Genomic DNA, 144179 nt, shown 5'->3' on the forward strand with positions numbered 1-144179 from the left:
CACAGTTTGGCGAATCTCCATGAAACATTTTTTTTAACTAACCAAAAACAGATCTTTCTATCACACTTAACTATAATGTTACTTTAACCTATATATAATATATATTAGATCTGACAGCCTTAGGGTGGTCACCCTCAACTTTTTGCCTCCCTCCACTTTTTGACACTATTTTTGCTGGTTTTAGTACGCTGCGCTCTTTACCACTGCTAAAGTGCATATGCTCTCTCCCTTAAAACATGGTGACTTTGGCTCATACCCAATTGGCTTATTTAATTTACTTAAGCCCCTACAAAAGTGTACTACCTGTGCCCAGGGCCTGTAGATTAAATGCTACTAGTGGGCCTACAGCACTGATTGTGCCACCCACATAAGCAGCCCCTTAACCATGTCTCAGGCCTGCCATTGCAAGACCTGTGTGCAGTTTCACTGCCAATTCGACTTGCCATTTAAAAGTACTTGCCAAGCCTTAGACTCCCCTTTTTCTACATATGCCACCCCTAAGGTAGGCCCTAGGTAACCCATGGGGCAGGGTGCTATGTAGGGAAAAGGTAGGACATGTACTTGTGTAGTTTATATGTCCTGGTAGTGTAAAACTCCTAAATTTGTTTTACACTGCTGTGAGGCCTGCTCCTTTCATAGGCTAACATTAGAGCTACCCTCATATACTGTTTGAGTGGAAGATTCTGATCTAAAAGGAGTAACAAGGTCATATTCAGTATGGCCAGAATGGTAATACAAAATCCTGCTGACTGGTGAAGTTGGATTTACTATTACTATTTTAGAAATTCCACTTTCAGAAAGTGAGCATTTCTCTGCACTTAAATCCTTCTGTGCCTTACAATCCACATCTGGCTGGGTTAGTTTACAGCACCCTTGTGCATTTCACTCAGAAAACCCCAAACACAGGATGCTCAGTCACACCTGCACACATCTGCATACTCGATGGGTCTTCCTGGGATGATGGGAGGGTGGAGGGACTGACACTTACATGTCAAAGGACAATGGCCTGCCTCACACAATGGACTGCCAAACCCCCTACTGGGACCTTGGCAGACAGGATGGAACTGAAAGGGGATCTTGTGCACTTCTAAACCACTCTTTGAAGTCTCCCCCACATCAAAGGCACATTTGGGTATTTAAACAGGGCCTCCGACCCTATCAACTCAGACACTTGTTGACAAGATACCTACTTGAAAAGGAACTCTGAACCGGAACCTGCAACCTGCTAAGAGAAGCTGCCTGGCTGCCCAAAGGACTCACTTGACTGCTTTGTTGTAAAGGACTGCTGCCTTGCTGTTGCCCTGCTGCCTTGCTGCCCTCTGGCTCTTCTGAGAAGTCCTCTCCAAGGGCTTGGATTGAGCTTGCCTCCAGTTTTATTAAAACTGAGGGCCAAAAAGACTTCATCTCTGCAAAGAACTCCTTGTGCAGTGAAAATCAATGCACAGCCTGCCGGAATCGATGCACAGCCTCCCCAGCGGTGAGAAAATCACTGCACGCCGAACCGGAACGATGCAGCCCAGCTCCCAGAGTGGAGATCGACGAGGCGCCTGCGTTGTGACCAGAACCTCGATGCGCGGCCCACTGGATCGACACATTCCTGAGCCGGAAGGACACAGCCCAACTTCCTACGAAGAGGAATTGATGCAGCGCCTGCTGTGCGACAGAAATTTTCCTGCATCACCCACCCGATCAACGCAGCACCTGTGACTTCATTCTGCATGCCCAGGATTTCTCCGCATCGTCCCCGGGGTGTCCAAATACCCCGCAACCCGAAGAGGATCCAAGTCCAACTCCAGCCCTTGCTGAGTGGAAAAGCAGTGACGCATTGTCTGTGTGTGCCCGGAGAAACCAACACACACCTCCCCGTTTTCCACCCATCTCCTCCTCTGTGGTCCCGTGCGGATAATTTAGATGCAAACCAGGTACTTTGCACTCGCAAGAGACCATTGTTGTTTCTAAGAACTAAAGACTCTATTTATCATTACCAAAGTGATATTTCAACTTTATAAAATCTTGATCGTTGTGACCTTATTTTAAACAGAAGAATATTCTATATTTTTCTGAACCTGTGTGATGTTCTTTTGTGGTATTATACTGTGTTATTGCATGATTTACTGCACAAATACTTTACGCATTGCCTTCTACGTTAAGCCTGACTGCTCAGTGCCAAGCTACCAGAGGGTGGGCACTGGATAATTTGGACTGTGTGTGACTTACCCTGACTAGAGAGAGGGTCCTTGCTTGGACAGAGGGGTAACCTGACTGCCAACAAAAGACCCCATTTCTAACTATATATATATATATATATATATGTATATATATATATATATATATATAAACACAGTTCCTTTCTTCCTGTTCCCGCCAAACAAAGTCAGTGCAGGGCTACAGGCGCAGGACCCGTAATTATATTGCCCATGTTCAAAATTCCCAAAAACGCCAGAACTCCAGACAGCTCCAATCGTATTATTTAATAGCTTACATCAATGGCAATGTGTTTTAACCATTACGATCTTTTTCGAGCCAAAGGATGAGAAACTTTTTGTTCATGTGGGTTGAGTTTGTAAAATTATGAGTAATTTGTTGGTTATGAAAAAATTTGAGTTCTTGAAGTCACGTGGTTGTTCATAGCTTACATCAAAGCAGTTTAGGCGCACCCCCGAGGAATATGATAAGGATATATGTTTTCTGTTTTGCCCCTTTTCTTTTCCCCTTTTTTTATAGATATTGATTTGCTTCAAGGCTCTAATGATGTAATGGTATAATATTATAAATTGACATGCTGATATTATTGGATGTATTAAGTTTGAGTGCTGCGGCCAACTCCTGACACACACTCCCAAAGGGCTATGCACAGCATGGGTTTGAGTGGTTAGGGGGTGTTGGCCACAGGGCCTGGCTGCAGACTAGGAGGGTCATTCTGACCCTGGCGGCCGGTGGCCGCCAGGGCCACCGACCACGGGAGCACCGCCGACAGGCTGGCGGTGCTCCAATGAGCATTCTGACCGCAGCGGTTCAGCCGCGGTCAGAAGCGGAAAGTCAGCGGTCTCCCGCTGACTTTCCGCTGCTCATTGGAATCCTCCATGGCTGCGGAGCGCGCTCCGCAGCCATGAGGATTCTGACCCCCCCTACCGCCATCCAGTTCATGGCGGGAAAGCCGCCATGAACAGGATGGCGGTAGGGGGGGGTCGCGGGGCCCCTGGGGGCCCCTGCCGTGCCCATGCCAATGGCATGGGCACGGCAGGGGCCCCCGTAAGAGGGCCCCAAAATGTATTTCACTGTCTGCCTTGCAGACAGTGAAATACGCGACGGGTGCAGTAGCACCCGTCGCACCTTCCCACTCCGCCGGCTCGATTACGAGCCGGCATCCTCGTGGGAAGGTCGTTTTCCCCTGGGCTGGCGGGCGGTTTAACTGGAACCGCCCGCCAGCCCAGGGGAAAACTCGTAATACCCGCCACGGTCTTTTGACTGCGGCGCGGTAATTTGGAGGGCGGGATCCTGGCGGGCGGGATCCTGGCGGGCGGCCTCCGCCGCCCGCCAGGGTCATAATGAGGCCCTAGGTCTTGCGGGCAAATTCCCCTGCACATGGGTGAAGGCCGTCCCCAGCGTAAGGCTAGGTGCTTATAGGAGGTTAGCCCTGTGGCTAACCGTCACCGCACACGGTCAAAGGCCGTGCGTGGCTGTGGATGGATTAACATATAGTATTTAAAATTACGATGAGTTAAAAAAAAAAAAAGAAATTCACTGTACAGTGAATAAATATATATATATATATGTATATATATATATATATATATATATACCCACACACTCATACATACATATGTTTCTGGGTGCGCACAAACTCACATGGCATACCATTTCTGCAATGACCACTTATAATCCTCCCTATTGAGTATATATATTCCAAGAATATGGGGAAGATTAGGGAATGTACATTTTAGACGTATTTTTTTCATATTTTCTCCCTACAGTAAAACCATTCCTGATAGGCCGCACTAACTGCAAAAGAACTGCTTAACATTGACATTTATTTTAATTATTGCTATTTACAAAAAGACAGTTGAACAAAATATGTTAAATCAAGCACTGTATAAAACGTAAGCATCTATACCTTTGTTTACTGAAAAACATGGTTTCAATGGAAGTTAGAGTTATAGTGGAATGTAGATACATACATACAAAGAACAGGTTTCAAAAGTACTGAATTGGATCAGATAAAATGTACATCATAGTGCTATACAGATATCTTAACTATTTGTGAATATTGTAGGGAGTCTTTTCTGCTTGATGTGGCTAAGTATTTATTTTGTACAGCATTGTGATTTTGTCAAAAATGCAATAATTGATGCGTAGCAGTACTTTTGAGGTACAGGTTTAAGTGTTACAGCCTGCATCCATTTTATTTTAAATCTGTCAGCAATTGTGCATTAGGAGTTGACTTGAATCTGTTTGCACCTCGATCCTGGTAATCTGTGTAGTGGTATTTCACAAGCCAGAGATTATGTCCCCCATTTTTTTTGTGAGATATTAGGTTGGAAAGAGAGAAATTCTTCTGTAATTGAGTGTATAAACTCCAGAAACACATTTTGCCTGATTCCAACCTTTATCAGTTACTTAATCTTAAACCCTAATCACCCTGTGTGAAATTTATCAGATGCTAAATCTTGAACGTATTCATAAACAATCTCTGTAGTACGGTAGGAAGGATGAGCAGCACATTCTCGCAGGTGTTATATTGGGATTGTCACAAGACTTTTTTCAGGAGGCTTATCTATAGTGAAGGACACCACACACTTGGAGGTTCACACTGTGGGAAAATCATTTTTCCTGATAGAAAATGTATTTCTGATATACCCACAGTAAGTCTGGGGGTAATCAGTACCCCATCACTTCCTCTAAGTTAATGTACTCCAGCCCTTAGCATAAGAAAATTTCCAAGGTGAAAAGGGAAAAATATAAGGAATTTGGAAATGCCCACACCTGTATATGCTTGTGGGAGTTCATAAAAGGTGTCAAGGCAAATAATACTTTGCATGCTTTGAGTAGGATTTACTACAGCTGCCAACCAAGAATCACTTTCTGAATTATTGGAAAATGTACAAAAAGGTAATTTTAGTAGTAAACTTATATTTAAGACTGAACGTACCTTTGTGAATAGGGCCCTGTAGCTCCATGGGCAGATTTATGGCCCTTAGTGCTCCCCCTATGGCCATCCTGTGTGCACCAATTTTTAAAATAGGGCGCACCATGGCGCAGGGTAGGGAGCAATAGCACCATTCAATGTAACGCTTTTGATGTACTCTGCAGGAGTAGCACCAAAAATGTTGGTGCTACTCCTCAGAGTACATAGGGGCCCATTCTAAATAATGGAAGCCCACTTTTAACGCCTGCTCTGAGCAGGCGTTAAAAGTGGCGAAAAAAATGGTGCAAGAAAATCTAATATATTTCCTTGCGCCATTTTTTCAGCCCCACCTAATGAGTGAACGCCCCGTTTGCATACATTATGGCTGGCACAGACATAATGTAGCGCAAAGGGTTACAGAGTTGCTCAATGCATGCATTTCGCCACTCTGTAAACAGGGCATGGGGATTTCTGCCTCATTGGGCCACATTAACATAAAAAATAATTACGCTTATGTGGCGCAAGGTGGGCTAGAGGATTATAACCATGCCTCTATGTAGCTATAGAGTATAAATATTGGGCAGCTGCATATTATGGTAGGGATCTGCAAAGTTGCATAGATCACAAATGTGCACTTTATTGAACCTTTCCAACTTTTGTGCAATATGAAGGTCCCAAAGTACTTAAAAAGTAGGTTCCCTCTGTTGTACACAGAACCATCTTTAGCCCTGGTGGTGACCGCTGTGAAAATCATTTTTTTGCTGCCCCTGCCCTGCCCACCCCCATTTGACGACCTCTTCGGATCCCCACACTACCACCCCGCAAAAGTCCCCTTCATCTCTCCACAGTCCCTCTCTCAGATACATTTAATTTGTTTTAAAGCGCTAGTAAAAGCTGGAATTACTAATCCACTCAGCTAGCCACATAAAATACAGATCTGGTTTTTGCAGCAAGAATATTAATCCTACGCCATACTTTATGGTGAGTCAAATTGCTACTAGACAAAACTCAGATCCCTCCCTGTCTAGCTGGAACATTAATCACAAGAGTTATTATATATTTATTGCTGCCGGAAAGCTGGACGCCCAAGGAACTCTCAGCAGGTGCTTTTAAATCTTATGTTATTGCTAAACACAGCACTTCCCCCCCTAAGGTCAGTTCCCCCCCACTCTAGGTCAGCACCCAGTGTGGACGCACCAGTTGCACGTCTCTAAAGCCAGCCCTGGTTGTACAGACCCATAATCACACCACTCTGCAACTCTGTGTTACATGTTCTGATGACCCTTTCTCCTGTAAAGAAGGTCCCAGGCAGATATTCCAGCAGCGGTGAAGGTGATGTATACTGCTTATTTCCCTGCTGAATCTCTGGGATAAATGACCACAGGAAAGAAATCCCTGCAGTTGGATGCCTGTAAGTCTTCAGACGATTGGATGGGTGTGAAACAAAAGGAAATGGATAGTTGTTAGAAATTGGGTTTCTAGTTCGCTAGGGTATGCATCTAAGCCAGGCAGTCCCGCCACTCAAGTCATGGCAAGTAAGTTACACCCTAAAGATAACCTGTGCTCACCTCCTGGTAGCTTGGCACATAGCAGTCAGGCTTCTCCCCAAAGGCAAAGTGTAAAGCATTTGCGTAACACACTCACACAAGAACACAATGAAAACACCACAAAAGAAACTCCAAACATGAGTTTATAAAAATACATATCTGTGTTGGAAGTATATCGATAGACCAAAACATCACTGATCATAAATATTGTGCATATGAAACACCTATTTCAATGGAAATCAATATCCTAAAAAATGCAGAAATCAACATTACATGCATTAGGCAAAGCCCGGCAGGCCTAATGGAAGTCTCATAGGGCAAATCAACATAACTTATACATAAGGAAGGCAAAAGATAAATATGTATGGTGAAACGATTCCCAAACAATACAGGTTATTAGAGTATTCCTAAGGGCTTGAGCCCCAAAGACCAAGTCCTGGTCCGAAGCAATCTAAACAACCAATCCCCTGTGCCCGTCATACGCAGGGCAGCTGTCAGTATGCAGATGGATGCAGATGCCTCTAATGTCACACCCAGCCCCTCCTGTGTTGTGGCTGTCTGGAAAGTATGCACAAAGTTTTCATGTCACTCTGCCCTAGACGAGGATTGGAGTCAGGCTTCAAAACACACAGAGTTATAAGCACAGAGAAATGCCCTCTTACTGAATGTGACATTTCTTAAATAGTAATGTAAAATCCAACTTCACCACGGAGCAGGATTTCTCACTACCATTCCATACATACCAAACATGCCAACGCTGCTCCTTTCAGATCAGAAATTAACACTTAAAAATGCATAAGGGAATTCCTTATGCTAACCTATGAGAGGAGCAGCTGTCACAGTAGTGAAAAATGAAATAGGCTGTTTGTCATAACTAGGACATGCAAAACATTAAAATACATATCCTACCTTTTACATATACAGGACCCTCCCTGTAGGGCTACCTAGGGCCTACCTCCGCAGTGACTTCGGTGTAGTAAAAGGGGAATTTAGGCCTTGGCAAGCAGTTTGAAATGCCAAGCCAATGTGTCAGTAAACTGCGCATGAAGACACTGCAGTGGCAGGCCTGAGACAGGTTTGAAAGGCTACTTCTGTGGGTGGCGCAATCTGCGCTGCAGGCCCACTAATAGCATTTCATTTACAGGCCCTGGGTAAATGGTTTATGAGTTAACAAGGGACTTACAGGTAAATGAAATATGCCAAACAGGTATAAGCCAATCATACCACATTTTATGGGAGAGAGCACATGCACTTTAGCACTGATTAACAGTGGTAAAGTGCCCAGAGTCCTAAAGCCATCACAAAGAGGATGAGAAAAATAGGAGGAGAAAGGCAAAATGTTTGGGGATAACCCTGCAGAAAGGGCCATTTCAAACAATAGTTTATCATTTGAATTGCCTTAATACTATACCTAGAATGTTGGGTTCTCCTGAGATTGCTGACTCATCTAGCATGAGTGATATGGACACTCAAGTCCCACCAGAGCAAATAAGTAATCCTTCTGGAAACTCCTCCAACATCAACAAGCCAGTCTGCTCTACATCTTTAACTTATGTCACACTTAACATTGACTTTGACACATCCTGCTTATTCAAATGTATATATTAATTAGCAACAGGTCTTCATGTGTCTGCTTACACTCATGTATGCAAAAACACCACAACTTTATGCTTTGATAACAAAGTGGGCTTAGGTATCTAACAACTTTGAAGCCCTTTCTCAAATTTGAGTGTGAGGCAGCTGCACACTCCTTTCATTGGTCTGCAGTGATACTAGTCCCATGGGTGGCAACCCATACACCCTCCACGCTATATAACAGATCTCTGAAAGAATATCAGACACACAAACATCATGTCAACAGAATATTGTGCCAATAATATTGAGGAACAAAATGTTGAGAAGGTAAGCACATATAGCTAAGTTTAGATTTGCTATGCTTCGCTTCACATATACGTACCTTGAAGATGAATATATATCGTCAAGGTACATATATGTGGAGTCATATATAGCAAAACTTTGCTTACCTATAGAAACTTACCTTCACAATATTTTTGTCCTTGATACTCTTGACACAATATTTTCTCCACATGATATTTGTGTTTCTGTTATTTTGTCTGCCTTCCTATATAAGACCCAGACTGAGAGCCTTCATGCAACTATGGAGAGGCTGCCAAACTTAGAGCTCAGTGACAGCTCAGACTTCGCCCATGGCCATTACTATAGCTGTGGCATTACTAGCTCTGGGTCTCTCCAAGACCACAGTTGCTGGGCTGGAGAGAGCCTGAACAGGCTTCCAGTCTGCCTGGGAGCGACCTGGCTGGGCACTCCCAGCCAATCCTGATGCTGCTTTGAGCAGCGTCAGGATTGGCCACAGGGCAGGTTGGGAGCCTGTGCCTGCAGTTGATGAGGGACAGAGGAAAGGTGTGTGGCAGAGGAGGTATTTTCTTTTTATTATTATTATTATTATTTTTTACTTAACGTAATTGTCCCCCTCCACACGTGTGCTGCCCCTGCTGCTTAGCGCGAGCCGCGACTGAGTCCATGTAGCTATGAATGCAGTTGCAAAAACTCTTGATTCTCTTTGTTTGTCCATGCTGGCCCAAACCTAAAAAGTAGTCTACAATTGATGGAGCTGAGAAAAATCACAGATTCTTTGGACAGGCACCAACCTGCCAGGGAGGTTGTCACTAAAGCACTGTTCAGATTGGCTGAAAATTCTTTTGAGCACCTAAGGGTTGACGACTTCTTTCAAGAAATTAGACTTCTACCATGGAGTTGGAAACTGGCACTCTGAAACCTTCTAGGCAATACAGAGCTCCCAAAAGTAATAGGTGCAAATACTTCTTTCATGCCTAGGTCAAATTTATCCTGGGGAAGTGAAAGAGATCAGCTGCTTGAAATATAAGTCATTATTATGCCAGAAAAGATGGCAGGAATGTTCAAGAAGAGCCAGAAATTCCAAGTTTGACTGTCAAGAAAATCCAAAGGGCTAAAAAATAAGGATTGAAAAAAAAAGAGGCAGGGGAGGTAGCCAGCAAATTTCAGAGGGAGGATGGTTTTACATTAATCTGTGGTAATAAAAAGAAGTTGAGGAAGTTTTCAGAAACTGAAGAAGCTTGGACAGCCATGCCACATACTAAGAGAATCTATTGGATCCCAAACGGAAAATCTGCCATGGTCTATGCATAAGTAATTGAAAAGGGACAAAAGATTGCTGCATCAGGACACCACCAACCATTTAGGAGTCACCAGGGGTCACAGCCCCTACCGCTGTCTTGCCCCCCTGCAACCCTTTGCGGCGCCTAGCCTCAAAGGTGGCAAAACCAGTGCCAGGAACACAGGGGCAGCTTGGTTGGTGGTCCATTCTCCTTGTTTTCTGGCAATTTTTTATTACATTTATAGTAAATAACAGGGCTGTAGCCAGGGGGTCCCACCATCGTTACGGTTGGCAAAGGATACTATTTGATGAGATCTCTCCTCCACTGTCACAACCATGTCTTGGCAATTAAATTTTGGACAACAGGTAAAACTGTGAGGTATTGTTTCTGGGCCAAAATGAGTGGAGCAGGACTTTTAGTGGGCTTGGGTGAGAAGTCTCCAGACATGGGGAGATGTCTGCGGTCAGACCGCTTATGAAGTCTACTTCCACACCCAAGTTAAGCAATACTCATTGCATTTAATTAAATATACGTCATGCATAGCCATAGGATGACTGCTCAGCAGGTTGTTGGTGTGCTGTTTGAGTCATCTTCTGACCACAATTGTAAGACTGACTCTGCATCTGAGGCAGAGGAGAAAGTGCAAAATTCTGGAAGTGAATTTTCTGTCAGAGAGGAATCGTCTGAAGAAGCCACTCTCAGTGCTGATAAAGTGCCTGTTTTAGAGGAGGACACTGATGTGCCAATGGTGCAGCAGCCAGCAGCTGAAAGGTTTTCCATTGGAGGACCTGAACTCTGGGTTGCCCCAAACATGGAACAGCCACAGTTGCCTGCCTTTACTGGTCTCCCAGGGTGTAGAGTGAATACGGAAAACTTTTTGTCTGTCAATTTCTTTCAGTTGTTTGTGGACAATGTATTTTTGGAAGAGATTGTTGAGCAGACTAATTTGTATGCGGAGCAGTATTTCAGGGACAATGCTGCCAGACTTAGGCCACAATCTAGAGCTAGCCAGTGGATTCCCACAAATCTGGAAGAGTTGAAAAAGTTCTTGGGTTTAACTTTTTTGATGTGGCTGATAAGAAAGCCATCACTGTCTTCATATTGGTCTACTAGTCCCTTGATGACAACTGCTATTTTTCCTGCAACCATGAGTCGTAACAGGTATGAGCTTCTTCGTCGGATGCTGCATTTTGTTGATAATGCTTAAGTCTTGCCACGAGATCATCTTGATTCTGACCATCTTTTTAAGATTACACCTGTCCTTGATCATTTTGTAGATTGGTTTTCAGAGGTCAATGTTCCAGGCAAGGAAATATCTGTAGCTGAGTCTTTGGTCCTGTTCAAGGGTTGTTTGGTTTTTAGGTAGTACATTCCTAGCAAGAGGGCACAGTATGGAATTAAATTGTATATGCTGTCTGAAAGTAGTACAAGATATGGTTATGATTTCCGGGTCCACATTGATAGGGATTCCAGTATTGACCCCCCTGGTTGTCTGTCCACTTTTGGAGTTAGTGAGACAATTGTGTGGGAACTTGGTAGACGACTGTTTAACAAAGGTCACCATTTGTACGTAGATAATTTCTACACTGGAGTGCAGTTGTTCAAGCAATTGTTCGGAGTGGACACTGTTGCTTGTGGCACAATCCGCTCTAACTGGAAAGGCTATCCAAGAGAGCTTGTCTGAAAAAAAAAACTGGAGAAGGGACAGTGCAGTGCCTTGCGGAATGAGTTGCTAGCTCTGAAATTTGCAGACAGGAGGGATGTCTACATGCTAACTACCATCCATGAGGAGAGTACTTCACCTGTGGCTGTTGGGGGTCAAGTTGCTGAAGTGCACAAACCTGTGTGCATTTTAGACTACAAGAAGCACATGGGTGGTGTTGATAGTGTAGATCAGAGGTTGGAACCTTACACTTCTGCTCGTAAGGCTTATGTGTGGTATAAGAAAATAGCGGTTCACCTGTTCCACTTGGCAAAATGTAATGCTTTTGTTGTGCTCAAGAATAGTTCTCCAGAGTTAAAGATGACATTTGCCAAATTTCAGGAGTCTGTCATAGTGAGCCTTGTTGTGCTGTAACAGGCAAGAGTTCCTAAAGAAGCAGTGCTGGAGGATGTGGCTAGATTGAAAGATTGCTACTTTGCTGAGCACATTCTCCCCACGGCCAAAAAAGACTTTCCTGCTAAGAGATGTATAGTCTGTGGTCAAAGAGAAATCCGGAAGGAGACTAGGATGTACTGCCCTGATTGTCCTTCAAAGCCTGGGCTGTGTGTGGGTGGCTGTTTCAGGAGTTACCACACTCAAAAACATTATTGGGAACTACTGTGAGCGTAAACTGCCTGTTTTATATTTCAAATGTTCAGTTTCACGGTCGGCATTGCTGTCATGTATTTGGTTAGAACTTTTGGGTTTGTAGTTTTTTACTTATTTCTGATTAGTTAGTGGTGTCTTTGTTGTTTAAAAAACAAGTGATGGCGCTGTGCGTGGAGTGACGCTTGGCTGGCGCTGTGCGTGGAGTGGCGCTTGGCTGGCGCTGTGCGTAGAGTAGCACTTGGCTGGCAATGTGCCTGGAGTGACGCTTGGCTGGCGGTGTAAATAGTGACTTGCTGTTGGCCAATGCAACACACTGCAAACCAATTGCCAGTCCACACACTCCAATCAGCTGGTGTGATTGCTGTGTCAGGCATGTGGGCGCATAAAATTGATAGGCCCTTGAATGGCGCTGCCTGTTGATGCGAGTGTTGTAATATGCTGGGCCCACGGCTGGCAGTGTGAATGGCCTTGTGCATGTCATGTATGAAAGGTGTGTGAATGGACTGTAAAGCAGTCGGTGACTTGTCACAGCTTTACATCTCACGAGCATTGAGCCATTGGTTCAGATGTTTGGAATTTCAGTTATTAACAGTGCATTTCATTTTTGTGAAATCTACTGAACCATCACTCACCATTGTGCCAAATCCAACCAGCATGTGTGGTAAAAATGGAAAAACCTGCTCCGGTGTAATCAGGGGTCGCAGCACACCCGTGACATGCTAGGTGTCTCGGGTGGGAACCCGATGATGAAGCATGCCACTAACTTGGTTGGTGGGTGAGGGTTTTTTTTAACATAACCTAAGTGCATTTCTTTTCACAATTTTAGTGTTTGGAACATCACAGAAGAACGTGGGCAAATCAAAATGATCTATTACAAAACTACCTGTGTTTCGAGGGGGGGGGGCACCTGCGTTTTTTGTCCCAGTTGCAGCCTTCATCTAGGGAAACCTACCAAACCCAGACATTTTTGTAAACTAGACACCCGGAAGAGTCCAGGGAGGTGTGGCTTGTGTGGATTCCCCCAACATTTTCTTACCCAGAATCCTCTGCAAACCTCAAAATTTGCTTAAAAAAGCATATTTTCCACACTTCTTTATAGGATCACCTCGCTGTCACAAATTTCCTACCACCCAGCATTCCCCTCAGTCTTCCAAGAAAAAATATACCTCACTTGTGTGGGTCCCTAAAGCAGAGTCAGCCTAAAAATGGAAAAAGGAAAAAATTGTGCTTATCAACTCGCTGTGCTGTCCCGTCAGTCTCTACACGTTTTTGGCCTTCTCCTGTTGAAGGCACCTGGGCCACCCACAAAAGTGAGGTACCATTTTTATCCAGAGACTTGGGGGATCGCTGGGTGGAAGGACATTTTTGGCCCCTCTCAGGTTCCAGAACTTTCTATCACTGAAATGTGAGGAAAAGGTGCCTTTTTTGCCAAATTGTGAGGTTTGCAGAGGATTCTGGGTAACAGAACCTGGCAAGAGCCCCACAAGTCACCCCATTCTGAATTTCCCTAAGTGTCTGCTTTTCAAAAACATATAGGTTTGCTAGGTTTCCCTTGGTGATGGCTGAGCTAGGGTCCAAAATCCACAGCTAGGCACTTGGCAAAAAGCAGGTCAGTTTTCGTTGGGAAAATGTGATGTGTCCATGTTGTGTTTTGGGGCATTTCCTGTCGCCGGCACTAGGCCTACCCACACAAGTGAGGTACCATTTTTATTAGGAGACTTGGGGGAATGCTGGGTGGAAGGACATTTGTGGCTCCTCTCAGATTCCAGAACTTTCTATCACTGAAATGCAAGGAAAAGGTGTTTTTTGCCACATTTTGAGGTTTGCAAAGGATTCTGGGTAACAGAACCTGGTGAGAGCCTCACAAGTCACCCCATCCTGGATTCCCCTAGGTGTCTAGTTTTAAAAAATGCACAGGTTTCATAGGTTTCTCTTGGTGCCAGCTGAGCTAGAGGCCAAAATCCACAGCTATGCACTTTCCAAAAAACACGTCTTATTTCAGTGTAAAAATGTGATGTGTCCATGTTGCATTTCCTGTTGTGGGCATTAGGCCTACCCACGCAAGTGAGGTACCATTTTATCAGGAGACTTGGGGGAACACAGAATAGAAGAACAAGTGTTATTGCCTCTTGTCTTTCTCTACATGTTTTCCTTCCAAATGTAAGACAGTGTTTAAAAAAGATGTCTATTTCAGAAATGCCCTGTAATTCACATGCTAGTATGGTGGTTTTCTGATTCAAGTCTGCCTGTTCCTGAAAGCTGAGAACATGGTGATTTTAGCACTGCAACCCGTTTGTTGGTGCCATTTTCGGGGGAAAAACCACAAGCCTTCTTGTGCATCCCATTTTTACCCCTTTTTTTTTTTAAACAACTTTTGCTGTATTTTGGTTAATCTCTTGGTCTCCTCCAGGTGAACCACAAACTATGGTTACCTCTAGAATCTCTATGATGGAAGCAAATTTGGTGTGGGTAAAAGTTATGAGGGCCTAAGCGCGAACTGCTTGAAATAGCCAAAAAAAGGCACCTGAGGGGCAAAAGGCCAGACAGCAAAGGGGTTAAATAAACTGCAACGTCTACAAAATGCAGCTGACAGACTTCTGAAAACTATACCCAAATTTCAGTCTGTTTGGGACATTTGAAATGAGCTATACTGGCTGACAATAAGGAAAAGGATCAAGTTCAAGGTCCTCTGCCTTGTTCATAAAACTCTGCATGAAGCTGCTCCAGAATACTTCAAAGAAATTCTTGTCTGGTACATCCCTAGTAGATTGTTAAGATCATCCAGTGCCAGATTGGTCAGGCTTTGTCAATTCAGGACATCTAGCTAAGGAGGCAGAAGATTCATGTTACTGTTAGCCCAACTGTGGAATAGCCTGCCCGGGCAATTGAGAGGCCAAACAAATGCCCTGGGTTTTAGAAAGCTGCTTAAAACCTGGCTTTTTTCCAGTTCAGCCAATGGGCGTTAGGACCTGTTGGTTCTGGTTATACTTCTTCAGGTTTATGGGTCAGTGGTAGTGCTCTTTTTAGCACCAAGATGCCTTTGGGTGTTCGTGCACTCTCCAAATAATTAGCAATATCAATTTAAGCTGTCAGCTGCAAAGTTGCAGAATGCACCATCACCTCATGACCTGACCTAGAAGCTTGTTTGCGTTTGTGTGTCCCATCCAGAGAGCCAGCAGTATCCCTTCCGTATGTGAGACCGGATGCTACAAGCAACCACCTTCCCTGGCCAGAATATTTGCACTCTGCAACACTACTGTAGCAAGTCTAGTCCACTAGTCACAGTACAGGCCTACTTGATCTGCCTGTCAGCCAGCCAGACAGTGTGAAAGGAGATACATAAGGGCTTGCAGTCAGGTTGCTCATGGATCCTAATCACCACTTCCTCAGCTGTGGGCTGCTCACTCCCAAGGTTTGCCCTCACTGCTTTTAGCAGAATTTGTGCATCTGAGACTGGAACTGGAACCACCAGTACATCTGGACTGAATTGAGGACCACCCTGCTTTGAATGACATGACCCAGTAACTGCTGCACACAGCCACTTCTGCTTTGGGTCCTTTTTTTCGCTATGTAACTATGGAAGTGCATTTTGTGAATATCACTACCGTACCATTTTGTGGGTGGGAGCATGTCCTTCCCTAAACTCCTTTCTCTTTCTCCCTTAACCCATCACTACTCATTCCCAAAACCCCTTCCCTCTATTAGTAAATGTTCCCCATTTCCCAGCTAGTCCCACAGTTCTTAGAACGGCCAAACCAACATGTGCATTTGGATCTCTCCACCAGAGCTTTGGTGCACAGCTGGGTGGAGACAAAGCACAAGTTTCCAGGGCTTCCTTGAGCGTCAAACCAGACTGCTCAGGACAATCACAGCACTTCTCTCACGCTGGTAAATAATATTACCAGCATCAGAGTAGCATGTGAATTGGCATTGGGGACTGGGAGCCTTGCTCTGGACTACCGGGAGTCAAGAGAAGAGGTGCAGAAGAGCACTGAGGCGGTGGCCAGCAGGTAAATGTTTTTTATTTCTTTTTTATTATTTTACTCCCCCCACGCTGCCCTCCTCTTCCCCCTACGCTTTACCACCACTTTTTTTTCACTGCAGCCCCCACTGCCTGGCAGTTTGGTGAATTAACGCCCATGAACCAACCTGTAGTTTATGACTCCCAGTACCCAAACAGGTGGATGGATCACTAACAGAATACTGGAAAGAGGAATATTGTGTGGACATAATATTGTGTCAAAAATAATGAGGACCAAAATATCTAGAAGGTAAATGCAAATAGATAAATATAGATTTAATATTCTGAACTTCACATCTTCGTACCTCAAAGGTATATTTATTGTCATGGTGCATATATGTGGAGTTATATGTAGTAAAACTTTGTTTACCTATAGAAACTTACCTTCACAATATTTGTGTCCTCGATACTATTGACACAATATTTTTGCCCACAATATTTCTGCTTTCAATATTGTTAGAAATAGGGTCTTTGGTTGGCAGTCAGGTTACCCCCTGTCCAAGCAAGGACCCTCACTCTAGTCAGGGTAAAGAAGAATCACACTTGGTTAACCCTTGCTTACCCCCTTGGTAGCTTGGCATGAGCAGGCAGGCTTAACTTCAGAGACCAGGTGTAAATATTTGTACCAACACACACAGTAACTCAGTACAAACACTACAAAATCACACAACACAGGTTTAGAAAACTAGCCAACATTTAAACAAAACAAGACCAAAATGACAAAAATCTGACATAACCAAGCCAAGTTATGAATTTTTAAAGACTAAACTCAAAAATAGCGCTTAGAAACACAAAATGCTTCTATGAGGTGTTAACACATCATTGTAATGGATTCGTTCCCAACAATCAGATGCTAACGGCACCAGGCATGGAGTCACGCAAACCCCCAGATGCAGTACCTTAGTAAAGTGTGAAAACAAGCCAGTGCGCAAAGTTGGGATTGCGGCGTCGCTGGATCCGAGGTGGCGTCTGTTGTGGTGTTGTGGGGGCAAAGGAGCTGAGGCATCAGGTCCTTGCTGCGGAGCGGTGGAGGTGAGGCGGCGTCAGTGCAAAGTGTTGAATCCGTGCTCTTCAGGCTGAGTCGATATCCAGCCGTCACGACATGGTGCGGCGACTTCCACAGTCGAAGACTTCGGTGGGGCTGCAGCGGTGTCGGGCCTGCGAGGGTTGCCGCACTCCAGTGAGGACCACGGAGTCAGTTGCAGGCGGCATCACAGGATTTGGCAGCGGTGCCGGCCTGAGTCGTCCGAAGTCGGTTTTCTTGGATTTTCACCAGCTTCTCCTTTCAAGGGCCCGGGGACTCGATAGCACACCACTTATCGGGGCAGGAGTCTCAGCAGAGAGTCCAGGTGCTGGTAGGGGAAGTCTTTGATGGCCCTGAGACTTCAGAACAAGGGACAATCTCAGTCCAAGCCCTTGGAGATTCTTCTCAAGCAGGAATATGCCACAAAGTCCAGTCTTTGTCCCAGTGCTTAATTTGTAAATAAAAAGGTGCTGGTGCCCTAAGCCCTCCTCTTAAACACACGGATGCTGCAATTGAATGTGCCCCTTCAATCCAGATAAAGCCACTCCCTGCCCCTTCAGCTCACTCTTGCAGCTTTCTACTTTCTCCCTTTGTGACGCTTTTTCGTTTTTCTCTCCCTCTGTCTTTCCCATATGTGTCTTTTGCTCCCAGCAAATGCTTGAGGCAGAAGATAAGCCCCGGCCCTCAAAAATAAGCGCCGGTGCTCAGCACCGGAAACGACAAACACAAATTAAGCACTGGTTTGTCCTCTTTCACAGGTAGAAGCAGCAACTGCAGGATAGCTCCACAAAGCACAGACACAGGCAGGGCAGCAATTCTTCTCAGCTCCTCAGCTTTTCAGCTCTTCTACTTGGCAGCGGTTTCTCTTAATTCCAGAAGTGATCTAATTTTCTGGGGTTTTGGGTGCTCTTCTTAAGCCCTTTCTGCCTTTGAAGTAGGCCTACTTCAAAGGAAAGTCTCTCTTGTTTGTGAGATCCTAGCAGGCCACAGACACACCGGGGGTTGGAGACTGCATTGTGTGAGGGCAGGCACAGCCCTTTAAGGTGTGAGTAACCACTCCTCCCCTCCGTCCCAGCAGAGATGACTCATCAGGATATGCAGGATACACCCCAGCTCCCTTTGTGTCACTGTCTAGAGAGATGTGCAAACAGCCCAACTGTCAAACTGACACAGATAGGGAATCCACAAACAGACAGAGTCACAGAATGGTTTAAGCAATAAAATGCCTACGTTCTAAAAGTAGTATTTTCAAACACACAATCTAAAAACCAACTTCACTAAAAGATGTATTTTTAAATTGTGAGCTCAGAGACCCTAATCTCCATATTTCTATCTGCTCCCAAAGGGTATCTACACTCTAATAATAATTAAAGGCAACCCCATGTTAACCTATGAGAAAGCTAGGCCTTGCAACAGTGAAAAACAAATTTGTCAGTATTCCACAGTTGGGACATGTAAAACACATAAGTACATGTCACACCTTTTACATACAATGCACCCTGTCCATGGGGCTACCTAGGGCATTACATGTAAGAAAAGGGAAAGTTTGGGTCTGGCAAATGGGCACACATGCCAAGTCGAATTGGCAGTTTAAAACTGCACACACAGACACAGCAATGGCAGGTGTAAGACATGTTTACAGGGCCACTAATGTGGGTGGCACAACCAGTGCTGCACTGGATAGCAGTGGTAAAGTGACCAGAGTAACAAAAACAGAGTCCAGCATACATCAACAACCTGGGAAACAGAGGCAAAAAGTTAGGCGAAACCACACCAAGGATGCCAAGTCTAACAAATATTCTGTCTAAATAACCAAGTAGACACTTCCTACAGCTGTGCTCACATGACAGTATGCACAGTTCGTGGTCTGCACCTATGTCCTATGCCTGGTACAACTGAATGCACTGCAAACTGAATACTGAACAAGGCCATTGTTCTTTTCAATTAGACTCACAGTTACTGAAGATATGCAACTTTTACTTTGAAGACGTGCCAAATTGGGCATTTGCTGCAAATGTCTAGAACACTACAGCTTCCGAAAACCATCTTCTTGGCCCACCCTTTTTCCTTCATGGCTCTCGACCCAGACTTCTGGAGCTAGGCTTGAGACTCATTCATTTTCTAATGACGTGAACAAGGCCAGGATGGGCATTTATCTCAATGGGCATTTCCCTGGGAGCTGGAGCCACTGGAGGCTGGTTTTGATGGCCCGGGCCTCTGTCACTCTCTTGAGCAATGTATTATATTAGTCACAGCAGTGGCATGAGTAGAGAGGTCACCAGAAACAGAGAGACAGAGAGAAAGGAGGGGAAGAAGTGAGGGGAAGGGTGCTGAAGGAAAGAGGGGTGAGAGAGAGAGAAGAAAAGAAAAGAAAAGAAAAGAAAAGAAAAGAAAAGAAAAGAAAAGAGAAGAAAAGAAGGAAATGAGGCCGGTTTTAACATTTCTGCCATGGCTGCCGTGGGCGCCACTCCGGCTCTAGAGGCAGAGGGATTGCCCATGTTTCATTGCCTGTCCAGACTCTCCCTGTGTCGTTCCTAGAGGGTGAGCGAGGGTGTGCTGCTTCACAAACTTCAAAACTGATGCCCAAGGAATGGCAACATTTTTGCAACAATATAACTAAAACCCACGCATTTCTTTGCAATAAAAAGCAAAATAAATATTAGGAGATCAGCAATGTCAGCAAAGGACGGAGAACTGATATGGAGAAAAATGTACTCCTGAAAGGGAGCTAGGCATCAGCCAACTAATTTGCATCGACTCTCCGAATCCTCCTCACACATTGTAAGTTAGCAGGTCCACAATTAGGAGCTTCTGGAACTGTAGTACTCTGACATGTCGCCTGGTTATCTGGCACTTCAGTAATGTGCTTACCCATGTGAACTGAGTTTGTACACAAAAGGTTCCACGTAGGACTAGCAGAGTATGGGTTATCGGTGAGCAAGGGTATCTACGAGTCATAGAATGTATCGATCATTGCCCCTGGATAATTCGGCTAAACGTCTCTCTCTTTGTACCTGTCAGCAATCGGCTGTTGTTGCAATGCAATAGTGATTATTGCTGATGACGAGCCAATTGAAGCTTTTAAAGGGCGTCAATAGATTCCAATTGATCAAGCCACTGCAGCAAATACGCACAATATCGACGAAGGGCTCAATGTGGATTAAATCAAAGAGTTGTGAATACCAATGGCTCGCTGGATTATTTTATCTGTTTAGTACCTGTCTTCTGAAAAAACAATGCTTAAATCCATCCAGTGGTGGGCGATAACCTGCCCACAAACTCCAAAAACAGCTTATTCCATGTTGCATGTAGGAAAGGCGGCAGAATGTTTTCGTCAAGAATTTCAACAACAGTACTCCGCAGTTTCGGAGGTTCGAGACAGCAACAGAAATAGAAAGGCGGCCTCCCGGGAACCAGCTGAACACTAGCCTGTCCTCGAGACATAACAGGGAAGTAATAAGGTGCTTCAGAAGATCGCGCATGGGTTTTGGCAGATGTGCCCCACACGATATCTTTGTACAGAAGGCCATTCGAACTGATTGGCCATTTAATTCAGCTCTGAAAGACATTTCAAAGGAGAATGTTTTTCTCTTTCAGCGGCCGCTTTCATAACATGGCAGTAATAGCAATACTTTCTGACCCGGCACTTAGCTTGCTGATACGTCCCACAGGAATGCGCGCGCTCATACTTGCATTCGGACGCTTGTTGCAGGCCTCAATTCTCCCTAATCGCCCTGACTGTCCTTCACTCTGATCTGATTGCACTAATTCCCTGCTTGGCCCTGGCTGGTACTGAGTAAAGATACCATTGGACATATTTATGTGCGCTCAGATCAGCTCTTGTTACAGAGCTTAGAACTGGCCTTACATTACAATATCCACCCTAGTTGTAAATGTCACAGCAGGGGACCGACTGCCCAAAAACTGCCTTTGGAAATGACACATTGCCAGAATTTGAACTCATGCAGAGTAGCAATGCTCCATGTGCATGCGAGATCGAACGGAGTAATTTACCGAGTGTACTCAAGTCGTTTCAGAGTTAGTACTGAGCACGTACTGATAGCAGCCAATTAAAGGCACCATAGCCCGCCAATCACAGAGAGCTCGACATTTATCGTGACATTCGTTCAGATGTAAAGTGAGGGGCCTGTCAGATAAGCAATTGCTGGGAATATTAAAGACTGGGAGAGGTTTCAGTGAATAAGTAAGATGCCTGTCATAAGTTCTTTAGTCCATGACACCGACGAATGATAGACTCATCGCGTAAAGTTTTTACACCAGGGCAAAAAAGAAGCAATACGATCGTTTACTGTGCTGTTCACATCGTAAGAAAAAGGGTTCGCCCAGTTTGCCACTGGGTCCCATCGGTCATTATTGAAATGTGAAGCAAAACCTACCTGCTCGGTTTCTTTGAAGGAAGCGTAAAGCAAAATGTTTACTGGTAATTGAAGGGATTTAAGTGGAATGAAAATACTGTGGGCTATCTAGATGTAATTGAGGGCTTGGCTCATTGAAGTCACAAATTACATTTACGGGATTCTAATATTGTGCTACCCAAGCTGTATTTTGGTTCCTCTATGAGCTTTCTGTTATGGCATCCATATATATAACATAACTGACGCTCACCTAAAACCAGCCAGGACTATTGGTTTTGTCAATAGTTGTCAGCAGTCGAACATAAATGAGTAACAGTGATGACTTTATTGTAAATAATTGAAATTGTGAAAAAAAATGAGAAAATGTTTAAATTCTGAAATTGTAGGACTGTGAATTAAACATTATTGAGCTCTGTGGAAGGGGTAGTGATCTTAGAGGACCTCAATCACTCCTGTCATATTCACTCTGTTAACATGTTCACAACTCCTTTTCGCACCACAATTTGTCCATCTGCATATCTTAAACCTCATCTCTTTCTGCTTTAGCATCCTCTTTTCACTCTGTCTCCTGAATGCACTTCCTCACATATCTTTCACTTCACACCCTCAAAACGCACAACTCACCCACTGACCTTTTTAATTTTGCCTGGTCAATTTTATTATTTTTTTGACAACTGTTAACCTCCTTAAAACACACACAGAATCACAATTGCAACTGGAATACATAGCCACTGCTCTGTGCACTCTGCAGAGAGGCCAAGGATTGAACAAGCATGTGTTCCAAACACCGCAGTGATAGGCCCAGTGAGAAACTCCCACAGCCTTCAGTGTCAACTCCGGAGGGCTCATTTGTGACTAGATATAAGCACCTTTATATAAGAGTAAAAGGCTACACAAAACAATACAGAAACTCAACATCCTGGAAACAGCTTAAACTCTACAGGAATATAAGATTAAGTAAAACATGTGAAATGCAAATTGAAGCTTAATTGCTGACATTGATCACCTCAAAGATTTTAACATTAATTGTTGAGAAATCAATCAGTTTAGGAGTTAAATATAGGGACCTGTTTCAATGTCTGTTTTTAATTACTACCAGGTCTGAGACCCGGAGAGATCAGGCCCAATGAAAGCCCTGGGTAATTGTATTACTCCGAAACCATCTGTCTCTTTGATTAATTACCATGTGACACCCTAGTGGCCTCAGACACATCCTCCTCCTTAAGAAAACAAAAATGCAATCCCCTCTCCGCACATCTTGTTTCATTGAAACAAGCCTAAAAATGTATAGTTGGACTGGTCAAACAGGAGAGAGGGAATAATTAATGAAAGCGAGAGATGGACTTGGAGTAAGGCAATTACCAGGAAGTAATTGAAGCATTACCCTATAATGCCTAATAAAAGTATAGGGAGTAGCCCAAGTGACTGTTCCGCACATGCCTGCCAAGGATGTCCCTAGATCTCTGCTAGAGGAGCTGACATACACCTGGTTGATCTACCCTGGGTTCTTAGAGGTGACGAGCACCTGATTATTTGTAGCCTAAAGAAATTAGGTTACAAATTCACCTGCTGAGAGTTTGAATATAATGCTTTAACCCACTTTTGGTTGTGCCAAAATTGACAAATTAAAAGAAGATAGTCTAAACTCTGCACCCCTTTCGAGACAAGTAAGATGTGTTCTTCTTACTTCCAAGCAATGAAGGTTATTTCTTCAGAGGTTTCTGGATTCGGACAAAACACCAGAAAAATAGCCTCCTACTGAAGATTGAAAGGAGAGTTAATCTTAGGGACAGACAGTGAGTGGTTCAGGGTGAAGCACAATCCCATCCTCAAATACATGAAAAAATGTGGTTTACAAGAAAGTGAGCATAATTTACATAATTTCCTGGCCAATGCAAAGGCCAACTAAAAGAAAACATTTAGGATTAGGATTCTGATGACAGAGGCATAACCAGGCCCCCGCAGCCCCTGCAGCGCAGGGTGGCCCCAATTCAGCACAAGGCCAACGTATGTCTGTGACTTATGGTGCATTGAGGGGCCACTCATGTGCTTCTGCAGAGAGGCAGCATCATTTTGAGTTATGCCTCTGATGTCAATAGACTGAAGGCAGGGTCGGACTGGCCTGTAGGATAATAAGGAAACGCTTGATGGGCCGATCTTACAGATCAGTGTGTGGTTCTTTTTTTAGTAGTTTCGGGCCAGTTTAATGGCCATGTGGACTGGTTTTTACTCTTGATTTCCCTGACATCAGCCCAGTGCTTAATTTGTAAATAAAAAGGTGCTGCTGCTCAAAGCCCTCCACTTAAACACGCGGCTGCTGCAATTAAATGTGCGAACACGGAATACTGAGGCGGTGTAATCCTGAAGCCATCTCGGGCCACTTTATTCAATTCATAGCCACTCCCTGTCCCTTTCACTCACTCCAGCAGCTTTCTGCTCTCTCCCTTTGTAACGCTTTTTCGTTTTTCTCTTCCTCCGTCTTTCCCAAATGTCTTTTGCTTGCAATTAATGCTTGAGGCAGAAAATTAAGCGCCAGCCCTCAAAAATAAGTGCAGGTGCTCAGCACCGGAAACTACAAGCACAAATTAAGCACTGCATTAGCCCTTTTTTGGCTATCTGCCTAGCCAATGGGGGGAGCACTTTTATTTTGGTACCTGAGTAGATTTTTTGCCCCAGTCTGACCCTGACTGACAGAGCTCAGAAAGAGGGTTCCTCTGTGCCTGCAATACTAAAGGAGGATCCCAGGTCGACAGGAAGGAGGTACTGAGGGACAAATATTATTAAAACCCTTAAACTCCACATCAGCCGCTGATCATCCTGTGGATTACCCCAGGAAAAAATAAAGAATTTATTGCTGCCTACTGTGTTTTTAAGGTTGAAATACTGAGCCCCAACAAGAAACCATCCTGAAGGAAGTCCAGCATCCTGGATTGACCTGCGGACTGTGGAATTAACTGTCTAGACGAGCACCACTTCCTAAAAGCTTCCCAGTGCTTTGCATATGAAGACAGAGTTGAAGCTCTCCTAGAAGCTTGAAGAGAACTACCTACTGAATCAGACAACCACTTTGTTCAAAGTCATGCCCTTTCAATCTCCAGGCCATCAACCTCATCCTCGCTAATGAATTGGCATGGATAAGAGGAATAACTAGAGGGGACAGCACAGCTGGTAAGAGCCATTCCTGGTCCGTATTTATCAATATCAGTAGATGAAACCAAGATGAGTGGAGTCAGGCTGGAGCAATCAAGGTCACATGAGCACTTTCTCTCCTCAATCTGGCAAGAAACTTGAGGATCAAAGAAAACGGAGGGAAGGCATAAAGGAGACCCTTCAGCCACGAGCATGACAGAAAATCAATATCAACCAGTTTGTCTTTGTCATTTTTGAATAAAAACAAGGAAGCAGGGTGTTTCGGGCAGATACAAACAAAACTGTTGTCGGTAGACCCCATCTCTGATCAATTTAAAGAAATAACTGGGGGAGAGACAGAACTTGGGGGAAGACAGATTCTCCCCAGTCAGTTTCTCTGCCAGTACATAGACTGTCCCTAAATGTAAATTGTCCTTAGAAAGCTGATGTACTGGCCCTAGACAAAAATCTTGTCTGTAATCCTTGATAATGAAGAGACTTTTGTCCACCCACGGAAGGGTGACATACAATTTTGCTGTCACATTGTCTGTTCTGATTACCTCTGGTTTGTCTCACAGTACAGGGCCAAATGCTTGGAGAGCCATCTGGATTGCCTCTAGCTCTGTTCATTTTGATGACTTGCTTTTTGGAGCATAGACCCATAACCTCTGATCTTAACGAGAGTCCATCCACAAGCCCCAGCTCTTTTTGCTGGCATCCATTGTCATGATTTCAGGCCTCCAAGGACATGAAGGAACACCCTTCAATACGTTTTCTGGATCTATCCACTATAAAAAAATTCTAGTTTCATTTATTGAGACATCAGAATTGTCAGTGACAAGACCTGAGAAAGAGGAGACCACTGCTGAAGGATGTGTCTCATCAACTTGTTTTGATGGAATCTTGCACATGAGAATAAGAATCCTGTTGCAGCTATGTCCCCCTGAAGTTACATCCATTAGTCCATTGTCATCAACTCTGAGATATTGCTCTGAACCATCACCAATCTCCTTTCTGACATAGTTATTATCCTCTGATCTCTCACAAATATAACTCATGTGAAGGTGTGGTCCAGTGAGGGGATTCATTGAGACTTGTAAAGATTTATTAGGAATCCGCGTTCTTCCAGTACAGTGAGGACCTTTTTCATGTGAGAATTTGTCAGTTGCAAAGATGATCATAGATCCTGCCAATCATCCAGGTGGGGCTAAACATTGATCCCTTTGCTGATGCAGCACAGCTATTAAAGACACCAACACCTTTGTAAAAACCTGGTGGTCAGAGTTAACCCTAACAGAAAGATATTGAATTGGAAATGGGAATACTCCACCGAGCACATCAAAAGCTTTTGATGAGCCAGGTGGACAGGAATATGTAAGTAGGTGTCCAATAAATCTATGGCTGCCTGGAAGTCCTTGCATGAAACTAGTGGAGTGACTTGCTGTAAGTTGACCGTCTGAAAATAAATTGTCCTTACCCAGGGGTTGATTCTTTTGAGAGTGAGGACAGGTCTGAACTCCCCTGGGGGAGGTGTACATAAAAGAGAATGGCGTGCATCCCATGATCCATTTCCGCCAGAGGGACTGTAGTAATTGCTCTCTTTGCTCCCAATGCAGAAATCCATGGCCACAGGACATTTTTCTTTACTGGATTTCTGGGAGCAGGAGTATGGTTGGCTCTTGAGTTTGAGACAATGGTTAGACTTTTAAAGATAACGTCTATTGATTAAATCCAGCACTCAAAGATCTGTGATTGACATGAGCCAATAAGAGTGGATATACACAATTCTTCTCCCCACTTGATCTGTTGTGGATGGAAGAGGACAGTAATCAGGACCAATGCCCGACCTCCTAATTCATGTGTTTTGCCAGATTATTTAGGCTGGAACCTTTTTGTTCTAGATGAACAGGACTTAACCTTCTTTCTTGAAGAATCACAGTAATCTCAATTCCAATGTCTCAAAGATTTCAAAGAGATACTCTTGCATAATCAAGTGTGCTTTTGCCTGGAAGGACTTTATTATCATCGTTTCAAGTTGATGCCCAAAGAGCTTCGTGCCCTCAAACAGAATTTTCAAGAAAGAGGAGCAAAATCAGCCTTCCTGTCACAAAACCACAGGTTATGTTTAGTCAAAATGGTGGATCCCAATGATACCGCAGTCAGCTTCATTAGGCCAGATGACACATCTGGCAAAAAGTTGGCATCAAAATGTGTCCCATCTTTAGAAGGATCTCTGAACAATCTGTTCCCTCATACACTCGTCCTCTCATTCAAAGTCCCTTCCCAATGATTGGTAGGTATATGCTGCATTAGTAGCTGTTATAAGAGGCAAATTGCTTCCTCCAAAGCAATTCTTCAAACAATTGTTAACTTTGTGATCCACTGTCTCTGCTGAAGAACAATAATTTGGGTTTAAAGAAAATCTGCTGAATAAGGTAGCCAAAATGGAGTTTACCCTAATAGTTTGGGGAATTATATTATTCAAATATTCCAAAGCATATGGTTTGTGGAGTAATCCCATATTGGACCTGGCCCTTTTTGCATGGCCTTCTCCCGATTTGTTGCTTCATGTTTGTGTTCTGGTTACAGTTTTGTTGGCATTAAGACTCTATGCACGTTACCACTGCTAAGCAGTACTAAAGTGCATGTGATCTCTTCCTAAAACAAGGTAAGAATGGCCTAAACCTGATTGGCATATTTAATTTACTAATACATCCCTAGTATATGGTACGACATTTACCCAAGACCTGTAAATTAAATGCTGCTAGCAAGCCTGCATTACTCATTGATTGTACCACCCACTAAAGTAGCTCTTTAAAACATGTCTCAGGCCTGCCACTGCAATCTGTAGTGGAGTTTTAACGGCATTTCGACCTGGCAAAATGAACATTTTGCCTTGCTTAAACCTTCCTTTTTAATACATATAAATCACACCTAAGGTAGGCCCTAAGGGCCCAGAGGGCAAAGTGCATTGTATTTAAAAAGTAGGACATGTGTTCTTAAGTTTTGCATGTCCTGGTAGTGAAAAACGTCAAAATTTGTTTTTCACTATTGTAAGGCCTATCTCTCCCATAGGACAACTTTGGGTTACCTTGTTACATTTCATAAGTGCTAACTTTTGTCTGAAAGCAGATAGGGATATCAAGATTGGACTCAAATGAATTAGAAGACTGGCCCTGCTCCCTTCAGCCCTGGTTAACCAGAATGACTCCAAGAGTCAGTTGACTGACCTCCTCTTCTGAGCTACAGGGACACAAGAAGCTCAGGAGACCTTAATGCAACTACTCAACTGACCTGCTGCAATTGGACCTGCTGGGCCTGCAACTGGACCTGCCTAAGTGCAGCTGGCCTCTGTCAGAGTGAGACCCTGATCAGCAAGAGGTGCCTCACCAGATCCTGGACCCTTGGCTGGCATTTCATTGCACTCCTGTACAAGAAAAGGTGAAATCCTGAGGTTTGGGCATTCAGAGATTGTAAATGGGCCATTCGTGCCAAGACTCTGCCACCCGTGACGACTGCCATTGCGAAGCTCTGCTGAACTTGACTCTTTTTGCTATTGTGACCACCAGTGATGACCAGCAACATGAGATCTGCACTTGACAATGCAGCAGTGACAGCCTGTGGTGACTGCCAATGCAAAGCTCCAGCAATGACCGTCCACAATGCACAACCAGCTCTTTGTTCTAAATCGATGGCAGCCCGCACCACCAAGCCTGGTTTTTGCGATACATTGATGACCATCTGCAATGCTTTCCCTGCTCCTCACAGCCTCCTCAACCGCGAATGAGACTCTGTGTGTCAGACTTTGAGAAGATAACTTTTTTCAGCAGGACTTACTTTGTCCCTGTATTTAGCATACACTGCATTGCAGTGGTCTGACTTCTGACTTCACCTTCTCTAGCACTACCAGATGACTGCAAGTGATGCTTTGTGCTTTTAGAAGTATACAAGAAAGTAAAGGATGGAATGCTTGAATTATTCTCAGCCACTGATAATTACTCTGGCTGCATCCCAATCAATCATTATTTTGCACACCATGCCACCTCAGTTTAGACCCAGCTATATGAAAATCAGTCTTGGCTCTGCTCCAGTGGGACCAGCCCAGCCTGAAATGCCAAGCCAGGTGCTACCCAAACAGGAACATAAGTAACACAGGACTGGTTTCTCCCTAGTCATGTGCTCATCAGCCAGGTTCCAGTAACATTGTCTGCATGGGACCCAGGTATTTGCATATCCGTCCCACTTAGGTTGACATGCTAAAGTATAGAAAAATGGGATGAATGGATTGCTTGAATTAATCTCAACAACTGGTAACTACTTGGGCCACAAGCTGAACTGTTCCCATTGAAGCAAGGTCAAGGCTGATTTGCATATTCCTGGTTCCAAACTGATATGTCAGAGTGTGCAAAATAACAATGGATTGGAATGTGGCCTGAGTAATTACCAGTAATTGAAATTAATTCAAGCATTCCATACATCACTTTTTGCATACTTTGGTGTGTCGCCTTAAGTTGCACAGGCATGTCCAGAGGTGGGTCCTATGCACACTGGTTCACAGGAATCAAGTTATACCTGACTGATGACCTCTAGTAAGAATGAAACTAGTCCTAGATTCCTTGTATTCTGGTTCAGGGTAGGCCTGGCTTGGCAGTTCGAGCTAAACTCTTCCCATTGGAGCAGGGTGAAGACAGATTTGAATATTGCTGTGTACAAACTGAGGTGGCATGATCTCAAAATAACGATGGATTAGGATGTGGCCCTTACTAATTACAAATGGCTGTGATTAATTCAAGCATTCCATCCATCACTTTTTCATATGTTAATGTATAACCCTAACTAGGAAAGCTATGCCTATATGTGGGTGCCATGCACACTGTGCCATTCGAACCAATCTATACCTGGCTGAAGTGCTCTAATAAAAGCGAAACTGTCCCTGGGTTGCTTGTGTTCCAGTTCAGTGAGGACCTGGCCTAGCAGTTTGGTCAGGGCTATTCCCATTGGAGCAGGGTTTAGACTGATTTGCATATTGCTGGGTCCAAACTGAGGTGGCATGGTGTGCAAAATAATGATGGATTGCAGTGCAGCCCAAAGTAGTTATCAGTAACTGAGATTAATTCAAGCATTCCATCCATAACATTTTCTATACATTAGTGTCTCACCCTAGGTGAAAGGGGTACACTCAAACATGGGTTCCGTGCACTCTATGCTGCTGGAACCAAGATGTACTCGGTTGAAAAGCATTAATAAAAGTAACAACAGATCTTGGATTGCTTAAATTCCAGTTTGGAGAAGATCTGGCTTTACAGATCGAGCTGGACTGTTCCCAGGGAAGTGCTGTTGTGAGGCCAGTTTGATGTGACCAAAATGAGGGCCCTGCCTTACAATGATCACATTCCTGGCTGTACAAAATGGGTGATTTGTCCTCAGACAATCTGATTCACATTTCGAGATTTCCAGAAGTCTGTGTAATAACCTCTGATAAGCAAACTTTATCGGGATCAGAGTTTAACAAAGGTCAGTGGTCTAGTCAGAATATGCTAGGTCTGTGTAAGACATTGGGTTGTTGGTTGACTGTGGTGTGAGACTTAGTTAAGCAACGGCCACACTCCCTTGCAGGGTGACCCACAAAAAGTGACTAAATTAATCTGTGCATAACCCTAGGTAACTTGGCAAAAAAACAGCCAGAATTCATTCAGAGGCAATGTGTAATGTGTTTATGCAGCACACAAACTGTCATGAAGTGAAAAAATATTACAAGAAAATTCCCACACCAAATAAAATTTAATAATTTGACACCAGAATGACAACATTCTACTCAGCAGAACCAAAGTTATTTAGTAAAAACGAATACCTAAAGAACATATCACTAACTGCGGATATCTAGTCATGAGAGACAGGGTTGAAGGTGGAAAATATGGCGACTGCGATGGAGCACTGTTCGGATACAAGAAGTGGATTTGGCCCGGTCAGTGCTTGCTTTCCATCTTAGAAGGAACATCGAAAAAAAATGTTTTGAGAAGGTACAGTTCAGTGAGGCAAGGCTGCAGGCGGTGTACGAGGAGGGAGTGTATCATCGGGGAGCCTTGGGTTGAAGCCATAGTGAAGATATCTGTAAAGAAATGGCTCCCTGTTGCAGTTACCCCCCACTTTTTGCTTGATACTGTGCTGGGACCCTGCTAACCAGGCCCCAGCACCAGTGTTCTTTCACCTAAAATGTACCATTGTTTCCACAATTGGCACAACCCTGGCACCTAGGTAAGTCCCTTGTAACTGGTATCCCTGGTACCAAGGGCCCTGATGCCAGGGAAGGTCTCTATGGGCTGCAGCATGTCTTATGCCACCCTAGGGACCCCTCACTCAGCACAGACACACTGCTTACCAGCTTGTGTGTGCTGGTGGGAAGAAAATGACTAAGTTGACATGGCACTCCCCTCAGGGTGCCATGCCAACCTCACACTGCCTATGGCATAGGTAACCCCTCTAACAGGCCTTACAGCCCTAAGGCAGGGTGCACTATACCACAGGTGAGGGCATAGGTGCATGAGCACTATGCTCCTACAGTGTCTAAGCAAAACCTTAGACATTGTAAGTGCAGGGTAGCCATAAGAGTATATGGCCTGGGAGTCTGTCAAAAACGAACTCCACAGCTCCATAATGGCTACACTGAATACTAGGAAGTTTAGTATCAAACTTCTCAGAATAATAAACCCACACTGATGCCAGTGTTGGATTTATTAAAAAATGCACACAGAGTGCATCTTAGTGATGCCCCCTGTATTTTACCCAATTGTTCAGTGTAGGACTGACTGGTCTGTGCCAGCCTGCTGCTGAGAGATGAGTTTCTGACCCCATGCGGTGAGAGCCTTTGTGCTCTCTGAGGACAGAAACAAAGCCTGCTCTGGGTGGAGGTGCTTCCCACCTCCCCCCTGCAGGAACTGTAACACCTAGCAGTGAGCTTCAAAGGCTCAAGCTTCGTGTTACAATGCCCCAGGGCACTCCAGCTAGTGGAGATGCCCGCCCCCTGGACCCAGCCCCCACTTTTGGCGGCAAGTCCAGGAGAGATAATGAGAAAAACAAGGAGGAGTCACTGGCCAGTCAGGACAGCCCCTAAGGTGTCCTGAGCCGAGGTGACTCTGACTTTTAGAAATCCTCCATCTTGCAGATGGAGGATTCCCCCAATAGGAATAGGGATGTGCCCCCCTCCCCTCAGGGAGGAGGCACAAAGAGGGTGTAGCCACCCTCAAGGACAGTAGCCATTGGCTACTGCCCTTCCAGACCTAAACACACCCCTAAATTCAGTATTTAGGGGCTCCCCAGAACCTAGGAACTCAGATTCCTGCAACTTAAGAAGAAGAGGACTGCTGAGCTGAAAAACCCTGCAGAGAAGAAGAAGACACCAACTGCTTTGGCCCCAGCCCTACCGGCCTGTCTCCCTCCTTCGGAAGAAAACTGCTCCAGCGACGCTTTCCCCAGGACCAGCGACCTCTGAATCCTTAGAGGACTGCCCTGCTTCCAAAAGACCAAGAAACTCCCGAGAACAGTGGCCCTGTTCAACAAAGACTGCAACTTTGTTTCCAGAGGAGCAGATTTAAAGACCCCTGCAATCCCCGCAAGAAGCGTGAGACTTGCAACACTGCACCCGGCGACCCCGACTCGACTGGTGAAGAAACAACGCTACAGGGAGGACCCCCCGGCGACTCCAAGACTGTGAGTAACCAAAGTTGTCCCCCCTGAGCCCCCACAGCGACGCCTGCAGAGGGAATCCCGAGGCTCCCCCTGACCGCGACTGCCTGACTCTGAAATCCCGACGCCTGGAAAAGACCCTGCACCCGCAGCCCCCAGGACCTGAAGGATCGGAACTCCAGTGCAGGAGTGACCCCCAGGAGGCCCTCTCCCTTGCCCAGGTGGTGGCTACCCCGAGGAGCACCCCCCTTGCCTGCCTGCATCGCTGAAGAGACCCCTTGGTCTCCCATTGAAATCTATTGAGAACCCAACGCTTGTTTACACACTGCACCCGGCCGCCCCCGCGCTGCTGAAGGTGTACTTTTTGTGTGGACTTGTGTCCCCCCCGGTGCCCTACAAAACCCCCCTGGTCTGCCCTCCGAAGACGCGGGTACTTACCTGCTGGCAGACTGGAACCAGGGCACCCCCTTCTCCATTGAAGCCTATGTGTTTTGGGCACCTCTTTGACCTCTGCACCTGACCGGCCCTGAGCTGCTGGTGTGGTGACTTTGGGGTTGCTCTGAACCCCCAACAGTGGGCTACCTTGGACCCCAATTTGAACCCCGTAGGTGGTTTACTTACCTGCAAGAACTAACAATAACTTACCCCCCTCAGGAACTGTGAAAATTGCACCATGTCCACTTTTAAAATAGCTATATGTGTTTTATGTGAAAAGTATATATGCTATTGTGATTATTCAAAGTTCCTAAAGTACTTACCTGCAATACCTTTCAAATGAGATATTACATGTAGAATTTGAACCTGTGGTTCTTAAAATAAACTAAGAAAAGATATTTTTCTATACAAAAACCCATTTGCCTGGAATTGTCTTTGAGTGTGTGTTCCTCATTTATTGCCTGTGTGTATGTACAACAAATGCTTAACACTACTTCTTTGATAAGCCTACTGCTCGACCACACTACCACAAAATAGAGCATTAGTATTATCTCTTTTTGCCACTATCTTACCTCTAAGGGGAACCCTTGGACTCTGTGCATACTATTCCTTACTTTGAAATAGTACATACAGAGCCAACTTCCTACAATATCTACGTTTGGAAGTTGAAAATCTCCAGTGGGATGAAGCAGGAGACTGTAGCCGAAGACAATGCCAGGGGCTCAGATATCTCTTTGTAGAATGACCACTGGCAGGATTTGCTGTTGTTGAGAAGAAAGTCGCGGGAGAAGCATCAAAGTTAATACAAATGGCCATGCACCTCGGGTGATAGGTAAGCTGGCAGGTCTTGGTCTTCTCTCGGTTCTCAGAGTAGTTTTTGGCCAAACATGTACGAAGTCCTCAGTTTTGAGTTTTGGTCATATGGAACATCACAATCAAGGGTCCAGGAATAGTGGGACACCACTTGGGGGCTCAGGACTCACTGACGCTGAGTACAGGTGTGGACTCAATATGGTGGAATCCTTTTGCGTCCTTGTAGCTCTGAACAGGAGGCCAGCAAACTAGCATTTGGAGTCACTCTGGTAGTCCTGGGTTCAGGTGAATATGTAGGGCTCAACAGCAGGGCTGGCTTCTGAAGGCTCAAGGCAGGCTCCATGCAGAAAAGCAGTCCTTCCAGCTACAGCAAAGCCATCTTGCAGAATGCACAGCAGGTCACAGCAGCAGCCAGTCCTCTGAGAGTCCTTCCGCAGGTCCAGGTATGAGCTCAAGAGTTGGTGTGGGGGTATTATTTTTATACCTGGTGCCTTTGCTCTGAGAAGCTTCTTGAAAATGTCTTTGAAGAGTATGGGATTACCTGACTCCCCTGCTCTTGTTCCAAGTTGCAGTGACAATGTGGAGGTGATAAGTCCTTGTGTGAAGCAGAGCACAGCCTACTTAGTTGTAAGTGGGGCTGTGCTCAGCTTCACCTCCACCTCCTGCCAGCAGATGGCCCATTCAGGCACACCTAATCTATTTATTATGTGACTGTCTGAGAGGAATTCACTAAATCTGTCAGTTGCACCATTTTATGTGACCCAAGACCCAGGCTGCATGCACCAAAGGGCAGGAAAATGGTAACTTTCTTAAAGTGACATTTTCAAAATTGTAATTTTAAATACAACTTTACCATTAAAGATGATTTTTCATTGCAATTTCATAGATTCCAAGCATGAACTGGCTACCTGGTCCCAATCAATAGTAAGTCAACCCAATGTTATCATATGGGACAGGTAGGCCTCACAGTAGTAAAAAAACAAATTTAGGAGTTTTTCGCTACCAGGACATGTAAAATTTAAAAGCACATGTCCAAACTTTTAGCCCCTTCGGTGCCTTGGATGAGGTGGTCTCGTCCCAGCACACGGTTCCCATGTGCCTGTGATGAGACCACCTCGTCCTGCACCGGGCCCACGAGGGAAGTGCTAGCGCTCCCCCGTGAACCCCACACCCACACCCCCGTCAGGGATGAAAGGGGAATCATTTCCCCTTTCACCCCCGACCCCCCCCCACCTCTCTCCAGTGACGTCTGATGGCATCAGCACGCGATCGCATGCTGACCTCATCAGAGGTCGCCTCCCGTCACGCTGGAAGTGATCCGGAACAGAAATGCTAAGCATTTCTCTTCCGCTTGGGAGGAGGGGGGCAGGAGAGACATCGGAAGAAAGGAGAGGCTTTTCCTTTCTTTCAATGTCATTTTGAGCATTTCTGCTTCCAGATCGTGATGCAATCGGGCAGCAGAAATGCCCACTAGACACCAGGGACTTTATTTTTTTAAAAACATTTGCACGAGGGGAGTAGTCCCTTGGGCAAGGGTCGCTTCCTAGGGGGCCATATTATTTTTAGGCCCTTTCTGCCCCTCCCTGGGGGCAGATCGGCCTTATATAATTAGGCCGATCTGCCTCGAGGGGGGGGGGCAGAAATGCCCACTTGACACCAGGATATTTTTATGTTTTTTTTTTTTTCTTTTATGTGCAGGGAGCGACCCCTTAGGCACGGGTCGATCCCTGGGGGGGGGGGGAAATTGTGTTTAGGCCATTTCTGCCCCCCTGGAGGGAGATTGGCCTAATATAATTAGGCCGATCTTCTCCCAGAGGGGGCAGAAATGCCTACTAGACATCCGGGATTTTTTTTTGTGTGTTTTCTAATAAAGGGAGCGGCCCTTTGGGCAACTGTCACTTCTTAGGGGCCATATTATTTTTAGGCCATTTCTGCCCCCACCCAGGAGGCAGATCGGCCTAATATAATTAGTCCGATCTGCCTCCAGGGGGGGCAGAAACCTCTAGACACCAGAGATATATATATATTGTTATTTACTTTATGTTTTTATGTATGGGGAGCGACCCCTTAGGCAAGGGTCGCTCCCTTGAGGGGCAAATTGTATTTAGGCCATTTCTGCCCCCTTGAGGGCAGATCGGCCTATTTTTGTTAGGCCAATCTGGCCCAGAGAGGGGCAGAAACCACTAGACACCAGGGATTGGTGTGTATGTGTGTGTTTTGTTTGTGGGGGCAGCCCCCTTGGGCAAGGGTCACTCCCAATAGGGACACATTACTGTTGACCATATCTGTCCCCGTTGGGGCAGATTGGCATATTTTGGGAGGCCATTATGCCCCCAAGGGGAGCAGAAAGCTCACCAGAGACCAGGGAAGATTTTTTTTTCAAAACAAGACGGTGGGGTTATGGCCAGACCCCCACCCCAAATAAATGAGGCCAAAGTTGTTCTGCCCACCAGTGGGCAGATGGGGCAATTACCCCGATCCACACCCCAGGGGCCAAAAGTCTACTAGATGCCATGAAATAAAAAATAAAAAAGTAGTGGGGTGGTGACTACCAACCAGTATGGGCCTGGTTATGCCCTCACCCGAGCTGAAGGGGCTAACAGTCATTCAGCTCTCCCCCACACACTAAAACATCTTATCCCATGACAAGCAAGAGGACGTTTGATTTTTTGGTTTTTGTTTTACATTTGGACCATGAGAGCTTAGTAACTCTCAAAATCGTCCCACTTGGAATGGGGAGGGCTGCACTTTTTTCTACTTTGGGACACTGCCATGTAGAAAAATCCACAGGACCTAGACACATCTGAAAACTAAACATGTAGTTGATTCCAGGGTGGTGTGCTTCACATGCACCCGCATCATTTCCTTACCCACCATGCCCCGCAAACCTGCAACTTTGCTGGAAATCACACATTTTTCCCACATTTTCGTGATGGAACCTTCCAGAATCTGCAGGAATCCACAAAATTCCTACCACCCAGCATTGCCTCATCTATACCGATAACATTTCTGCTGCACTTGTCAGCCTAAAAATGTTTTGTTTCAAACTGCCCTTTTGGACCCACTTTGGTTCCCCCTCAATTTTGACGTGTTTTTGGCTCTTCCCTGTCACAAACACTTGGCCCACCTACACAAGTGAGGTATCATTTTTACCGGGAGACTAAGGGGAACACTGGGTGGTAGGAAAATTGGTGCAGTGATCAGAAATGTGGGAAAAAAAGTGATGTTTTAGCTAAATTTGAGGTTTGTGAGGATTCTGGGTAAGAAAACATTGGGGGATCCACGCAAGTCACACCTCTCTTGAATCCCTCGAGTGTCTAGATTTCAGAAATGTCTGGGTTTGGTAGGTCTCCCTAGATGGCTGCTGAGCCCAGGACCAAAAACGCAGGTGCCCCCCGCAAAAACAGGTTGTTTTCTATTTGATAATTTTGATGTGTCCAGATAGTGTTTTGGGGCATTTCCTGTTGCGAGCAGAAGGCCTATCCACACAAGTGAGGTACCATTTTTATCGGGAGACTTTGGGGAACACTGGGTGGAAGGAAATTTGTGGCTCCTCTCAGATTCAAGAACTTTCTGTCACCGAAATGTGAGGAAAAAGTGTTTTTTTAGCCACATTTTGAGGTTTGCAAAGGATTCTGGGTAACAGAACCTGGTGAGAGCACCACAAGTCACCCCATCTTGGATTCCCCTAGGTCTCTAGTTTAAAAAAATGCACAGGTGTGGTAGGTTTCCCTAGGTGGCGGCTGAGCTACAGGCCAAAATCCACAGGTGTGCACTTTGCAAAAAACACCACTGTTTTCTTTGAGAAAATGTGATGTGTCCACTTTGTGTTTTGGGGCATTTCCTGTCGCGGGCACTAGGCCTACCCACACAAGTGAGGTACCATTGTTATCAGGAGACTTGAGGGAACCCTGGGTGGAAGGAAATCTGTGGCTCCTCTCAGATTCCAGAACTTTCTGTCACCGAAATGTGAGGAAAAAGTATTTTTTTAGCCACATTTTGAGGTTTGCAAAGGATTCTTGGTAACAGAACCTGGTCAGAGCCCCACAAGTCACCCCATCTTGGATTCCCCTATGTCTCTAGTTTTCAAAAATGCACAGGTTTAATAGGTTTCCCTAGGTGGCGGCTGAGCTAGAGGCCAAAATCCACAGGTAGGCATTTTGCAAAAAACACCCCTGTTTTCTGTGGAAAAATGTGATGTGTCACGTTGTGTTTTGGGGCATTTCCTGTCGCGGGCACTAGGCCTACCCACACAAGTGAGGTATCACTTTTATCAGGAGACTTATGGGAATGCTGGGTGGAAGGAAATTTGTGGCTCCTCTCAGATTCAAGAACTTTCTGTCACCGAAATGTGAGGAAAAAGTATTTTTTTTGCCACATTTTGAGGTTTGCAAAGGATTCTGGGTAACAGAACCTGGTGAGAGCCCCACAAGTCACCCCATCCTGGATTCTCCTAGGTCTCTAGTTTTAAAAAATGCACAGGTTTGGTAGGTTTCCCTAGGTGGCGGCTGAGCTAGAGGCCAAAATCCACAGGTAGGCACTTCTCAAAAAACACCCCTGTTTTCTGTGGAAAAATGTGATGTGTGCACGTTGTGTTTTGGGGCATTTCCTGTCACGGGCACTAGGCCTACCCACACAAGTGAGGTATCATTTTTATCAGGAGACATATGGGAATGCTGGGTGAAAGGAAATTTGTGGCTCCTCTCAGATTCCAGAACTTCATGTCACCGAAATGTGAGGAAAAAGTGTTTTTTTAGCCACATTTTGAGGTTTGCAAAGGATTCTGGGTAACAGAACCTGGCGAGAGCCCCAGAAGTCACCCCGTCTTGGATTCCCCTAGGTCTCTAGTTTTAAAAAATGCACAGGTTTGGTAGGTTTCCCTAGGTGCCGGCTGAGCTAGAGGCCAAAATCCACAGGTAGGCACTTTGCAAAAAACACCTCTGTTTTCTTTGGGAAAATTTGATGTGTCCACGTTGTGTTTTGGGGCACTTTCTGACGCGGTCGCTGGGCCTACCCACACAAGTGAGGTACCATTTTTATCGGGAGACTTGGGGGATCATAGAATAGCAAAACAAGTGTTATTGCCCCTTGTCTTTTTTCTACATTTTTTCCTTCCAAATATAAGACAGTGTGTAAAAAAGACATCTATTTGAGAAATGCCCTGTAATTCACATGCTAGTATGGGCACCCCAGAATTCAGAGATGTGCCAATAACCACTGCTCCTCAACACCTTATCTTGTGCCCATTTTGGAAATACAAAGGTTTTCTTGATACCTATTTTTTACTCTTTATATTTCAGCAAATGAATTGCTATATTCCTGGTATAGAATGAAAACCCACTGCAAGGTGCAGCTCACTTATTTGCTCTGGGTAACTAGGGTTCTTGATAAACCTACAAGCCCTATATATCCGAGCAACCAGAAGAGTCAAGCAGACGTAATGGTATATTGCTTTCAAGAATCTGACATTGCAGGAAAAAGTTACAGAGTAAAACGTAGAGAAAAATGGCTGTTTTTTTCACCCCAATTTCAATATTTGTTTTATTTCAGTTGTTATTTTCTGCAGGAAACCCTTGTAGGATCTACACAAATTACCCATTGCTGAATTCAGAATTTGGTCTAATTTTCAGAAATGTTTAGGTTTCTGGGATCCAGCATTGGTTTCACACCCATTTCTGTCACTGACTGGAAGGAGGCTGTCAGCCCAGAAAATCATAAAAATGGGGTATGTCCCAGTAAAATGCCAAAATTGTGTTGATAAATTGGGTTTTCTGATTCAAGTCTGCCTGTTCTTGAAAGCTGGGAAGCTGGTGATTATAGTACTGCAAACCCTTTCTTGATGCCAATTCCAGGGAAGAAACCACAAGCCTTCTTCTGCAGCCCTTTTTTCCTTTTTAAAAACAAAAAACGAAATATTTACTATATTTTGGCTAATTTATTGGTCTCCTTCAGGAAAACCCACAAAGTCTGGGTACCTCTAGAATCCCTAGCATGTAGGAAAAAAAGGATGCAAATTTGGCGTGGGTAGCTTATGTGGACAAAAAGTTATGAGGGCCTAAGCGTGCCCTGCCCCAAATAGCCAAAAAAAGGCTTGGCACCTGAGTAGGAAAAGGCCTGGCAGCGAAGGGGTTAATTATAATGCACCCTCTATGGGCTATCTAGGGCCTACCTTAGGGGTGACGTTTATGCAATAAAAGGGGAGTTTAAGGCTTGGCAAGGGGGATATAATGCCAAGTTGATTTGACAGTTTGAAACTCCATTCAGGCTGCAATGACAAGCCTGGGACATGTTTTAGGGTGCTACTTAAGTGGGTAGCAAAACAACTGCTGTAAATTCGCTAGTATCATTTAATTTACAGGCTGTGGGTATATGATACACCATTCTACAATGGACTTATAAGTAAATTAAATATGCCAATCAGGTGTAAACCTGTCAAACTATGTTTAGGGTAGTGAGCACAAGCACTTTAGCAATGGTTAGCAGTGGCAAATGCACAGAGTCCTAAGGCCAACAAAAATGAATTTCAGTGCAAACAGGGAATGAAAGAATGAATAGTTTATTGTACAGATAAAACAATCCCAAATATATAAAACAAAAAACAGTAGATTATACATTTACTTAAAATGAAAAAAGCCCCAGCTGCTTATATGAGCTGATAAAACAGACATTAAATACATACTAAATAACTCAATAATTTATGTACGCTAACATCAGTAACAAGCATTCTCACAATAAAATTGTATGACCTGCAATTAAGATATGACTGGGCCTCCAAAAACAGGAACCCCCACATAATGCATAATGAACAAATGACCCACAGTAGTTAAAGCCCTGATAGTGTAAATTTGAAGTTCAGCAACTTAACAAAATTAATTAAAACTTAAAGTGGGCAAGAGTGGAGGTCAATTTCAAACATCATTATCCAGTGCTCGCAGTGCCACTAAATTTGGTCTGAGCATCTTTAACAGATTTGGTCAAAAAAACGTTCAACATTGATTTCACACGAATACAGAGACATAATAATAGCCTGCTGACAGGAGCGGTTACCCAATTCATTCCAATTACTCCGAAGTGGAGATCTACGCTCCTTGAGCAGGACGGGACACAAACAAACCACGTGTTCAATGGTTTCTTCCCAATGACCACAACCCCTACACATTACACCCTCCTCCGTCGTTGACTGCCATGTGGGTAGATGTTTCAGAAAAGCCCAATTGCCCATCCTTAAAGCCATAAATGTCTCTTTCAGACGAAATCTGTATGAGCAAGAAAGATAGCCAGCTGGAGTGCCTGGCTTAAATGAATTAATTACCAACCAGGCGTACTTAAGTTTGGCAAGGAGGGATGGAGCCAAATGATACGAACATAGATGAATGATCTTTTTGACACCCAGTTTAAAAAGAGGATGGGGGAGGTGACTTGCCCAGAGGTCCTCAGCTTTCAATCGCCGTTTGAAATCAGTCAGAAAGAGGAAGTGAGCCCCCTTTGCTTTAAACTCACTGATTTCCAGCCACAAAGCTGACTCCAAACTACCTTACCGGTGTAACTCATGACAAAGCTTGAGGAAAGCACCAGCACCTTCTGCCTGCTGATCCAAAAGCCCAAATTCCAATCGCACCTGCGCAGGAGAGGCAAGATGCGGTATATGAAAGGCCCTCTTGTAAATCTTTTTGACCAGCCTATTTAACAGACATGAGCCATTACCCAGCAAAATTTCCTGACCATAAGATAATGAAGGGATAATCTTTGCTCTCGTAATTCCCATTAATGGGAGGAGATTCGGCCCTTCGAGAGCTTTAAATAATGTAGAAAAAGCCACCTGCAGAGCCACAGCTTTAAGTTCAGTCTCCTTCCCAAGCCTAACAAAGCTACCCCTTTAATCAAGATGTACCCCTATATATTTATAAGACTGATCTGAGATAAGCTTACTACTCTTATACTACCAGCTGATCCCCAGATGCTTTTTCCTGCCAAAGGAGACTGCTTTGGTTTTGAGCAAATGAACTTCTAATTGATTCTCAAGCATATAAGATGCAAGTTGGTTAAGCAGCTGGCGAAGACCAATCTTGATATGGCTAAACATTGCCAGGTCATCAGTGTAGAGCAAGTGGCTGAGCCTAAGACTACTGATCTTGGGGGGGGGAGGGGGTTGTGAGAATTAACAGCATCTAGAGCCGATGACAAATCTGCAATAAACAGATTAAAAAGCAGGGGAGCAAGCATGCAACCCTGCTTCACACTGCAACATGTGGAAATTTTCCTGGAAAGGGAACAACCATCTCCTAATTTAATAGAGACCCAGGTATCTGTGTGTAGTTCTATAATGGCACCCAAAAGCTCTGATGGAATCCCCCAGTTTTGCAATTTAGCCCACAAGGTGCTCCTGGAAATCTGATCGAATGCTGCCTTAAAATCAACAAAACAGCAATGCAGCACAGAGCCTGATGAAATTGCTCTGTCCATGAAAATAGAGAGGGCCAATAAGTTTGTAGATGTACCAGAAGCTGCAGAGAACCCTGTTTGAACAATGGGGATTAATCCCTTCAACTCTGCCCAGGCACAAAGATCTTGCAACAGATGACTAGCAAAAAACTTGGCCTCATTATGAAGCAAGACGATCTACCTGAAATTGGCTGGATCCGACCTTAAACCACTTTTATGTAGAAGATGAAGTGTGGCACCACGCCAGGAATTGTTGAACTCAAAAGACAATATTCAAACAGATGCGCAGGATGAACTGCCCAAAAGGACATGTCCTGTTTGACCAGCATCTTTGAGAGACCGTTGGGACCTGGGGCTCCATCTTGCTTTGCCCTGGAAATTATATGATGGCGACGAGGCTGTGAAAAGGTCTTGTCTTCAAGAGGAGAAAACACGGACACAGCAGACTGAGAAAGAAACTTGACCAGGACTGCTATGGTGGAGTAAGCCCTCTCTCTCAGAAGATTCCCATTGAGGTTGCTTGCTGAGAAATGTTTAATCAAGTAGGTCGTCCAGTCACCTTCCGTGATATTGACAGTACCAAGACCCCTCTGTTTGTTTGTTAAATTGTTAATAAGGAACCAACATTTTCTGGTATTTAGATCCTTACTCACAGTTTAGCCCAAAACTGATTAAAATATCCTTGATGGTCAACATAAATAGCCTTCCTATAATCGTTCTGTAGTTCCTTGTGTCTAATTAATAGACCCTCAGAGTCGGGCCTCTTACTAATTGCCCTATCTAGTCTGTTACACGCTTTCTCTGAGAAATAGCGAAGGGCAAAAGTGAGATGGAATTACATGCGGGTTGGTGAAACCTTGACCATAAAAAGGAAGAATATTTATCCCATAACTTAATTGGGGATGCACAACCAGGTCCTTCAGTATTGAGGAAGTTTACACATCCAACCATTACTGTACCACTAATAGAGGGGTTCCATTCTATGCATTTTAGTGACTCAGAACAAACGCCACTACCCACAGCCCACGCAACATCATGGAAATGAAAACTAAATTTTATATTTACAATCTAGGGGCAGAGATCACTCTCACACCAGGTGGAAATCGAAAACTTCTCAATAAAGGGAATCAATTCCATGTTGCAAATAGTATGGTCCAAATAGTAATAGGATAGACAGTCTGATCTCATCCAAGAAGGAGGAGCATCGTCGTGCGAACGGCCATTCAGAACTTTGAAACCCATTCTATTTAAATGCATTACTACCTACTCTCCCAGCTAACAGTGCGGACAACTCCAGAGTCTCAGTTGTTCAGGAACTAACTGACAATTAGAAAGATCAGGGCATTCAAGAGCCTCGGATGTATCCTGAAACAAGTTCTTATTAAAATCCCTAGTTATAAGGTAATCAGAAGGCTGATATCCCCTAGCGACGTCACCCAAAATCTAGTCGGGACAGCCTCCCTCTTTTTTCCTTTGTTCCAGGAACGATATAAACATTAATCACTATGAGGGTTTGCTGCGAGCTCCAGTTCCTAATCACAGTCCCCTGGATCCAATTGTCTTCCCAAGCCTGGGTGTCAAAATACACCCTTTTCAGTTTGACAGTGACATAGATGGCCAGCCCACCCCTAGCACGGCCATTCTTACTCTTTCTATGGGCAGGTTTCCAGATTTCTAAATAGTCAAACAGCGGGCAGCCGATCTCAGCCCATGTTTCCTTCAAGGTAATTACATCCTAGCTATTTAAAAAGGATATTAAATCAACTGAATCAAACTTATGAACAACCCTATTAATGTTCCACGGGCATAAGGAGAGGCGGTCAAGCATTGGCACTAAGGCCCCCACCGCAGGGGTCATTGAGGTCGCCCATTTAGAAGAGCAGAGGGCAGCCAATCCAATGGATCCCCCACTGGCAACCTGTGCTATTAGTGCCATTGAAGTTAGTGGTGCTGCCCTGTGCACCTTTCAAAATCGAAAATGGCTTTGATGCTATAGAAACATTTGGACTTTGGGATTCAGATAACAGCACAGGGTAGCCTGAATTCCTATGAGGAGTAATTGTAATATCCCAGGAATGGAACGTATCTATCTTAGCGAGAATGGACTGCGCAAAAGAAGCAGAGATCAATGAGACCAAAGTGGATTCACCAAATTGAGGACTCCTGGGGGACGAGAAATTTCATACAGGCAATATCGCTGGATCTAATGTTACTCAGTTCTGAGATGGCCTTAAAGAGTCTTAAAATGTTCACTTTATTCGAGATATCATGGGCACCTCTTGAGCAGTTTTCCGGTATAAACACAGGTTTGGCAGTTAGGCACTTCGACAAGGCCTTTAGGGGGCACAAAAAAGCCCTTGGGTGTGCCTGTTCCACCATACTGGATGGGCCCAGAAGAACCTCACTCCCCATTCCTGGGGTGTCAATAGAGGAAGCTTGGTGGAATGATGGCAGGGCAGAGGGCTGGCTCCCCTGACTTTCAGAAGGCAACTTGGAGGGAATAAAGAGTCCTGGGCCCATGGCCACACCATCAATAGTTTAATGGACTGCTTTGTGGTTTGACAAGGTTACTGCGATACTGACGGAGCCCCCCTGATTGTAACAGTGGGAACGGCCAGACTATGAGTTTTGCCTTCCTCTGTGGGGATCAGAAGTACCTTGCGGGGCCATCTGACTTCCTTCAAAACTGTACTAACCGAAGGGCCCTGCAAAGGCCCGCTGGATGGTAAAGACCCACCCTGTTTGACTGTCAGAGAATTAGTCCGTGAGATCACGTTGGACACCTCCTGCAACTGCTGCACATCAAGTTGGACCAGTTGTTGGCTATTATTTGGGGTCCCTAGAGGAGGTAGGCTCAGCCTTTAGTTCCGTTGTTTCCGGAGACTTTTTTTTTACCCTCTTGCTCAGCAGGTCCTAAACTCCATGATCAGCTCCTGGTAGCACTGGTTGTAATAAATCAGTTTGTGGCACCATGCAGGAATGAAGATAGTGAACTGGATCCATAGGTTGGTCTTCAGGCATATGACAGTTCCTATAAACACGGATGGCCAAAGAACCATGCTCAGGAACTCCGATAACAGCAGGCCAGGTTGAATTGATGATTGTTGAACTGTTTACTGGTAGAAAATAGTCGTCCAGTGTTTTTAATTTATTTGGTGCTAAAGAAAGCCTGTTAATTTCAGTTAAAACAGAACTTAAAAAGGTGGGCAGAGATGATAAACTTTCAATAGTTGGAGAGCAGCAGCAGGTTGCTTGAACTTAGTTGGAACTTGTTTGTGCTCTCATAATTAACTGATTTAGATTTTCTATTTTATGATCAATCCCAGCTACATAAGTGGCCAATGTATTCAACAAATCTACTTGGACATCTAGCTTATCAGAGTGATAATTTAAGGCCAGCACAGTGGATTGAAGGGTTTGAAGGAGCTGTGGCCATACGGAACCACTTACAGCAATCTTAGAGTTCAGCACAGAATTAGATTCCACCTCAGCACCACCCATAAATTCAGGTTGAAGACATGATAAATCCAAAAGCGATTGATCGTTGAGCTAGCCCTTGTTGAACTCAATTTGAGAGCTGCTGTGGCCGACCCCACTGGATGACCTCGTAGGCAGCATAGGGAGAATTCTGCCAGTTGAACTACGGGTCGATTGTGTGGCCGGGAGAATAGTAAAGGGGGTGATGCTACAGTCCTGCTGGCACTCTTGACTACTCACGGCTTTCTCATTCTGCTGAAAAGAAGCTGCTGGAGAGGCAACCCACTCACTACTACCAAAGAAGTGGTCACTTGAGATAACAAGTGGGGAGAGCTCATGCTTCGGTTGAATCACGTCAGATTACCCTTCTGTGATGCTGATGGACTCACATCATTTGTGAAGCTAACTGAGTAATGGTAAAGACCCTGCCTCCAGGGGGATTAATGAGCCCTGGGAGTTCACAAAGGTAACTCGCGAAGTAGGTCGATGAATTAACGCAGCTGTTGTTAAAGGTCCAAAAGTAGTTGGTAAAGCATCTGTGACTGCAGATGCCGAAGTTTTGCCAAAACCCATCGCGGGCTGGGTATCCCCACCATTTACCTTAGATTCCACCTTAGGTTTCTTTTTTAAATAAACCAGAAGGGAGAACTCCCGAAGCTTTAAAGAACTTAAAAGAGACGGATTGGGGGCAGGATGTTGAGTGTCCAAAATTACAGAATTAAATGATTCAGTGACTTGTGAAACCATTGAAGAAGGTACCGTTGTAGAGGAATTAGAGGAAAAAGGGTAGGCCCGCTCATCGAGAGCCGGCGGCAGGTGAGATGTAACATTGCATACAGTGCCACCTCAGCGGCATTTCTCACGTTTTTGAGAAATAGGATGCTCTTTTCTTATTTTGCCAGACCTCATAACGCAAATAGTTCCAACACTCCTTTGTAAAATTCAGATTCAGAGTGGATTCCTTAGTGTAGAATTATGCGGCTCTTATGCGCCACTTATGCGGTAATGTCAAAATACTGTAATAAAAAATGTGAAAACTTTAATCAGCATGTAGATGAAGAAGCTTATAGATGAGAAGAGCTGGAGGAGACCAACGTTGAGGTGGGGAGCCGGACGACGCATAGAAGCACAGCTCTGACAAGCCGCACTAGCCTAATGTCAGCCGCCTCGGCCAAAGACTGGTTCCCTGCAACCTAAGCTTTTGCCCACCACCACCCCCACTTGCATTGCCACTTGCCACTTGCCTTAGGCCCAGGTTGGAGCTTCTAACAACTTCAGCTCATCACGCTGCACCAGTCCGGATGGTTCACCCAGCGCCTAACCAATGCGTTCTGCAGGCCCGGAAGTACCCCCGTGGGTCAGGGCTCGTGACCCGGCACTCCAGCTGTGCCAAAACCAAACTCAATGCTCCAGCAGCTCCACTGTAGGCCCTCCGTTGGCAGTTTCAGGGGCCCGGGATCCAAAATACACTGCTAACAGCCAAATCAGGATCCGATCCAGATTCAGGGAATCAAACCCAAGGCCTGGGGGGCAGAGGACCGACATCCTGGGTCCAAATCCAAATATAGTCCCCCTACTGCTCTCTGCAGCCCGCTACAGCCGAGTCATGCTAACAAGAGCTGAGCTGTGGCGTTCCAGGCACTGCACACATCGACTCCGCCCCACTCTAAACATAGCATCTCCACGTAGTGTCTCCTTCCTTCACTGTGTGTATTCACTAATCTGCTCTAAATTGCTATAGAAAATCTCCAAAAAGTACAAAAAGAGAGGAAAGTAGGCAAAAGGTTTGGGCGCAGACCACCCTCAGGCTAGCAGGTCTAACAGCTTGCTTTGATTTCCTTTTTATTTGGCCAGTTGACCAGTGCATGGGTGAATGGTTGCTGACTAAACTAATAAATTACAGTGTACCCTGAATATGTTTGTTTGAAGAGTGCTTTAGTGCCCCATTTTTCCTGGCCAAAACAGAGATAACTGCATGCAAGAAATTCTCTCCATTTCACATAAATAAAAAATATATTTTTCTCTAATATATGTGTACTAACGCTTTATTTAGTACTAGTACACCTGCTATTTCGAGGCACTCCTCAATGTGGCAAAAATGAAGCTCTGACAAGCATATAAAGGCCCTGCACAACATAAATGTAGAAATGTATGAGATCAAGAGGAGTGTCCATGGCTGTTTAAGCAAATCCTAAACTTCCAGTTATACTCTGTCCACCAGGTGTAGTTAAGCAAAGTATCCATATACTGGATTGTATTGCGGGTTAAACAGTTAAACAAGGGTAGCATTTGTTTTCTGAATGGGTGTACTTTTTGACAACTGGAAAATCCCTTTCTTCTCAACTCAAAGTAATATGGAAGAACCTTTTTCCTTTCTCATCCTGGAAAAAAAACTTTCTGTAGCTTTTAACAATAGTAGCTATGTGTGTGTGTGTCGGGAAGTGTGAAGCAATCTGCAACCTGTGATTACTGAAACACGTACAGATTTTTAAGAATTTACCATGTTTAATACGGTCACCCCCTCCATGGTCACTTTCCTGGCAAAGCAGTTTCAACTGTATATCTGATCTGTCAGGGGAAATATCCGGTGATCCTGTGAATCAGAATTAGGGAATTTTCATGTTATGTTATGTTATGTTATGTTGGTGCTCTGGGGTGAATTACTAACAACGAGCAGAAAACAGACAATTAATGACCAGAACAGTCTTGTCTGAAAGGCAAATTTTTAATTCTTTGCAAAAAGAGACATATTTAGTCTGTGACCGAAGAGAGTTCAGGAGTGAATTCATGGTTGTTGGAGCCATACAGGAGATGCAGTGGCCACCCATTCTTACATTATTAAATCTAGGGCCCACCACCAGAAATGCCAAAGTAGAAACGTGAACTTCTAGCACTGGACAGTACTTTTATTTTTTTTCCTAACAATTTGAGGCCCCTCTCCTACTAAAGCTTTAAAGGTAAAACCGCAAATCTTAAATGGTATCCTATCTCTGTAGAGGTTGTCTACAAAATATACGTTTTTAGGTCTTATTTGAAAACCTGGAGTGATAGGAGTCATCATGATTCAATTGAAAGAGTTGTCCAGAAGTGGGGTTATGTCAGGAAAAGACTCCACCACTTTTAGAGGAGAGCTTCACTCAAGGCATCCTCAAATGGTCCAGGATACAGCTCTGCAAGATTCTTAACAAGAGTGTTAGGGTAGATTTTATTCACGAAGAACTCCCTTGGAGCAAAGGAGTTGCTTCCCTGCATCTGCAGGCAACCCAAAGAAAAACAGTGAGGATGTGAACCGCCAAAAGCCAACGTTGGACATCAGCACTGCACCCGAGCTATCTAGCTTGAGCTGAAGTCGGCCAATGGTATCAGCCTGGTCCCCAGGCCCTCCAGAGACAAAGCCCACTTTGTGTTCACCCACTGTGGACTTCACAATGGTCTGCAGCCTGTTCTGCAGACCTCCCTTCATCGCAACCACCTCTGGTGACAGAGAACCGACAGTCCACTGCACCTCGCACCCGGACACCCTGGACCAAGGAGAAGAGGACTACTGGTGTTCCTATGTCCCCCAGGCTTGTGACACTTGAGCCCACTGGTTGGTTTGGCCAGACTGGACCCCCAGTCCACACCTGCAGCCTGTTCCTGTGGGCCCCTCCACCGCAAATGCCACAAGTGAGGTAAACCAGATGGTCCAAACTACCTCTGTACCTGGATCCCCCAGACCGAGGAGAACAGGACAACTGGTGTCCCTACATCCCTGAGCACCACAAGACTTTATCCTACCTTGGTGGTTCATTCGGAATGGGCTCTCAGTCCACCCCTCCAGCAATTTTGTATCCTGACTGATCTCCATAGACTTACTTGATGTTGAACTGTACAACTGCACCCAGCCACCCCAGTGCTGTCTGAGGTGGACTGTTGGTATGGCCTTAGACCTTGCCCCATACTTACGTTAAGTCCAGAAGATTGGTCCCGTAAGTCACTGTACTATACCTGTATGCAGTGCTTGTTCTTCATCCATAGGATATCATTGCAGCATCTGAAAAATGCACTGTACAAATTCAAAACTCGAAAAGTACTTATTTGATTCTGATGATCTTGGCATCTAAATTTATAAATTTATATTAAAGTATGTGTTGTTTTTGTAAATTGGTGTTGGATTTCTTTATTGAGTGTGTGTCTCTCTTACTGCCTATGTGTGTGCCTCACATGCTTAGCATTACCCTCTGATATGCCGAACTGCTTGTCCACACTCCCACAAAAGAGAGCATTTAGGATGTCATTTGTGCCTCTGTGATACCTTTGGTGTGTGCCTGGACTATTTTCACAGTGTACCTCTTGTCGGTCCACTATGTAAAGAGCCAGCTTCCTACACATCTCTTCTGAATGGAATGGCATTCCAACCAACAGGAGAAAATAAACACATGCCAGCAAGCCCTGGCATCAGGTACTTCACTCTGTTGCCATGCCCTAGCAATACCCAGTCTGGCCATGGCAATTTCATAGAAATAAATAGGTATCAGATTGTCTTGATCAACGCTCAGTGACCCAGCATAATTAGCCACAGCAGCGTTCCCTTGTAAGAAACGGTTTAGTCTATAGAAAACCGAAATCCAGTATGGCCTCAAGGAAGAGCAGGTGGAAAAAATGTGTGTAGCATCAGCCCCTGGCAACGCACACCTAAAGCAAAGAGAGCGTGGCCGGGGCCCATTTTGAACAATCTATTTGGTGCATAATATATCAAACAATGTTTTTAAAAAATGGGCCTTCTGCCGAGACACATTGAGTATGCCTTGGGCCAATTGAACACTAAGATGAATATCCCCTTAGGTCACCAGCAATCCTAAATTCTTGGTACACTTCCCCTCCATCTGTTGTAGGTGTTGTGAGCTGGGGTCGAAAGAGATAAAAGCATTGTACTGAATACTAATTGCCCGTTGTCTAGGTAGGCAACACAAGTGCTCCAGAAATGAATTGGGGTACATTGAAAGATCCTTGGCAGACAAGTGACTAACAAAATCCATAAGTTGGAGGTATCTTGCCCCATGCTGACTCTGAGTTGCCTCGAAAGAATGAAACACACTGTCAAAAATAGTTGTCCAAGTTGCTTAATGTTGATCTGGTGCTGAAAATGTAAATACCCCCTTGCAATACCACAGGTAATTTGGGATGGCGCCCAAGAGAGGTACATTTATCGAAGGCAGAGAGATTTAATTGCATCCCAAACCTTATGAAACACCTCCAGTATCTTCAACCTTGTGCGTTTGAAGTAAACTGTGTCAATCAAGCATGTCACCCGTGGTGGTACGTAACTGAAAACCCAGTACTCTGGATATAGTTAGACCAGCATCCATTCGGTTCTTGCTATGACAACCCTGAGATGAAGTCCATTAGAGGGGAGAAAATACAACTAGAAGAACGGCACAAATTATGAGGAAGTAAAGGACAGCAGATAGCGCAATGGAATTTCCTATACCCCCAAATGAAGCCCTGGCAACTGGTTTCCAAAATTGTAAAGTACTTTTTAGGAAGATGTAACAAGATTCACTGTAAAAATATAAAAAATATGGAAGAATAGTCATTTTAATAAGATTGCTATGGCCAATCAAGCCAAGCCGAAGTTTGTCCCATTTCCAAATAATGTAATTGATTCATAATAATTACCGCTGGTAATTGCGTTCCATGACAAGCTCTGTGCAGGCTCAATACCAATTTATGCCTGAACAGGAAATGACGAAAAGATGGCAATATCATCCTCATAGGTCAACACCTTAGTCATAAACTGATTTGGATGAAAAGGCGGTACAGTGGCCAGAGACTTCGATCTCTGAAAAAGGGCTCCAAATGCAGTCAAACAGCAGTGGCAACAGGGGGAAACCCTGCCAGGTACCCTTTTGGAGCGCAATGCTGTCTGATATCTACCCCATGCTTACAATTCTAGTGGATAAAGCTATGTAGAAAGTCTGAACCACCTCACTAAACTTTATTCCCAGGCCTATTTTAAACAATACTTCCCAAAGAAAGCCTGAGGCCACTAGGTGGCAGCCTTTTTGGCATTAAGGAGGATCAACCCCGCAGATTCACCATTGTTTCTGCTACATCAAGAATGGAGATGGCAATATTGATATTGGCCGTGGTATCTTGTCCTGGATTGAAGCCATGCTGCTGGTCATCCACAAACTTATCTATGACTGAGGATAAGTGATAGGCCAAAATACAAGTATAAATTTTAGTGTCTGAGTTCATTAGAGAAATTGGACAGTAGTTCTCACAGTTTAGTGGACCTTTATCCCTATTTTAAAAAATTGCAATGTATGCTTCTCCCCAGGACGCAGGTGCCTATTGCCGGAATTTTGAGATCTAACCAACTCTTCGAATCTAGGAACCAGAATATCAGCAAATGTTTTGTAGATCTTAAGTGGAATATAGTCTGGGCTAGATGCTTTACCCGAGGTAAGCTCCATCAGTGATTTCTTTTTACCCTCTTTGTACATAATCCGGCCTTCTAGAATCTGAGTGTGAGTAGACATTGGGGGAGGTAAGCTAATCCCTTCCAGATACCCTGCTATAGCTGATGCTGAAGGGATAAGTGATAGGCCAAAATAAAAGTATAAATTTTAGTGCCTGAGTTCATTAGAGAAATTGGACAGTAGTTCTCATAGTTTAGTGGACCTTTATCCTTATTTTAAGAAATTGCAATGTATGCTTCTCCCCAGGACGCAGGTGTCTATTGCCGGAATTTTGAGAGCTAACCAACTCTTCGAATCTAGGAACCAGTATATCGGTAAATGTTTTGTAGAACTTAAGTGAAATATATTCTGGGCTAGATGCTTTACCTGAGGTAAGGTCCATCAGTGTTTTCCTTTTACCCTCTGTGTACATAATCCGGCCTTCTAGAATCTGAGTCTGAGTAGCCATTGGGGGATGTAAGCTAATTCCTTCCAGATACCCTGCTATAGCTGATGCTGAAGGGGGGCTCTACTCCTGATAAAGTGCTACAAAAAAGTCCTGAAAAACAGAAAGTATTGCATCTGGGCCATGACGCACTTGACCCGAGGAATCACAAATAGCTACAATTGCATTCTTTGAGTGTTTGTCCCTAATCTGAAAAGAGAGAATCCGTCCCATCTCCTCACTGTTCCTAAAGCAAAGTACCTGTTTTGTGTGCCATCTCTGATAGACCATGTCCCAAATCTCTTTCTGAAGAGATAGGTGGGTGACAATTACTTGGTCAAATGCTTGTTCTGCCTCCTGCACAGAACCTCCTATCAGTTTAAGTATTCCAGTTCCTGATTTAGCAGACCTGCACATGCTTGTTCTGCCTTCTGTCTATTCCTTTTAATCCTGCTGAATGGTATAGCTGAGAGTCTGGCCATGGAACACCACTTTCATTGCATCCTAGATGGCTGTTGGAGCAGCCAAATTTTGATTATACAGAAAGTAGTCCTCAAAGGAGGCCAACATAAAATTCAAGTACCGCTTATCTAACAGCAGTTTGTGGTCAATTGACCACCTTAGAGGAAAAGTGATATACCACTCAAATTTTGTGAGATGATTAGAGTTGTGATCAGAGATTATGGGTGGATTAAGCTTAATAGGAAGCAATGGGGCAAGGGTGTGGCTGACAAAGATCATGTCCATCCTGGAAAGTGACCTACGTGCTGCAGAGTAAAATGTAAATTTGTGCAACATCCCATGGCAAACGCGCCATGCATCAATAGGAGCAAGGGGCTGTATCTCCTCTTTCTAAGCTGCTCGAGATCTTTTCATACAGGCTTCAGCTGATACACACGAAGAGGTGTCAATGTCTGAGAAGAATGTCAAATTAAAGTCTCCACAAATAACTAACGGGGGAGCTATTGTCTCAGTTCCAGTCATTAAAAATTGAAAAGTGAGGGATCATCATTATTGGGTGCGTACACCATGCACAACACCAATTTAACATTCTCCTTCACTGTATCTGCAATAGGTCATCTGCCAACCTGATCAGTTTTAAACCTGTCCAACCTCAGTCTCTAGCTGAGCCACCCCCTGTTTAGCATCATCACCACCTGAAACGGCCAGTATGTTGTATGTCTGGATGTTCAACTTTCTGGACTCACTCCTAGATAATCTTTTGAAGGAAAAGCAGATTGGTTTTAAGAAGGAGGAGTTCCTCCTCCCTCTGCCGGCACTTAACGGCTATTCTTAAGCCATTAATATTCCAGCTAAGTACATGTAGAGACTGACTACTATTACTGCTGCCGTATGCCATTTTCTAACATTATAGACAGCATACACCACATGAGACTGTCACCATCAATCTTTCCATTTTCCCTCTTTTTACTGTGCCGTAACCCAACACCACAGAAAACACAGCAATCCCATCACCAACTTCTATCCCAAAGACCATCCTCCTTCGCCTCCCACCACCACCCGTACAGATTACATGCCCGCCCATCCCCTTACCTATCTGGGGCTCCCAAAATAAGCTAGTATTTTAAAAACACCAACCCTCCACTCCCAAGGCCACCAAAAAAAACACACATAAAAAAGCACTGTCCATTTTTAATTTTTGCTCTCTCCCTTCACCCAGTTACCACCCAGTGGATTCTGCTGCTGGTGCGAAGATGCCTCCCTATGGTCCTACCCAAGCAAACAAAGACTGCCGGGGAGCAGGAAAGAAGGACAACTGACCCACCCAACTACAAGAAACCATCCTTGAAAAGTACATTTAAAAGCGGCCAATGGTCCTCGCAGAAAGTCCTTGGTAGTCATTTCATCCTCTGATAATGAGGCAGTCTTTGACCATTCCTCCATCATGTGCTTGGCCTGAGCCAATACCAAGTGCCCTAACTGGAGCTCTAGGGCAGGCTACTTGATAAATGAGCTGGCATATAATTAAATTGCCATCATAAGTCAGAATGGCTGGCAGGTATTGAGACTCTCGACTCACACAACTGACAGTCTTGCAGAACAGAGTCCTGTGTGCCCTCTGAATAGCACTGTCTAAATCTGAGGGTACAAACTGTGGGAATGCAGCTTGAAACAATGAACCAGTAAATTATTGAATGTCTTGACCTTCCATGCCTTCTAGTACCCCCAAAAGGAGTAGATTATTCATGTGCAGGCGGTTTTCCATGTCCTCCACATGAAATGTCAGCAGGGCAAGTTTGGAGCTCTGATGTTCAGTCTTAGCATGATTATCCTGGGTTAGCACTGCCAAATTGACCTGTTCCTCTTCAATTGCTGTCACATAGGACTTCAGAATATCCATATTCCTTGACAATTTGCAAAGGACTACTGGCGTCTGTAGTTGAGCTTTTAAGGTGAGATTATCCTTGCAGTTCTCATCTCTGAGAGTCTGTATGAGTTCATAAATTTCTGACAGATATGGTTCAGATGGTTCAAGTGGGTAATCCCAGCTGTTTTTGCCTGTATGTCTGGCCTGTCCTCAGCTCCCTCGCTGTTCATGTCCTTCACTCCTGCTTTTGAGACTTTTAGCACAGTTTTAGGGGGCTTTCAAGTTTGTTCACTTGCAGGGGAGAGCTGCACTCCTTCCGAAACCCATAATATATTTTTCTCTTCACCAGTCCAAGCCGTGTCCAAGGTGCCTACTTCAAAAACCTGCAACAGCAACTCAAAAGTGTGGCGAGGGTGCAGGGAACACTGATGGCCCTGACCCTGCAGTGTGCCTAGCCATGACTCTCAAGGGTGTCGTTTGAAATTGTACACTGGCTGTATTCAACAGATGAGGCCCCTTATTCTTTGTGAGGTGGCTCCTGGTCAACTTCCCCGCATTCTCCTCCTCACTCTCTAATTGACTGCCTGCTTCTGAGAGAGAAAAGAAGGGCTCAAGAGCCTCCTGAGTCTCATAGAGTGCCTGAGAGATGTCCACAGGCACTCGCTGACTGCCAGCACTTGGTCCTTCTTTCCTGAAGTCAACATGCTTGACATGTCCAGCTAGCATAGCTCCCTCAGCTTGCATCCCTGCCTGGTAAAGTTGGTGGCCAGAGGTCCCGGCCCCCTGCAGAATGGTGGCCGCTGCTGCCCCGGAGTGCAATACAGGCGAGCCAATACCCCCGCAGCTAGCAGCAGCAACAGCTGCAAATTGATTGTCCATGCAACGAATTGTCAGTGGCTCCATAATGGTCACGCTGAGGATGAGGTTATCTGGGGTAGCACAGTAAGAGCGCAAGCCATTGTCCAAACCAGGGCAGCCCTTGTTAACTTGACCCCACCCCAGAGATCGCCTAACATGGTGTAGTCTACAATGGGCTTCTGCAAGGAAGGTGGTTTGCTGCATTTACTATGCTTAGTGGAGCCAAGTGTGGTTTTTGTTTTGCGTTTTGGGACCCATGAGAGATTTCTTGTCTAGGACGCTGTCCTTATCTCTCTCATAACCACTAGCACTCAGTCCCACAGCTTGCAGTGTCTTACCAGTCTCCTGATGTGGCATGGGGTATGTGTTATCCTTGCTGTTGCTGCAGACCCTAGTGTCATTCCTGGTCTCTTGGTTCATACTGCACCCCCTGAGCAACCTGCCATGCGGGAACCACAAATGAGCATTTTCAGAATCCAGACTGTAGTCACCAATGCACTAGCTTCCTGCAGCTAGTGAACCAAATAGTGCTGAAACCTAAACAGCCCAAGGCGCCCAAACGCTGAAGCTGAAGCCCAATTATCAGCCTCCTGACCTTGACTGAAACAGGAAGTCCAGAGGGCACATGAAGTTGAACTACCTTATCCACCACAACCTCACTTTGGCTCCTCTCTGCACTGCCACCCAACTCGCTACTTCACAGCCCCCTCAAATGTAAATCTGCGCTGATGCACACTGCTGTTGTCTTGGCTTTATTAACCCCGTAGCTCAGACCTCTGCAGCTTTCTTTGAGCTCTGATCCATGCCTGTCCACAGCTGCAAACAGAGATGCTGCCATTGAAATGTGCCATGCACCTATATCCTTTAGCCCTTGTAGATAGAGTTGCTGCCATTAGTATGTGCCATGCAACTATATCCTTTAGCACTTGTTGCTCTAATCGGGCCCGGCAGTCGGTGTTTTGCAGTTCTACGAAGCACATTACAGCTGTGTGTACCGCACAGCTGTGTGGGTCGCCTCCGGAGATCTCGAAGCATTGTTCACAAGCTCACATGCTTGCCTGTTCTGTCTCTACTGCATCATTGGGATGAGTCAGTCAGGTCAGCTAGCTAGCTAGCTGGCTGGGAGGAGAGTGGGAGGGAGAGCCTAACCACTTTAGCTTCACAGTGCCATCTTCCTGAAACATGACTCTGTGCAGATTATTTTGAATACATATAATTTGTTTTGGGATATATACCGTCTAACGTTTCTAAAGACTGTTATAGACCGTTACCCACTTGACCCAAAATTAATCTATTATCAGCACACACTTGAATGTGAAGCTGCAGTTGACCTAGCTTCATTGGAAACATACATTTAAGTGCTAGAGCTTCAGCTGTGTCTTCCATCTAAAATGCTCCACTGTTTCAATCCTGTATTTGTGCATGTCATGTTTGCAAAGTGATTATGGGGGCACATTTGATGTGAACCCAAGCATAAGTGTATATCAAATAGATGATCCTTAGTAAGTCTGATGAAATACCACACTTGGGCAATTGTTGCTACAGCATAGTGCTAATAATCCAATCAAACGCCATTCAAAACTCAGTGAAACCAAAACAAGCTGATATACTGGCCCCACACCTTTTACACCTGTTCCAGATAGCCCCAGAGGACAGGATTCTCCCACTGTATCTATGCAAAGCAGTAATAGTGATGATACATAAATCTGTTAAGCCACCAACACGGTGTTGCTCATACCCCTCAATATCTCTGTTAAACATGGAATTAAAAATACTGGCCACAATTTCTAGCCATGCAACAGCATAATTTTGTGTGTTGTGACACATCTACTATGCTTAGGAATTGTGATGTGTGTAACATGTCTTAAGTCAGAGTGTCAGTACAAGAATGCATGAATATGGGGGCACATATCTATGCACATGGTACCTACATGATGAACGTCAATGCTGGTCTCATCCCCTACAAGCAATTCACTGAGTATGTAAAACATGTTGAACACATGTATGCTACACCCACTACATAGCCCGGACTCCGAGTGATCTGGCTGGTAAATCTGTGTGACTAAGACAGCATTAGTTCAGCTGCAGCTCTGGATATAATCTCTGCTTCTGATACAATTCGCTTCTCAAATCAAGGCACTGTCGTTTTTGTCCTGAGGAGGCCGTACTTGATAAGGCCGAAACACGTCGACTATATCATATTAAGGAGTGACTGTTGGAATTTTGGAAATTTTTGGACTGAATAATTCGGGGAGTGGATCGAACTTTCATCCCAGTGAACAATTGCCTTCACTGAATAGGATATTTTCCTCCCACAACTGTCACTACCTGGAATGGTGACTGCTTGACACTTGATGGTTAAGCAGCTTTTATCTTTTTTTATGTATCACGGTGCTTTTCTTGTTAGGTTTACCTTTTATGTATGTGGTTTCGTGATGTACAGGCGATTTGTGGACTCTAGGATTTAATTGATTTAGTTGTAATAAAGAAATGACTAGTCAGTAAAAAATTAAGGTTTTTGCTTAGATATTTAATACAGATCTATCCCTGCTGTTTTTTGTGCTTTTTCTTTTTTTTTACACCCACTACATATGGCAGAAATGGCTGTGAAACAGTTCTCGGGTAATATCGTCAGTGTAAGTACCAGTAGAACACATTGGTGTGAAACAGAGAGACTCAACCTCATCTGTAATTGCCACTGCTCAGTTTAGCAGGATACAAATGAAATCTAGGCTGTTGTCAGATGTTCCACAGTGCCCAACCTTCCAACACAAAACCTATTACCACATCTACCTGTCCTATACATGGTCAACATAGTCACCTTGAGTGGTGGGTACACTGGATGGCAGATGCACAGACAAGTAGATGTGTTGTATCTGCCACGGTGACAGCTCAGTTGTAAGAAGGTGATGAACATGTCAAGAGAGGGATCCGGAGGCAGGACGGAATCACTAGGACAACACACAATTTTCACTGCACACCCATGGAAAGACCCTGAGACCCAAGCATATGACACATGAAGTAAGGGAGTACCCAAAATGTTGTAATTAGATTTTTAAAAAACTAAAAAGAATTAAGAACACATGTCCTAACCTAACCTAACCTAACCTAACCTAACCTAACCTAACCTAACCTATCCTATCTATACATAACCAACAACAGACCCTAACTCCTCTGGTCCACAAGGACCAATCCAGCGTTATGCTTAAGCGATCCACTAGGGGCAACGTTCACAGGCTCATAACTGGATGGTGGCGTCCAGCCAAGATCAGACTCTCATGTAGTAGTATCTCCAAATGATGGAAAGGCATTTGATGCCATACACTGGCCTTCTATGACACAAACAATGCGCAGAATGGGATTTGGAGCTCAATTCCTGTCATGGGTCAACCTATTATACACTAAGCCAGTGGTGACAGTTAAAATCAACGGAACTCATTAAGCAGAGTTTCCCATCGAGAGATGAACCTGACAGGTGTGTCCCTTAACACTCCTCCTGTTGACCCTAGAACCACTGGCTTGTCGAGTGCGCACACATCCTGATATCAAAGGATTCCAAATAAGTGAATCCCCGATACCGGAAGAGAAAATTTCCCTATATTTTAATGACATTCTTCTGTACTTAACTCACCCAGAGATATCATTCCGAACAGTCTTCCAGGTTTTCGATTGTTATGGAACCCATTCGGGATATAAGATAAGCTGGAGTAAGTCAGTTTTATTCTCTGTTAGCGGTACCCAAGATTAGATAGACCTCCCTGAGCAATTGTGAGAAACACCAGAGGGATTCCTATATCTTGGGATCTACACCTGATCAAAAGAAGTCCATAGACCATAACATAAGGAAAGTACTTTTGCAATTTCAAGCAGATGCAGACTGATGGGGACTACTCCCCCTCACATTATTAGGGAGTGTGGCACTATTTAAAATGATTACATCTCCAAAATTCATATATGCTATGCAAAACACCTACTACTGGATTCCAGAGGAACTATTCTGCAAAATAGAGGATATACTTTGGAAACTGCTATGTAATAATTCCCACCATAGGATAGCCTTGCACACTATAAAGCACAATTTGTTCAATGATGGAATAGCGCTTCCAAATATAATGGCCTACTATTGGGCCTCCCACCTGATAGCAATAAATGAGTGGAGCCACCAGAGTGGAGACCCCACCTATACAATGGAGCACACACAATTCCAGATTCACTCACACTACTGTTACCTTTACGGAGGGAGGTGCATGAGACATCTGCTTCTGGCTACACAGGTAACCATAGAGGCATGGCAAAAAGGATACTAAATGCATGGAATGGTCACATAGACTCACCCAGGTGATCCTACTGTGGACGAGAGGGATCCTAAAAGAAATCGGGAAACTGAGAGGATTCGAGGCCTGGGACATCATCCATACGCTATGGACTGGTCCCACTATAACATATAATGGCAAAAAATACTCCTAGAAATGAGCAAAGTACTTGAAACCACAATACCAGACGATCCTAGGTTTGCCCTCCTGGCATACCTAACGACATAGACCTCCTGAGAATTAAACAAATATTTTGTAACCTGGGACTGATGACTGCAAAGCAAGACCTGATCAGGTACTGGGGAGCCTAGAATAGCCGAATGGAAAACAGGCATGGACCTTTACATTGCAGCAGAGAGAGTAACATATAAGATCAAAGATTGTCCCCGTAAATTTCACAAGATATGGGTAGCTGGATTGATTATTATGGTCTGGTGTGCAATATAATTTTGAAGAGGTAACCTTGTCACAGACCTTCTAATACAAAATGTTTGTATCATTGTGCAATCTGACTCAATCTAAAGTGTTACTCTTCTCTGTCTGATGTACTAAAATATGGCGACTTACTTGATGTAATGATGGACCTTTGCTCAATGTTTTTCCTTATGTTAGGCAATGATCATGCCCTTGCTGTAATATCCTTATAAAAATATTCATCAAGAAAAGATCAGTGAAACCTACAGACAGACCATATTTTGGTAAATGTGTTGCTCAATCTGTTAGCAGTTGAAGGGCCACAGTATTACCTATAGTGCTACTGTTCGTTCTTAAACCTGATTGGTAAACTGGAACTAGACATGTGGAAGCAGCCCAATTTTACAGGGTGAAATATTTTGCCTTTACATCTAACACTATGATCTGAGAATTAATTGCAATATTTGGGTCACCTTTTTGTGAATTAGGAAGAAGATTGACTTCTTCCAGGATGATGAAATTATTTGATTTCAAATACAATATATGTATAATCACAGTGATTATTCGACCAAAAATTCAAACTTAAGTACATTGTTTGGTAGGCTTTTAGGGCCTGGTGCACCATCTTGTCTGAAAAGATTAATTGCCCATAAAACACCCCTCTTTATGAAGTTAAGCTTTACGTGCATGATGCCAAAATAGGGGACAAAAGCCTCATCCAGACTAGAAAAGGTCATTTTTCCTGTAAGGTTGTAAAGCCTTGTGTACAATGAACCAGTTGTACGAATGGTTAGCGATTCATTACCCACTCTCAAACTGGTTACTGACTGCTAAACTGGGCTTGTGATATGTACAAAAGTCCATTCAGAACATAAAAACTTGTGAATTGAACAGTGATTCCATAAATTATTGTTTCAAAACAGCAATTTCTTATTTTCATTGGCTAATAAGGAATGGTTATTTTGATGTACAAAAGATTCACCATTACCAATTAGTTACTAAGGCCCATATTTATACTTTTTGATGCAAACCAGCGCCGGTTTGCATAAAAAATGTACCGCCGGCTAACGTCATTCCTATGAGCCATGCGGGTACCTTATTTAAGGATTGGCGTTAGCCGGCTGGTCAGATTAAAAAAAAATGACTCAAACCAGGCAGCGCCGGCGTAGGGGAAAATGGGGATTGTGCGTAAAAAAATGGTGCAAGTCAGGTTTGAGTAAAAAATGATGTCTCAAATTGGACTTGCGCATTTTTTGACGCACAACCCCCACTGAAATGACTTCTGTCCTAGCAAAGATAGGAGTCATGCCCCCTTGCCCAATGGCCACTGAGCACAATGGCATTTAGGGGGCCGAAATTAGTCCCCCCATGCCACTTTAAAAATAAAAAAAGAATACTTACCTCAACTTACCTGGGATGGGTCCCCCCATCCATGGCTGTCCTCCTGGGGTGGGCGAGGGTGGCAGGGGGTGTCCCTGGGGGCAGGGAAGGGCACCTCTGGACTGCTTCCATAGCCTGAGACCATGGAAGTGAGCCCACAGGTCCCTTAACACTTGCCCTCACCCAGGCGTTAAAAAATGGCACACATCAGGCTGGGCGCCGTTTTTTAAGACCCGCCCCCTCCTGTGCGTCAAAATGATGCAGGAGTATAAGTAAGGCGCACAGGCCTTAAAGTTATTTTTGGGACGGGAACGCCTACCTTGCATGTCATTAACGCAAGGCGGTTTACCGCATCCAAAAAATGACGCACACGGAGGTATTTTGACGTCTGCGGGTTTGGGCGTCATAGTTTAAATATGGAGCAAGGTTTGCACCGAATGTGCGTCAAAAGTTTTGACGCACATTCGGTGCAAACAGAGTATAAATATGCCCCTAAATATTTGCAGATAGCCATTTTGCATGTGCAATTTACCACAAAGTGGATGCAGGTGGTAATCAGATGCAAACTATAAATGGATACCCAGAATGCAATGCTGTTTTTCGGAATGGTAGATCTCCATGATATGGTGAGGTGGATGCAAATCTTTAGAGCCCAACAAAAAAGAAGGCTAAAGAAGAGGATATTTAGATCATGTGTCACACTTAACGCACAATAGAGGAGGAATTAGATGGGAAGTGTAGGTTAAGCAGGCACGTTTACTAGACTTAATAGATGAAGTAAACTCTAACATTTACTTACTCATATGCAGGTCATGTGATCCTTACATATATTGGCCTCAGTAAGCTACCGGAGCATAATTGCAGGAGTTGATAGAATATCACGAAGTGCTCTTTTTAATGTGTTTAGGACTTTCCATGGTGCACTTTTAGCCAGAAAACATTTTCATTTTCCACATAACCAACAGGATTTGCATTTACATTTTATCACATAGCATAGTTTCTAAAAGTCATTGGTTGTATAGATGGAACGTATGTACTGATATGTCCTACTCAGACACAAAACACGTTTATAGAAACAGAAAAAATACAGATTTCACTTAATGTACCAGAGGTATGTAATTCAAAGTGCCTTGTAACAGACTTCGTTGTCGGTTATTCTTTCAGTGCTCATGATTTATTCCTTTTTCAACATTGTGGTCTGGACGATAGTTTGGCAAGAGGAGAGTTTGACAATGGATATCTATTAGGTAAGTTTTAGCATTTTACACCTATGATATTCTTTATTATGGCATACCACATTTATTTTATGTTTGTTAATGTTTTCACTAGACGACAGCTCATTTGTTACTAGGGCATAGCTTCTTACACCATACCTGCGTCCCCCATACTGAACGTAGTGAGAGAGCGTAGTTTAAATATTACATATTAGATGTGAAATGCTTATACCTAACAATGCTGCATACAAAATGATCACAAAATATTATTCGCTTGAATGTATTCTTAATGCAATTATAAGTGTGAAGTTGCTATTGTACACATATACTAATGTCGACTATAAGAAATAATTGCTTGCATTATGATTAATTGAATATGTTAACACCTACGAGGATTACGTTTATTAGAATCCATAAGTCTTAAGTTAGCGTGAGCCAAAAACTTAGTCGTGTAGCTCTCATATTAAAGCATGTTTTTCTGTTTCTTCAGTGTGCTGACTCGCAAAAGGCCATGACCCAGTATGTGTTCTTTTCTTTGTTTTATGTAGCAAGTCATGCACCGTTCCCATCCGCTTGCTAGATGCTTTAGTATAAGTTTTATACGTTTTGCAACAAATATGGAAACTTTCAAGGACAATCGACCATGGAAAAGAGAACTTTTGACCTGAAGAACGTGCCAGAGAATGAAGTAACCCCGGATGTGCCACCTACGGAAAACGTCAATTATGAAGACCAATCAAAGTGTTATAAATTATCGTGGGGTGACAATTGTATTACCTAATGTATAATTTGATAGGCTAAAGATAGTGGGGTATAGCAATTATCCAATAGAATCTTGGGGGAAGGTATTGCGAAAAAGGGATAAAAACCCATGACACAGAAGACTCGGGAACCTAGGGTAGGGAATGATATCGATTGCATCCAGAAACTCTGTCACTCTGTTTGGTGATTTGAGACTTAAACCATCCTCATCTATAGACTGCCCCATTACACTTTTCCTCCTTATGAGGGAAGTGTCCCCCATCCCTTAGACGAAGCAGATTGACTGCGATCTAACTGATTGATCCTGTATGCTGACTCATTCCGAGGAGGGTAATTATGACAATTGCTATCGTAATTTGTCTATCTGCTTTTCCTATCTAGGTACCAACTGCTGTATTTTTGGATAGAGACCTTAGCTAGATGTTTTCCAAATTGGTGTTCAAAATTATTTTGCATGAAGCCCAACATGCTGATGCTAATTAGTGGTTAGGTTAGATAATCACTTGACTGACGCAAATAGACATGACTGACATTGTACCATGCTGAACTAAGACGTATATGATGTTCTATGTACTCTGATCTGTGTATATCTCACATTGGTGTTTTATGTTTGTGATCTTTGCATTATCAAAATCTCGTCACAGTTGCTATATCGTGACTATGCTCTTTTGCTTCTTGGTTTTGAGATTAATACTCTTATTATTAGATTGTAATCAATAGGGAATAAAATTCACAAAACTTCAAATAAAGGTGTGGTTATTCATGACTGAAAGGTCATGGTTGCGTCGACAGTTTAATCAATGTCTAAAGTAAAGTATATCATGGTGATATATGTTGATAACATCATTGACATACTGCTTGACATATTGATCAGTTATCTCGTTCTACGGTGTCTCACCACTGGGTCAAAAGATTCATCGGCCTAAAACGATTCCTAATGTGTATAAGTTGACATAAAGGGACGCGTTAACAGTAGCTACAACACTGCCCAGACACAACGTGTAGTTGTACATGCATTTAGATTACTTAAGGGGAAGTTAGTTGCCTTTACAAAAGTGGTAGAGTTTTGCAGTATTTATCTGAGACTTACTGCAAGATCAATGCATGTTGTGCTATTGCAATTAGGTCAAGACTACCAACGGAACCAGATAATAAGTATTTTGAGAATGAAGATCTATTCCCTTGATAACCTACCACAATCTTGGATGCCGGTCAAGCAGCAGATGTGATGAGACGCAGAACAGACAAAACAAACAACATTTTAAGCTAAGAAAAATACTTTTGGGCTAAAATACTTAAAGATAACATAGTCCCAATCTAATTAACAGAATTTCATTGTATTCGCAGATCAAAGAATACAAGAATAAATTATCCCCACAAAGACAAATGAATCATAACATTATGACAAAATATATAATAATGAAATTTATTTTCATAAAAGCATTTTTTATTTTTTATTTTTAAACAAACAAATCACTATCTCTGCTTCTTTCTTCCTCTACCGACTAAAGCTCTCTCTACTCCCGATCCAACATCTATCTGTTCCTTATCTTTCGGTACTGTGGTTTCGTGTGTAGAATCTATGTATTATTTGTAGCGCAGAAGCACTGCTTAGGCTGCAGTCCTCCTCGCTTTCAGCAAGCTGTGAGGGTCTATTCCACATACATTAACCGTTTGTAGCTCTTTCACTGAGAATGTTACTTGCGGAAGGAATATGGACAGTTCATCTCCTATGTGACCCAACCCAGTCTGTAGTTTGAGGGCTTTCCTTGATAATATACTTGTGACAGAGATTAGTCAGTCCACGATCTGCTGAATCATTGTAACCTTCCACAGAGTTGTCTATGTCGGCATCTCTGTGTACCTTCATCCTCATGGAGGGAAGCACATAGTTCTGTTACTGCCTCCACACTAGCCTTCATATGTGTGGCCACTCGTGTTTGTCCCTCTGAAAATGACTTGAAACACTCCTTTATTGTTTGTTCTAGTCAAATAACTCTCCTTCCTAAAAGACACACTTTTATTGCTGACGTTGCGTAGACAGCATATACCCCTCCAAAGATCTAAACTCTTGAGCTGATGGTATTTTCCCAGGACCCTCCATTTCACATTTGGCCCTTGCGCTAACAGCAGCCCTACACCTTCTTAGTAGTCTCTGGTGATTGCAAACGAGTAGCCGGTGGTGCAATAAGCCTTGCTGGTTCAGTTGTTCGTGCTGGTGAAGTTACTCTTGTTCTATGATAGACTGCTGGTGACAGGGGTGCGGGTGAAGTGATAACTGGTAAGCTTACAGATGTTGTGGTGCTTGGCTCTCCTCTATTACCCCCCACATCTCCAAACTCCAGACCACCTTTCAATTCCTTCTCTAGTACTGTGGGTTCTGTAAGAAAATCCGCTGCTTACAATCTGAAGATATGTTAAGAATGAATGTGCAAAATTGTGTACTTCACATTTCACATTAAAATATATATAAACACATTTTGAAATTGATGTCTAAAACTATCTACCTGTTGATGCATTACTATAAATAGTATTTCTCTTTAAAAAAACAAAAATTAAACTACATCTCCCACAAAGCAGTATTCAAGTTACATGCAAGACATGGCTGTAACAATTGTTCATATGCAAATATGTGCAAATATATGCAAATAATAAGTCAAATGTTGCCTTTATGAACATGCATAACTATATAAGCAAAAACAAATTGCGGGGGTGGCTTAAGGTTATCTGGAGGTATTGGTTGTATACCAGAGGTGTCAATGTCACTGACTTCAGTCAGTGATTTTGGTCCAATTAGCTTTTAATGAGCTCTCTGTGGGGAAAGGTGGAGGTTGGATAAATGGGCCTCCTTCTGAGTCTCTATACTGTGCTTGTGCCACCTATGACATTTATCTTCTCTTGTCAGTCCATATTTTGTTTTTAGTAGTGTCTAATAACAATAAGGAGGGTTTGTCAATTCATTTACCATTATTTTCAAAACTTTTTTCTGTTAGAATATTTAACTCTCTATCAGAAAATGTATGTTTCATTGTTTCTGTACCCTCATCCATGCCACTTTAGGTAGAGTCTTGGATGGATGGTGTTTGGATATAGTCAGATGGCTGCAAGATTTGTATCTTCCTCTCTGCTTTCCCAGTCTTTATAAAGCTTGTGTTGGTCTACATCCTGTTTGTGAATGAAATAAACAGACCCATTAGTTGAGAGGAAAGATAGCCTCACTCAAGTAATAAACACAATCCTTGTCAGTGTGAAGCACAATAGTCACTAAATAAACCTGTGCTTAACCCTGTGGTAGGTTGGCACAAAAGTAGTCAGGCTTAACGTAGAGGCAATGTGTAAAGTATTTATGCAGCACTCAAACAGTTATGAAGTGAAAACACAATACATGAAAAATCCCAACCCAATTTAGAAAAAATAGAGTACATTTTAACAAATAGAATGACATCAAAATGACAGAAATCCAAAAAGTTAACATTTCAGATGAAAATAGCTCAAAAAAGCACAAACTGTCAACTGTGGGTATCTGGTCATGCTGGACCATGTCAAAGTCCCAGGTTCAAGTTAACCACAATGGGCCACTGTTTGGATGCTGTGACTAGATTTCTCCTGGTGAAGAGTTTACCTTCTACTCAGTCCAGTTCCACTCAAGGAGCCTCAGTCAGAGCTTTGTGTTGGTGTTGACCGCAAGAAGATCATTGTAGGCACAAAGAGCAGGTTGGCGTCAGAGCTTAACTTTAGTGGAAAACGCTGGAAGTCATTGCTAAAGTGAAGAGCAGGTCACCATCAGATTGTTGCATTTGTAGAAGACACAGGCATTCATTTGGGGTAGCAAAGAGCCCAAAACCTCTGGATTTTCACCTGCAGTCCAATGTTTACATTTTTAAGGTTGGAGGAGTACACTCTACCACCAGCCAAGGGTTCAGGATCTGGGGAGTTACCTCTTGGGATCAGGACTCACTCCAGCAGTGGGCAGCAGCAGGGTCAAGGCAGGCCCAGTTGGTGTTGGTCTCCTGAACAGTTACCTCTGAAAGCTTGTTGAGTCCCTGTAGCTCAAACAGGAGGTTAGTCAACTGACATCTGGCATCACTTCTGGGATGTGGATTGAAGGCAAGCAGGTCTAGGCTTTCTTCTTCAGAAAGCAGGGCAGTCCTTCTTCTGAATCCTTGTAGATCCAGGAGTGTTCTAATGAGAGATGTCTGAGGTGCCACTTTTATACCTAGTGTCAGTCCCTGTGAATGGGCTGTCTAACCCTGGTCAGATCCTCCTCTTCCCTTGAGGTTGGCTCCAATATGTCTAGAGTAACAAAAAGCGGGTAGGGCAAGGAGTCAATTGCATTTGCCAATGCCAAGACAGACAGCTTCAGAAGTCAGTAGGGGGTGAGCATAGCCCCCAGGCTACCCTTTCAAGTTCTGGAGGGCTGAGAACAAACATTCAGGTCATCATGCTCAGGAGAGGGACACCCTTCCCCACACTCAGGACCATTTTGTCTCCTGTCTGGAATGAATGCACACCACACCAGAGCCATTAACAGTCATATGACCCAATAAACAGTTAGAAAGACTCATTTGGCTTAGGCAGGAAAACACAAACTTTCTAAAAGTGGCATTTTCACAATAGTAACTTAAAATCCAACTTTATCGTTAAAGAGCATATTAAATTACAATTCAAATGAGTGGGAGATGTATTTCTCTATCTGCTCCCAAACTGAAGTAATCACTTGTTAAGTGTAATATGTGACCCAATCTTAGTCTCTATGAGAGCTGGCCTTGCCACATTGAAAAACGACCAGGAGGTTTTTCAACCTCAGGCCATATAAAACTTAAGTACATATGCCCTACTTTTTAAATACCATGCACCCTACCCTATTTGCATTTAGGGCCTACTGTAGGGTCAACCTACAAGCATTAAAAGGATGGGTTTAGCCTGGCAAAAAGTTTATTTTGTTATGTAAAAATGTCATTTTAAAACTGCACTAGAAGCTGCAGTGGCAGGGCTGAGAAATGTTCACTGTGCTACTGTAGTAGTGTTTATGTGCGATAACAGCAATTTGTGACTCTTACTGATCCCTTAATAGTGATTCGGTACCTTGCAACTGTTATTTTTACAAAATCGCTATTTGGAATGAGTATGTTTTTTTACATTTGACACAGTGATTTCTAAATATTGATTTCTTAATATTCACTATTTAGGGATTTCTATTTCTTGAATTTATCAATATAGAGACCACTAATACGAGCAGTTCATGCCATGGCTGACAATGTGCTACCTCGAGACCATCCTCTTTCGGATTCCAATCAGTAGACCAAATTTTCTTCTGTTTACCCCATGTACACGGCTGGGATTTTTATCCATTGACTTTTTCAAAATTTTGTGCTTATGATACCACAGTGATTTTCTATTCAATTTCTTTACGCAATCATAGCAAATCACATTTTACCAAATATATTTTTCACAGAGATCTCAGTATCAAATTCTTTGTATTCTTCATCAATTTTTAAATCATTGTCAAACAAGCCCACTCTTGGGAACTGGCCTCTACTATTTTGGTAACTTGCACTGTGGATCACAAGATCATTAACCAAAGAAAAAGTAATCTATTTCCACTTATTATTACATCTGCTTGATAGAAAGTGAAGTTTCCTAACCAAGTTATGAAGCATCTGATGTACACTAACTTAAAACGTTCTTGCAAACTGTGTCTCTGTATTTCAGATATTTGCTTTATATAATTTCCTCTACAGACTCAATGATACATTGCTTCATATGCCTAATATTTTTACGGCGATGCAAGATTATCCCCATGGTTACTCTCGACTCTTACACTTACTCCAAAAGATACAAATTTACAAAACATAGAAGTGAATAAAATTGTAGTCTAACACTTCTTTGTGACTGGGCAAGAAATCTTGGTAATCCACTGATGTATCAGTCTCAAGCCTGCCAAGCAGGGCTCCTAAATTGATTAAATGTAAAAAAAAAATGTTTGACTGTAGGAAAGTGCCTCTTTTGATATGGTTTCCCCATCCACCAGTTTTTGCCTGGCTTCTGGTGCAATATCGACTGAAAATGCACAGGGTCCCTTCTAAACAGATCCCCAGTGCCAGATCTCTCTCCCTAAAACTTCACAGTCATTTTACCCAGTTGGCAAACCTTTAGTTGTCACTGTAAGTCTCTCGTAAATAATACTCCTGGCAACTAGGGCATGGGGTATTAAATGAAGGCCCCTGAGAGCTTCAGCACAGTTTCTGCCACCCTCAGGGGCCCTCTCATCTAAGTGCACACAGTGCTGCCTTTGCGGGCTGCGTGTCTTGGTACAGACCTAAAAAGTAAACATGACATGGCACACAGCCTGTGTACCCTGTCCCCTGCATACTGCATGCTATATATGTAAGTCACCCCTCTGACAGGCCTTCCAGCCCTAAAGGGATGGAGCATTTTATTACATGTGAGGACATACCTGCATGAGCAGATAAGCCCCTGCTATGTCTTTGTTGATTCTCAGACATAGAAAGTGAACAGTTCAGACAATTTAAGTACATATGCTGACACTGGTCATTATGAGTTCCCCAGCTACATGATGGCTTCTCTGACAATAAGGATGTTTGATATCAAACATCTCATATTATTAAACCCTCACTGAATCCAGTGATGGATTTATCAATACATGTACTCAGAGGATACCTTAGAAGTGTCCCCTTGAAACGTACCAACCCCTGGAGTGGGCACTGACTAGTTAGAACCAGTGCAGCCACTTTAGACAGAGCTCTGGCCCCCTGAGGTGAGAGCCAATGCTCTTGATGGCTCAGAACAAAGGCCTGCTCTGGGCAGAGGTGTGACCTCCTCTACCAGGCAGGATGGACATTCCAGGTTTGGGAGCTTCAAAGGCCTTACCACCTTTGAAATGCGACCCAGGCCCCTCCAATAGTGGAGATGGCCGACCCCCAGTTCCTGACCCCACTTTCAGTGCAGGACTGGCAGGAAAACTAGGTAAATTAGGAGGAGTGCCCACTTCATGCCAGTCCCCCCCTAGAGTGGATGAACTGAAGTGGACACTACTTTTTAAATTGCTCTATCTTGCATGGAAGGAATTAGGCGAATAGGGTTAGAGCTGTGCCACTTCCCTAAGGAAGTGATCATAGGAAGAGTGTGGTCACCCTAAAGGTGAATAGCCCATTGGCTACCACCTGGCACTCCCGTATTGCCCCTAAATTAAGTATTTAGGTGGCACCCCTGAACCTTAGAATCAGTTTCCTATCAACCTAAGACGTGCAGGCAAAACAGAAGTCACCTGGCAGAGAAGAGTGAAGACACCAAGGGCCTGATTTATACTTTTTTGATTGACTAAGAGGAAGCACTGCTCCTCAGATAAATTGAAGGCATGGTTTAGATTGAAATCCCCTGTAAAAATAGTAGAAATGGTAGCAAGCCCATTGGAGACTACATTACAAATGTTTATAAATTCTCTAATCTTCTGGTCTTTCTCTTTGAAACATTAATGAAGAAAAGTGTTAATCAGAATCATTGTGACACCGGCATCGGAAAAACTATCTGCTTTCAACTCTAGTGTCTGTACACAGTGAGATTTATAATTTAAAGTTTTACTGTAAATTTTAAACTGTTTGTGACATAAACAACCAACCTTCATTTAGCTTTACACTTAGGCCCATATTTATACTTTTTTTGTGCCGCCTTAACGTCATTTTGTGACATAAAAGTGACGCAGATGTACAAAAAATAACTGTATTATTGTATTTATTTTCATAAATCTGGCCCTTAGTATGTTCTCGTGTGGTTGTAGAGCCCGTATTTCTTGCTGCAATAAGATCTCATATTGTGACAAAAAAAACCTTGGTCAGTCGCCCTTTCAATCAAACCTGCAGCGACCAAGATAAAGTTGTAGAACATTTGTATGACTACTTTTATTGTATAACATGCATCTTTTCAGGTGGCTAGGCAAATGCCTCGGTTTGAGCACAGAGCTATTGGCAACTAGGCCTTGTCTTTGCTAATTTGAGAGTCATCCTTTGAAGATAAGGTCAAAAGTGAAACACTTCTATTGAAAGTTTTATTGCAATCTATCTAAACAGCAGCAACTGTTTTTTATATGGGTATAAGAGCTCCTTGGGCTCCTTTCAAATGTCAAACAATATGCTCTTGCCTGAGTCTCTTATTTCTCTGCACAATATCTGTTTGTAAAGGCATGTAATATAGCTGGATAGTAAGGCTTAGGGACCTTACATATTTTAATTTCCTATGAATCAAATATTAATCAATTAGACCAAATTAAATGGGCTACCCCATAACTATTGCCAATTACTTCAATTAGTCCTAACCTTTTGAAAACAGAAAATAATTTCTGGAGTTGAAATGGCTGAGGTTAAACCGCAACAAATCAACAACATTGCCTTTATGAAGAATGCCACGAGGGATCTGTATTCCAGGAAAAAAACTGAGCTTCAAATATGAGTAGCCAGGGTAATTCTCTTTTTGAGACTTTCCATATTCTAAAGAAATTCCATGTGAATCTATAAACTCACAAGCAGATGTAGCAAATGAGGTTTGCTTAATCTGACCCCAAGACTATTTTACACTAGTGCACTGTTACCCCAGGTCCCTGTCTAGCTCAGCCAGTCTGGGCCAAGGGCAGGTACTTCCTTGCATGATGTCACACGTACACGCATAGTATTACGGCAGGGCGAAGTGAGACAGCTCTTTCTGTTCCTGGCGGCGGCAACAGAGAAACACTGAACTGGTTGAGCCGTATCAGCTGCACCAACCACTTTAGCCTTACCAGAACTGGGTTGAGCAGTTTGAGTGAAGCGGGGCTATTCCGGCAGGTCCTAGGCTGCAAAGAAGGATGTGGTAGGACATGTATGGTACGCGTCTGCCCCAGTCTGCCTGCTCGATGCACGCCGCATCACACCCCCTCTGCTTCTTTCCCTGCAAGTTTTACAGAAAGCTTCACTATACATCGGCACCCATTCAGTGACACAGTCTGTTTAGTGTAAAAGGCCATTTATTTAGGACAGGATTGCAACTTGTACATAACTTTTAACTTTCAACAAAAACAAACTTTAGGTACACCACCCTTTTAATTTCTCCTTGTCATCCTTTTCACTCATTCCTTCACTTTTCACTTCCATTCCCCCATAACACATTCCCCTTTTCCTTTCATGCCCATCCTGCTTCGGGCATCCCCCACACTCTCATCCTTCACCTGCTTCTTTTCCCCCTGGAAGGGTGGCTAGGCCTGCATCGGACTCTCCACCCTCCCCCATTTACTGCCACCCAGCTTAACCCTATTGGCGTTTTGCTGCCCCACCAGCACACACTACTGCAACATAACATCTTTAAACCTTCTCTTTGAACCATATCTTCTCGCCCCACTAGTCAACCACGAGTAACCTGAGGTCGTGTAAGGTAAGAAGCATTTCCCAACTCGGACAGCTGCACACCATCAGCCCTGAAAAGCACTTTATCTTGCTCCGTGATGTCCTTATGTCTTAAAAACTTGATATAATGAGCCCAACAGAAAACCCTCATAGCCCGATTGAGCTTTTTACGAGCCCATTCTATGGCTCTCTGCTTCATATCCCCTCTCCATGTTCGTCGAGGCACAAACTCCATCCATACTAAGCGTGTGCCGTGCAATTTCTGTCCAAACAGTTCCAAGTCTCGCTGCATATGTTGCAGTAGGGTGAGCCCACACAGTTTCACCAGATCATTCTCCCCAAGATGGATTAATAGCAGATTGGGACAACCCCAATTCGGTAAGACAGATCTTATAAAGGGAAGCAAATTACCCCACCTCATGCCACTCTTTCCCCACCAGAATATTTCATGCTGGTTACTAGGCAGTCCTAATGCTCGTCCCTGAATCTGCTTCTCTGCAAATTTTGCCACCCAGTGGATAAACGAGTGCCCGACCAGCCACGTGACCATTTTTGATCTCCTGGACCGGACACACAACCTGCAAAGAAAACAAACTGTAATATAGCCTTTTGCCATCCTTCCCATACCAGACGCCAAAAACTCCCCACCCCCCCTCACCCCCAGCTAACTTACTCAAAATGTTGATACCCATAAATCAAGGCCTAACGTATCGCTCACAGCACCTAGATTTCCATCTCCCAATTCGCTTAATCTGTGCCCAGTCCCGTCCCAGATGCGCCGCAGCTGTAGCTGCTCCTATTGTGAAAGAATGTGTGCCATAACCTAGTGCTTGCCGACCTGTCCGTCGCAACGCCATCCTTAACAACTGGAAGGCTGTAAGCTTTGTTCCATAAACATGGTTAAAAAACCCACTCCCCCCGAAGGACCTCCTCAAAACCTGAAAACTCATCCATTCCAAAACCAAGCTGCTGCATCACCCCCTTTTTCCAACCACATCCATTTCCCTTTCCCTAGCTGATCAGTTTTTGACCGCCTGAGCCATATGCCCAAACGTACTCCATGCATACAAACCTCCCCAACTTTCACACCCACAGATTTCCCCACTCTCAGAAGCTCAGACACTCAAAAGGTGCCAAAAAACATCCACACCATACATAAATAGAAAAGAGCCAACTCAAACGCATCCGCACAGCATACTGGCAAAACATGCAGTATTTCCAGTAACAGCTCAAAGGTAATTAGTTCCTTGACTGCCTTGACTGACTCTGCTCTGACCCGTCCGCAACCTTTCAACATCTTCCCCAACAGATCGTCCTTATCTGGATCGAAACCAAAAAACAACTTCCCATAAAAGGAAACCCCTGCCAACTTGCCCCCAATCGTGGCGGACGACATACCCCTCTGTATCAGAAGAAGCACAAACCGCAAAGCACGTAACTCAAGCTCTCTGTTGCTCTGTAGCCAGAAATTGCCCCAAAAACTTTCATAACTTTGAAACTCCAACCATGCAAGTCGGTAGCTCTGCCGGGTGGATTCCGCTAAAGACATCTCCACCAGCCCAAATGTCTTCTGGGACGCTGTCTTGGTCTGTTCTGCTCCTGGTGCCAGGCTGCAAAATCTGTGAACGAGACAGGGTATCTGCAATCTCGTTGTACATGCCAGGTATGTGTGCTGCTTTAAAAAAAAAACATTCAATGATAAGCATCAAAGCATGAAATGCTTCAACAAATGCAGCACCCTGAGATCTTTCGCTCTATGACTGTTCACTAGATCTACAACTTTCATGTTGTCGACATGAAAAACTACAGTTGTGTTCGCAAGTTCATCTCCCCATACTGCCAGTGCCACCAGTATTGGAAAAAATTCCAGAAAAGCAATGCTCCTACCTTGCTGAAGCCATTTTCTTGGTCATGTCTCCGAACACCATCTCCAATCCCAAAAGATCCCAAAACCTGAGGCCCCTGCTGCATCAGAGAATATCTGGACCTGCCAGACCGTTGTCTTCCTCATGGAAGTACATGGAGATACCATGTAACCATGTCAGAAACGTTTCCCACACCCTGATGTCTTCTGTCAGCCCCACTGACACGCGAATCCTGTGGTGTGGAAGAGCAACCCCAGACATAGCTAGCCCCAGTCACCTACAAAAAGTCCTGCCCCCCCCGAACAACCCTACGAGCAAAATTGAGGTAACCCAAAAGCTTCTGTGCTGTTCGCAAATCAATCTTGTGCAAGGACCGTATGTGTCCTATCTTCTCAGGAGCCAAAGGTACCCCCACCTGTCGAGACAACCTCTCAAAGGAATTCAGGGCCCGCCCACAAGCCCCAGATCCAGCCGCTCCGACAAAAAGGAAATCATCCAAATGATGAGCCACCTCCCAATGCCCACTAACTTTGGCAAAAACCCACTGTAAGAAGGTACTGAATGCTTCAAACAGCACACATGAGATGGTGCAGCCCATCGGGTGTACTCTGTCAACATAGATTGCCCCATCAAGCTGTATTCCCAGCAACGCAGAATCATCCGGGTGTATGGGCAGAAGCCTGAAAGCCAATTGGATGTCGGATTTTGCCAACTCTGGTCCCCTGCCGCACCCACAAACTAGTTTACTGTCATCGTCCACAGATGCGTACACCGCCCTAGTTCGTCTGGTGCAATGAAATCATTCACCGACGACCCCTCCGGCCATGACAAGTGATGTATAAGGCAAAACTCACCTGATGCCTTTTTTGGGACCACACCTAGCGGTGAAATCATAAGATCCTCAGTTGGCCAGTCATAAAATGGGCCCACAATTCTGCCCTATGACACTTCCTTGTCTAGTTTGTCCCTCACAACCTGTAGCATGTCTCTCGCAGACCCCAAATTGTCTGCCCATCTCCTCCTTCTCGGGCCCCGGTAGCTTACACGAAAACCCTCCCTGAATCCCCATTCCAACTTGCAAGCCATGTCCTTATCTCGATAACCGTGCAGCCATGGCGAAAGAGCCTCCAGCCTAATTGGCGTAGGAGCCCTTTGGCGCAGGAGCGCCTTGCATGCCCCTGCCCTTGGTCGTTCTCCACTGCTCAGCCGGACTAGACAGTGAGAAACATTGAGTGACTGGGTACCGACCCCCGCATTTGAAGCAATCGTGTTTGAATTTGCAGGGATGCCTGGAACAAAAACCCTTTGTTGAAGTTCCAGCATGCTCCTGGCGTCGGTACCAGGGCCCATTGTCCAACACCCGCCCTGGGTGGGACAGGCCTGAAACAGCTTGTATACTGCTGGCAAGCCACTCGCGGTGTGCGTAGATGCTGTGGACTGTGAAGACGCCATCCCCTGCACCCATAATTCAGGATCTACATCCCCCCATGGCTTATCAGGATTGACACTCACTCTCGCCCTAAACTCTCCATCGTGGCTCAGCCAAGCAAAACCCCCAAAATGCATCTGGGCCTTCTGTATAATGTCCATATACTTAAACAGTGCTATGGCCCTGTCCGGGAACTTCTCATAATAAATACTAGTGAATATAAAAAAAAGCTGAGGTCCAATTGTCCATTGTTATTGGTACCCTCAGTCGGCAAGCTAAATTCCACTCTTCTTCTTTAGAACCTTTCTTGGCCTGTATGTCTCTATGTAAAAATTTAAAAACATCTACATACTTGTGCCTCCATATCCTTGCCTTTGTCTTCTCTGCTACGTGGGAGCCCAGCGGCTTTGCTAAACCCATGTAGGGGAGCCTCTTTTGTGTGTCCCCCTTCCTTGTCCTCAGACCCCGTAGCATCCCCAATTGCCTTGTCCCCAGTCTCGCTCATCACCGCCTCACCTGAGTCCGTCTGTGCGCTGTCACCTTCCTGTGTCGCCCTTGCCGCAGGAGTCTCATGAACTGAAAAATCTCCCACCCCAATGGACTTGTGTATGTTAACCCCAATCGCTCCTGTCCCTTCCCCCCATACTGACCACCAATCGCCCTTACCTTTACCACGTGACACCAAGGGCTGCATTCCTCTCCTTGCCCCGTGACCACACGCCAGTCCATGAAACACCTCCTGTGGTTCACCACCTGCCTTGTTTTCCTGTAATACAGAAACAGATGAGGGGGTTGCGCAGCTCCTGTGCCCTCTCCCCCTCCCTCTACTACCACTCACCCCAGCATCATGAATCTCCCCGTCCTCCCACTCATCCATCTTCTCCTCATAATCGAGCTCCACCACATCATCCTCACCCATCTTCCACCTGCCGTCATCTACACCAGGCATCAGCACATTGGGTAACGGATCCGACGCTTGTCCCCCATGGCGCAAACCATCTCTGCAAGGACCCCGTTCCCACGTCGTTGAGAAGGCCGCCAAAGACCCCTCTAATGCTTCAGACCAACATCCTGAGGCTGTGTTGCGCCCCGTTGGCATCACCTTTTTTCTGCCAGTCTCCACTACTGGCATCAACTCTCTGCGACCCTCATGGTCGTGTGTGCCACTCGTGCTCATCATGCCGCCAGACCCCCCGGCCGCACAAGCCTCTTGACCCCTTCCTGCCTCTACATGGGGCCCCCATACACAGCTGCCTCGCCCTGGTGGCTGGACCAGAGGTCCCAACATGTCTCTTACCTCTGATGGCCTCTTCAGCTGCCTGCCTCTTGCCCACGACCCTTCCCTGTCTCTACACAACTGTGCCCACCTCTCTTCTGTCTCTGCCACTATGCGCCTCAGGTCTTGTATCCTAGCCTCCAAATCCCAGGCATCCCGACTGCAAGCTTGTGCTGCCCTGCCCTGCTAGCCTCTGTGCCCTCCTGTGCTGCCCCCGGCATGCCCCCAGCCTGCCCTGCCTGCCCACTCAAAACCTTAGGGGTCCACCCATCGTGGCTTGTTGCCATGGTGCCGAGGCTTAAGCAATAAAGTACTTACCTCCTCTAAATTCCCCCAGGAACCAGCCAACTTCCTAACTGCACGATGAGCTAGCGCAGAAGAGGCCGGTCCCTCCCCCTCAGCTCTATAAACCCCTCTCCCTATGCCCGCCCTCACTTTCCTTGATCCAACCCATCGGCCTCCGTCACTTCCTCTCCCGAACGTTCCCACGGAGAGACTAGACTGTGCCTCTCTCTACACGGGGCCCTCCATTCTCCTGCTTTTCTGTGCCCACAGTGGCGTGCTGAGCAACGAGTGGGGTGAAGAGCAAAGGGCAAGGAGCTTCTGATCTGCAAACTGGCATATCAACTTAATCATTTATCAACTTATCACTTGGAGGGTTGAGTCTTTGAAGAATTGCGAGGCACTGCAAGTGCGGCAGCCATAGCTGGCTGCTGTGAAGTGAGTGTCCTAGGCTCCCACTGAAGCGGCCAGGACAGTCTGAGTGCAGCTTGCAGAGAACCTTGTGTGCCCCTCTCGCAACCCACCATCAGGTGTTTCAATAAGTTCAACAAGCTCTGCTGAGCCCTGCTGAGTCATGAATCCTGATAGTGCCGCTGCGCACATGTTCCTGTGGGCTGCTGTGGTTTACTGTGGATTGTTGCTCGCAGGATACAGTACTTTGCCTGTTGTTTGCAACTACCCACAGCTATCAGACTATAGATTTCAGATTAAAGAATACAGACTATAGCGTTGAACTGTAGCACTTTAGTACCTTCAAACCTAAGGCTTGCAGTCCAAAGATTTCAAGCTACAGTGCCTTCAATCTCCATTTCTACCCCCTCTCTCATCCTGAATGAAAAGGTGGGGAAGATAAGCATGAGGCCCAGAAGGGCTAGAGCCCACACCATAGACTCCATCGTACTAAACGGTGGAAAATTCAATGCAACTCTAACCCGCCCTCAGATCCATCTTGGGGCACTTGCTCTCTAAAACAGATTGCGTCTATGGCAGTACCAATGGCTAATCTAGTGGACTGCCACTCAACTGTATCCAGGAACCTCATTACTGATTTTTTTCAGAGGATGGCCGATACAGCTGCTGTGGCTGGTATCATTACCGATGCTAGTGTGGACTAACCCACCTCATATGGGACAGACATGGCTGCAATCTCTGTACCATTTTGTACGCTGCCTGTTACACCACCTTGGGTTCCCAAAATCCAAGTGCAGGTGCACAGATTGGAGCAGCCGCCACCAGTCACGCAGCTTCCTGAAGAGAGGGTATCGCCTTCTACAGCAGTCTCAAGCATTACAGCCATAGCAACAGTTAGAACTGCTACGGAAGATTTTACTATCATAGCAGAGCGGAGTCAGGGTCCTGGCCTGCCTAGTCCTCTAGCTTTATCAGGGTACTGCAACCTGTTTGACATGGATCCAGACATATAAGATCTGGAGGAGCTTGAGCTTATGTCCAGTGCATTCCTGGCTCAAACTGTCCAACAGTTTGAGGAAGCAAAAGCCGAACCAGCTGAATCAGCTGAAGTTAGCTGGAGCAGTCCCACTTACATCAGCAACTGATGAGCAATGGCCTCAATGTCATCCTAGCTCAGGCCTGGATTTGGAATTGGAAAGAACAAAGGAGAAACTCAGGGCACCCCTTGCTCTGGCCCCGCTGCCATTATTAACTCGATACCTGTACAGGGGAACTTTCAGTCTATACCAACTATCTGTAATGAAACAAAGCAATATACTCCAGTTGGCACTCCTGCCAGACTGGACCAGAGTGTCAATGTCTCTTTTGCTGAATCGGGCCTTACAAAGCCCGGTCATCAACAGTCAACTAGTTACTCTTCTGTTCCAGTGACACAAACAGCGGATCTCCTTGCTGAGTACCCTTCAACCGATAGAAGGCGCTTTAACATATCATTCAGATAAATGAAATGCTCAAACTGACATTCTCAATTCCTCAGCGACCCTTATCACGGGCATTGACACAATGTTGGACACCTTGAACGATTTGGTTAAGCATGCGCAATCGGCTGCAGACCTGGGAGGTGCAACTGTAAGGCCACCGGGCGCCTGCCCATGTTACCCGATCATAAATAAACTGGCCACCCTGCCACAAGCAATTGAAATGTTACTAAAGGAGCTCAGCTCTCATCTTCCAACCTCTCAACAAGTGAGTGTGTTCCATGACACTCAGGCAGGGGCACCAATAGGCCATAAGGTGCACAAATCAAAGCAATGGACATAGAACTCTCCTCCTCTTCTTGTTCTGCGAATTACATCCCACCCTTAGAATCTGTGAATTCGTCCGAGTCACCCCAACAAACTGCTGCTTCTCTTTCTCCACCTAGAAATTGGAACACGACAACCATAGAAATAATAATTTACACTTTACCTGTGAACGAAGCACCTTCCCCTGAATCTGTGACATTGCTTGAGCCTCCTCAACACCCTCCATTTTCACGTCTCCGACTGGAAACACAATCCCAGCACAATTGAGCAAACGTTTCTGCAAACGATTAAGAAAACAATGAATACGTTTTACAGAGCATCTATCACTAATAATTAAGAGCTTTTTTCCCCCATCTTCAACAATTATAAGTATAACAGAAGTCCAGATCTTCTGGGTCCAGCAGCTAAGGTTCCAGCACCTCTTTTAGCAGCTCCTACAGTGTCAGCCTCCGATCAGAGGGCAAATCAAACGTTTATGTCTTTCTCCGGAGCTGCAACAAACTCAAAAGCTCCTCAACTTCCAGCGGTTAACCCCAGTCAAGGCCACGGACAAGTGCCTCCAACCAAGCAAGATGGGCATTTTCCTCAGCCCTGTCTGAAGTACCAACGCATACAACCACCCTAAACAATCTGAGAATTGTGCAAAACAAAGGCGATGAAGCTAGATCTGCTTTCCGCCAGACTTCTCCCAGGGTTTCAGTTCTTTAGTGCCAAACAAACTTCTCCAAAGGGAATGCAGGCAAACAGACAATCTACCTTCCCACATTCCTCTTTTGATGCCAAATGTCTGGGATCTCTGTAACCACCTGCTAACCCCTCCTGGCTACAATCAACCAGGCTTTATACCTGACCACCAAACAAGGGGAGCCCATGACATCTTAAATCGGGGCAATGTCATCCTTCTGTTACGATCATTCCCCAACCTACAACATATAAAATCAGCTGACATTTCTGCGATCGAGTTTCTGGAGCCAAGAAAGAATTGTGATCCAGAGTTTTTCCAGGTCACATTTTCCTCCCCAAAATGGGTGGAATTGATCCAGGTGAAATCCGAAGTTTCGAAGGGTGAGATATCAAAATCGAGAAAGCAAGGAGCAGCGGCTATCCAACATTGCTCTTGCACCAGTATAATCCTTCAATATATTCCATCTTAAAAAAGGCATAAGGCAGAGAAGACTCAACAATAACTTCTGCTCAGCTACCCTGTCTGGAGACTCAGATCACAGCCCCAGGTGGAAGGAATCATCAGGGGGAAGATGATGCTAGGAAGTTAGACCCCAACCAACCTGACTTGAACTGGCTGTCATCTGTTCTTCAGATAAAGCACTCTCTTTGACAAGGCAAGTCAGCCTTGCAACAGAGCACTTACGCTGGCCCATTCTCAGCCTTTGCTTGTGGAATATACATGGCCTCATGAAAAAACTTGCAGCTGCAAAACAATGGAGGGGGTTCGCTATTCTTATGCTACAAGAATTCTGGGCTCAAGCAACCTCACCCTTGAACGGTTATGTCGAGTTTCAGAAACCAACTGGTAAAATCCGTAGGTAGGGCCACCCAATAGGAGGGTTAACAACCTATATTGCCTCATCAGTGCATCATTTGGGAGAAGAAATTGCTTTGAATGTAACGTGGGCCCAAGCAATCCATCTTGGTGTACAGCATGATCACAGAAATCATTTGCTTGCGATTATCAATGTCTGCATCAGTCCTTCTAAAACTGGAAAGAAGGAGAATCTCAGGACTTTAGTCTCAATTCTTACAGAGCTTACGTTAAATTTACCATTAGCAGACATCCTGCTGATCGCAACTTCAATAGCAGCCTGTTTGGGGGACTTGCAGGCGAGAGGATAACAATCTGGATATAGAGTACGACCTCCCAGTTCAAAATGTTCCAGCGGCAAGTGGCCAGAGCAAACCAGCGTTCTTCTTAACCTAGTGTGATCATGTAGGCCTTACGCTCAACGGGCTGGGTGAGGTCTACAGCGAAGTCTATTTTTTACACTGACTTTCCCCTTTGTTTAATCAATATAAATATATTTAGAATTTCTCCCTAGGGTTCAGCTCTGTCAGTGACCAAAGATCACAGCACATCAGGCTCTCCATTTGCCCCATTAAAACTGGAAGCTGCTCCATCCAGTTCAGGGGTGAGACCGAAAATCTGGAAAGACTCAAATGGGATGACAAAATCAGCAGGTCCGCCTTGCCACGGATAAAATCCCTATTTGCGGTCTTTACTGTGTGAAACTTCTCCTCCATGAGACAGTGGGTGCTTTTTGCTGTCAGATTCTTCAGAAATTCCAAGCCAAGCTCCCATCACATAGCAAGCAGTTTGAGCTTTCTTTCTCCAAACTCAAAATGACGGAGCCCTTGAAGATCTTGAAACGTGAAGTTATTCGCAATATGCACACCCTTGCAAAGCAACATTCCTCGCTAACTGCGAAAGCCAATCTAAGCAAAGCCAGGTACGTTTATAGGAGAGCAATTTAGCACGCTAAAATGGAAAGAAATTAGGCATTTTGGACTGAACTGCTGTTTGCAACAAAGGAAAAGAACCCAGAAAGTATCTTTGACCTGAGAATTTTTTTTTTTTTTTCTGGGTCCTCAAAGGGGGAAACCTCTTCCCCAAAGTGTGAACTGCTAATAATATGGGCTCTGAGCTCCTCTACCCTGGATGTCAGCATATTTGTCAGACCACAAATTGTCTATTATTGGGATACAATAATATATGAAGGGACCATTTTAGATTAATCTTTCATTTCGCGTAATAAGCTATTAAGGGAGAATGTAGAAGTGAAAAAGATGAGAAAGATTCACAGTACGAGTGAATACTTAGAATTCATAATGAAAGCAAAACATGAAGGAAGAACAATGAAGATGGCACTGTGTCTATCATGCAGTCATTGAATCCGTGAGGTAAAAAAATGTCCAGATGCTATCTTTAAAAACATAGGTGCTGTCACATAAAGTGACCACTGCAAGCCTTAATTTGAGAAAAGGTTTCTGCCACTGTTTTGGACTGAAAAGTGTCTTAAATAATTGCAATACTGGAGCAGCACTGTTTTACTGCCTTGGCTAGTGGTAGATGGGTGATTGTAAGAGGAACTTTAGGGATGTGATTCTGGCTGGAAATGTAACAGCATTTGCGATCTTATCGAAAGTAACAAAACAACACAATATAACATATGGGAACATAACGACACAATTAAAACATAACAGGGCACAACACAACAAAGCAGTCAAAAGAGAATGCAATACATCAACTACAGTACAACATAGCAAAAACACATTGCAATAATGATTAACTTAAAAAAGCAGAAGGTTAAAAGAGAACAAAACGCCACACAATAGATTGCCACAAACATCTGTTTAACACAATATAACCTCAAAAAGCCCGCTTTAAAAAAACAGTGATAAGAGGTGTCTGTACCGACTGCTTCAGCTGTCAATGAAGTAGATGAAAAAGGAACAGTTAAAACTCTTTTGTAGCTCCCTGTTCTACTTTATAATTTTTTTTCAAATGGTGTTAATTTGTCAATTTCAGGCACAAAGCTCTTAGCTGTAAGTGCTTACCTATGAGGGTAAATACATGTCTATCCCTGATCTGTACATATTCACATCACCCCCATACCTATAAATGTTCTGTTGAAACTGTTTTTTTTGTGAGACAAAATACTTTTAAAGACATTTACTAATGATTCACGTCACTTATGAATGACTTGTAATGTTTTATTAAATATCTCTGCTGTTATATACATATCATTGTGTGCTACAGGTATTAATTTCTGCTTAATATGATTTCAAGAGGACCTATTATTATTGTGACCAAATACAATGTTTGAATTTTATAAAATTATTTTGCGGTAGATTACATGATGATTTTTCTGTTTAATGCACTAGTATAAGATGTGTGACAATGAGTGCCTTGACTATTACCTTAAATGAGACCTGTATATATAAAGTGCCAAACTGTTGCATACTAACTAGCTCTGAGCTATAATTATTTAAAAAGGTACCATCTCATACCGTTATTGCTATTTTTCCTGCCTTTGTATTTTAAAATAAGATGGCTGATTAAACAATGCTAAACAATTTGCAACAATATGAGATAACTCGTTATACATGAAAGTTATGTACATAGTATTTTACCTGAGTATGCCACCATTGTTATTCTCTCAACTGATATTCTTACTAGATCATCTAAACCAAATAAATTAACAAAGTTTTGAACTCAACATGCTGGAATATGTTGATGGTAGATTTGACGGTGGGACATTTGAGAACTACTACTATGTGTGTCTTTGAGAACTTGTTAATAAAACATGGCCATAATTTGAAATGGTTTGTTTGTGATATTTGAATTGAAAAATATATATGTGTCCAAAATCTTATGTGAGGTAATCATGACTTACTTTTTTATGCAAATTACAGGCTAGAGAAAGAGGTCTGCCTTGAAAAACGTGGAAGATGTAGGAGCAGAGATATTGTATTATAGAAGATTGTACCATGCATACTTTAATATTTATCTACAAAGAAGTCTATGAAAATACATTGGAATAATTGTTGATTTATTGACTATGGATTTATAAGGACTAATACTGTTGAATAAGTTTTGAATTGATAAAAACATAAGCTTTTGCAAACTCCCTATATTGTAAGCCAGTCTCGGATGTAGGCCATCAAGGAGGCTCTTTGACACCGGGTGACTTTGGACATATGAAATGTCAGGGTGACTGTGCGTGCCTGCCTGGGGAGTTCTGCTGGTGGAGGGCATATAAGACAGTGGGCCAAGTCGCGTCGACGGTGGACCAAAAAAGCCAACTGCCCACCATATTTAACTGGATTGAATGGCAATGGATTGATGATGGAGGGAGATGGCTATGGATTCCAATGGACTTTGTATACCGGCAGGGGCTATGAAACTGAGGTAAGCGGCACATACGGACACTGCCCCTTAGCCACATGTGTACTCCTATACTACACAGCACACCACTTACACACAATAACCCACTGCCAGTCTAACACAACACAACCAGTACATGTCGAAACACACATTGACATATGTCCATGACACAACATGCACACACATTGATCCTGCAACCACACACAACACAACCACAACAAACAACACAACTACAGACTCAGCTACAAACACACTCACACACAAGCACAACTACACACATCACAACAACAGCCACACAACAGCACTCATCTGAATGTGTCACACTGCAACACAACATACACAAGAACATCAGTCTCACATGCAAGTGACACATACAGACAGAATCACACTACTCATTCCAGTTCCCTCCACCTCAAACAGCCAATCCCCACACACACACACACGTACAGACACACATACATAACAGACAGCACAAAATTACTCGTAAAGGTCCCCTTGCAATGTGCATACATGGATACCATTGTCCAGTATGAGTATAATGTCAATGTGGTGCAAGCATTCATTTTGCAATGAATGATGACACCACAATGACAGTTATTTATGTGTACAACATGCATGTTGTGCGTGTGTGTCCCCAGGCATGTGACACCATTGTGTACCCCACATATGCATGTCACAACAATTTTATAAATTACTGTGACATACATATGTTTGCAGAGCCCCGACCTCCTGTGCAGTGCCCACCCAACATACCTTGGCAATGCAGCCGCCTTATCTTCGGGTCCGGCATTGGGGGATTTGTGTTTTCTCCATGAGTCGGTGGCTGTAACCATGGGAGGTGTTGTCCATTCACATCCAGGTGAAGATGGTGGTGGAATGGGAAAAAAGGTGAGTTTTTACCCCTTACCCCGCAATATGTGCTTTAGGGCACAATCTTACCAACTCATCAAATCAGCAGCCCATACTTGTTACTGGGCCAGGCTGGCAAGCCTTTGCCATAAATAAGAATTAATCAGGAGCTGCATACAAATCAATTAGTAATCACAATTTCAATTCCAATGTCTTGGGAGTCAATGATGAGAGTTGGAATGAGTTTTAAAACTTTGTTTAAAATATTTTAGTTAGTAAATCTTTATTCTTCTGCATCAGAAATAATCGATCAATTGATAATCAGCATAATTGATTAGCATCAGAGCAAATGCATAAAATGCATTCCATAAAGGAAAAAACCCTATACTAAGCAGGGAGAATGTAAAAAAGCATCAGTAAGAAAGGATGAAGGTGAAAGGATGAAGCTTTGATCATCGAATCTCAAATCATAAAGCAGATCTTCCCATAAAGAGACCTTCCAGAAACTCAGTAGAGTCTCAGAGCAGCATAGATTTAGGCAGGAAATATAAAAGGGTCTCTCAGAATGAATTTGAGAAGTGTCTGCAAAGCGCTCTGCAGAAAGTATAGAAAGGGTCTGAGTAGAGACTGGGCCTACTCTAGTAACATACACTTACGTAATGTTTTCACGTCATAATTTGAAACAAGTTGTTTCCATCTTCAAACAGCTCATCAATCCGATTGCGATGTCTTTATGGGAACAGGAGAGCTTCCTTCATCTAAGCAGTCAAAAGGCACTATCTTACAGATATTAACATTCAACTGAAACATTTTGTAGAACTCGGGTGAGATCTCACCATTTGCTTACTATAAGAAAATTACAGTTCATAGCTAGGCCTCTGCATCATACCATTAGCTCATACGTTCATCACCTATTTCAACTAACAAATTATCATTCATGTGAAACATTTGAATACATTATTATGTTCATTACAAAATATGCCTATGGGAGGGTCATAATAACATTGTCTATTGTCACTCTTCTCAGCACATTTGCATAATTGAAAGTTTAACAATTCATATTCCCTGTCAAGGAGACCAGATCCTCTGGGCTTGCGCATGTTCCCAACATGTCCACCTCTTGGCAGCTCCAAACTCCACTAGTTATATAGCACAGAGTTCAAGAATGGCCAAGTGGGGGAATGGGTTTTGGGTTGGGAACAGCGGGGAAGGAGACCTGTGGAAGCAAGAGTTAAACAACACAATTGCAAGATGAATCACAATGACTTTCAATAAGTTTTGTTTCAAATAAAACACTTATGCTGAAAACATGAATGGCCTAAGACTTCACTTATAACTAGGCCTCAAGAATCTAGGTACCTGGAAATCAAGAAAAGGTTATGCAAGGTTTTTACATGAACATTCCAGAATTAGCATCCATATTTTGAACAATAAACTCTCTCCAAAATACTGCTTAGAACACTCTCTGCATTGTAGCAAGAATCAAAGAACACATGTTTTTTTCTCTACATGAATGAACTGTACAAATACCATGAAATACACTTCTACGTCACTTTCTGATTAAGAGTTTCAAGACTGAAATGTTCAGAGAATATTGTGCTCTTTAATCAAACTGCTCATCTGCGTTTCAATGTCTAGAAATGATCGCGCACTCCGCCGATCTGTATTTCAAAAGTTAAGCATGAGGAAAGAATTGCGCACTCTGTTTCCGATTCGAACATCTAGATTATTATGCAATTAAATTATCGCGCACACTGCTGATCTGAATCTCACAAATTAAATTCCTGGAAAAAATCACGCACACTGCTGCCGATTCAGAATTCACAATGTAAATGCCATGAAATGAAATGATCACGCGCACTGCCGATCTGAATGTCACGAAGTAAATGCCTGGAAGGAATCGCGCACACTGTTGCCGATTCGGAATTCACAAGGTAAATGCCATGAAATGATCGCACACACTGCTGATCTGAATGCCCAGAAGTAAATGCCTTAAAAGGAATCGCGCACACTGCTGCCGATTCGGAATTCACAATTCAAAGACCATGAAATGATCGCGCACACTGCCGATCTGAATGCACCAAAATAAATGCCTGGAAAGAATTGTGCACACTGTTGCTGATTCGAAATTCACAATGTAAATGCCATGAAATGATTGCGCGCCCTGCTGATTTTAATGCCATGAAATAAATGCATGGAAAGAATTGCGCACACTGTCGCCGATTGAGAATTCACTATTTAAATGCCATGAAATGATCGCGCGCACTGCCGGACTGAATGTCACAAAGTAAATGCCTGGAAGGAATCGTGCACACTGTCGCCGATTTGGAATTCACAAGGAAAAGGCCATGAAATGATCGCGCACACTGCTGATCTGAATGCCCAGAAGTAAATGCCCGAAAAGGAATCGCGCACACTGCTCCTGATTCAGAATTCACAATTCAAAGACCATGAAATGATTGCGCACACTGCCGATTTGAATGCCACAAAATAAATGCCTGGAAAGAATCGCGCACACTGTTGCCGATTCGGAATTCACAATGCAAATGCCATGAAATGATCGCGCACACTGCCGATCTGAGTGCCACGAAATAAATGCCTGGAAAGAATTGCGCACACTGTTGCCGATTCGGAATTCAGAATGCAAATGCCATGAAATGATCGTGCACACTGCTGATCTGAATGCCACGAAATAAAAGCCTGGAAAGAATCGCGCACACTGTTGCCGATTCGGAATTCACAATGCAAATGCCATGAAATGATCGCATACACGCGATTTCAAGATTAGGCCCAAAACTCGAATGTTACTGGAAAAAGGAGTCGGGCCTAACCCGACCTCCGCCTTACGGCCCTACCTGAAGATCACCAAATGAGCAAGAGCAGGCCTGGTAATAGCTGGTTAGGCCTCCAGGACAGGAGCTCTGGAAAACGCTGCTGCTCTGCACCGGGACCTCTGAATAGTGAGCACGTGGAGCTGGGCTGGCTCCCTTATATAGAGCCAAGCCCCGCCCACGAGCCACACCCAACTATGCTGCAAGAAAGGCTTCTAGAAAGTCTTAGAATAAAGGACCACACCCTGTAGTCCTGCAAACAAGCCTTGCAAATGAACAATGAATTACAAACAGCATTAATGACTTTTCAAGGTGAAAGTTCTGCAATGCAAAAGGTTAACATACTACATAGAAACACAATGCATGAAATATGCCTCTGCATATGGACTGGGGTTTTGCATTTACGTTGCCCGTAGAGCGCACACTGTCCTGATGTTGACAATTCCCAACCTAGGGTGGCATCTTTAAAAAAGAAAAATGCATTTTGCAGCTATTCAAGCTTAATACATGTAAACATGAAAGCCCAGTGCTCTCACTTGCTGTTAAAAATATTGCTTTTCGTCTAAGGCCTACATATTAATTCAGCATGTTAATTGCATTAATTTTCATTATTTAAAAATACTCTAGCAACCACCCCCTTCTGATGGTTTCTAGCTATCATAAAAATGCATTCATAGATGATATCAGAGCTCCCTAATTTTCAATTGAGTCTTTTCTCTTCCTTTTTAAATGTTCTCTTTCTTTTAGTGCTGTATTCTTTGTTAGGGCAGTCACTTAATTCTAGATCTTTCTTCATTGTTTCTTTCTTTGTTCTTTTTCTTTTGTAATATAATTTTGATAGCTTTGTATTCTCCTATTGAAGCCAGAAAACAGACAATGACAATTAATATAGGTACTAATAGGCTTTGAGAAATCCTCCTCTTGTTGTTGCAATTCAATTGCCTCTTGCAGAAACTCCCTTTGTGAAACTTTTTGTATTGCTAGTGGTTTCTTATAGTTCCAAATCAAGTTTTATGTCTGAAATGTTCATTACATATTCTATGATTTTCTTACTCTCATCAGGAAGGTATGTGCAACAATGTTCAATTTTCAATATCTTGCAGACTCCACCTTTTTCTGTTAGTACAATGTCTCAAGCATACTTGTTTTGTAAATCATTGATCTAACAGCTACTAGTTATGTGTTAGTAAATAAAAAAGCTTCAGATGTACTAGTTGCCACCTTGTGCACTACTGTAAAATGCTCTAATCTTTTAATAATTAGTATCACTCCTACTGCAGGAATAATCACTTCAAACATGTCTTCCACAAACTGCACTACTTCACTAATGCTACATGTGTGTCAGTGTGCAGGTATCATTGTCAAGGCATCTAAACTCTGTACACAGTACATCTTTGGAAATAGCAAACATAAATTACAAATACCCTCCCAATCAGCAGGTAATTTGAAATATGCATCCTGTCCACAAATAAAGTAGACTCCAGGTATCAATGGATCATCTCCCTGTAAAATTTGCTGTGAACCTCCTGATAATTCAAATGTGTGCTCACAATTATTAGTCCCTACAGGTTTCTTTCTAAGTTGATTTATTCTTCTAAATACAGATACTTTACCCCTATGTCTTTAATTTTGGATAAAATATTTTTCTTCGATAGTCATCTTCCCTTTTCCAAACATTCTTCAAAACATCCTCATTTTGATTGGCACTACGTGCAAAATGTGTTCTCCTTTCTTCTAACATCATGATAAACATTTTCTCTACTGGACTCATTAATCATGCTAGATTATTTTCATATGCCTTAACAGTGGCTATAGGAAGAAAAGGTCCAAAATAATACCAAGCAATCTCCATTTCTTTTGCCTGTGGATGTAAATTTAATTTTACATTTTTTAATTGTAAAGGTATTTTTGAAAGGTTCTTGTCAAAGTTAGAATAATAACATTCAAAGTGATGTTGCTTGTACAATATACTAAGTAAAATACTACATGTAGTAGTCTATGACTCAGGAATGTGATGGTATGCCACCTCCTTCTCATTCGATGAAGGTAAGTATGTACCCAGATAACAATCCTTTGCATTCAAAGATTCTGAACACTCTTGAACTAATCTAGAATACATATTTGTTGAATAATCTTCTTTCAGGTAATCTACAAATGAGCCTTTCAACTCATAATCATCTATGTCAGGTACATATGTTGTGTTTGTAAATGAAAATATAGATAATAATAATAAAACTACTAATACTACTACTAAAAATGTAATTAACCGTAATAATTGTGCATCTAGCTCTGGTTAAAACACAGATCTTTTTGAAAGAAAAGTGTAGCAATTCTTTGCTTTCAAGGTTGCTTATTTGCACAGTCTTAATTTTTCTTCTTTTCATTGTAATTCAGTTTGTTTTGTCTAGCTTTATTTACAGCAATCTTCATATAATCTTCTTTAACCCTACTCCATGTTCTTCTAATATGTTATCCCTATTCTTCTACAGCAACCTTGAGCCCAGGTAAATCCTCTTAACTTGTTTTGCTTAGCAACTTTTAAGTTTATTTCAGTCTATTAGCACAGTTGGTTCAATGAGTTTTAAACAACGTTTGTCACTTTTCAAAAATCGTTTTCAGCAACTTTTCCTAAATTAAATTCAAAACAACTTCAAGGTGGCTCAGGTAGTTCTTAGCTCTAATTAAGAAAATCTGATATTAGGACATTTAGCATTTAGCTCATGTAGCAAGTCCATCTAGATGCTGAAAACATTTGACAAGGTACACTTGTTCTTTTGGATCTTCTGAATGTTTGTTGATCTCCTTCTGTGTCACCTATATTGCTAGTCTCTGTCTCCTCAGTAATTGTTGGCAGTATGGATCCAACTGACAGACTTGATCTCAATTTCTTTCTACTACAGTATATTGGCCATTCAGCATTGTGTGTGTCTCTTCTTGGTCTTGACTTGTTCCTTCTCCTGGATCTTTTTGTTGCTCTGAAGATCCTCAACTGGCTTTTCAGACTGAGTTCTTGCTTCTCTACCTTCTATATCTAAACCTCCAAAGCCACTTTGTGAGGTATCTGAGAACTGAATTTCTTCACATGTCTGCAATTCTTCACCTCTTTTTTCTTGCTGTTTTGCTCCTTGTACTTGTGCGACATGTATAGCTTGCAGTGGTACAGTCACCAGTGTTCTCAGTTCTGGCTCAAGGAAAATGATTTCTTCATGCAGATCTCTTGTTCTCTGGACATTTAAGGCATGCACCCAGTGTGGTACTTCAGCAAATTAACAGCAGTGTTTGTGATTAAAGTTTCCTGGTAGAGGCCTTTTCACCTCAGCTCCAGACAGAACTTGCTCAAGTGCTTTTTTTTAACAGCACCAAAACACTGGGGCTCAGACTGTGGCACAGCTTTGTATGTGGATTTGCAGTGAAAGAATCAACGTGCTGAGAAACAGAATGTACCATATCAGCCAATTCTTTACAGTAATCGAATACCATGTCATCTGTTATGTTCACAAGTGCATTTGCAGGTACAGATGGCAGTCTAAAGGCTCTTCCCATCGGAAGTTCATGCAGAGGAAAACCCGTCTTCCTGGCAGGTCTACTTTGAAGGCTTGTCAACAACAGAAACCAAGCATCAAGCCATTTAAATGAAGTGAATGCACAGACCTTAGCCAATTGAGACTTTATTGTTCGATTAATCTGCTCAACTATTTCAGAAGCTACTGATCGATAGTTACAATGCAGTTTGTGGTCTACTTCTAATGCTGCACACATCTTAAGGATATCATTGTTAACGTGAGTCCCTTGATCTGATTTCCAGAGAAATTGGCATTCCGGTACTAGCTCTCTTAACAGCAGTTTAGCTGCAGTCAGACTGACATTTCTCTTTGTTAGATAAGCTTCCCCCCCATCAAGAGAAAATGCACACTATAGCCAGGACCCATCTTAGCCCATTACAAACAGTCATTTTGATGAAGTCCATCTGCATCAGATTGAAGGGACCACCTGATCTCCGTACATGACTCAGTGTAACTGGTGTTCATTTCCCTGCATTCATCTTTTGGCATGTGGCAAAACGGTGACACAAATCTTCTGCATGCATCCTAACTCTGTGGTTAAACCAGTTCTGTCTAGAGAACCCTATCATTGCATCCTTTCCCAAATGTGTGGGACCATGGAAATGTGTCATGGAAGATAATAAACTGACAGTTGAAACACTGGTCTCCCAACAGTTGAAACACTGGTCTCCCATCTGCTGAAATCCAAATGTCATTTGCATTCTTTCCACATTCTGTTCTGATCCAACACTGCTGTTCTGCTTCTGAAACATTTTCCTGCAAACTTTTTAGTTCTTCCCATGTGTCGGCAATAAACATCAGCATTGAAAAGATAGTGTCCCCTTGAGATTCATCTGTGAATGTTCCCTTTAATGTGCAGGCAACGATAGCAAAATAACATGCAATTCCATCAGTGTATCTGTTTTTACTCAAACAAAACCATTGTCACTCTTGTGAACTGCACTCTTAATGACAGCAATTTCAGTTGGGAGCTGCAAAGCATCCAATAGTCTCCTCACATGCTCACCGTTCTTATGGGTGAACCAGATGATGTCATGAAACCTCTTTGTAATCATAACTGTGTAAGTCATGTACCATACCAAAGTCATACTGACTATCTGGGCTGTAAAACTGCAAGTTCTGGTAAGGACAATGAATTCTGCAACTTGCGCTGAGGTAATATCTTGAAGCCAGGAGGAATCCACAATGTCTTGGATTGAGCAGATAGCGTAAACTGCTCTGAGGAAACCATTGTTTGCTCTGAAACATTAGTCATCAACAAAATGCACATAATCAGATCTAATTAAAGGCTCATATTTTATGTCTGGCTTTGGCTTGGTGCATAAGTTCATAATATCAAGACAGTCATGTTCAAAATCATCAGACATATCACTTTCAGGCAAAGGTAGCAAAGTAATGGGATTCAAAACCTGGAAATGCTTCAATGTCACATTTCTGATGCAAGAGTTTGCAGCTCATATTTGGTAAGTCAGGAACTTGTCATGTACTGGGTTTTGTGTTCTGGTAAGCATAATTTCCACAGAGTGAGGGACCATAAAAGTTAAAGGATGTCCCATCACTATGCTTTCAAACCTTTCGAGAATAGAATTCACAGTTGCCTCTGATTTCAGACAACTGGGCAGCCCTTTGGTGACAGGATCTGGAGTAATGGAAAATTAGGCCACTGGCCTTCTTGTGTCACCATGCATCTGAGTAAGCACAGAGAGCACAGCCTCCCTCTCACTGCAAAACAAAGTAAACATCTTGTTGTAATCTGGCATTCCAAGTGCCAGGGCACAGCAGAGACTTTCTCACAGCTCTAGGAAAGCTTTCATGCATTTGTTGCCCTACAGGATCAGGCACATCTTTGTGTGTCAGCCTCAGTAAAGGCTTAGCCCTAGGGAAACGTTTGGTATCCATTGTTTGCAGTATCCTACCATTCCTATAAACATTCTGACTTCTCTTTGCATTTTCACAGGACCCATCCTCAGGATGGCTACCACTCTCTCTTGTGACACTTTATCTTTCCTTTTTCAATGATAGGTCCCATGTATTGGACTTCTTTTTGACAGTATTGCAGTTTACTCAGGGACACTTTGGGGGTTATTCTAACTTTGGAGGAGGTGTTAATCCGTCCCAAAAGTGACGGAAAAGAGACGGATTTACCACCAGCCGTATTACGACTCCATTATATCCTATGGAACTCATAATACGGCTGGTGGTATATCCGTCACTTTACCGTCACTTTTGGGACGGATTAACACTCCTCCAAAGTTAGAATAACCCCCTTTATGTTCGTTCTCAGCTGGGTGCTTTAGAAGTGCAATGGTATCCTGTTTTCAAGTTTCTTCTGTGCTCAATGTCACAGTGCCACAAGCAGGTATTGCACAAGGACTGAATTACAAGGCATTTTCAGGGTCTCCAGGTTTTTCTTCAAATTTGATTAAAAATTGAAAGATTTCTGTATACCATTGTGAAACTCGGCATCATACCAAAACTCTCTTGCAAAACAGAAATAATATTAGGATCTGGCTGTCCTCATGCAATGCAATGGAAAAGAACGCTTGACATAGATCTACCATAGTGACCCATTCTGCTGTGCATGGAATCTGATATAGTATGAAGGCTGGAGTTGGTATCACAGGAAAACATGGGATAGCGATATTGTTGATCTTTTGCACATCCTGCATTATTCTGAAATTTCCATTGAGCTTCTGTAACCCCATAATGTGTGAGTTTCCAGGATTCCCAACTATATCCCTCAAGATCCCTTTTTTCAACACATCCTCAATTTTTTATGTTATTCCTGCCACTGTTTCTGGCTTCATGTGATAAGGTGGTACAATTGGAAATATGCATTTGACTTTACTGTAAAATGGGCTGGTTCTACATCTTTGATTAGTCCAATTTCTTTCCCTGTAAGATTCCATACTTCTGGATCAACAGTCTCTCTCAAATTGGGGGTAACTCCTCTATTGTTCTCATTGTATAATGCCCTACACCATCTTGCTGAGCTAGCTTAAACTCTACGTCCTCATCATGGGATTGAAACTCTACTCCTTCTGGTGTACAATAGATTGTACAATTTAATTTGCACAGCCAATCACATTCTAACGGGTTTACAGGAATCGGATCACACACAACAAATGTGTTTTCTTCAAATTAACCTATCTTTACAGGAACGTCTTCCGCACCAGGATTAGTAATCTGTTTTTTGTAACTCCTACAACTTGGATCTTCTTTCATAAGAAGGGTCGTTCTGGAACTTACACTGTTCTAGCAGTGAAGCAGGTAGCATCCGATCCTCCTCTCCACTCGGACACCATCACTGGAAATCATGGAAACAACGCTCTTACTGTCTAGCATGGGAAACTGCTGAAACATGATCTGGTTCAGTGCCTGAAATTTATTCTTATTTATTCAGGGCACCTGATTCATGTTAATGTCAGGATTTCCCACATTCTGTTGAACCATTGGTGGCTTTTGGGACCTGCACCATTGAAACTTGAGTTTGATTTGGCATTTGCATCTACAGAACATGCACTTTTGCATTTGCATCTGTTTCACTCCTTGCATTTGATTATTAACACTTATTCAATCTGGATTCAGCCTAAGCTCCCTCTTCCAATACCCAATCTTGTTACTGAAGTGACAAAGTAATTTTATACAACAATGCAACATCTGCACCTGAATGCAGATCAGTCACAACTCCTCAACCTCTACCCTGTGAATCAGGAGTTGGAAATCAAAGTTTGAATTCCAATTTCTTGGGAGTCAATGATGAGAGTTTGTGAATATTTCAAAGCTTTATTTAAAATCTTTTAGTAAGTAAATCTTGATTGTTATGTATCAGAAATAATCAATCAAAAAATAATCATTATAAGTATTTAGCATCAGAGCAAATGCATAAAGTGTGTTCCATAAAGAAAATTCCTATTCTAAGTATGGAGAGAGTGAGAAAGCATCAGTTAGAACCCCTAAAGAGCTCTTAATTGGGAGGTGAAAATATGAAACGTTTAGCATCAAATCTCAAATCATAAAGCAGAACTTCCCATAAAAAGAGGTTCAAGAAACTCAGAGGAGTAATATTTCATGAACCATGAGATCTTTATACTTCATTTTGGTGTCACAACATAGGTTTTGGGTGTGAAGTAGTCTCATAAAGACAGAGAATAACTCCTCGAGGCAACCCTTCCACCGTTTTCCAAAATAGTGTCTCTAAAATGATGTGTTTCAGCTAACAAATTGGTAATGTATTTTAATATTGTTTTTGTATCAGGTTTTCCATTGATTCAAATTTGTGATCTTTAACTCCTAAAAGAAAATTTTCATATGCCAAACTAACCCAAAAGAAAAGCTAACATCACCTGTGATTGGACAGAACAGAGTTCGAGATGCTGCAGAAATACAGCAAGAAAAAGTTCACAAAAGACTGAAACTGATGGGTGATTTTAGCATTGTAATAGCAAATTCTACAAATCGTATACAGTAGAAAAAAAACAAGAAAGAAATTGTCAAAAAATAGCAGAAACCAGTGAATCACAACAAGAATCTGAGTCTTCTGAGAAAGTGAGGACAACCAAACCCCAATGCCCATCCACTTACAAGATCATTGGCTACCCCTCGTCCACCTCCAACAACTGATCAGAGAGCAGAGGATCTTTAATGTGTTATCTGTGGTTTAGCCAGAACAAGGGCCAAAGGGATTGACAAAGGGCAAACGTGTTTTTATCTGCAGCTAGTTTCTTCCAAGATTAAGTTTTCAACCAAATAGCAGAGCTAAACAGCGAGGTGAATGTATTTGCAGTGGATTTGTATGCCCACCGGAACTGCATGTGTGCATACATTAGAAATATGAATGTACAATCAGCACCCAGCAGCAATGTAACTGCCAGCATTCAGTTAAGTTGGCACTCTTTGAAAAAGCAAATTAAGTTTTAAAGCCACTCTTGAGTGCTGGCTACGGGTTCACTCTCAGAGATCAGAGAAATAATGGCCAACATTGATGAAACTGTATTGATCCATAATAATGAAATTACGATTTTTCTGGTGAGAATGTACAATAACAGAATTCATGTTTGTCAGCCTAACAAAAAGAATGAGCCACTTATAGTGTTCTCAGATGATTTGACTCCTGAAGTTCTTGCTGCCAAAATAAGACCACACGATGCAGTAAAATCAACAGACACCATTTTAAGAAACGTCCTGAAAGATTTAGATTTTGGCCTTAATGGCAAATGTTGTGATTCCCCAGAGCTCTGCAAATCATGTGAGTCAACAAGAATGCCTGATGTTTTCTTAACATTTTTTACAAAATTGTTCAATATCACCACAGCAAAACTGTTGCAAACTAAAGTTCTTGAGTATGGAAGAGAACAGCAAACAACATAGATAATGGCTTTGAAGATATAAGTGAAGAGGTGGACGGCAGTCCCATGAACTGATAGGCTTATGCTGTCAAAGGTCCTGTCTTTTCCAAATCATGTTTTATGAATTACATCACAGCAAAAAGAAAACTCTGCTACAAATTATGTCTGCCCACGCAATCTATGACAAGTCCAAAGTAGAAAGCTAATCATTCAATTAATAGGAATGGTGGATCAACATGTTATAATGACATAGGATGGAGCAGGAACGTGTTAGCTGCTCATGATGTAAAATCTTGTGAATCTGACAGCACACCACCTCAAAGTCACTTTACAAGGAAATGATTTACAACTGCTGCTCTTGATGATTTTGATTTTGAAGACAGCTCTTCTTTGTCTGGAACATCCTGCACACATGATACTCACATGGTGCTTTTTCAAGTCTGTCCCAATGAAGAAGCTGCTGGAAAACTAGCTATATCAGCTGTAGTCATAAACAAACAAAGCTGCAAACTTATAACTCAAATGCTTTGCCAACATGTGCAAAATCACTACAATCCATCAACATGTTCCAGTCTACCAGAAAGTTTCAAAGTGGCTGGGGACATGGATTGTCTTCTACCAGATGATGTAGTCCATAAAGCTGATTTAACTGAATTTATCATATTGCTTATTCAATGCAGTCTGAAGGATAAAGAAAAGCCATTTCCTCCTTGGGCTGGAATGCATGCTCTGATCTCCCAGGATACCATCCCATTGAAGAAGGTTGGGTTTTTACCAGTAATACCACCTCCATTCACAAATTACCCAACAGTATACACAGCTCTGAAAATTTACCAACATCAGCCTATCATGCCAATTTCCTGCAATGAAGGTGTTTTCCATATTGTAGCTGACATTTTTATGAGCAATCCAGTAGAATTTTATTATTTTTATCCAACAATGGACGTGTCCCACATGACAAAGTTGCATTGTGGTGTGCAGGAAGTTCTCAGTGGATAATGGCATAGATAATGCCCTTATTGAGGCTGAAATCTTTGGAAGCAAAACTGTCCAGTCAGTATTAAGCAGAACTCCTTATGTTCATTCGTTACAAGATGTGCTCATCATATCTGAGACTACAGAAACATTGCATTGGAATGCTTTCTGGAACAAGAATGACAAATAAGGTTTTGCATATCTTATCTCAGAAGTGAACAAGGCACAATGTGCACTTCGTTAAAAAAAAAACAATGCAAAGCCAGATAATGTTCATTACACTCAGTTCAGAATCAGAAAACCTGAAAACCAAGTTTGTAAAGTTTGTCAAAGAATGTAAAGAAAAATCTAAACTTTGCAAGTACTGGGCAAATGCTTTACACATGATAGCTTCAGTGAAAAACTTGCTACATTCTGACCGGGAAGGTTATTGGGAACTGCACATGAAGACTGTGGAGTCACTGATTACTGTGTTTTGCAAATGTGATTGCATAAACTATCTGAGATAAGGGTCCTGGTATTTGGAAAGAGCGAATAAGATAAAGGTGGAAAAAACTTGCACCTACAGAAATTTCATCTAAAGACATTTTGTGGTGAAAAACAGAGAGGGAAGGTTCAATGCTGTGGCTCCAGATCTGTAACTTGTAAGAAATGATCCAGAGATCACAGAAAAGATCCAAGGGAATGGTTGGTCAGACACATAAAAGTGAATATGTTGCTCGAAGGCAGCTAGTTTACCATGAAGTCCTTTCTATTTGCAATGCTTTCGGAGGGATGACAAATTCAAAACTAATGGACCATTGTGACACTGTTCCTCACAACAAGCTTCTGGGAAAGAGAGGGAAGCATTTTAATAAACATATTGACAGCCTTCTTCACTTCATGCAGCAGCAAGGAAACACCTTTGAAATGACTGAGCCTGTGCGACTACACAGCTTCGTGACCAAACAATATGTAGATAAAGATATAAAGTCACATTTACTAGATGTCCTGGAACATGGATCTAAACTCTACACAGAAGTGAAGCAGGAGAGATTTGTATTTAAAGCGAAAAAGTTGTTTGACATAATTACTAAAGCTAAACTTCCACACTTTAATTGCCATAGTAAGAGTTTCATCCAACCAGCAACTAAAAAATAGGTTACAAAAAACAATTTTCGCGAGCACATAGAGAGATGGATGTAGCAAAAGAAAGGGGTGAATTTATCAAGGACATTTTGTTGCATGATCTTTTTCCAACAAATGCATTATTTGATGGAGATGCTGCAACCAAACCAGTGAAGCACAAACTCGTACAAGAGCTAAAAAAAAACTTTCACCTGAATAATTTCAATTTGAAAAGGTGTCCTCATTGAAAACTGCTGTTGTTGTGGACTATGTCACAATTACGAATGGACAAGATTTCAATCATGCAAAACTTCGGAGAGGTTGTTCAGCCTGTTCTACAGATATCAAAGTCAGTGTGCACCTTGCACGAACTGCACATTGTCTTTGACAGTTATCTTTAACTATCTGTCAAAGAATGTGAGAGAATCAGATGAGTGTCTACAAGTGGAACAATTGACCTTGCTTTCATAAAAAATTCAACACCTATACCTGTGCAACTTGATAAATTCTGATCATCAACATCAAACAAGATGAACTTGGAGATGTTAACTCGCCAAAACATTGCTGATGCTTCAGTGAGCACTGAATTTCCAATTATTGCAAGTGGAATGACTGTCAATGAGTAGTTGGTGCCTGTAAAGATATATTCAAAAGGTACGGGCCATATTGTTCAAGAACTTAATAGCAAATTGGAGGAAGCTGACCTTCGTGTTGTGCCATATGTTGAGTGGGCTGTTTGAAATGGTTTTAATCGATTCATTGTACTGTCAAATGACATAGATGTTATTATTGTGCTACTTTGGTTTGTTGCAATGTTCATAAGTCAAGGCATGTCAGAGTTATGGATATGTTATAGAACAGGCAAAAAAAGACACTTAATCCTACTTCATATTCTATACAAGAAACTTGACCCAGAGATGCCCAGTGCTCCTATCAAGGCACTTATTCTTACGGGTGATAACACTATGAGCAAAATTGGAACAAAGTTTGGAGCTTTAACTGATGAACCTGTGAAGTTTCTAAAAGGATATGCTAGGACAGAAAAATATTGTAACTTTAAAGATGGAGAAAAATACCTTGTGCATGTGTGGAAAATGAGTTCTGACTGCCACACATTTGAGGATCTTTGGTACAGTGAGTTCAAGAAATCAGTCCCATGAAGTGACCTTCCACCGACGAGGTGTGTGGACACATTAAAAGAGTGTTCTACTTGATCAGAAGATGTGTAAATGTTTTGGATCATGCATATATAGAGAAAGATCCATGTGAATTTGTTTGGGCAGATATTGAAGGGATGCTAAAACCCATGAACTTTCTAAAGCCTCTACACACAGAACGTACATGTACTTGCAAAACCAGTGCTACAAAAAGATGTCCCTGTCGATGTGCTCTTCTCAAGTGTTCAACATTCTGCAAATGTACCACGAGCGATTGTCAAAACAAATAATTAGAGTGAACTATGAAAATGTGTCTAAAACCAGAGTGATGAACATTATTTTTTTATATTCAGAACATAAACATTGTTTGGTGTATACATAAAAGGATTAAAAAATGTTATTATTTGTTTGATTTCTATATATGCCTCATCTTCCTCTATTATAGCTGCCATTTTGGAAAATGGCGGAAGGGTTGCTCTAAGGAGTTATTTTCTGTCTCTATAAGACTACTTGGCCCCCAAAATCCATGTTTTAACACCAAATTCAGTATATAGGTCTCATGGTTCCTGAAATATTACTTCATCAGTGGAACACATCTACTATTTTTATTTTAAATCTGTCTAAAACAATTTTTAACAGAGGTATATCAGGGGGCAGATTTATTAAGTCCTTTCCTCGCCACAGCGAACTGCTGCGATCTGGTGATTGTTCTGTAATGGCAGAAGGCAGTGGGGCAAATTGTAAAGCAGAATTCCCAGAGATTTTTTACTTGGTTTTCTTGACAAACACTTGGCAAGCTCCATTATTATCCATTCAAAAGGACTCTGAAAGAGGACACTATGGAAGGGAGTTTCTGGGCATGGCAACTGAGCAAAGAATGACATGGTTGAAGATTAGGGTGACCGCCTTACTCCAGAGCATTACGAATGCTGTTTCCAGTCTCAGGCTTTCATATGATAGCCTTTTCATTCTGGGAGCACTAGTCTTGTTTAATTTCAATTAAACTAATTAGGCTAACACATCTAAAATCAATGACTAGTAGGGTGAAATGTTCAGGGCTGGAGACAGTGTCCATAGCGACCTGTAGTTGGGTGGGCATCCTTTAGAAGACTGCTGCATCCTGCCTTAGGCACCCTAAGCAAGGTGAAAGCTGAAGCTCTGCGGCACACTGATGGGGAACTTATTACACACTCTTGTTTGTGACTTTGCTGGGCATTTGCTTCATACGATGTATACTCTTATGTAGAACATACACGTCAGGTGTCTGTAGGGTGGCCCTACTTAATGGTTTTAAGTGTGTGATCCAGTGGAATAGTAATGACCTATGGGTGTGGAAATTGTGTAGAGGTGTCAGTTGATCTTACTCCAATTATTTCCTGAGGCAGAAATATTGAATCTTTTAACAACTCAATGGAAGTGGGCGGTTGTTTGGTGGGAGGGATGCTTCCTGTGGCAGTTACTTGTTGCTAAGTCTCTGGTGTGTGAGTGCAGTTCATGACCAGAGGTCGTGCCAGTGCTTGTAGTTTTCAGTGAAGATTTGATGTGTGGTACCAGCTGCATTAATAATTTCCTGTATTTCTAGCTGGAAATTCGTGGTCTTTTTTGCCCTTTGCACTGTTGCTGAATGAAGCCTTGCCAAAAAGTTTAACACATAACTCCACAAATGTTGTTCATAATCACTGATTTTGTGCTTGTGTTTCTTTCCTTCTCCTCCCCTCCCTAGCTTGTAATATATAGAGTTCATCTGACCCTCTCCTGGGATCTCTCCCGGATACGAATGAGCACCAACAGGTGCCCTTCCTGACTGTCACGCATAAATTGCTACGACAGTTCCGTTCCGACCCATTCCGTAATTTATGATTGCGAAACTTTCAGCTGGAAATTGGTACCGGATTCACATCGTTTATATGGCTTTGCAATTCTTAAAAAGCGATTGAGTATTTTGCGCTATTACTGACATGCCATTTCCGAGCTTCGTATATCAGGCTCTTATTGGAAAGAAAATATTTCTGGTTGCACTGACGAATCAGCCGTGGCAAAGCTCAGACGGACAAATGTTATTGAAAAAAGAAAAACACTTCAATAATCTGTGCAGTAAAGACAGCTTGTACTGCGCTGCTGTCCCGCGAGACAAACCCGAACAGACCGACTAAAGAAAACGGAACAATTAAACAAAAGGAATTCTTTAATGTGAACCCCGTACATTCCTTCAGGGCTACTGAACAGACAAGCTGACATTTTCATTTTAGCTGCCACAGTTATAGAAAATACATTTCTCCCGCCGACAAAGGGACTGCTAGAGTACAGCCCTTTATTATGCTGGAAGCACGGCGTAATAGAGTTTTCATTTACTCCCGTTACATTCGGAGGCACTTGAGACGTGAACGACGGCGAACAAAGAGAACTCCTCCTATTCCACCGAAAAGTGGAGGTTGTTGGACGGGGGACGAAATTATTTCTGATAAAGACTTGCTGTAGCACATCCTTGCAAGAGTTGGCTCACACAGAGCCAACTCTGAAATGGCAAGAAGAAAGTCCATAAATATTGCAAATCAAAGTGATTCGCGAGGTGACAAGGACACGATTAAACAAAACAGAGCAAGGGAAAGTTGAAGTAAAACCTTTATCAGTGGTGGTTCCTCCATAAGGGCTGAGGAGCGTCGCCCCCAGCCAGCAGAGGCAGCTGCAAAACTTTTAAAAGAAAACAATAATTAACTTTGCTTATTATCGTTTTCTTTTAAAGGGGCGGGGCCACAGGTGACGAGCTCTTGAGGGGAGTGCACAGAGGACTCCCCTCAGAGCGCATGTGTGTTTGGCCGGCTGCCTCGGGCTGGCCAAACACACATGCGCAGTGTGTTCTCTCCAGCCCAGCGAGAGGGCCTGCACAGGCTACCAGTCTGCCTGGGAGCGCCCTGGCTGGTGCTCCCAGCCAATCCTGACGTTGCTTTGAGCACCATCAGGATTGGCCGCAGGGCAGGCTGGGAGTATGTGCCTGCAGCGATGGAGACGGAGGAGCGGAGCGACACGCAGGGTTAAGGTAAGTTTTTTTTTTTTCATTTTATTTTAATTTCCCCCCATGTGTCGCCCTGCCCCTTCTGCTTGCCATGAGCCTCTCCTGGGTATTACTGCATCCTACAGTTATTCCTTCTCTCTTTGCTTGGGTAAGGATATTCGCACTTCTTTCAAGCCAACATCTTCTCCTGGTATAAACTGCATCTGTCAAACACGCAAAAGGTGAAAGAAGGAATGCTTGCAACAAGTTTAACCAATGGCACTTGCTCAGGATAGCATTCCAACCCTTTATTTTTTTGCCCATCACAACACCTCAAATTGGACTCAGCCATATGCAAATCAGCCTTGTCGTGCTCCACTAAGACAAGTCCAACCTGAACTGCCAAGCCAGATGCTCGCTGAATCAGAACACAAACAACCATAAGCCATTTTTGGATAATAATAATGATGATAATACTACTACTACTACTACTACTAATAATAATAATAATAATAATAATACTATCTGTAGCAATATTTTCTGAACTTTTTCTAAAATTAATGCCTACATTTCCAAAAACTAGCCAATCAATCCCACCCTAAAAACTCAATTTTCCTGACACATTTTCTAATAGTTTCAGGTGAACCTTTAGGAGCTTACAAGCTAAAATATTTTCTTTGTTTTGGAAATGCTTTGGGAACATGCTCAGTTATGTGGATGGTCACTGTATATTTGTGTGAGTCTACGGTATATAAAAGGTGTTTGGGGGCCATGAACACCCACGTGCCATCTTACTTTGTTTCTACATTTGATGATGCTGAAAGAAGGCAAAGTAGAATTGATTGATAGCTGGAGGAGATCATTGAGGGAGAGAAAGAAAGAAAGAGAGGTACAGCTTACATTATAGACTTTGTGTATTTGTTGAGTGAATATCTATTTGAATTTTTATACTTGGATAGAGCTGGGTACATCATGGAGCTATATACCAATGGGAGGTGAGAGACACTCCTCCAAATTAGGAAATAGTTGAAGACTCACCTCTTTTAAGAACACTACATTACAATGCATAAATCAATAAGCTACTATTTATATAGCGCGACTTATCACCCGTGAGGGTATTGAGGTGCTTTGCTGCGGGCCTCATTTGAAAAGCCAAGTTTTTAACCCCTTTCTGAAGTCTGTCAGAGAGGGCAAGGTGCAGATGTGGAGGGTGTTCTAGGCTTTGACCGTGAGATGGGAGAAGGAGTATCCTCCGGTGCAGCTGGGGGTTCTGTGTGAGGTCATTCCAGAGGGCTGTGTGTTTGCCAAAGATGAGGACTTCCGTCTTGTCTGTGTTTAGGGTTATAGGCAGTTGTCCCTCATCCAAGCTGAGATGTCCATCATGGAGTTGTGGAAGTTAGCCTTTGTTGCAGAGGAGTTGGCAGAGAGTGATAGGAGTTTTGTCAGCATAAGAAATGATGTTGATGTTGTGCGCTCTGACAATGTCTGCAATAGGAGCTATGTAGATGTTGAAGAGTGTGGAGCCGATGAATGAGTCTTGGGGGACGTCACATATGATGTGCTTGATTTGTGATGTGAAGCGCGGGAAACAGATCTTCTCTCTGCATCCTGTGAGGAAGTATGCCATCCATCTGAGCGCATCGTCTGTTATTCCAATCTGGCGTATGCGATTGATGAGAGTGTGATGGGAGACCATGTCGAAGGCGGCGAAGAGGTCAAGCAGGATCAGTGCGGCTTATTCTCCTCTGTCAAGTATGGAGCGGATGTTGCCCGTTGCAGCAATCAGAGCTGTCTCTGTTCTGTGATCAGTTCTGAATCCTAATTGGAAGGGTTCAAACAAGCTATTTCTTTCCAGGTGATCAATGAGCTGTATTAACAGTCCCCAACCCATCATCATCTCCTACTAATCATTGACTTAATGCTTGTTTGCGGCTAGGTACATGGTACCACTGCCTTTTTGCTAGGTTTGTGCTGTAGGAATCCCATTTACAAATGGACATCACAAAGAAGCATACACCACATTTATAGTTAAATGTGCATGACTCTATTTTTCTTCCAGAATCACACAGCTTTGGGACACATTCAGAAGCTGTGATTTGAACCCATATCCCTTGGATCAAGAGTTAACAGATTAATCAGTGGTAACTGCACCTTTCAAGTACAACACCATGCTTCTTTTTTTTGTAAACTCAAAGTGACTGATCAGCTGTTCTGCATGAAAATATTAAAACACCATAAATAAAATCAGAAGGAGGAAATTCCTGCACTCTGCCACAAATTGACAATGAGGCAGTTAGCGTTTAAGGTTGCGTTATTGTGTGTTTGATGTTTTGCGCTATAGAATTCAGTTCTATTTGCAGCCACAGTGTTAAAAATGGGGTCTCTAGTTGGCAGTGGTTTGCACCATCCAAGTAGGGACCATCACTCTAGTCAGGATAAGGGAGTCACAGAGATAAGATAACCCCTGCTCACCCCCTTGGTAGCTTGGGAGAAGCAGTCAGGCTTATCTCAGAAGTTATGTGTTACATGTGTGTACACACACACACACACACACAGTAACGCAGTGAAACACCACAAAAGTACTTCTCACCAGTTTAGAAAAACCGCCAATATGTATCTGAGTAAAACAAGACCAAAATGACAAAACTCTAACATACACAAGCAAAGATACTCATTTTCAATTATTAAATTTTAGAATAGTGCTTAGAAACACAATAGCTCTAACTAGGGCTTTCACAACGTCTTGACGGAGTTGTTCCCAACAGTACAAAGCCATTCGCGAGGGAATGCGGGCCGGTCATGCAGTTGCACATAGTCCATGTACAGTACCTTGGAAAATGAGGGAACAAAGATGTTGCATGGAGTCGGGGAAGTGAGGAGTTGCCGGAGTCAGTGAGGCATTGGTTCATTACTGCTAATGGGCAGGTGAGGCTTTGGTTCCTTATTGCTGGAAAGGGAAGGTGAGGCATCAGTTCCTTATGTTTGCAGGGGAGGTGATGCGGCGTCAGGGACAAGGCTTTTGTTCCTTACAATAAGGCGTGGTCGATGAATCCAGCAGGTCAAGACACAAAGCATCCACTTCGCAGTGTTGTGATGACACCACGTGGCCACAGGTGCTGCCGCAAAGTCAGAGTTGGGTGTCACTGATGTCAGTGACATGGCGCTCTGGGACTCACGCACTGGCAGGGCTTCAGAGGTGCTGCGGCAGCGTTGGTTCTGCGACATTGTGGTATTTGCACTTCATTTGTGTGATTGTCTAAAGTGAATTCACAAACAGCCCAACTGTCATCCTGAAACAGACAGGCTGAGGCACAGAATGGTTAAGTAAGAAAATGCCAGCTTTCCAAAGTGGCATTGTCAAACTTACAATTCAAAAACCAGCTTCACCAAAAGGTGTATTTTTAAATTGGGAGCTCAGAGACCCCAAATCTCTATCTACTCCTAGTGGGAAATTACATTTAAATATATTTCAAGGCAATCCTCATTTTTCCCTATGGGAGAGATAGTCTGTGCAATTGTGAAAACTGAATTTAGCAGTATTTCACTATCAGGACTTGTAAAACACACCAGTTTATGTCCTACCTTTTAAATGCATTGCACCTTGCCCAAAGGGCTGTCTTGGGCATACCTAAGAGGTGACTTAAATGTAGTAAAAGGAAAGTTTTGGGCCTGGCAAGTGGGTGCACTTGCAAGGTCAAAATGGCAGTTTAAAACTGCCCACACAGACACTCTAGTGTCAGGTCTGAGACATGTTTAAGGGCTACTCATGTGGGTGACACAATCAGAGCAGCAGGTCCACTAGTAGCATTTGATTTACAGTCCCTGGGCACACTAGATGCACTATACTAGGGACTAACTAGTAATTCAAATTTGCCAATCATGTAGAAACCAATCATCAATGCGATTTGAACAGAGAGTATATGCGCGTTACCACTGGTTAGCAGTGGTGAAGTGCTCAGAGTCATAAAGCCAACAAAAACATGTCAGAAAAAAGAGGAAGAAGAAGGCAAAATGTTTGGGAATAACCCTGAAAAAATAGCCAGGTCCAACACAAGGATTTTCTTTCTTTTTATGTTTGTCCTCTTTTCAGAGTGCTCAATTGGATTTTAAAACGGATGAATAAAAAGAGCAGCACCATCACCAACCACATTAAATTGAGTGATATTAAGATATTTACCTGTTTTAATCAGAAAATGAATACAGCAATTAGTCTGCCTAATTTGTTAGAGGTGGTTTAGGACATCTTCATTATCATCTAGCAATCCCTACCATCTTTCTGGACAGAATGATGCTTCTGTGCAAACTCAATGTCAGGAAGCATCACCATGGTGAGTAGGTTGCAAGATAAGGTGCAGAAAGTGAACAGCTGTGGGGGTAGTCTTCCTTGTCTGTCTTCATGTGACCAATCTGGGTGAGTTGGATGAACTTGCACAGTCAGGAAGTACCCAAAACTTATTTCAGGGAACAGCTATTGTATTTCACTTGGAGGTTGACTAAGCTCCATGAACCATACTATTGCAATTTTGTAAAATTGACCCAGGAGAAAACTGTCACAAAATAGCAGTTTTCCCTGCAGCTTGACTGCACTCCATGAAATCACAATCCACACATATTACGAAAATGGTATCATATAGAAGCCACTTTTGATAAACATCTGTGTCCCTTGCAAACTGAACCACTTCCCACACACCCTACCATTTGTACTGTAGAAAGGCTTCAACTGAGAGTCCACTCTCAAGAATGAGCTGTTTCCCTGGATGTCCATCCACTGCTTGCAGGATCCTACCATGCCTATTGTAAAAACCTTACCCGATAGCAATGGTGTTCATGAAACAAATTTCCACCGGAGCTGCCCCCAAACCACAATTAAATTGAGTGATATTAAGATATTTACCTTTTTTAAATCAGAAAATGAATCCATCAATTAATCGGCCTAAATTGTTAGAGGTGGTTTAGGTCATCTTCATCATCATCTAGCAATCCCTATCATCTTTCTGAACAGAATGAGGCTTCTGTGCAAGCTCAATGTCAGGAAGCATCACCATGGTGAGTAGGTTGCAAGATAAGGATCTCTGAGTGTGCAGAAAGTGGACTGCTGTAGGGGAAGTATTTCTTGTCTGTCTTCATGTGACCAATCTGGGTGAGTTGGATGAACTTGCACAGTTGGGAAGTACCCAAAACCCTGTCCTTCAAGAATGTATTCAAATTATCCAAGTGAGTATGACATTGAATGAATTAAAAAATGTTTTTCATTGTAAAGTAACAGTAAAGCAATCCCCTGTCTTTATTTGTAACTTTAGTGTATAGTAAATATACTCCAGGAAAATGATACAATATAAACTTGTTTGTATTGTATGGTGAGAGTAGGGCTGTTTCTAGCTTTTGAGTCTCTAATTTTACCCATCATTACAAACATTATTTTTAAAATAGCCTAATAAAATATTTAACACAGATAAAGAGATTAGTAAAGTTCAAGGGTTGTGATAGGCCACACTAGGGAACAACTTATAAAAACACTTGTTTTACATTAAACAATTCCCTAGTTCGTGAAATGCCATGATTCCTATGAGGAACTTATTTTAGAGAACAGCTACTGTATTTCACTTGGAGGTTGACTCAGCTCCATGAACCATAATATTGCAATTTTCACAAATTTACCCAGGAGACAACTGTCACAAAGTAGCAGTTTCCCCTGCAGCTTGACTGCGCTCCATGAAATCACAATCCACACACATTACGAAAATGGTATCATATAGAAGCCACTTTTGATAAACAGCTGTGTCCCTTGGAAATTGGACCACTTCCCACACACCCCACCATATGTACTGTAGAAAGGCTTCAACTGAGAGTCCACTCTCAAGAATGAGCTGTTTCCCTGGATGTTCATCCACTGCTTGCAAGATCCTACCATGTCTATTGTAAAAACCTTACCGGACAGAATGGTGTTCATGAAACAAATTTCCACCTGGAGCTGCATCCAAACCACAATTTTCTCATCATTCTCACAGTGAAAATATTACTAGTAGTAACTGCTTTCAAGAAGCAGCTATTCTGTTTGCTTCTTTGACCTAGTCAACCCAACAATCTCGATGCTGAAAACGGTACCACATAGTAACTACTTACATGAAACAGCTGTTCTCCCTTGAGCCTAACCTCTCAACATGAAATCTTCACCATTCTTATTGTGGATACACTACTAGACAAAGAGTCCTACAAGCAACATTTCCCACTGCAGCATGACCTTCTCCACATAACCGCCACTATTGCTATTGAGAGCATGTTCCAACACAGTGACAATAGTTAAATAAACACCTCTTTTTAACACTCTATTTACACCTATATGTGATCAATATATAAATGAGAAAGAATGATGGTAATGTTTAGGGTTAGTGTTAGGGATGAGTGGGTGTTAGGTTAAGAATTAGGAACCGTTTTGTGCAAGGTTAGTGCTAGTTTGGATTTAGGATTTGAGCTGGGGTCTAAGGTTAAGGCAAGAGTCCAGTTTAAGGATAGCCTTTCATTAAAAGGCATTTCTAAAACACTTTAAATATAAAACAATAATATGGCAAAGGAACGGGATGATTCATTGAAAAACAAGCAAATAGGTTTTAGTGAAACATTCACGCTAATATAAGGCACAGCACAATCTGTCTTTTTCTTTGAAAAATGTTACCCATAGAACAGGTTCAATAAAACAACATTTCTGTAAAAACAGTCAGATGAAATGGCACAGAAGTCTTATGCGCATGCTTAATATTGTGTACGAATTACTAACAGCAGACTTATTAGTCTCCATTTTATGTCTTTTATAAATACATTTTATTAGTTATGTTACAATTTCCAAAGTAATACATTAATAACCCTGTTAAAAATTGGGTTGTTAGTTGACTGGAGCATGAGCCCTGGTCATGCAGCAACCACAATCCTAGTGAGGGTAAGGTACAGGCAAACCCTAAATGAACCTTTGCTCACTCTGGTAGTTTGGCACAGAGCAGTCAGGCTTAACTTAGAGGCAACATGTTAAGTATTTACGCAACACTTCAAACAGTAAAACAGTGAAGACATTGAGAACACCACACAAAAAGATTCAACACAAGGTTATAACAACAGATCAAGATGTTGTATGTAAAATAAAACCAAAAATGACAACAATCCAATTAGTGGAACTAAAGATATTGAAATTTAAAGTTTTAGATCAAAATAGCACCAAAAAGCGCAAAGCAGTTTTGGGTATTTCTGGTCGTGCCAGACTGGGAAAAGTCACAAGTTCAGGCTGACTGCTATGGAGTGTGGGCCTGTTACAGGGATCCAGTTAGGCCTTCTGACTGAAAGTACCTTAAACCTGGGGTACAGAAGGTTACGTGGATCTGTGTCAAAGATGTGTTGCGCAGCAGAGGCATTGCATCGGTTCTGAGATACGGTGAGACTTCAATGCCTGGTGTTGTTGTGTTGACAGTGAGGATCATGTCGATGGGGTTTGCAATGTGAAGGCTGGTGTTGAGCAGATATGTCAGTTCCGATGAGCAGTGAAGCTGTGATGCAGAGTTTTGACTTTGTCGTTGAAACTGTTATTGACGGGAGATGCGAGGAGCTTGCGCCACATGAAGTGTCACTCAGCAACAGTTCTGAAGTTGATGTGTCAAACCCAAGAGCAACAATGTGGCCGCACTGCAAGTCTTTTGCAATGTGTCCAATCTACACTGCAGCGGCGAAGCGTTGCTTCTGCTGAGGCTGTGCCAATCCATAGAGGGGATGCATTAGTTCTGCTCGAGGATGTGCTGCTCAGCCGAGGCAATGCATTGGTTTCGCTAGTAAGCACCTTAGGCTCACTTCTAAGGGTCCGGGGCTAGAGTGGTACCCTTTGGCATGGTAGCCTCACAGATGGCAGAGCCCAGGTGCAGAAGCAGGGTGGTTGGAAGTCTTTTATGCCCCTGAGACTTCAGATCAGAAGGCCATCTCTTGGAGTCATTCTAGGTTCAAGTGATGGAGGTCCAGTCCTTCTGCACAGATGTCCTACCCTCCCTGCCCTGGCTCCAGACTAACTACGGGGGTATGCAGCCCTTTGTGTAGGGACATGACACAGCCTATTTAGGTGTAAGTGAGGCTGGGTTGAGCTCCTCTCTCCCATTCTGCCAAAATGGCCCATCAAGTCACAGATGGCCCTTCAAGTCACACCTAAGCTCTCATTGTGCGTGGCTGTCTAAGGGGAATGCACAAAGTCTAACAGTTACCTACACCTAGCCATGTGACAGAGACAGGCTGCTAAACCAAATGGCAAAGGCAAGAAAATGCCAAGTTTCTAAAAGTGGAATTCTCAATTTGCATTTTAAAATTCAGCTTCTCCATAAATTAAAATTATAAACTGTGATTTAAGAGACACCAAACTTGAAATAATTATTTCTTCCCATTTGGAAGTTAGCAAAACGTAACAAGGCAACTCCAGTGTTATCCTATAGGAGATGTAGACCTTGCAGTATTGAAAAAACAAATTTAAGTGTTTTTCACTACCAGGGCATGTAAAATTTAAAAGTACATGTCGTAATTTGTAAAGGCATTGCGCCCTGTCCTCTGAGCTGTCCAGGGCTTACCATAGGAGTGACATATGAATTAAAAAGGAAGGTTTGGGCCTGACAAAAGGTGTATTTTGCTAGGTAGGTTTGGGCCTGACAAAAGGTTTATATTGCCAGGTTGAAATGGCAGTGTAAAACTGCACACACTGACTATGCAATGACAGACAAGCCTGAGGCATGGTTACAGGGCTACTTAAGTGGATGGCACAAACAGTGCTGCAGGCCCACTAGTAGCATTTTATTTAGAGGCCTTGGTCACACCACATGTAGTGTACCTAACAAGGGACTTATAAGCAAATTAAATATGGCAATCAGGAATAAGCCAATACTACTGTGTTTAAAGGAGAAAGCACACACACTATACCACTCAATGGCAGTAGTAAAGTGCTCACAGTGCTAAGGCCAACAAAAATGAATTCAGCAAAAAAGGAGGAGGAAGGCAAAACGTTTGGAGATGGCCCTGCAGAAAGAGAGCCATTTCCAACAAATCCATGTGTACACACATGTGTGCATACAAGTAGCAGACAAATTATGAATGAGTGTAACAGGTCATTATTTGCTCAGGTTGATCTGTGTCCAAAATTTGCCCTTCATTTTGTTAGATCTATTTAAATTGATATTTTTTTTCAGTTTATAAAAAAGCATATTCACAGCTTTCCTGCATATTCAAAAATGCAACATATTCAATCAATTCATTAAAAAGACATAGGCCCTCATTACAATCCTGGCGGTCGGTGATAAAGCGGAGGTAATACCGCCAACAGGCCGGCGGTAACCAAAATAGAATTATGACCACGGCAGAAACCACTCAGACAGACAGCCACTTTAACACACCGACCCCAGGGCGGGATCAACAAGCACCACAACGGTAACCGCCAACAGCCAGGCGGAAGACAATGTACTGCCCACTCTATTACGACCAGCCTATCCGCGACCTTTTCTGGGGCGGTACCAACGACATTAAAAACATGGCGGAAACACTGTACAGAAGTCAAAGGACTCACCTGTGGAGACTCAGGGAACAACCACAACACCATGGAGACCGAGCTGCACATATTTCCGATGCTCATCTACCTTCTGCTGCATAATAAGCATCAACGCCACGGAAGACAACCACAGCGAGTACTGCCGCCTAGTACACAAGGGAGGGGGGAGGAAAAAGAGAGTGACACACACACGCAACACCCCCACCCCTAACACCATACACACAACCAGATGCAGTAACATTACATATTCCCCCGTACTCCTCAGGAATAATGCAAGGACAAAATGATTTGAAGAAAGTGAGTGTAATATGATAAAATAACATGAGTAAGTGCATCAAAATACAAACGTATGTACATATTTACAAAGGTAGGGACACTGCCCAGTCCTCAATGTCCTTGGGCCACAAGGCCACAACACATAGGCCAAGGCCCCACCTCACTCCTGCAACAACATGGAGAGCATACTGCAGGGGCATCAGGTCAAAAATACACAGGTACCTCAGGGGGACAGGGAATGGCGGGCACCTCAGTCGGAAGATGGTACAACACCACTGGTCCTGGAGGGGGCAACATGCCCTGTGCGCTGTCCTGGGGAGTGCAAGGCCACAATCTCTCAAGTGGGTGGTTTGCCCACTGCTTGGTCCTGGGGAGTGCAAGGCCACAGTCTCTCAAGTGGGTGGTTTGCCCACTGCTTGGTCCTGGGGAGTGCAAGGCCACAGTCTCTCTAGTAGATGGCTTCTCCACTGGTTCTGGAGGGGTCATTGTGCCCAGTGAGCTTCATCCTGGGAAGGATGGGGTGAGTGGATGGCTTCTCCACTGGTTCTGGAGGGGACATTGTGCCCAGTGTGCTTCTTCCTGCCAAGGATAGGGTGAGTGGATGGCTTCTTCCACTGGTTCTGGAGGGGGCATTGTGCCCTGTGATGAAGATCTTGGGGAGTGCAAGGTCACAGTCCCTCACCTGGGTGTCAGACCCACAGGATTTGCAGGGGCCAGGACGCACAATAGCCCATAGAGGCAGGACTACACACTCTCCGCCAGTGGTGACGGCTGCTCACTGGTGGCTCTGGCAGTGATAGTATTGGGGCTGGCAGTGTTGGGGGGAGGCTTCAGCCCATCCCTTGCATCCTTGGACGGCAGCCCCCTGGGGCTGCTGCTTCTGGAAGCAGTGGTGGTGGTGCTGGCAGTGGTGGGGGGAGGCTCCAGTCCATCCCCTGTAGCCATGGACAGCTGCCCACTGGGGCTGCTTCTGCTGGCAGTGGTGCTGGTGGCAGTGCTGGCAGTGGTGGGGGGAGGCTCCAGCCCTTTCCTCGCAGCCTCGGACGGCTGAACCACCATGGTTGGTGGTGGGGGCTCCCGATGAGTCCCAGCACCAGGCCTCCTGTCCTTCCTGCTGGTGGAGGCCCCTTGCCCTTCCTGTCAGCAGCCGGGGATTGCTCCTTGCCCTTCCCTGTCACAGCTGGTGGTGCCTCCTTGCCCTTCCCTGTCGCAGCTGTTGGTGCCTCCTTGCTCTTCCCTGTCGCAGCTGGTGGTGCCTCCTTGCCCTTCCCTGTCGCAGCTGGTGGTGCATCCTTGCTGTTCCTTGAAGCATCTGCTGCAGGCGCCCTTTCAGTGTTGCTGCTTGGTGCCCGGGATCCCCTCCCACCTGCAGTAGCTGTCGACACTACTGTGGCCATGGACTGGGTGGCTGAGGTGGTCACCTGGGTTCTGACCACCCTGGCCTGACGTGAAGGTCAGGGGGAGTGGTAGGGAAGAGGTCAATGGTGGAGAGGAAAAGCTTCTTAGGGACATTGGTGCAGGAAGATGGTGAAGGTTTGGAGGAAGAGGAAGTGGTTGTAGGAGGTGTCTGTCTGCTGTGTTTGGGTGCAGGTGCATGGGCTGGATGCTGTTGTGTGGTGGATGGCTGTTGGGTGTCTGAGTGCCTGGGTTTGTGTACTTTGGGAGGAGGGGCCCCAGACACAGTTGGAGAGGACACAGGGGACTTGTGCATGGATGTGGGGGTGGTGACTGCCAGTGAGTGGCGTGTAGTGATAGGCATGACAGTGGCAGTGGATGAGGATGTAGTGCATGCAGGTGTGAGTGTAGACGCTACTGGGAGAGAGGTGGACGACGAGGAAGAGGGGGACACAGTGGAGGCAGTGGATGTTGGTATGTCTGCATCTGGATGGTGTTTGTGTGAGTGCCTGTGGGATGATGTGTGGTGCTTGTGTTTGCCTGAACCACTCCTGTGTGTTCTCTTGTGTGCATGCTGGTCTGCCTGTGTGCTTGGGATAGGTTGGGGTTGAGGGGAATGGGATTGGGTAGAGGAAGTTGGAGGGGGGAGGATAGAAACAGGGACAATGGCTGGCATCAGGGAGGAGGCAAGAGCCTGGATTGATCTCTGTTTGGCCGCCATGCCAGAGTGAATGCCCTCTAGGAATGCATTTGTTTGTTGCAAGTGGGCTGCCAACCCCTATATGGCATTCACAACGGTTGACTGCCCAACAGAGATGGATCGCAGGTGATCAATAGCCTCCTCACTCAGGGCAGCAGGGCTAACTGGGGTAGGGCCTGAGGTGCCTGGGGCGAAGGAGATGCCCACCCTCCTGGGTGAGCGGGCACGGGAAACATGCTGAGGGGCTGCTGGGAGGATGGTGCTGGTACAGGTGTGGCGGCTCTACCTGTAGTTGGGGTGGGCACAGAGGTGTCCACCACCACCACCAGGGAGCTTCCATCGGAGGAGGTATCACTGTCAAAATTGTTCCCTCCAGTCTCCGCCGTGGTGCTTCCCTCGCCCTCCATCCCACTGGTGCCCTCACCGTCGGTGGATTCGGCCTTCTGGGCCCTGTGGGATGCAGCTCTCCCCATTGCCAGTGCCTCTGCTCCTCTACCAGATGATGCTAATGCACATTAGGACAGGGTGACAAAACAAAAAGGGGGGGGATAAAGGATAACCTTGGTCAATGGCAGCAGCAACACCACCGTTAGCACACACAATACACACACACACAAGGAACAGCCCTACACACTAGTCAATACATTAACAGTCACAATACTAGTCACCAGCCCATGGACAGGGATAACTAACGCCAATTGAAGCATACCTGAGACCCACGGACCCCTGCTCAGTAGTGGATGCCTACTAGCTACGTTGGAGGAATTTCACATCAGAACCCTGCCCAACATGGGGCTTACCCTGCAATGTCCAGCCTGGCCTAGGGGCACCCACCGGCCCACATCCCCCACCCAGATGCCACGCCACTATACTCAAGTAGTATATTGGGGCACTGTAGTGACTCTCTTTTGGCTGCTTTGCTGCCCCCAAGTGCTCATCCAGCTCCGGATAGGCCACCGCCAGTATGCAGACCATCAGGGGGGGTCAGGGTTCGACGGGCACCCCTTCCTTGTTGGGAGTCCATCCCCAGCTGGGCCTCTGCCGTCTTCCGTGCCCAGCGTCTCATGTCCTCCCACTGTTTCTGACAGTGGGTTCTCCGCCTGCCGTAGACCCCCAGGGTCCGCACGTCCTTGGCGATGGCACACCATATACCCTTTTTTTGTTGGGAGCTGACCTGCAGAGTAATACACATAGGAGAAGGTATCAGTCAGACCATCCTGCCTGTTACACTCATTGCCCACCATAGCCCTCACATCCCCTTATGCCCATACATTGCCTACCATACATGCAGCACGCTGCCCAGGGCCCTTCCACCAACCCACCCCCAACACGAGGACCTCATACACAGCACTCCATTCATTTATGCCCCATGCATCGTGCTCACAGTGTACTCACCTGTTGGTCTGGAGACCCATACAGCATTCAGTACTGGGGTAGGACCCCATCCACCAGTCTTTCCAAGTTCTCAGCGGTGAAGGCAGAGGCCCTTTCCCCAGTGACACGAGCCATGGTCGGTTCCAGACACAGGTCACAGCAGCACTTGCAGTGTAGGTCCTTTTCTGTTGAAGGTCAGGTAGCAAGTGAGTGAGAAAATGGCAGTCACATCTGCGGCGGTGCGTACCGTCACCGCCAGCATACATCACCATTGGCCACTGTAACCCATAGGGCCCAGTGGTATCCAATGAGGAGTTGCGCGGCGGTTCACGACCGCCTCCCGCAATGGCGCACAACGTCAGCGGAATTACCTCATTTCCACATGTCCCTCCATACTGGACAGGTGGATGCCATTTCAGGGGGGAGCAGGCCATGGCACATAACTGTGTCACAGTACACAAAGGCACCATTTGGGCATATCCAACAATATACTGTTACAGTCACAACATGCAATGCAGTGTAGTGTTTGTAAATATGGAATACTGACCAGCTACTCACCGTTTTGCCCCCTAGATTGCCACCGCTGCGGATGAATAGGAGATGAAGACATCCCGCCATGTACAGGCCCCTGGTGGACTTGGCAACAATGGAGGACAGGCACATTATCCTCACCTATAGACTAGACAGGGTGACAATCACAGAGCTGTGTGCCCAATTGGAGCCTCACCTGATATCTGCTATCCGTCAGCCCACCAGGATCCCCCCTCTTGTGCAAGTCCTTTCTGTGCTCCATTTCCTGGCAACTGGCTCCTTCCAAGTGACAGTGGGCTTGGCAGCAGGAATGTCTCAGCCAATGTTCTCAATAGTGCTAACCAGAGAGTTGTCTGCCCTGATTAAACACATGCGCAGCTACATCGTTTTCCCCCAGGTGGAGGATTTGGCCACAGTGAAAGCTGATTTCTATGCAATGGAACATATCCCCAACATTATTGGGGCTATTGTTGGTACACATATTGCATTTGTCCCTCGCCCCCCAGAGAAATGAACAGGTGTACAGAAATCAAAAGAGCTTTGTAGGAAGTTGGCTCTGTATGTGCTATTTCAAAGTAAGGAATAGCATGCACAGAGTCCAAGGGTTCCCCTTAGAGGTAAAATAGTGGTAAAAATAGATAATACTAATGCTCTATTTTGTGGTAGTGTGGTCGAGCAGTAGGCTTATCCAAGGAGTAGTGTTAAGCATTTGTTGTACATACACATAGACAATAAATGAGGTACACACACTCAGAAACAAATCCAGCCAATAGGTTTTTGTATAGAAAAATATCTTTTCTTAGTTTATTTTAAGAACCACAGGTTCAAATTCTACATGTAATAGCTCATTCGAAAGGTATTGCAGGTAAGTACTTTAGGAACTTCAAATCATCAAAATTGCATGTATACTTTTCAAGTTATTCACAAATAGCTGTTTTAAAAGTGGACACTTAGTGCAATTTTCACAGTTCCTAGGGGAGGTAAGTATTTGTTAGTTTTACCAGGTAAGTAAGACACTTACAGGGTTCAGTTCTTGGTCCAAGGTAGCCCACCGTTGGGGGTTCAGAGCAACCCCAAAGTCACCACACCAGCAGCTCAGGGCCGGTCAGGTGCAGAGTCCAAAGTGGTGCCCAAAACACATAGGCTAGAATGGAGAGAAGGGGGGTGCCCCGGTTCCGGTCTGCTTGCAGGTAAGTACCCGCGTCTTCGGAGGGCAGACCAGGGGGGTTTTGTAGGGCACCGGGGGGGGGACACAAGTCCACACAGAAATTTCACCCTCAGCAGCGCGGGGGCGGCCGGGTGCAGTGTAGAAACAAGCGTCGGGTTTGTAATGGAAGTCAATGGGAGATCTAGGGATCTCTTCAGCGCTGCAGGCAGGCAAGGGGGGGGTTCCTCGGGGAAACCTCCACTTGGGCAAGGGAGAGGGACTCCTGGGGGTCACTCCTCCAGTGAAAGTCCGGTCCTTCAGGTCCTGGGGGCTGCGGGTGCAGGGTCTCTCCCAGGTGTCGGGACTTTGGTTTCAAAGAGTCGCGGTCAGGGGAAGCCTCGGGATTCCCTCTGCAGGCGGCGCTGTGGGGACTCAGGGGGGACAGGTTTTTGTACTCACAGTCTTAGAGTAGTCCTGGGGTCCCTCCTGAGGTGTTGGATCGCCACCAGCCGAGTCGGGGTCGCCGGGTGCAGTGTTGCAAGTCTCACGCCTTTTGCGGGGAGCTTGCAGGGTTCTTTAAAGCTGCTGGAAACAAAGTTGCAGCCTTTCTTGGAGCAGGTCCGCTGTCCTCGGGAGTTTCTTGTCTTTTCGAAGCAGGGGCAGTCCTCAGAGGATGTCGAGGTCGCTGGTCCCTTTGGAAGGCGTCGCTGGAGCAGGATCTTTGGAAGGCAGGAGACAGGCCGGTGAGTTTCTGGAGCCAAGGCAGTTGTCGTCTTCTGGTCTTCCTCTGCAGGGGTTTTTCAGCTAGGCAGTCCTTCTTCTTGTAGTTGCAGGAATCTAATTTTCTAGGGTTCAGGGTAGCCCTTAAATACTAAATTTAAGGGCGTGTTTAGGTCTGGGGGGTTAGTAGCCAATGGCTACTAGCCCTGAGGGTGGGTACACCCTCTTTGTGCCTCCTCCCAAGGGGAGGGGGTCACAATCCTAACCCTATTGGGGGAATCCTCCATCTGCAAGATGGAGGATTTCTAAAAGTCAGAGTCACCTCAGCTCAGGACACCTTAGGGGCTGTCCTGACTGGCCAGTGACTCCTCCTTGTTGCTTTCTTTGTTCCCTCCAGCCTTGCCGCCAAAAGTGGGGGCCGTGGCCGGAGGGGGCGGGCAACTCCACTAAGCTGGAGTGCCCTGCTGGGCTGTGACAAAGGGGTGAGCCTTTGAGGCTCACCGCCAGGTGTCACAGCTCCTGCCTGGGGGAGGTGTTAGCATCTCCACCCAGTGCAGGCTTTGTTACTGGCCTCAGAGTGACAAAGGCACTCTCCCCATGGGGCCAGCAACATGTCTCTGGTGTGGCAGGCTGCTGGAACTAGTCAGCCTACACAGACAGTCGGTTAAGTTTCAGGGGGCACCTCTAAGGTGCCCTCTGTGGTGTATTTTACAATAAAATGTACACTGGCATCAGTGTGCATTTATTGTGCTGAGAAGTTTGATACCAAACTTCCCAGTTTTCAGTGCAGCCATTATGGTGCTGTGGAGTTCGTGTTTGACAGACTCCCAGACCATATACTCTTATGGCTACCCTGCACTTACAATGTCTAAGGTTTTGTTTAGACACTGTAGGGGTACCATGCTCATGCACTGGTACCCTCACCTATGGTATAGTGCACCCTGCCTTAGGGCTGTAAGGCCTGCTAGAGGGGTGTCTTACCTATACTGCATAGGCAGTGAGAGGCTGGCATGGCACCCTGAGGGGAGTGCCATGTCGACTTACTCGTTTGGTCCTCACTAGCACACACAAGCTGGCAAGCAGTGTGTCTGTGCTGAGTGAGAGGTCTCCAGGGTGGCATAAGACATGCTGCATCCCTTAGAGACCTTCCTTGGCATCAGGGCCCTTGGTACTAGAAGTACCAGTTACAAGGGACTTATCTGGATGCCAGGGTCTGCCAATTGTGGATACAAAAGTACAGGTTAGGGAAAGAACACTGGTGCTGGGGCCTGGTTAGCAGGCCTCAGCACACTTTCAATTGTAAACATAGCATCAGCAAAGGCAAAAAGTCAGGGGGCAACCATGCCAAGGAGGCATTTCCTTACACAACCCCCCCCCAAACGAAAGAGGATGAGACTAACCTTTCCCAAGAGAGTCTTCATTTTCTAAGTGGAAGAACCTGGAAAGGCCATCTGCATTGGCATGGGCAGTCCCAGGTCTGTGTTCCACTATAAAGTCCATTCCCTGTAGGGAGATGGACCACCTCAACAGTTTAGGATTTTCACCTTTCATTTGCATCAGCCATTTGAGAGGTCTGTGGTCAGTTTGAACTAGGAAGTGAGTCCCAAAGAGGTATGGTCTCAGCTTCTTCAGGGACCAAACCACAGCAAAGGCCTCCCTCTCAATGGCACTCCAACGCTGCTCCCTGGGGAGTAACCTCCTGCTAATGAAAGCAACAGGCTGGTCAAGGCCATCATCATTTGTTTGGGACAAAACTGCCCCTATCCCATGTTCAGAGGCATCAGTCTGCACAATGAACTGCTTAGAATAATCTGGAGCTTTGAGAACTGGTGCTGAGCACATTGCTTGTTTCAGGGTGTCAAAGGCCTGTTGGCAGTCCACAGTCCAGTTCACTTTCTTGGGCATTTTCTTGGAGGTGAGCTCAGTGAGGGCTGTCACAATGGATCCATATCCCTTCACAAACCTCCTGTAGTACCCAGTCAAGCCAAGGAATGCCCTGACTTGAGTCTGGGTTTTTGGAGCTACCCAGTCCAGAATGGTCTGGATCTTGGGTTGGAGTGGCTGAACTTGGCCTCCACCTACAAGGTGGCCCAAGTAAACCACAGTTCCCTGCCCTATCTGGCATTTGGATGCCTTGATAGAGAGGCCTGCAGATTGCAGAGCCTTCAAAACCTTCTTCAGGTGGACCAGGTGATCCTGCCAGGTGGAGCTAAAGACAGCAATATCATCAAGATAAGCTGTGCTAAAGGACTCCAAGCCAGCAAGGACTTGATTCACCAACCTTTGGAAGGTGGCAGGGGCATTCTTTAAACCAAAGGGCATAACAGTAAACTGATAATGCCCATCAGGTGTGGAGAATGCTGTCTTTTCTTTTGCTCCAGGTGCCATTTTTATTTGCCAGTACCCTGCTGTTAAGTCAAAGGTACTTAGAAATTTGGCAGCACCTAATTTATCAATGAGCTCATCAGCTCTTGGAATTGGATGGGCATCTGTCTTGGTGACAGAGTTGAGCCCTCTGTAGTCCACACAAAACCTCATCTCTTTCTTTCCATCTTTGGTGTGAGGTTTGGGGACTAAGACCACTGGGCTAGCCCAGGGGCTGTCAGAGCGCTCAATCACTCCCAATTCCAGCATCTTGTGGACTTCCATCTTGATGCTTTCCTTAACATGGTCAGACTGTCTGAAGATTTTGTTCTTGACAGGCATGCTGTCTCCTGTGTCCACATCATGGGTACACAGGTGTGTCTGACCAGGGGTTAGGGAGAAAAGCTCAGGAAACTGTTGTAGGACTCTCCTACAATCAGCCTGCTGTTGGCCAGAGAGGGTGTCTGAGTAGATCACTCCATCTACTGTGCCATCTTTTGGGTCTGATGACAGAAGATCAGGGAGAGGTTCACTCTCTGCCTCCTGATCCTCATCTGTTACCATTAACAGATTCACATCAGCCCTGTCATGGAAGAGCTTAAGGCGGTTCACATGGATCACCCTCTTGGGGCTCCTGCTTGTGCCCAGGTCCACCAGGTAGGTGACCTGACTCTTCCTCTCTAGCACTGGGTAAGGGCCACTCCATTTGTCCTGGAGTGCCCTGGGAGCCACAGGCTCCAGAACCCAGACCTTCTGCCCTGGTTGGAACTCAACCAGTGCAGCCTTTTGGTCATACCAAAACTTCTGGAGTTGTTGGCTGGCCTCAAGGTTTTTGGTTGCCTTTTCCATGTACTCTGCCATTCTAGAGCGAAGGCCAAGTACATAGTCCACTATGTCCTGTTTAGGCTCATGGAGAGGTCTCTCCCAGCCTTCTTTAACAAGGGCAAGTGGTCCCCTTACAGGATGACCAAACAGAAGTTCAAAGGGTGAGAACCCTACTCCCTTCTGTGGTACCTCCCTGTAAGCGAAAAGCAGACATGGCAGGAGGACATCCCATCTCCTTTTGAGTTTTTCTGGGAGCCCCATGATCATGCCCTTTAATGTCTTGTTGAATCTCTCAACTAAGCCATTAGTTTGTGGATGGTAAGGTGTAGTGAATTTATAAGTCACTCCACACTCATTCCACATGTGCTTTAGGTATGCTGACATGAAGTTGGTACCTCTGTCAGACACCACCTCCTTAGGGAAACCCACTCTGGTAAAGATACCAATGAGGGCCTTGGCTACTGCAGGGGCAGTAGTCGACCTAAGGGGAATAGCTTCAGGATACCTGGTAGCATGATCCACTACTACCAGGATATACATATTTCCTGAGGCTGTGGGAGGTTCCAGTGGACCAACTATGTCCACACCCACTCTTTCAAAGGGCACCCCCACCACAGGAAGTGGAATGAGGGGGGCCTTTGGATGCCCACCTGTCTTACCACTGGCTTGACAGGTGGGGCAGGAGAGGCAAAACTCCTTAACCATGTTGGACATATTGGGCCAGTAGAAGTGGTTGACTAACCTCTCCCACGTCTTGGTTTGTCCCAAATGTCCAGCAAGGGGAATGTCATGGGCCAATGTTAGGATGAACTCTCTGAACAGCTGAGGCACTACCACTCTCCTAGTGGCACCAGGTTTGGGGTCTCTGGCCTCAGTGTACAGGAGCCCATCTTCCCAATAGACCCTATGTGTTCCATTTTTCTTGCCTTTGGACTCTTCAGCAGCTTGCTGCCTAAGGCCTTCAAGAGAGGGACAGGTTTCTTGTCCCTTACACAGCTCCTCCCTTGAGGGTCCCCCTGGGCCTAAGAGCTCAACCTGATAAGGTTCAAGCTCCAAAGGCTCAGTTCCCTCAGAGGGCAGAACTTCTTCCTGAGAAGAGAGGTTCCCTTTCTTTTGCTGTGTTGCAGTTGGTTTCCCAACTGACTTTCCTGTTCTCTTGGTAGGTTGGGCCATTTTTCCAGACTCCAGCTCTACTTTTTCACCCTGTGCCTTGCATTGTGCTCTTGTTTTCACACACACCAGTTCAGGGATACCCAGCATTGCTGCATGGGTTTTTAGCTCTACCTCAGCCCATGCTGAGGACTCCAGGTCATTTCCAAGCAGACAGTCCACTGGGATATTTGAGGAGACCACCACCTGCTTCAGGCCATTGACCCCTCCCCATTCTAAAGTAACCATTGCCATGGGATGTACTTTTCTCTGATTGTCAGCGTTGGTGACTGTGTAAGTTTTTCCAGTCAGGTATTGGCCAGGGGAAACCAGTTTCTCTGTCACCATGGTGACACTGGCACCTGTATCCCTCAGGCCCTCTATTCTAGTCCCATTAATTAAGAGTTGCTGTCTGTATTTTTGCATGTTAGGCGGCCAGACAGCTAGTGTGGCTAAATCCACCCCACCCTCAGAAACTAGAGTAGCTTCAGTGTGGACCCTGATTTGCTCTGGGCACACTGTTGATCCCACTTGGAGACTAGCCATACCAGTGTTACCTGGATGGGAGTTTGGAGTGGAACCTTTCTTGGGACAGGCCTTGTCTCCAGTTTGGTGTCCATGCTGTTTACAGCTATGACACCAGGCCTTTTTGGGATCAAAGTTTTTACCCTTGTACCCATTGTTTTGTGAAGAGGCTCTGGGCCCACCCTCCTGTGCAGGTTTTTGGGGGCCTGTGGAAGACTCTTTACTATTTTTAGTTTTGGTTGTCTCATCACCCTTCTGCTGGGGAGTCTTCGTGACCCCTTTCTTTTGGTCACCCCCTGTTGAAGTCTTGGACACCCTTGTCTTGACCCAATGGTCCGCCTTCTTTCCCAATTCTTGGGGAGAAATTGGTCCTAGGTCTACCAGATGCTGATGCAGTTTATCATTGAAACAATTACTTAACAGGTGTTCTTTCACAAATAAATTGTACAGCCCATCATAATTACTTACACCACTGCCTTGAATCCAACCATCTAGTGTTTTCACTGAGTAGTCAACAAAGTCAACCCAGGTCTGGCTCGAGGATTTTTGAGCCCCCCTGAACCTAATCCTGTACTCCTCAGTGGAGAATCCAAAGCCCTCAATCAGGGTACCCTTCATGAGGTCATAAGATTCTGCATCTTGTCCAGAGAGTGTGAGGAGTCTATCCCTACACTTTCCTGTGAACATTTCCCAAAGGAGAGCACCCCAGTGAGATCTGTTCACTTTTCTGGTTACACAAGCCCTCTCAAAAGCTGTGAACCATTTGGTGATGTCATCACCATCTTCATATTTAGTTACAATCCCTTTGGGGATTTTCAACATGTCAGGAGAATCTCTGACCCTATTTATGTTGCTGCCACCATTGATGGGTCCTAGGCCCATCTCTTGTCTTTCCCTCTCTATGGCTAGGATCTGTCTTTCCAAAGCCAATCTTTTGGCCATCCTGGCTAACTGGATGTCCTCTTCACTGGAGTTATCCTCAGTGATTTCAGAGTTGTTGGTCCCTCCTGTGAGGGAACCAGCATCTCTGACTATTATTTGTGGAGTCAGGGCTTGAGAAGCCCTGCTCTCCCTAAGTAGGACTGGAGGGGGGGAATTTCCCTCCAAGTCACTATCTTCATCCTCTGAGTTGCCATCCTCAGAGGGGTTGGCCTTTTCAAACTCTGCCAAAAGCTCCTGGAGCTGTACTTTGGTAGGTTTGGGGCCCATTGCTATTTTCTTTAGTTTACAGAGTGACCTTAGCTCTCTCATCTGTAGATGGAGGTAAGGTGTGGTGTCGAGTTCCACCACATTCACATCTGTGCTAGACATTATGCTTCTAAAAGTTGGAATACTTTTTAAGAAACTAAAACTGGTTCTAGAATCTAATTCAAACTTTTACAAACTTTTAAACTCTAAAAGAAATGCTAAACAGGATCTAACACAAGGCCCTAGCAGGTCTTTTAAGAATTTAGAAAACTTTTCAAATTGCAAAAATCAATTTCTAATGACAATTTTGGAATTTGTCGTGTGATCAGGTATTGGCTGAGTAGTCCAGCAAATGCAAAGTCTTGTATCCCACCGCTGATCCACCAATGTAGGAAGTTGGCTCTGTATGTGCTATTTCAAAGTAAGGAATAGCATGCACAGAGTCCAAGGGTTCCCCTTAGAGGTAAAATAGTGGTAAAAATAGATAATACTAATGCTCTATTTTGTGGTAGTGTGGTCGAGCAGTAGGCTTATCCAAGGAGTAGTGTTAAGCATTTGTTGTACATACACATAGACAATAAATGAGGTACACACACTCAGAAACAAATCCAGCCAATAGGTTTTTGTATAGAAAAATATCTTTTCTTAGTTTATTTTAAGAACCACAGGTTCAAATTCTACATGTAATAGCTCATTCGAAAGGTATTGCAGGTAAGTACTTTAGGAACTTCAAATCATCAAAATTGCATGTATACTTTTCAAGTTATTCACAAATAGCTGTTTTAAAAGTGGACACTTAGTGCAATTTTCACAGTTCCTAGGGGAGGTAAGTATTTGTTAGTTTTACCAGGTAAGTAAGACACTTACAGGGTTCAGTTCTTGGTCCAAGGTAGCCCACCGTTGGGGGTTCAGAGCAACCCCAAAGTCACCACACCAGCAGCTCAGGGCCGGTCAGGTGCAGAGTCCAAAGTGGTGCCCAAAACACATAGGCTAGAATGGAGAGAAGGGGGGTGCCCCGGTTCCGGTCTGCTTGCAGGTAAGTACCCGCGTCTTCGGAGGGCAGACCAGGGGGGTTTTGTAGGGCACCGGGGGGGGGACACAAGTCCACACAGAAATTTCACCCTCAGCAGCGCGGGGGCGGCCGGGTGCAGTGTAGAAACAAGCGTCGGGTTTGTAATGGAAGTCAATGGGAGATCTAGGGATCTCTTCAGCGCTGCAGGCAGGCAAGGGGGGGGTTCCTCGGGGAAACCTCCACTTGGGCAAGGGAGAGGGACTCCTGGGGGTCACTCCTCCAGTGAAAGTCCGGTCCTTCAGGTCCTGGGGGCTGCGGGTGCAGGGTCTCTCCCAGGTGTCGGGACTTTGGTTTCAAAGAGTCGCGGTCAGGGGAAGCCTCGGGATTCCCTCTGCAGGCGGCGCTGTGGGGACTCAGGGGGGACAGGTTTTTGTACTCACAGTCTTAGAGTAGTCCTGGGGTCCCTCCTGAGGTGTTGGATCGCCACCAGCCGAGTCGGGGTCGCCGGGTGCAGTGTTGCAAGTCTCACGCCTTTTGCGGGGAGCTTGCAGGGTTCTTTAAAGCTGCTGGAAACAAAGTTGCAGCCTTTCTTGGAGCAGGTCCGCTGTCCTCGGGAGTTTCTTGTCTTTTCGAAGCAGGGGCAGTCCTCAGAGGATGTCGAGGTCGCTGGTCCCTTTGGAAGGCGTCGCTGGAGCAGGATCTTTGGAAGGCAGGAGACAGGCCGGTGAGTTTCTGGAGCCAAGGCAGTTGTCGTCTTCTGGTCTTCCTCTGCAGGGGTTTTTCAGCTAGGCAGTCCTTCTTCTTGTAGTTGCAGGAATCTAATTTTCTAGGGTTCAGGGTAGCCCTTAAATACTAAATTTAAGGGCGTGTTTAGGTCTGGGGGGTTAGTAGCCAATGGCTACTAGCCCTGAGGGTGGGTACACCCTCTTTGTGCCTCCTCCCAAGGGGAGGGGGTCACAATCCTAACCCTATTGGGGGAATCCTCCATCTGCAAGATGGAGGATTTCTAAAAGTCAGAGTCACCTCAGCTCAGGACACCTTAGGGGCTGTCCTGACTGGCCAGTGACTCCTCCTTGTTGCTTTCTTTGTTCCCTCCAGCCTTGCCGCCAAAAGTGGGGGCCGTGGCCGGAGGGGGCGGGCAACTCCACTAAGCTGGAGTGCCCTGCTGGGCTGTGACAAAGGGGTGAGCCTTTGAGGCTCACCGCCAGGTGTCACAGCTCCTGCCTGGGGGAGGTGTTAGCATCTCCACCCAGTGCAGGCTTTGTTACTGGCCTCAGAGTGACAAAGGCACTCTCCCCATGGGGCCAGCAACATGTCTCTGGTGTGGCAGGCTGCTGGAACTAGTCAGCCTACACAGACAGTCGGTTAAGTTTCAGGGGGCACCTCTAAGGTGCCCTCTGTGGTGTATTTTACAATAAAATGTACACTGGCATCAGTGTGCATTTATTGTGCTGAGAAGTTTGATACCAAACTTCCCAGTTTTCAGTGCAGCCATTATGGTGCTGTGGAGTTCGTGTTTGACAGACTCCCAGACCATATACTCTTATGGCTACCCTGCACTTACAATGTCTAAGGTTTTGTTTAGACACTGTAGGGGTACCATGCTCATGCACTGGTACCCTCACCTATGGTATAGTGCACCCTGCCTTAGGGCTGTAAGGCCTGCTAGAGGGGTGTCTTACCTATACTGCATAGGCAGTGAGAGGCTGGCATGGCACCCTGAGGGGAGTGCCATGTCGACTTACTCGTTTGGTCCTCACTAGCACACACAAGCTGGCAAGCAGTGTGTCTGTGCTGAGTGAGAGGTCTCCAGGGTGGCATAAGACATGCTGCATCCCTTAGAGACCTTCCTTGGCATCAGGGCCCTTGGTACTAGAAGTACCAGTTACAAGGGACTTATCTGGATGCCAGGGTCTGCCAATTGTGGATACAAAAGTACAGGTTAGGGAAAGAACACTGGTGCTGGGGCCTGGTTAGCAGGCCTCAGCACACTTTCAATTGTAAACATAGCATCAGCAAAGGCAAAAAGTCAGGGGGCAACCATGCCAAGGAGGCATTTCCTTACAAGCTTTAACTCCATGAATGTGCAGATAGTGTGCCTGGCGGACCAGTACATTTCCCATGTCAATGCAAAGTATCCTTGGTCTGTGCATGATGCCTTTATCCTGAGGAATAGCAGCATACCATATGTGATGGCTCAACTCCAGAGGCACCGGGTGTTGCTCATAGGTGAGCCCTGGTTCCCACCCAGTAGGTGTTCGTGTATGGTTATGGTGTGGGCCCTAAGGGTTAGTGTGTATCTAATGGTTGTCCCTCGACATTTGCAGGTGACTCTAGTTACCCCAACCTCTCATGGCTTCTGACCCCTGTGAATAATGCCAGGACAAGGGCAGAGGAACATTACAATGAGGCACATGGGCGAACAAGAAGAATCATAGAGAGGACATTCGGCCTCCTGAAGGCCACGTTTCATTGCCTCCACCTAACAGGTGGATCCCTGTACTACTCAACCAAGATGGTGTGCCAGATCATCGTGGCATGCTGTATGCCGCACAACCTTGCCTTACGTCACCAGGTGCCTTTTCTGCAGGAGGATGGGGCTGGAGATGGGCGTGTTGCAGCAGTGGACCCTGTGGACAGTGAAGATGAGGAGGCAGAGGATGAGGATGAGGACAACAGAAGTGCAATAATATGACAATACTTCTAATGACACACATGTAAGACAGTGTAACTTCACTTTTAATTGACAATTTTGTGTTTGACATTGACACTGGCAGGCTTATTTTCCCACTTCTATGGCCACTTACGGTACACTTTGTCATATCTATTTCCAGATAATTGTGGCCCACTATCGCTCCTGGTGTGTTGACTGCAGCCAACTATAGGTCATTCCTATGTATACATTACTGTACAGTTGTATTGCAGTGTTTAAAGCTTGTTAAATGAATACATAGTTCAATCATTTGACAGACTCCATACTTGTATTTATTCAAATGGTGTTTATTTAAGTGCCAATAAGTAGAGGGGGGTGTGCAATGGGCTGGAATGATGGTGGAGGAATGTATAGGATAGAGTCCAGTCTATGTGGATCACAGGTGCATTGTCCAAGGGGGCATAGGAAGTGGAGCAATGGCAGTTCAAGGTGGACAGGGTGACTGGGTGGGACACAAGGGTGACAATCAGGAGAGTCTTTTTTCCTGGCGGGGGTCTTGGCAATTGACTCTGGCTTCTGCCTGGATCACAGGGACCATTTGCGGGGTGGTTCTCCTTCTGCAGCGGGAGGGGTGCTGGCGGCCTGTTGGTCCTGTGGTGGGGCCGCCTGTCCACTAGTGGCAGCGGAGGTGGAAGGCTGTTCATCGGTTTGGCTAGTGTCAGGGGCCCGGTGGTGTGCCATTGCCTCCCTCATGATATTGGCCATGACTGCCAGCACCCCTGCAAAGGTGACCAGGGTGGTGTTTATGTCCTTCAAGTCCTCCCTGATCCCCAGGTACTGTCCCTCCTGCTGCCGCTGGGTCTCCTGCAACTTGTCCAGTAACTGGCCCATCGTCTCATGGGAATGGTGGCATGCTCCCAGGATCTTGGTGAGTGCCTCCTGGAAAGTTGGTTCCCTGGGCCTGTCCTCCCCCTGTCGCACAGCAGTCTTCCCAGCTTCCCTGTTGCCCTGTGCCTCTGTCCCCTGAACCGTGTGCCCACTGCCACTGACCCCAGGTCCCTCATCATCCTGTGTTTGTGGGGTGGCCTGGGGTTCCTGTAGTAGTGGACACACTGCTGATTGACGTTTCCTGGGGACAGAGGTATGGGCCCGCTTGGTGGGTACTGTGCTGGTGTTTCCTGAGGGGGGAGGCTCTGTGGTAGTATGGGACTGTGCCTGGGTAACCGACTGTCCGGAGGTCCCTGATGGGCCAGGTTGGTCATCCAGATCCAGGCGTCCAGAGCTGCTGTCATCACTGTGGGCCTCTTCTGGGGGGAAGGGGGCCCTGGATGTTGCTGGCACCTTCTCACCGGTGAATTTGGGTGGGGGACCTGTGGGGATGTAAATGCAGTGTTATTGTTTCTGCGTGTGACATCTGGTGCATGGGTGTGTTGCCCTCTATGGTGGTTGTTACCCTGGCAGCTTTGCCTTGTGTGAGTAGTTATTTGGTGGGCTAGGTGATTCTCTCTAGTGTGCATGCTTTAGTGATGGGTGTCCATGCAGGTCTGTGATGGGGGTCCGTGCATTGGTGTTACATGCAGGGCTTGGTATTGTGAGGGGTGGGTTGTGATGGTGGGGTGTGTGTGAGATGGTGGAGTGATGGGAGTGAGGGTAAGGGTGGGGGCTTGTGATGGCATGCAGGTAGGGGGTGATAGTAGTATAGGGTTGACTTACCAGAGTCCAGTCCTCCTCCTACTTCTGCCAGGCCATCTGGATGCATGATTCCCAAGACTTGCTCCTCCCATGTTAGTTGTGGGGGAGGGGGTGGGGGTCCACCGCCAGTCCTCTGTACAGCTAGTTGGTGTCTTGCTGCTGTAGAACGCACCTTCCTCCGTAGGTCATTCCACCTCTTCCTGATGTCATCCCTTGTTCTGGGGTGCTGTCCCACGGCGTTGACCCGGTCCACGAGTCTCCACCATAGCTCCATCTTCCTTGCAATGGATGTCTGCTGCACCTGTGATCCGAATAGCTGTGGCTCTACCCGGATGATTTCCTCCACCATGACCCTTATCTCCTCTGAGAATCTGGGGTGTCGTTGTGTTGCCATGGGTGTAGTGTGAGTGGTGTGGGTGAGGGTGTGTGGGTTGATGTGTTGGGGTGTATGATGTAAGGTGCGTGGTTTGTGTATAGGTGATGGTGGTGTGTGGCAGTGGTCTCGTCTGGGGTCTTGCCATCTCTCTTGTGGCAATTGTTTTTAGTTGTAAAGGGTTATGGATAGTGTGGGTGGGTGTTTTATAGTGGTGTGGGTTTGTGGGTGTGGTATGTGTATGGGTGTCAGGTGTGTGTTATTCAAATTGTCCAATGTAATGTTGTTTTGTATGTGTGTGTGTGTATTTTGAGCGCAGCAGTATGTATCGTCAATGGTTTAGTGCCATTGAATGTCCGTTGCAGTGATTCATGGGTCATAATGCTGTGGGTGTGGTTCTGTTGGCGTAACAGTGTGGGTTGTGCTACCGCCAGTTTATCACTGACCTTTGGGCTGGCGGACTTGTGTGTGTGGCTGTAAAGTGACGGATTGCTATGTGTGTGTCATAATATGGGTAGCGGTAATTTGCTGCGACGGCGGTATGTTGGCGGCAGTCAGCATGGCGGTAAGCGGTACTTACCGCCAATGTCATAATGAGGGCCAAAGGTTATAAAATGAAATTGGTGACTTCATTACAGAGGTTTAATTATTACACTCCCATAATTTGCAGATTATACTTGGATTGGTGATACATGCACAGTACAGAAAGGACTATTTCCATCATTGTGTAGGGGCTGATATTAATCTTAATGTGGGGACAAAACAGCAACATGTATTCTTGGAACTCAGGGCCAGATGTAGCAAAGGATTTGCGCGTCGCAAACGGCGAAAATCGCCGTTTGCGAGGCGCAAATGCCTCTTTGCTATGCAGAAATGCATATTGCGAGTCGGGACCGACTCGCAATATGCATTTCAGAATCACAAATAGGAAGGGGTGTTCCCTTCCTATTTGCGATTCGGAGTGGAATGCAATACTATTTGCGACCGCATAAGCGGTCGCAAAGGGTATCGCAGTTACCATTCACTTCAAGTGGATGGTAACCCACTCGCAAATTGGAAGGGGTCCCCATGGGGCCCCTTCCAGTTTGTGAATGGACCCAAAACATTTTCTTCAGGGCCAGCCCTGAAAAAATACCGAAACTAAAGGTTTCGTTTTTTTTTTTAAGTGCAGCCCGTTTTCCTTTAAGGAAAACGGGCTACACTTAAAAAAAAAAAAACTGCTTTATTGGTAAAGCAGTCACGAACATGGAGGTCTGCTGACGACCGCAGGCCTCCATGTTTGCGAGTGCCTAGACTCGCTATGGGGCCGCAATTTGCGACCCACCTCATGAATATTAATGAGGTGGGTCATTGCGACCCCATAGCGAGTCGCAGACGGTGTCTGAGACACCGTTCTGCATACCAATTTGCGACTTGCAAATTGCGAGTCGCAGGGACTCGCAATTTGCAAGTTGCAAATTGGCATTTTCCTGCATCTGGCCCTCAGTCTCATATAGTGACTGAAATCTGTTGTCTTTCATCCTTTGAGGTAAACAACCACTCACCCATCTTTCTGTAGGCTCTTACCAGCAAAAAACAAATCCTTATAAAACTATAGGCCTCATTTACAAGAAATGATTCAGAACTGCGAAAACATTTAACGCCTCTTTAAGTAAGTTTTTACCACCGTGTATGTACCGTATTTACAACAGGGAACAGGCAAGCATAAAAAAATGACGCTAGCCTTTCGCCATGATGCAAAAATAATGGCGCTAGTGCAGCAAAAGTGACCTTAGCCTGACTAGCCACATGGCTAGCGTCACTATTGCGCCTAAAAGCGTAAAAAAGCCCTTGAAACACAAAGCAAACACACAAAAAACAGGAGAGATTGCAGGAAAAATTTAGAATCCAGAACACCAAAGACCCCAGGAAGACCACAATGACCCCAATACCAGCCAGGATGTCCAGACGGACTCCCAGGAGAAGGGGAAGAGGAAGTGCAGGTTTAGTGAGAAAGAGAACTAGATCCTGGTCACTGAGGTGATGGAGCATCAAAACCAGGTCTTCATCACCTCAAAATTGTCATTAGGGAGGAAAGAGGACATATGGCAGTCCATTGTGAATAAAGTCAACAGTGTGGCAGAGGTCAAGAGGACCGTCATTAATTGTAAAAAGCACTGGCATGATTGCAAGCGCAGAACAAAGAAGAAACTGTCCAGCAACCACAAGGCAGCATAGCAGACCAGAGCTGGAAGAACAGCACCCCAGGAGGAGCTAGATGAGCTGAGGTGCTGGTGGCAGCTGTCATCCCTAAGGTGTTGGTGGCAGGAATCCAGGGACAGGTCAGTGCAGCATACAACGAACAATAACCACAGAGTAAGTCACAGTGGGGGGGCAGTGTGGTAACTAACAAATACCCTAAGCGTGAGGCACCAAGGTCCTAGAAATAAAGTGCACTGTATGCATGCTAAAGGGTTACATGTGGGCACTAATTGGTAAACACCAAACACATGTAATGTGCACTGACTTCCCACTATATGCAGAGACCAGTCCACATCCATCACCCCACTCCCTTTTCTGTGTCAACTGTAGCATCTGTGTACGTTTAACTTCCTTTGGGCATCATGTATGAGGCTTGATGCGCAGGTTGGGACAGCAAGTGATGGGCTATGCCTCCCTGCAGCACTGGGAAATAGCACAAACGCAATGTACACACAAGATATGGGGCATTTTTTTCCTTTAACTCTGCGCTGGCACACAATTTACTTCCATGTGTCAATGCAGGCACACCTGCACCATGGTTGCAGGCATGATAGAACATGTGCAGGAAGGGACACATCCTGCAACATGAACAATCAGAAAGGTCATCTACCACTTCCAATTTGTGCTGCTGAATGCAACACACATTAAAAGATCAAAAAATATGTTGCAAACATTTGCATCCATTTGTCGCAACACTACAGTGCCACCCGTATCAATCTGATGCCTTCCCCCATTTTCAATTTTGGGAATGTTTCAGATTTCTATGCCACCCCATGTGTGGTGTGATATAATGAGGAGAACTGTCCACATTCCTCCTCCTTGTCCTCTCTTGCTATGTGTGCCGTATCATGTAATACACAAAGATGAAACACAAAATCGCTAAGCTCTACAATGCAGGCACCCAATGTGCTAGGATGCCTGTGTTGGTGGGATGACACCTTCATGCACAGACACAAACATAAAATATGTTTCCATCTACCTATGTGGGCTGCATGATATGGCACACATAGCAAGAGTGGTCAAGGAGGAGGAATGTGGACATTTCTCCTGCTTGCATCACACTCACACGACAAGTGTGGTAGCATAGCAATCGGACATATTCCCAAAATTGAAAATCTGGCAATGTGACAGATTCTGTACGCTTCCATGGGTGTTGCGTGGGAACATCCCAAGCACACCCATGGAATGCCACAGACACGCAGTGGAATGCATGAAATGGGGCCATGTTGATAAGCTCATAAAAGGCCACAAAGCTGGCTTTGAATGGACTTGTAAATGTGGTCTGGCATACTCTGCAACCTGAGGGTTCCAAAAAATTACGCTCTGGTGCAGCTGTGTGCTGCTAGGGGCTCTAAAATGAGGTCAGTGATATGCGGATATGCAGCATGCAACATGTAAACCAGGCTCCATGATTATCAACCTGATGACTCATGTCAGCAGCTACCACAGATCGACGTTAAGGTATTTCCATCTCATTGCAGAGGCTTCTCATCCCATAGTTCTTAGCCAGATGCCTGTCCTTGAATTTTCTGATGATGTGGGTGACTAGCTGCAAACCATACATCCGAACACCATCCAGGAAATCCTGGGTGCCATACAGACATAATTTCTGGTCCTGGGGAGGACAGACAGCATTGCGGGGTCTCCAGATGATCCCCCCAACAGCCAACATGCACAACTTGCCAGCTCAACCTCAGCCCTGGACTCCCAGGACCCACAACTTACATTCCACAAAAGTGAGGTAGGAGTCCAGCATGAGCTGGCTGATATGGTGCACATGGGGTTGGAGACTTTGGCTGGTACCCTAGAGGCAGTCCTAAGGTGCCTCAGTACAAATGAGGACAACTCGCCTTCCATACAAGACACTGACTCTCCACTCCTTGGACTCCAGCAGTCCCTTCCTAACACCCCTGGTGTTATGAGGCTGAGGCACGACAAAATGCCCAGCCCAAGTGCCACCAGCAAAGTTGCCAACAGGTTGGGGGTAATTCAAAATGTCCTGGAGTCCATGGAGTGGAAGCAGGACTATCTCATCACCACCTTGGGTGCCCTTCGCTGTGACGCTGCTGCAGTGTGGTAGACCATGAAGGACTTCCTTGCTGCTATGCTGCCTCGTGTTCCCAAAGATGAGAGCTGCTGTGCACACGGCATCCACATTTTCAGCCCCTGATGTGTGTGTGCCTCCCTCTCCTTCAGCACCTTCCCCAGTCACAGGAGACACCATATACATCAGAATTATGAAGAAGTTGAAGGAACATCTTTCACCAGCAAACCTGCCCTGTACCTTTTCTCTGTAGGGCATGGCCCCTTACTCCTTTCCTCTGCGCCAAAGATCATGCCAGTGTAAAAACACCTGGCACCATCCTCAATTGGAATCTCTCACTGTTGACCTCTCACATATATGGACTGTCATTATGGCTAATCTTCCCTAATGGCAATATGGTCACCTCCTCACTGAAGCACTCCTCTCCCCTACATGTCCCATGACATGTTCCCCCCCTGGACTCTGTCTGGACATCCAATGGCTTAATATATCCAGTGGGGTAATTGTCCTGTGAAAATGTACATCAGTACATTATGTACATTTGCACATGTAAATAAAATCACTTACTATATCCTTTGTGTTGAATGTGTTTCTGAACAAGTAACACTTGGAACCTGTTGCATTGTGTGATGCTGATACACTGAGTAAGGACGGTAGCAACAGTTCAACATTCATGTGACAAACAAATGATGCATGTGAAGGACATTGTCATCCTCAGCACCTAGTCACTCCTCTAAGCAAAACCAGCATTTGGTCTAATATGTTATAGTCTTGCAATTTGAAATTTCAAGTACGCTATCTCTGTTCTCATTGCCTGCCCAAAGTCTGGTCCAACGACTAAAGGTACAGCCTGGAACATTGACAGGGTGCTCGTTGTGCCAGCTGATGTTGATGGTCCAGCACCTGCAGACTTAGCCTTGTCTGCGGCTCGAGTTGCTAACTGATCCTGTGGGTGCTGGAGGTGGATGGTCCCTTGGGTTTTTCCCCTTGTGGAAAGTCCCTCCAGGACCCCGATGCTTGCTTCCTTTCATATTGCCAACCCATCCTCCTGAAGCTCTTCTGTACCTGACGGATGTGGTGGTAGCGTTCCTCCGCTTCTCAAAGTCCCACTTCTGGGATGGGGTCATGTTGGCTGATACCATGAACAAGACATGTGATCCAAATGTATATTAGGCAAATGAACAACAAGCATGCAATGTAAACACCATCTGCAGACATCACACGTTGGCCAACACAAATCACAATGACATCTTGAAGGGCAAGTTTAACACACATCTGCGCAACAATGATTACCTTCATCTTGCTCATGTCCAAGGCATCAAGGCTAGCTTGCACAATACCATTCAACCTTCTTGGAACATCTTCAAAGTACTATGTCACCACTGACTATGCTCATCATAAACATCAGTTATGGGACCATGGTAGGTCACACTCATCATGTTAGATTGCTCATCAATGCCCCTTCTGCATATGCCCTTGCCCTTAGATCCATTGGCATGTACCAAACTCATCTGAGCAAGGACTGCAAGTTACATGTAGTCTCAACAGTTTGTGTCTGAAATGGAAAGGACAGATGTCTGGACTCACTGCTACATGAAAAATACATATGACAAGTATCATATGTGAGAATGGAGGGTGGATCACTCACTCATGTCACACAGAGATGCATGAAACTACTCCCATATACACTCGGGTCACAACATGGTAGGCTGTGCCATGACTTCATGCATAGTTTCAGAGTAACTTGATGTTTCCCATTATGCTGCCCATTGCCTGTATATGTGTCCAAAATTCTGGTCAGCATGCTGCACAACAGCACTCAGCCCAGCCATCTCATATGTGGGTGCATGCATGCCCTACATCGTATCTGCACATGCATCTTGGAATAGCACTGGCTAATGTTGTTCATTGTGTGAAGCTGTTTGCATGCCATCATGTACACTATCAGGACCAGCACTATGTGAAGATGTTTTGAGTAATGGCATGTTTTATGACAATGTTGTACGGACATCCCTCAAGTCAAACACACATGTAAAATCTATGAGGATAACATGGGTTGGCAATGGTGCTAAATACAACACAGAGTATGGGAAATTACATCACATGGATGGGCCATTCATCTGCATTTTCAAGTGAGGTATGTTGACCACTGTCCTGCTAATCTTAGGAACCTATTCAAATGGTTATTAATCCTAGAATGACCTGGGTTACTGTGTGCTACGTGTGGCACACAGAGTAGTAACATGTTTTGTGAACAACATATTGCCATCCTGCACCCTTACTGTCATCTTTGTGTTTGGACTCAAACACAATGTACAACATTTGCAAAGTCCTTGCAGCACACGTTGCCACCAGTGCACCATTTTTTGGATGCACATCCTGGACACAACATCAACTATACTGGCCAAATCCATGTATAGTATATGGTGTCTGAACTAGCATACATGCACTTGGTACATGCATTGCACACAGCATACAACATTGTAAGGAAATGCCTCCTTGGCATGGTTGCCCCCTGACTTTTTGCCTTTGCTGATGCTATGTTTACAATTGAAAGTGTGCTGAGGCCTGCTAACCAGGCCCCAGCACCAGTGTTCTTTCCCTAACCTGTACTTTTGTATCCACAATTGGCAGACCCTGGCATCCAGATAAGTCCCTTGTAACTGGCACTTCTAGTACCAAGGGCCCTGATGCCAAGGAAGGTCTCTAAGGGCTGCAGCATGTCTTATGCCACCCTGGAGACCTCTCACTCAGCACAGACACACTGCTTGCCAGCTTGTGTGTGCTAGTGAGGACAAAACGAGTAAGTCGACATGGCACTCCCCTCAGGGTGCCATGCCAGCCTCTCACTGCCTATGCAGTATAGGTAAGCCACCCCTCTAGCAGGCCTTACAGCCCTAAGGCAGGGTGCACTATACCATAGGTGAGGGTACCAGTGCATGAGCATGGTACCCCTACAGTGTCTAAACAAAACCTTAGACATTGTAAGTGCAGGGTAGCCATAAGAGTATATGGTCTGGGAGTCTGTCAAACACGAACTCCACAGCACCATAATGGCTACACTGAAAACTGGGAAGTTTGGTATCAAACTTCTCAGCACAATAAATGCACACTGATGCCAGTGTACATTTTATTGTAAAATACACCCCAGAGGGCACCTTAGAGGTGCCCCCTGAAACTTAACCGACTATCTGTGTAGGCTGACTAGTTTTAGCAGCCTGCCACAAACCGAGACATGTTGCTGGCCCCATGGGGAGAGTGCCTTTGTCACTCTGAGGCCAGTAACAAAGCCTGCACTGGGTGGAGATGCTAACACCTCCCCCAGGCAGGAATTGTCACACCTGGCGGTGAGCCTCAAAGGCTCACCTCCTTTGTGCCAACCCAGCAGGACACTCCAGCTAGTGGAGTTGCCCGCCCCCTCCGGCCAGGCCCCACTTTTGGCGGCAAGGCCGGAGAAAATAATGAGAAAAACAAGGAGGAGTCACTGGCCAGTCAGGACAGCCCCTAAGGTGTCCTGAGCTGAAGTGACTCTAACTTTTAGAAATCCTCCATCTTGCAGATGGAGGATTCCCCCAATAGGGTTAGGATTGTGACCCCCTCCCCTTGGGAGGAGGCACAAAGAGGGTGTACCCACCCTCAGGGCTAGTAGCCATTGGCTACTAACCCCCCAGACCTAAACACGCCCTTAAATTTAGTATTTAAGGGCTACCCTGAACCCTAGAAAATTAGATTCCTGCAACTACAAGAAGAAGGACTGCCCAGCTGAAAACCCCTGCAGCGGAAGATCAGAAGACGACAACTGCCTTGGCTCCAGAAACTCACCGGCCTGTCTCCTGCCTTCCAAAGATCCTGCTCCAGCGACGCCTTCCAACGGGACCAGCGACCTCGACATCCTCTGAGGACTGCCCCGGCTTCGAAAAGACAAGAAACTCCCGAGGACAGCGGACCTGCTCCAAGAAAAGCTGCAACTTTGTTTCCAGCAGCTTTAAAGAACCCTGCAAGCTCCCCGCAAGAAGCGTGAGACTTGCAACACTGCACCCGGCGACCCCGACTCGGCTGGTGGCGATCCAACACCTCAGGAGGGACCCCAGGACTACTCTGATACTGTGAGTACCAAAACCTGTCCCCCCTGAACCCCCACAGCGCCGCCTGCAGAGGGAATCCCGAGGCTTCCCCTGACCGCGACTCTTTGAACCTAAAGTCCCGACGCCTGGGAGAGACCCTGCACCCGCAGCCCCCAGGACCTGAAGGACCGGACTTTCACTGGAGGAGTGACCCCCAGGAGTCCCTCTCCCTTGACCAAGTGGAGGTTTCCCCGAGGAACCCCCCCCTTGCCTGCCTGCAGCGCTGAAGAGATCCCTAGATCTCCCATTGACTTCCATTACAAACCCGACGCTTGTTTCTACACTGCACCCGGCCGCCCCCGCGCTGCTGAGGGTGAAATTTCTGTGTGGGCTTGTGTCCCCTCCGGTGCCCTACAAAACCCCCTGGTCTGCCCTCCGAAGACGCGGGTATTTACCTGCAAGCAGAACGGAACCGGGGCACCCCCTTCTCTCCATTCTAGCCTATGTGTTTTGGGCACCGCTTTGAACTCTGCACCTGACCGGCCCTGAGCTGCTGGTGTGGTGACTTTGGGGTTGCTCTGAACCCCCAACGGTGGGCTACCTTGGACCAAGAACTAAGCCCTGTAAGTGTCTTACTTACCTGGTTAACCTAACAAATACTTACCTCCCCTAGGAACTGTGAAAATTGCACTGTGTCCACTTTTAAAACAGCTATTTGTGAATAACTTGAAAAGTATACATGCAATTTTGATGATTTGAAGTTCCTAAAGTACTTACCTGCAATACCTTTCGAATGAGATATTACATGTAGAATTTGAACCTGTGGTTCTTAAAATAAACTAAGAAAAGATATTTTTCTATACAAAACCTATTGGCTGGATTTGTCTCTGAGTGTGTGTACCTCATTTATTGTCTATGTGTATGTACAACAAATGCTTAACACTACTCCTTGGATAAGCCTACTGCTCGACCACACTACCACAAAATAGAGCATTAGTATTATCTATTTTTACCACTATTTTACCTCTAAGGGGAACCCTTGGACTCTGTGCATGCTATTCCTTACTTTGAAATAGCACATACAGAGCCAACTTCCTACATTGGTGGATCAGCGGTGGGGTACAAGACTTTGCATTTGCTGGACTACTCAGCCAATACCTGATCACACGACAAATTCCAAAATTGTCATTAGAAATTGATTTTTGCAATTTGAAAAGTTTTCTAAATTCTTAAAAGACCTGCTAGGGCCTTGTGTTAGATCCTGTTTAGCATTTCTTTTAGAGTTTAAAAGTTTGTAAAAGTTTGAATTAGATTCTAGAACCAGTTGTAGATTCTTAAAAAGTATTCCAACTTTTAGAAGCAAAATGTCTAGCACAGATGTGACTGTGGTGGAACTCGACACCACACCTTACCTCCATCTTAAGATGAGGGAGCTAAGGTCACTCTGTAAAATAAAGAAAATAACAATGGGCCCCAAACCTACCAAAATACAGCTCCAGGAGCTTTTGGCAGAGTTTGAAAAGGCCAACCCCTCTGAGGGTGGCAACTCAGAGGAAGAGGATAGTGACTTGGAGGACAATTCCCCCCTACCAGTCCTATCTAAGGAGAACAGGGTCCCTCAAACCCTGACTCCAAAAATAATAGTCAGAGATGCTGGTTCCCTCACAGGAGAGACCAACACCTCTGAAATCACTGAGGATAGCCCCAGTGAAGAGGACATCCAGTTAGCCAGGATGGCCAAAAGATTGGCTTTGGAAAGACAGATCCTAGCCATAGAGAGGGAAAGACAAGAGATGGGCCTAGGACCCATCAATGGTGGCAGCAACATAAATAGGGTCAGAGATTCTCCTGACATGTTGAAAATCCCTAAAGGGATTGTAACTAAATATGAAGATGGTGATGACATCACCAAATGGTTCACAGCTTTTGAGAGGGCTTGTGTAACCAGAAAAGTGAACAGATCTCACTGGGGTGCTCTCCTTTGGGAAATGTTCACAGGAAAGTGTAGGGATAGACTCCTCACACTCTCTGGACAAGATGCAGAATCTTATGACCTCATGAAGGGTACCCTGATTGAGGGCTTTGGATTCTCCACTGAGGAGTATAGGATTAGATTCAGGGGGGCTCAAAAATCCTCGAGCCAGACCTGGGTTGACTTTGTTGACTACTCAGTGAAAACACTAGATGGTTGGATTCAAGGCAGTGGTGTAAGTAATTATGATGGGCTGTACAATTTATTTGTGAAAGAACACCTGTTAAGTAATTGTTTCAATGATAAACTGCATCAGCATCTGGTAGACCTAGGACCAATTTCTCCCCAAGAATTGGGAAAGAAGGCGGACCATTGGGTCAAGACAAGGGTGTCCAAGACTTCAACAGGGGGTGACCAAAAGAAAGGGGTCACAAAGACTCCCCAGGGGAAGGGTGATGAGACAACCAAAACTAAAAATAGTAAAGAGTCTTCTACAGGCCCCCAAAAACCTGCACAGGAGGGTGGGCCCAGAGCCTCTTCACAAAACAATGGGTACAAGGGTAAAAACTTTGATCCCAAAAAGGCCTGGTGTCATAGCTGTAAACAGCATGGACACCAAACTGGAGACAAGGCCTGTCCCAAGAAAGGTTCCACTCCAAACTCCCATCCAGGTAACACTGGTATGGCTAGTCTCCAAGTGGGATCAACAGTGTGCCCAGAGCAAATCAGGGTCCACACTGAAGCTACTCTAGTTTCTGAGGGTGGGGTGGATTTAGCCACACTAGCTGTCTGGCCGCCTAACATGCAAAAATACAGACAGCAACTCTTAATTAATGGGACTAGAATAGAGGGCCTGAGGGATACAGGTGCCAGTGTCACCATGGTGACAGAGAAACTGGTTTCCCCTGGCCAATACCTGACTGGAAAAACTTACACAGTCACCAACGCTGACAATCAGAGAAAAGTACATCCCATGGCAATGGTTACTTTAGAATGGGGAGGGGTCAATGGCCTGAAACAGGTGGTGGTCTCCTCAAATATCCCAGTGGACTGTCTGCTTGGAAATGACCTGGAGTCCTCAGCATGGGCTGAGGTAGAACTAAAAACCCATGCAGCAATGCTGGGTATCCCTGAACTGGTGTGTGTGAAAACAAGAGCACAGTGCAAGGCACAGGGTGAAAAAGTAGAGCTGGAGTTTGGAAAAATGGCCCAGCCTACCAAGAGAACAGGAAAGTCAGTTGGGAAACCAACTGCAACACAGCAAAAGAAAGGGAACCTCTCTTCTCAGGAAGAAGTTCTGCCCTCTGAGGGAACTGAGCCTTTGGAGCTTGAACCTTACCAGGTTGAGCTCTTAGGCCCAGGGGGACCCTCAAGGGAGGAGCTGTGTAAGGGACAAGAAACCTGTCCCTCTCTTGAAGGCCTTAGGCAGCAAGCTGCTGAAGAGTCCAAAGGCAAGAAAAATGGAACGCATAGGGTCTATTGGGAAGATGGACTCCTGTACACTGAAGCCAGAGACCCCAAACCTGGTGCCACTAGGAGAGTGGTAGTGCCTCAGCTGTTCAGGAAGTTCATCCTAACATTGGCCCATGACATTCCCCTTGCTGGACATTTGGGGCAAACCAAGACGTGGGAGAGGTTAGTCAACCACTTCTACTGGCCCAATATGTCCAACATGGTTAAGGAGTTTTGCCTCTCCTGCCCCACCTGTCAAGCCAGTGGTAAGACAGGTGGGCATCCAAAGGCCCCCCTCATTCCACTTCCAGTGGTGGGGGTTCCCTTTGAAAGAGTGGGTGTGGACATAGTTGGTCCACTGGAACCTCCCACAGCCTCAGGAAATATGTATATCCTGGTAGTAGTGGATTATGCTACCAGGTATCCTGAAGCTATTCCCCTTAGGTCGACTACTGCCCCTGCAGTAGCCAAGGCCCTCATTGGTATCTTTACCAGAGTGGGTTTCCCTAAGGAGGTGGTGTCCGACAGAGGTACCAACTTCATGTCAGCATACCTAAAGCACATGTGGAATGAGTGTGGAGTGACTTATAAATTCACTACACCATACCATCCACAAACTAATGGCTTGGTTGAGAGATTCAACAAGACATTAAAAGGCATGATCATGGGGCTCCCAGAAAAGCTCAAAAGGAGATGGGATGTCCTCTTGCCATGTCTGCTTTTCGCTTACAGAGAGGTGCCACAGAAGGGAGTAGGATTCTCACCCTTTGAACTTCTGTTTGGTCATCCTGTAAGGGGACCACTTGCCCTTGTTAAAGAAGGCTGGGAGAGACCTCTCCATGAGCCTAAACAGGACATAGTGGACTATGTACTTGGCCTTCGCTCTAGAATGGCAGAGTACATGGAAAAGGCAACCAAAAACCTTGAGGCCAGCCAACAGCTCCAGAAGTTTTGGTATGACCAAAAGGCTGCACTGGTTGAGTTCCAACCAGGGCAGAAAGTCTGGGTTCTGGAGCCTGTGGCTCCCAGGGCACTCCAGGACAAA

This window comes from Pleurodeles waltl, chromosome 5 (genome assembly GCF_031143425.1).
Source record: "Pleurodeles waltl isolate 20211129_DDA chromosome 5, aPleWal1.hap1.20221129, whole genome shotgun sequence".
NCBI lineage: Eukaryota > Metazoa > Chordata > Amphibia > Caudata > Salamandridae > Pleurodeles > Pleurodeles waltl.